The sequence below is a fragment of the Emys orbicularis genome, chromosome 14 (genome assembly GCF_028017835.1).
Source record: "Emys orbicularis isolate rEmyOrb1 chromosome 14, rEmyOrb1.hap1, whole genome shotgun sequence".
Lineage (NCBI taxonomy): Eukaryota > Metazoa > Chordata > Testudines > Emydidae > Emys > Emys orbicularis.
In genome coordinates, this window is record NC_088696.1 from 45,728,390 (window position 1) to 45,851,660 (window position 123,271).

At 48.0% G+C, this 123,271-nt stretch overlaps 2 protein-coding genes across 2 annotated transcripts; both read right to left on the bottom strand.

Moving 5' to 3' along the window:
* Nucleotides 1-705: 705 nt before the first annotated feature.
* Nucleotides 706-48,632, bottom strand: RFWD3 (ring finger and WD repeat domain 3). Its single transcript, XM_065416710.1, has 12 exons — nucleotides 48,244-48,632; nucleotides 46,521-46,741; nucleotides 44,191-44,288; nucleotides 43,916-44,113; nucleotides 40,631-40,722; nucleotides 30,624-30,738; nucleotides 21,988-22,216; nucleotides 13,940-14,090; nucleotides 11,429-11,605; nucleotides 5,047-5,261; nucleotides 4,310-4,527; nucleotides 706-849 (listed from the first exon to the last, which is right to left on the bottom strand). The coding sequence occupies exons 1-12, from the start codon at nucleotides 48,630-48,632 to the stop codon at nucleotides 706-708; spliced, it is 2,247 nt and encodes a 748-aa protein (XP_065272782.1).
* A 9,812-nt stretch (nucleotides 48,633-58,444) lies between these two features.
* On the bottom strand, nucleotides 58,445-87,515 carry MLKL (mixed lineage kinase domain like pseudokinase). Its single transcript, XM_065416875.1, has 11 exons — nucleotides 87,059-87,515; nucleotides 84,815-84,931; nucleotides 78,157-78,349; nucleotides 76,253-76,350; nucleotides 69,132-69,176; nucleotides 67,517-67,652; nucleotides 66,021-66,105; nucleotides 63,002-63,150; nucleotides 62,256-62,305; nucleotides 61,530-61,670; nucleotides 58,445-58,497 (listed from the first exon to the last, which is right to left on the bottom strand). The coding sequence occupies exons 1-11, from the start codon at nucleotides 87,513-87,515 to the stop codon at nucleotides 58,445-58,447; spliced, it is 1,524 nt and encodes a 507-aa protein (XP_065272947.1).
* Nucleotides 87,516-123,271: the final 35,756 nt, after the last annotated feature.

Below are 123,271 nucleotides of genomic sequence, written 5' to 3' on the forward strand. Positions count from 1 at the left end.
CAGTCCCACAACTATCTTCTCCATGGCAAAGACTAATGGCACAGAGTTGGCTATACTTGATTGATGGAAAAGCCTCACCAAGCTTGCTTTGCCCAGAAGCCTCAAAAAGAGCATAGGAACAGCTGAGTAAGTCCTTTACAGGACATGTCCACAACATTCCTGGGAAAATGCCCATCTAAGTACAAGGTTGCAGCCAAACTGCTACTTAAAGCCCCTTTCATCATGCAGCAAGGGCAGTAGGACTGCAAAGTACAGGGGGCGTCTCAGAAGTTCCTTTCCTTTGGGTCATTCTCTGAAGGGGTTTGCAAGTCCCAGCAAGGGGGGAGGGGGGACCGGGGAGGGGGAGTTATAACACTGCGCAGCTGGAGACAGGCCAAGAGTGAGCACTACATTGAGGCAGGCTGCCAGTTTGCCTGAGAATAGAGAAAACTGACCTTGGGATCAACTGAAGGAATAAGGACAGATAAAAATTACGGTAGGGGAGAAAAGACAAAACACCAGTGCTCCAGGCACCATTGTGTCCCAGGTCCTGAATGCACCAACATGAGAGGTGCCGTGGCAGTTCCTGTCCCGTGAGCAACACATGCAGGAAGGCCGAGCCTGGGGCCATGCTGCTGTAGTGGGACAGCAGGGAATTTGTTGGAATTTGTAGTTTAGCAGCACATTTTGGAAGCTCTTCTCTGCAGAAGGCTTACAAAGCCTTTTTCACTCCCACTTGTAGAACTTCACCATCTTCTCAGTGAGAGTGGCCAGGAAGTTAGTGCGGTTCACCGTGAAGGGGCAGATGTCCAGCACAGGTAGGTCAGTCTGTAGCTTCTGCAGTAAGGAGCCACTTCCAGCATCCCATACCTGTGAAGTACAAAGGGTCAGTCACCACAGTTCTCACTTCCCACTCAGCCTTATTTCTAATGTTGCTGGTGGGAAGCAGCCCCCTCTTCAGAGAAACATCCCAGATAGCTTAGCCATTTCCAACACCTTCCCCAGCCTGCAGAGACTCACTTTTGAACCAATAAGCTTGTCATTAGCCTCCTCTCTGGAAGGTCAGATAATCAGAGACATGAGTTTAGAGGTGCCACCTGAATGTGGCTGTGCAAGGTGCTGCCATTCAAAACAATTCTCATAAAACCAATCCGTCCAGAAGTGGTTTCAAGATGCCATGAACAGAAAGTGCAAGGTTTAGGAATACACGAACAACTTGATACAGGAAACACTTCATTGTAAAAATGGGCTGGTGCAGAAGCAGCAGGGCCAGCAATGCCAAGTGTGATCAAAGATGAGAAATAAAAATGAAAACAAGTTCCTTCACTGTCACACTGATGTGGAAGCAGAGAAAGAACTGACAGGAAGGGGATGCAATGCATGACAGTTTGTTAGCAAGAGTCAGGCTAACTGTAACCCTAATAACGCGAGATTTGTAGAAGCGAGGAATGTGTGAGGCGAGTGGGAAAGAACTGTGTGAGAAGTTGTTGCGACCTTGTGTAGATAATGTGTAGATAATATGGAATGTAGACTAAGAGTCTACATTAGTGAGCAAAACAAGATATCAGAATGACCTATGTATAAACAAAATGCAGCTGTTGTCTGTAACAAAAGGTATAAATGCTTGCTGTAATTGTTTACCTGAGGAGAGACCTGTTTAGCTCTCTCCCTCTATGCAATTGCTTGAGAAAATAAAGTATCTGACTTGCTGTACCCAAACAAAAAGTGAGAACTCTGTTATTCTCCGACACTGACAATGATAAGACAACCCTCAAGACAACTGTAAGACTAGACTATTTGAAAAAGCTTGCACGTTTTCTTCTCCAGTCTTAGGTTGGACGTGCAGGTCAGGCAGTGTAAGCAGGATATAAAAGCAGGTCAAGAGTTAGTCTGGTGGGCATTAATGCCCTGATCCTGCAAGCTACTTTGCACTAGGGGCTATAGGTCTCAGACAGAGCCCCAGGGAAGTCAACATACAAAGCAGAAGGCACGTTTGGAGTCAAACAATCACTCACTTCTGTGTTCTTAGTAGCCTGTGCTAACTCAGGGAGAATGGAAAGTGGGCAAGGCTGGTCATTTGTGATGAGGCAGTCTGATTTTTGCTTTTTAAAGTTTTTCTTAAAACATGTCCCATGGCTCAGTAATCCTGTACAAAGTTCCTTTAGCTTGCATTTCCCACAAAAATTATATAAATTCAACACTTACTTCTGCGAAAGTCAATGAATGTAGGGCTGGGGCAAGGGAGGGAGTGAAGGATGTGGGAGGGGGTGCAGTGTGCAGGAAGGGGCTCAGGGCAAGGGGTTGGGGCAGAGGCGGGGTGTGGGGTGTACAAGGGGGATCAGGGAAGGGGGTTGGGGTCCAGGAGGGGGTGCGGAGTGTGGAAAAGGGGCTCAGGGCAGGGGTGTAGAGTGCAGGAGGGGTTCTGGCTGTGGGCTCTGGCCTGGCACCACTTACCCGGAGCATCTCCGGAGTGGCAGTGGCGCACAGTGGGGTTCAGGCAGGCTCCCTGCCTGCCCTGGCCCCGCACCGCTCCCAGAAGCAGCCAGCACCATGTCCCTGCGGCCCCTGGGGGAGTGGGGGGGGAGCAGAGGGCTCCGCATGCTGCCCTCGCCTGTGAGTACCTCACCCAAAGCTCCTATTGGCTGTGGTTTCCTGTTCCCAGCCAATGGGAGCTGCGGGGGGTGGTGCCTGCAGGCGAGGGCAGCACACAGAGCCCTCTGCCCCCAGGGGCCGAAGGGACATGGTGCCGGCTGCTTTTGGGAGCGGTGCGGGGCCCGCGCTGCCACAGGGGTGGTAATCCCGTGGGCCGGATCCAAAGTCCTGAAGGGCTGGACCCAGCCCGTAGTTTGCCCACCCCTGGCTTAAGTCCTACCCAAAAAACTGTGCTTCCGCAGAATATTCCTGTTCTTTGATATGTGATTATGTGTACAGTTAACAGAAGATCTATAAACCCATGTAATTTAGGAATATTACATGCTTCATCAAGACAAGACCTCTATTTATCAATAGCATGTGTGTGTTATGGTTACTCTTACTGGAAAGAATTTTAGTAATACTATTTAATGCATTAAAAAAAAAGCTTGTGCACAGATTTTGCAAGGGGAAGGGATTGAAGTTAAAACTGTGATTTTTCCTACAACCTCCCCCGCTTTAATAATAGGATATGGAGCCTCTCACTTCTGTGACTACTTCAATTCCAGCCTGGGTTTACTGTGACTATGAGCTACCAACTAGCAGCTCTTCAGCCTATGGGAGATAATGGATTGAGACGTAACAATTTCTCCACCTGGTCAGGATCTACAAGAACCCTCGTTGTTTGTTTCAGAGAAGACATGGAGAATGAACCATCTTCACTCCTAGAGATGGTCCCTGCAAGTCAGTGTTTAGTCACATTGACAGGGCAATGTGGATGAAGCACTATAGCTTCTTGTGCTGTTCTCTAACCACAGAACAGTTACATCAGTCTCCAACAGCTGTTAAGCTAAAACCTTTCCCCAATATTTTATTGCTCCCAAGGAAGGCTGGATGGACCAATTCTCTATCACACCCCTTATGTAAGCAAGAGGTTTGCTTTAGGGCTGTAGCCATAGCATTTTAAACATATCTAAATGCCAAGGTACACTCTTACCTTGGAGGCTGAAGTCCTCCTTCAACCTCAGAACAGACACCACACAGATGGCAGCAGTACAAGTCTTCCTCCACAGTCCCCTGCCAACCTGTCTCAACCCTAACCTGATGGGACCATGTCTAGGAGGGAAGTTCAGTCCCTGGGCTGCCATAGACCATATTGTAAGAAGTGATGTTGCAACTCAGCAGGCTTGAACTCTTCCCTGTGAGTTGGTATTGAGCTAGTGTGCCAGCATGCTGCTACTGTAAGTGGCATTCTACCGGCAGGGGTACCATTTGTACAACATGGCATTTTCTTTGAAGGAAGGTGTTAATTCCTAGGCCATTGCCAGAGTCTATCATGGCTAATTACATTCTGCCTACCTACATTCCTCCAGTAGGAAGCAGTGACAAGTTTACTACAGGGGCAACCTGCCTATATTTAAATTAACTTAAGGACACAGCATTTAGTTTTGTGCATTGCTGGTTTACAGACTAAAGCAGTATCTCCAAATTGCCAGGGAGTTAGCCAGTCCCACAAGCAAAGTATGGAAAGTTAATGTACACACGTGTACACACACACACCCCTCCCTGCCCACTCACCTGTTACCCACAATGCAAGTTCCATCACACTGGATTTAACAACGTTGGGACAGATAAGGTTTCCCTCCTAAGCACTGCAATAAAACACTGCCCGGTGAAAATGAAAGGAAAAAGGAAATACCATGGCAGAGTTTGAGGCCTCATCGCCAGCGCACACCAAGATGCTGCCATCCTCCTCTGGACTCTGAAAGATGGCATTTTTGGTCAGCAGTTTGCAGGTGGGCCCAGCACTGAATGTCTGAACTGGGTGACAGGAGCAGATCATGTCGACAGATGCATCCATCAGTTGGCTACAGGACAGTTCCATCACCACACAATGCAGGCAATTGTTGCTCTTATCTGTGGGATGTAGACAAAGGGTAGTTCCACTGACAAGCTGAGTCACTTGCCAAATAAATTTTCCCCAGTGTACAGTAGCCTCTCCAGGAAAGGGCCAGAACTAAGCTACAAAGAGACGAGAATCCTAATACAAACCCACTCAGGGTCACCACAGGGATGGAAGCCCTAGGCAAGAGGCATTGTTGGGCAAAAGAAACAGTCCGTTTGTAGCCAGGCATACCAGGCTTCTCCTCCCAACCCCATTCTCAGCAGCTTCTCTTCTGTACACGTGCAGCCGCACAAAAAGCTTTACTGTGTCCAAGGGGAGACATGGTACTAGTGTGCTATCCAGGCCTTCGCCTCTGAAAAGTAAAAGCATCATTTCTGCTATGCTCTCAGCTCCCCGCGGCTGAGGTGCCAGCCTTCCAAAGCTGCCACCAAATCCTGGCACCTCGCAGGGTCTTATGTGGCAGGGCAGAATTACGGCAAACTGATAAAAGCGCTGCATAGAGGGTGCTGTACTTGCACACAATTACTTACTAGGCCTGTAAGTTGCAAGGCAGTGCCGAGTGCTGATTTCAGTCTGAATATCGATACAGCCTCCGGGCTCTAGAGGTAGATGGTGAGGCCGGTAGGAGTTGCTGGCCTTCTGTTCCCAAAAGCAGCCTCCTTCTAAGGTCCCAGCTACTACTCCACCGTATGGCAGTGTGGTGGAGGCCATTCGGGGCAGGTAGGACAGGGACACCACAGGACACCTGAAAGGAGAATTTGCGAGAGCCTGTAACACGAGCATTCAGCTTTAACACTTCCGAGCCCCTTCCCAGAGTCTTGATTTCTCCCAGTTGCACTTTTCAAGGGGGGTTCACAGCCAAGTTTCTGATAATTAGCCCTCTTCATTCTTGAGCAGTTTACATAAGTGATCAGAAGCTTTTGGACAAGAATTAAGCAACAACTATTGCTATAAAATGCCCCCTTGAAAGAAACACCAATTGGATTTAGCAAGCATGTGAGGATGATAGCATGAAATTAAACACAGAATCATAGAATCCTAGGTCTGGAAGGGACCTCGTGAGGTCATCTAGTCCAGTTCCCTACTCTCATGGCAGGACTAAGTATTATCTCGACCAGTGGTTTTCAAACTTTTTGTATTGGTGACCCCTTTCACACAGCAAGCCTCTGAGTGTGACCACCCCCTTATAAATTAAAAAACGGGGTGGGGAGGAGGGGGGGGGAGAAATTGTAATTTAATGGGGGCTTAGGGCTATCAGCCCCACAGACCTGACAGCTCACAGCCCCCATGTAACCACCTTGTGACCCCCTGAGGAATCATGACCCCCAGTTTGAGAACCCCTGATCTAGACCATCCCTGACAGGTGTTTGTCTAATCTGCTCTTAAAAATCTCCAGTTATGGAGATTCCACAACCTCCCTAGGCAATTTATTAGGGCTGTCAATTAATCACAGTTAACTCACATGATTAATTCAAAACAATTAATCGCGATTAATCGCACTTATAACAATGGAATACCAATTGAAATTTATTAAATATTTTTGGATATGTTTCTATATTTTCAATATTGATTTCAATTACAACACAAAATACAAAGTGCACAGTGCTCACTTTATATTATTTTTGATTACAAATATATGCATGTAAAATGATAAACAAAAGAAATAGTATTTTTCAATTCACCTCATACAAGTACTAAATTGCAATCTCTTTATCGTGAAAGTGTAACTTACAAATGCAGATTTATTTTTGGTTACATAACTGCACTCAAAAACAAAACAGTGTAAAACTTTAGAGCCTACAAGTCCACTCAGTCCTACTTCTTATTCTGCCAATCGCCAAGACAAACAAGTTTGTTTACATTTGCAGGAGATAATGCTGCCTGCTTCTTATTTACAATGTCACCTGAAAGTGAGAACAGGCATTCTCATGGCACTTTTGTAGCCGGCACTGCAAGGTATTTACATGCCAGATATGCTATATATTCGTATGCCCCTTCATGCTTCAGCCACCATTCCAGAGGACACGCTTCCATGTTAAGATTGCTCATTAAAAAAATCATGCATTAATTAAATTTGTGACTGTACTCTTTGGGGGAGAACTGTACATCTCCTGCTCTGTTTTACCCGCATTCTGCATACATTTCATATTATAGCAGTCTCGGATGATGACCCAGCACATGTTAGTTTTACGAACACTTTCACAGAAGATTTGACAACACACAAAGAAGGTACCGATGTGAGATTTCTAAAAATAGCTACAGCACTCGACCCAAGGTCTCAGTAAGAATCAGAAGTGTTGTCCAAAATCTGAGAGGGACGAGGTGTGGAGCTTACTTTTAGAAGTCTTAAAAGAGCAATACTCCAATGCGAAAACTACAGAACCCAAATCACCAAAAAAGAAAATCAACCTTCTGCTGGTGGCATCTGACTTAGATGATGAAAATGAACATGCGTCGGTCCGCTCTGCTTTGGATCGTTATCAAGCAAAATCCATCATCAGCATGGACGCATGTCCTCTGGAATGGTGGTTGAAGTCTGAAGGGACATATGAATCTTTAGCACTTCTGGCACATAATTATCTTGCGACGCCAGCTAGAACAGTGCCTTGCGAACGCCTGTTCTCACTTTCAGGTGACATTGTAAATAAGATGTGGGTAGCGTTATCTCCTGCAAATTGTAATCAACTTTATCTGAGTGATTGGTGACCAAGGAGGAGGACTGAGTGCACTTGTGGGCTCTAAAGTTTTACATTGTTTTATTTTTGAATGCAGGTTGTTGTTGTTTTTTTTTTTTTTTTTTTAAACCACATAATTCTACATTTGTAAGTTCAACTTTCATGGTAAAGAGATTGCACTACAGTACTTGTACAAGGTGAATTGAAAAATACAATTTTGTTTTTTACAGTGCAAACATTTGTAATAAAAAATAAATATAAAGTGAGCACTGTCCACTTTGTATTCTGTGTTGTAACTGAAATTAATATATTTGAAAATGTAGTAAACATCCAAAAATATTTAAAATAAATGGTATTGTTTAACATCGTGATTAATTTTTTTAATCGCTTGACAGCCCTACAATTTATTCCAGGGATTAACTACCCTGACAGTTAAGAAAATTTTCCTAATGTCCAACCTAAACCTCACCTGCTGCAATTTAAGCTTCTTGTCCTAACCTGAGAGGTTAAAGAAAACAATCTTTCTCCCTCCTCCTTGTAGCATCCTTTGTACTTGAAAACTGTTATGTCCCCTCCGTCTTCTCTTTTCCAGAGTAAACAAACCCAATTTTTTCAATCTTCCCTCGTAGATTATGTTTTCTAGACCTTTAAACATTTTTGTCGCTCTTCTCTGGACTTTCTCCAATTTATCCACATCTTACCTGAAATGTGGCGCCCAGAACTGGACACAGTACTTCAGTTGAGGCCTAATCAGTGCAGAGTAGAGCAGAAGAATTACTTCTTGTGTCTTGCTTATAACACTCCTGCTAATACATCCCAGAATGATGTTTGCCTTTTTTGCAACAGTGTTATACTGTTGACTCATATCTAGCTTGTGGTCCACTATGACCCCCAGATCCCTTTTTGCAGTACTCCTTCCTAGGCAGTAATTTCCAGTTTTGTATGTGTGCACCTGATTGTTCCTTCCTAAATGGAGTACTTTGCATTTGTCCTTATTGAATTTCATCCTATTTACTTCAGACAATTTCTCCAGTTTGTCCAGATCATTTTGAATTTTTATCCTATTCTCCAAATCACTTGCAACCCCTCACAGCTTGGTATCGTCCACTATCTTTATAAGTGTACTCTCTGCGACATCTAAATCACCAATGAAGATACTGAACAGAACCAGAACCAGAACTGATCCATGCGGGACACCACTTGATATGCCCCACCAGCTTGACTGAACCACTGATAACTACTCTCTGGGAACAGTTTTCCAACAAGTTATGCACCCACCTTATAGTAGCTCCATTTAAGTTGTATTTTCCTAGTTTGTTTATGAGAAGGTTATGAGAGACAGTATCAAAATCCTTGCTAGAGGCAAGAAATACCACATAGAATCATAGAATATCAGGATTGGAAGGGACCTCAGGATGTCATCTAGTCCAACCCCCTGCTCAAAGCAGGGCCAATCCCCAGACAGATTTTTACCCCAGATCCCTAAATGGTCCCCTCAAGGACTGAACAAACAACCCTGGGTTTAGCAGGCCAATGCTCAAACCACTGAGCTATCTCTCCCCCCCACATCTACCGCTTCCCCCCCCACATCTACCACTTCCCCCCATCCACAAGCCTTATTACCCTGTCAAAGAAAGCTATAAGGTTGGTTTGACATGCTGACTGTTACTTATCACCTTATTATCTTCTAGGTGTTTGCAAATTGATTGCTTAATTATTTGCTCCATTATCTTTCCAGGTACTGAAGTTAAGCTGAGTGGTTTGTAATTCCCTGAGTTGTCCTTATTCCCCTTTTTATAGATGGGTACTACTTTGCCCTTTTCCGGTCCTCTGGAATCTCTCCTGTCTTCATGAGTTTTCGAAGACAAGATAATCACTAACGGCTCAGATATCTCCTCAGTCAGCTCCTGATGAAGTGAGATACTTGGCATTGATCACAGCGCTAATCCCCAGGGCCTAAGCACAAGAACAGCAGCCTTTGGAAGTCATTTACACAATACTACTCAACCTTTCTCTGTTACCCAATGCTAATTTTGGCTAAGATTCCTGTACTTCCCCATATCTGAACTGGCAAGGGTAAAATAAAATCCAGAGAGGTAATGATCTTAGTGTTTCAGGGGCTTATGTCCCAACTTTCCTCTATCAAAACAAAAAAATGTAGTCCCATAATCAGGGACCTACCAATTTTATAGCCGTGAAAAACATGTCACGGACCGTGAAATAAGCCCTTCCCCGTGAAATCTGATCTCCCCAAAATCAGCTGCATTGAGCAGGGACAGGACTTGTCCTTCCCCTGCAAGTTATCGGAGGGAGATGAGACGCACCTCCATAGGCAGCGTAGAAGTGAGGGTGGGCTCCAGGCTTCTACCCCCCCATGGCTCTGGTCAGGGCTGGGGGCTGCTTGGGCTCCAGCTGGGACTTGGGGCTTCCACCCCTGTGGCTCCTGCCTGGGGTCAGAGACCTGGGCTGGGGGCTGCCACCCCCCACAGCTTCAGCCCTCGCAGCTCCTGCCTGGACTCTGGGTGCTTGAGATCCGGGGCTTCTGCTCCCTCTCCCCCGTGTCTCCTGCCCAGGGTCAGGGACCTGGGCTGGGGGCTGCCACCCCCTGCAGTTCCAGCCAAGCTCGGGGCTCCCCCCCCGACTCCTGTCCAAGCTCCAGGGCTGCTGCTGCCGCCATCTGTCCCCGTCCCCGTCCCCCTCCCCCATGGCTCCTGCCCAGACTCTTGGTGCTCAAGCTCCGGGGCTTCTGCTCCCTCCCCCAGTGGCTCCTGCCCGGGCTCAGGGCTGCCCGCCCCTGCGTAGCTCCTCCCAGGGCTCAGGGACCTAAGCTGGGGGCTGCCACCCAGGACTCGGGGCTTTTGCCCCCCACAGCTCCTGCCCTGACTCCGAGCCGCCCAGGTTCAGGGCTTCTGTCCTCACTCCTGGCTCCTGCCCAGGCTTGGGGCTTCAGCACCTGCTGAGGTTCGGGGCTTCCATCCTGTGGCTCCTGCCAGGGCTGTGGCACCCATTTTTTAAATTGTCCGAGGCACCTGGGCACAGGCCCCATGGACCAATGCGTTAATCCAATACTGGCCCCAACTAGCAGGTAGGAGCCCCTAGTTGGGGTGCTCCCAGCAGCACTGGGGATAGCTGACCTACCTCCACCTCTGGGAGCTTCTCCAGCTGCAGGAAACTCTGCAGCTGCTGTCTTCAGAACTGAGCTCTGAAGGCAGCACAGAAGTGAGTATAGCAATCCTGTAACCCCCCTACAACAGCTTTGGGACCCCCCCCCCATCCCCTTTTAGATCAGGACCCCACGGTTATAACACCCTGAAATTTCAGATGTAAACATCTGAAATTGTGAAACTGACCAATTTTAAGACCCTGAGGCTGTGAAATTGACCAAAGTGAACCGTGAATTTGGTAGGACCTTACCCATAATGATGGACATGTAGACATGCCATGTTCCAGGACTGTGGGTAACAATTTACTAATCCTGTAAGAGGTGACCACAAGTCAAAAGGCTGCAATGCCCAAAGAAGCACTTGCAAACACTTTAAAGGACCTGCTCCACCTTGCAACATTACGGGAGCATCAGAGCCAAAACACTAAGGGAACCCTGAAGAAAACTATTTGTATCTTGCCACTATTCCTGTATGCTGGGCACTGGCTCTCCCTGGGAAAACCTTTTGTACGCCACTACACATATATACTCAGAACATGTCTCTTAACGTGTTTAGGAACCAATCATCAAACAACTTGTCCCTGCTACCTATGAAAGAGGACAGTACGGAGGCAGAACGTAATTAGTCACATTAACCCTATGCCCTTCCCAGAGTCTAATACCTTATACCAACAGAAGTGCCATGTTGTGAAGAGAATCTAATAGTACTCAGAGGCTCAAACTCAAGTTGCCTGGTATAAGACTTCTCAGCATGCTCCAGACATTGGCAAGCATAGCCCGTTTTAGTGTTCAAACTATACCACACAGCTCCCAGGGAATCCTGACCAGAAATTTGTACTAATGTTTAATTCTCAGGTGCAGAATTGCAGAGGTGACAGTATCTCAGATTGTTCCATCCCTGCTCCTGGTTCTGAATCTGCCCCGGTTAAGCTATGAGCCAATATTTTTACAGCTTACCATCAATGTGCACAAAAGATGCTGTTTAATCAGGCGATTATACTCACCTGTGTAAGATGCTACATTTAACTTGCAGTGCACTTGTGAAATTCTGGGATAGAGAGTGTGAAACCATACCTGGACTTCTGAGGGGCTAGTTCCTGGACATGAGAGCTTGTGTCCCTTAGATCATACACCAGGATAGAGCCATTGACAAGCCCAGCATAGATATAATTGGTATCATCAAGGCACCAGCAGCAGCTCCACACAGGGCGGCCGGCATTGTATGACTGCACCACAGTATTTGTTGTCAAACTGTGGAGGCAAAGGAATATGTTGACAATGCAAACTCATACTGTGGGATGAGAAGACTCAGAGTAACACACCCAGCCAACAAATCTAGAATAAAACTCTGCCTAAGGGACTGAATAGTAGGCTGTTCCCCACTACAGATTTTAATCCCCATACTCCAGAAAAGAATCTGAATATAGATAGTATATCACTGTCAAAAAGTATAAAGATTTAGCATTCCACCAAAGCATATACAGATGCTGAAACAGGAAAAATACCTCCTTCTCTCTGACTTTTTGGGTTGATTCTAGGGAATAAAAATCACTTTATATTGGCTGCAGGGATAGGAGTTTCAGACAGATCCTAACTGCTTTGTTGGGAGAGCAGGGTTAAATTACTTGTCTGGACATAGGAAGAGAAGGCATTGCACTGTGGTCCCAGAATACTGTATATCCCAGAAATTGGGAGCCTCATTCATTAGGATTCCTCACCCTGCTTAGTTATTCTCTTCTGCCTGTTTATTTGGAGAGGGCTCAAGTTCTGAGAAACAGCATTTAACACATAAAGGAACTGATTTAAGCAAGTGTTAGAGAGTGAATAGGGTAAACAAAACAGTACAAGTACACACACACACAAATATGAATGTCAAAAAATTCTTATTAGTTCGAAGAACACTGCCAGTGGGGGAGTGTATGCTGTGTTTGGGAGAAGGTAGAGAAGCTGAAACAACAGCTGAGGCAGGCGTCACTGAAGAAACTGGAAAGTAAAGTGGATTTTGCATGGAGGGATGTATCAGAGACATGTGGCAAATTGAGATCTAGTAGGGGTGAAAGATAAAGATGATATCAAAAAAGGGAATCTGTAGAGTCATTCACCCAAGACACCCACAACAGATATTCTGCACAGAAGGAACCACCGGGGGCGGGGGGGAAGTCAGGTGACCCTGATGAAGATTCCAATAGTTAGGAACCAGACAGCAGTGACTTATGTAGAGAACAATGTGTTATGTTTTCTTCCATGTACCAGAACAGGAGATGTAACAAAAAGGACAAAGCACATCCTGGAGAATTCTTATTAGGTGTATGCAAATGGCAACAAGTGATTAGAGAAGGGAGGTTGACCAGTCAAGCAACCTGAGGGACCAATGAAGGGAAAGCGAAGAGTAGGTTGAAGCAGGCAATCTTCTGAGAGAACATTCTGGTATCAAGCAAAAGTGAAGACTGAATACAACTTGTTGGAGACCAACTGATGGATGTATCGGTAGTGTAAAGAGGAAGGTCTGGGTATCAAGCATTGGTATAAATTCTGTGATGAGTGGCAACTACTTGCATTAAACTGTCTCCAATTATGCAAGAGTACCAACCTTACAGGTTCAGAACTTACACACTGGGTTTGAAGTAGGCAGGAAGGGGGAACTTGTTTAACTCAAAAGTATCTGACATATTCCACCATATAGACAATAGGAATGGGAAAAAACTTTACTTTCTTAACTATGTATACATGTATGCCAAGAGCATGAAGAACTGGAAGAGACATCGACCTCACACCCTAGAGGGCATAACTGTAGCCTGTCCTAACTGAAAAGAGAAATGTTAAGTCGAGTAGCACTGGATCTCAAGATGTTTAGTCAGTCAGTGAGAAATACTGATATAGGTAGTATGGAGTAAGGAGACAAAATACCCCAACATCACAATACTCAATTGGCATCTGCTACAGACCACCAGTACTGGAGGAATACATCCCACCTATCCTGTGGGATTCCTCTACCCCAGCATGTTCTTTTAAGTCTACCAGCCCAGCTGTAGAGATGTATTGTTCCTACATTATTGGGACAGCAGTTTTCAGAAGTGCTGCTTGGTGCTCTGTCCATGTGCTTCAGGTGTGTGCAGCTCAGCCTTGATTAGAAGTTTCAAATCAGAGCAACCTTCTGAGGAGTAGGGAACAGACACAGAGGAAAATAGTAAAAACCCTGATCCTAGATCAAAGAGAATCAAGCAGGAAGTAAAAGTCACACTAGCAGATAACGTTACATCTGTACCACAAGATACAGCTGATCTGTGCTGGCTTACTTTCAAAGCTGTACCCAACAGAGATGCCACTGGGAGGAGGGACCAGGAAAAGGTAGGGCCATAGACCCTTCCTCATTCAAGAGACTAGGAAGTGAGAACAATTCATCAGGTTAATGCCCACATTCCAGAGGACGGATGAAGCTCAAACTGAGATCTGTTCTCAACTCCCTGCAAGAAAGAAAAAATGGGTGCTCCAAAGCGCACACAGAGGTGAGCTAGAGATAAAGCCAAACCCTGGAAAATGTGAAGGGCAGATGGGGTGGACTGCCCCTGTTCAGCAGCAGCACACCTGGTAAGTTTGAGCGTGTGGTCCAAAGCAGCAGACAACAGCAAGCCATCTGTTCGATTACTGAAGGCCAGTCCCCGGATCTGCTTACTGTGGATGGGAATGTACTGACTGCTCTTCAGGTTGGCAGCACTCATCATCTTAACGCCACAACCTGTCATGAAGAAAGGACAAAGCTGATCAGTCAGATACTGTGTATGCTGGTGACTACATCAAGTTATTGGGGTGTCTGGCTTTAATCCATGGTCTCACTTCAGAGCTACAGTATCTATGCTGAACTTGTGGGGAGAAATGTGCACAGGAAGGGTAGGTATCTTGTTCTGGAGATCAATCACTACAGAACTCCTTATTCTGCTCCTCCAGGCGTTCTGGTCAGTGCGACAGAACTCATGAGAATTTCAGCATTAGTATCGTGATCTGTCAGTTGCTCTCGACTCAGGTCCTAGACATTCTAGCCAAATTAAACAAATCCCAATGCTCAGTGTGGCTGGAGCTCTATAAAGGATGATAATGTACTTTCAAAGAATAATTACCGGTAAACTGTTCACCTGTACTCTAGAAATGTCACTATACAGAGCTGCATTCAGATATTACTGAGCCAGAGAGCTGTCACTATATAGAAGCTAAGATGACTCAGGTGAATTGAGAAGCTGTTCAGAAAGAAGAGGAAGGTACTCACTTCATGCAGTAACTGACGTTCTTCGAGGTGAGTGTCCCTGTGGGTGCTCCACTCCAGGTCAAGGTGCATCCCTGCACCTTCGATCGGAGCTTTTTGCAGCAATTCCCGTACGGGCCTCGTGCGCTGTCAGTGCTTGAACGGCACATGCACAGCCCAGACTCCTCAGTTCCTTCTCTACAACGGAGCCTGCTCCAAACTCCAAAGTAGAGGGGAAGAGGATGAGTAGTTGAGCACCCAAAGGGACACTCATCTCGAAGAGCATCAATTACTGCACAAGGTGAGCAACCTCCTCTTCTCCTTCGAGAGATGTCCCTGTGGGTGCTCCACTCCAGGTGATTGAAAAGCGGTATCTCTTAGGATGGTCAGGATTTCGGATCTGGTAAGAAAGATAAGGTAAGATAAGACAGCTCGACCCAGTCAGGTGCCCGATGAAGGACCCTGCATGAGAGCGTAATGTTTAGCAAACACAAGGTCCGACGCCCAAGTGGCCGCCTTGCATATGTCGGAAAGTGGAACATTGCTGAGAAATGCTACGGAAGTGGACATGAATCTAGTAGAGCAGTGGTTTTCAAACTTTTTTTCTGGTGACCCAGTTGAAGAAAATTGTTGATGCCCGCGACCCAACGGAGTTGGGGATGAGGGGTTTGGGGTGTGGGAGGGGCTCAGGGCTGGGGCAGAGGGTTGGGGTGCAGGAGTGAGGGCTAGGGATGGGGCTGGGAATAAGGGGTTTGGGGGGCTCAAGGCTGGGGTGCAGGAGGGGGTCAGGGCTCTGGGCTGGGGATGCAGGCTCTGGGGTGGGGCCAGGGATGAGGGGTTTGGGGTGCAGGAAGGGGATCTGGGTTTGGAGGGGGCTCAGGGCTGAGGATTGGGGCACAGGTAGCTCCCGGTCAGCAGGGCTGCTAAGGCATATTTCCCGCCTGTCCTGGCACCGTGCACCACACTGCGCCCCGGAAGTGGCCAGCAGCAGGTCCGGCTCCTAGGCAGAAGCACGCAAGCGGCTCCGCCCAGCTCTCGCCCACAGGCACAGCCGCCCACCCCACCCTCCAGCTCCCACTGGCCAGGAGCCAGTGCTTGGGGTGGGGGTAGCGCATGGAGCCCCATGCCCGTCCCCCCAGGAGCCAGACCTGCTGCTGGCCACTTCCGGGGCACAGTGCACTGTCAGAACAGTTAGGGACTAGCCTGCCTTAGCCGGGCAGCACTGCCAGCGGGACTTTTAATGGCCCGGTTAGTGGTGCTGACCAGAGCCGCTGTGACCCAGTGCCTTACATTCCGCGACCCAGTACTGGGTTGCAACCCGCAGTTTGAAAACCACTGTAGTAAAGTGTGCCTTGATTGCCACAGGAGGTTGGACTTGTTTCAATTGGTAACAGACGTATGCAGTCTGATATCCATTTGCATAGTCTCTGGGTGGAGATCGCTTTTCCCTGAGCTTGCTGAGCGATAGATACAAAGAGCTTAAGGGTCTGTCTAAATGGCTTCATTCTATCGCGATAGAAGGATAACGCTCTATGAACGTCAAGCATGTGCATTGCTACCTCAAATGCATTAGCATGTGGTTTTGGGAAGAATGTTGGTAGGCGAATAGGTTCATATAGGTGAAAGGACGAATGCACCTTAGGAAGGAATTTAGGATGTGTACGAAGTGTAACTTTGTCTCTGAAGAAGGTAGTATAAGGAGGTTTGGCCATCAGCACGCAGAATTCCCCCACGTGTCTGGCAGATGTAATTGCTACGAAGAAAGCGGTTTTCATGGATAGGTGTAGAAGGGAGCAGGTAGCCAAGGGTTCAAAGGGTTTGTATATCAAAGCTGTGAGGACCAGGTGTAGATCCCATGGCTCAGCCGGTAGTCTTATGTCCGGGTAGAGCGTTTGGATACCTTTGAGAAATCTTTTGGTGACAGGATGGGCAAAAACAGCAGCGTTATCTACCTTGTGGTGGAATGTTGTGATTGCCGCTAGGTGAACCTTTACCGAGCTAAGAGAAAGCCCGGTTACTTTGAGTTCTAGAAGGTAGTCTAGTATCAGAGGGGCGGAAGCCAGAGGGGTGTGTCTGGCAGAACACCAAGTGGTGAACCATTTCAATTTCTGCAGATAGGTAGTGAGTGTGGAGTGTGTCCTGCCATGTAATAAAATTGCCCGGACTTGTTCTAAGCATGCTTGTTTCTCATTAGAGAACCACTGAGTAGCCATGCTTTGAAGTGATCCGCGCCCAACACTAATCTGAGAAAGCATCTGTGGGCAGGGTGTATAGTGACATGAAAATACGCATCCTGCAGGTCGAGGGCTGAAAACCAATCTCCCTGCTCCAATGCCGGAATGATTGTTGACAGGGTAACCATCCTGAATTTTTGTTTCTTGACTAACCTCTTTAGTTGTCAAAAATCGAGAATAGGTCGCCATCCCCAACTTTTCTTTTCGGTCAAGAAATAGTGGGAATAAAATCCCTTCCCAGGGTGTGGAGTGGATACCTGCTCCACTGCTCCTGGTTGTAGAAGATGGTGCACCTCTTGCCAGAGCTAGTGTTCGTGAGGGGGTCCCTGAAGAGCGATGGGGAGGGAGAGGAGGGGTGGGGGGAATGGAGAGGAAGGGGATGGTATAACCCGATCGGATGATTTCTAGGACCCATTTGTCCATAATGATAGTTTCCCAATTGGTAAGGAATGGGAGCAGACGGTTTCCAAAAGGATGGATGATTGCAGTAGGCGCTGGAGTGGGTGGGAGGTCTTCTATACCCTCGACCAAAGCTTCAAATCTGCTTGTTTGATGGAGGGGGTTGAGGCGCTGCAGATGGTGGGGGGCGGCATCATTGGGTTCTAGGTCTATGGCGTTGCTGTTGTTGTGGATCGTAATGTCTTTGGTGTTGTTGTTGTTGGGTGTAGGAGGGATATCGAGGGCGTTGGTAAGGTTGATATCTGTCTTCTCTCATCCTTGTCCCTCGGCATTCATACACCTGCCACCTTAGTGTGGCATGCGAGTCCTTCATGGTATGTGTCATAACTATAAAGGGAAGGGTAACAGCCCTCCTGTGTACAATACTATAAAATCCCTCCTGGCCAGAGACTCCAAAATCCTTTTACCTGTAAAGGGTTAAGAAGCTCAGGTAACCTGGCTGACACCTGACCCAGAGGACCAATAAGGGGACAAGATACTTTCAAATCTTGGTGGGGGGAAGGCTTTTGTTTGTGCTCTTTGTTTTGGGGAGAGTTTGCTCTTGGGACTAAGAGGGACCAAACATCAATCCATGCTCTCCAAATCTTTCTGAACAAGTCTCTCATATTTCAAACTTGTAAGTAAACAGCCAGGCAAGGCGTGTTAGTTTTATCTTTGTTTTCTCAACTTGTAAATGTACCTTTTACTAGGGTGTTTACCTCTGTTTGCTGTAACTTTGAACCTAAGGCTAGAGGGGGTTCCTCTGGGCTCTTTAAGTTTGATTAACCTGTAAAGTTATTTTCCATCCTGATTTTACAGAGATGATTTTTACCTTTTTCTTTAATTAAAAGCCTTCTTTTTAAGAACCTGATTGATTTTTCCTTGTTTTTAGATCCAAGGGGGTTGGATCTTGATCCATCAGGAGTTGGTGGGAGAAAGGAGGGGGGATGGTTAATTTCTCCTTGTTTTAAGATCCAAGGGGGTTGGATCTTGATCCATCAGGAGTTGGTGGGAGAAAGGAGGGGGGATGGTTAATTTCTCCTTGTTTTAAGATCCAAGGGGGTTGGATCTTGATCCATCAGGAGTTGGTGGGAGAAAGGAGGGGGGATGGTTAATTTCTCCTTGTTTTAAGATCCAAGGGGTTTGGATCTGTATTCACCAGGGAATTGGTGAAGAGTCTCTCAAGGCTACCCAGGGAAGGGAATTAGCACATTGGGAGTGGTGGCAGCGGACCAGATCTAAGCTGGTAGTTAAGCTTAGAAGTTTTCATGCAGGCCCCCACATCTGTACCCTAAAGTTCAGAGTGGGGAAGGAACCTTGACAGTATGGAAGACCTAATTTGTTTTTGCTGCAAATAGCTTCTCACCATTGAAAGGGAGATCTTCAACAGTGTTTTGTATCTCCTGTGGGAAGGAGGAGCCGAACCATGAGGCTCGCTGCATGACGACGGCTGTGGCGGTGGATCTGGCGGCCGTGTCAGCAGCATCAAGGGCAGCCTGAAGATCCATACGGGATATCATCTGTCCTTCAGAGATCCCGGCTTTAAATTGTTGTCGCTTGGCCTCAGGAATGTCATTAATAAATTCCATTAATTTAGTGTAGTTCCTGTGCTCATACCTTGCTAACAGAGCTGCATAGTTCGCCACCCTAAATTGTAAGGTGGAAGATGAATACACTTTGTGGCCAAATAAGTCCATCCTCTTGCTATCCTTATCAAATGAGATAGACCGGAAATGTTGCTGTTTATTTTTCTGGTTGGCCGCCTCAACCACCAACGAATTGGGCGAAGGGTGTGTAAAGAGAAACTCGGAACCTTTGGAGGGGATGTAATATTTGCAGTTCACTCTCCTGCAGCTTGGGGGTATAGGGGCTGGGGTCTGCCATATGGTTTTAGCTGGTTCCATGATAGCCCCATTTTGGAAGAGGTGGCGGGTTATAAAATGTCAGTAAGCTCGTGTTGGTATAATCTTGAGCTCATTGGCAACTCTTCTAAACAAGTCCTGGAAGTGTGTGAAATCGTCAGCTGGTGGTGGTGGCAGAGGCCTAATAGCCTCCTTGGGCAAGACAGATGAGCATTTAGTAGCTGGAGAGGTGTCAGGTGCGACATCCTCTGCTGGCTGAGCTGTTGGTTCATCTCATAGCTTGGCATCATTGTTTGTGGTTGGGGGAGGAGATCTAAGATCCTCTCTGAATGAGGTAGGATTAGTGCTATAATGTCTCTTATAAGATTCCCAGGGATTCCAGTATGGCCATTGGCTGGGGAAGGGTATGAGTGGTCCCATCCAAGGGTGGCCATACCAGGGTGGCAATTCCCTGGAATATGAGGAGCGGGATCTAAGATGTCCCCCAGTCACAGGTGTCTTAACAAGGGAAGAATAGCATGGAGAAATGTCAATGTCGTCATCCTCCTCACTCGAGAGGTGTGAGGGAGCAGGGGATAGTTGTAAGTAAGGTGCCAACGATCCCAGTGAGAGGTCAGTGCCTAGTAGAGGAGATTCTATGGTGGGAGGTCTCTATGGTGGAGAAACTTGGACGGTGCGGCGGCTGACAGTGCTGAATGGTGAGGCACTATAGGCATGTGAGGCACCGTGTATTGAGATGGTGCCGATGCAGGAGGCGCAGTCTGTACCGGTGGCGCTGTGTGCTGAGCTGATATAGGTGCCTGAGGCAGTATCTGCACCATAGGCGCCACATGCTGAGCTGGTGCTGATGATGTAGGTGCTATAGACCAAGGGGGTGTTGCGCGTGAAGTTGGTGTCAAGAAGTATGGCATGGGGAGCACGGGAAGCGGAGCTTGTGGCGTCGGTGCCAAATTCAGATGCATTGGCACCGCAGCAGTAGTTTGTGACATTAGTGCCGTCTGACTAGTCGGTACCTGTCAAGGCTACTTCCCCACTCTGAACTTTAGGGTACAGATGTGGGGGCCTGCATGAAAACTTCTAAGCTTAACTACCAGCTTAGATCTGGTCCGCTGCCACCACTCCCAATGTGGTGATTCCCTTCCCTGGGTAGTCTTGAGAGACTCTTCACCAATTCCCTGGTGAATACAGATCCAAACCCCTTGGATCTTAAAACAAGGAGAAATTAACCATCCCCCCTCCTTTCTCCCACCAACTCCTGATGGATCAAGATCCAACCCCCTTGGATCTAAAAACAAGGAAAAATCAAGCAGGTTCTTAAAAAGAAGGCTTTTAATTAAAGAAAAAGGTAAAAATCATCTCTGTAAAATCCCGCGGACCGCCAGCTCGATCCCAGTACCGGGTTCTTGTCGGTGACCGACTGTGCGACATTGGAGGCAGGCAACTCAAAGCCTTGAGCCTCGGCACCGAAGTCTGCAACCGCCGACGCGCAGTCAGTGCCGGAGATGCCAGGAGAAGTGTATGTGCTGAGCCATGGAGCAGGCAGCACTGACACAGCCAAAGTTATCAGCGATTGCTTGGAAGATGTGTGCCCCCTCAGAGGGGAGGAAGCCGGTCATTTCTTTGCCATTTTTTTATCCTGTGAGGATTTCGGTGGTGAATTCTGTTGGGAGGAAGACTGCTGGCCCGGATCCAATGCGGGTCTGAGGGACTGGGTTTAGCAGGCCAACGCTCAAACCACTGAGCTATCCCTCCCCCCTGCTAAACTCCGTCTCTGGCTGGGGATGGTAGAGAAGGAACTGAGGAGCCTGGGCCGTGCACACACTGTTCAAGCACTGAGAGCGTGCAAGGTAGGCACCGCGCGTGCGTGAACCGTACAGGAACTGCTGCGAACATCTCTGATCGAAGGCGCAGGGACGCACCTTGACCTGGAATGGAGCACCCACAGGGACATCTCTCGAAGGAGAAGTCTAAGATCCCAAATCATTAACCACATAAAATAATTTATCAGAGGGGTAGCCATGTTAGTCTGGATCTGTAAAAAGTGACAAAGAGTCCTGTGGCAGCTTATACACTAACAGATGTATTGGAGCATAAGCTTTCGTGGGTGAATACCCACTTCGTCAGATGAATGTACATTCATCTATAAGGTGCCATAGGACTCTGTCGCTTTGTAAAATAATTTGTACTTCAAGTGTCATTCAGAGAATGTCAAAGCTCTTTGCAATGAAAGCCGGTATGACTGTGTACCTATTTTACAGACAAGAAATTGCTCAGAGAAGACAAGCAACTTGCCCAAGGTCACACAGCAAGTCAGAAGCAGAGTTATGACTACAACGCAAAGGGGTTCCCAGTCCTCTTCACCCACGGGGTAATACTGCCTCTGTACATATACGCACTTAGTTACAAATGTATTCAAAAACAATATTTGAACATCTGTTCCCACATTTACTGGCCAATCCACGCTTCTGAATCTGATGTTTTCTGGATGAGAGATTGCATTTAAAGCTTTTTCCTGATTCCCTTAGGTGCATGTCTCCAGCTCTTGCAAGGGAATCCTCTCTGTGAGAAGCATCACGCAGATCTTTCTGCACCCCCAAGGAGGCGGGGTTTCAGAACGAAGAGGCAGAGCTGTAAAGATCAATTACTGGGAGAGTACAATTACCAGCTGCCAATGGGGAGGTAAATTACACTACTGGGAAAAAGCTGCGTTGGGGTCAGGTGGAATGTGACAGTCATATTAGTGAGGGAATGTCCCCAATCCACAAGGGGGTTGTATGGCTGGGGCTGAGGAATAGGAAGAAAGAGCAGAGAACATATTTAACTTTTGTAAACCGGAGAGTCTTTAGTTACTTGCTGACTTACCAGGAATAAGTGTAGTCTGCGGAGAGGGCTGTGACACCACAAGACAGCTCAGTGAGTCACAGTAAGCCATAACCCGGCAGCTCCCTGACTGAGAAACCAGGAAGGCCTTCTCAAAGTGGTATTTGTGCTGGCTCTGACTGGAGGAGAGACAGCCTGGGAAACAGGAACGGGAGCTGCCAGGTTGCTGAGAGGCGCTAGTGGTGTGCTGGGCCATCAGTGCTTTCAGCTCCTGAAAAGGAAGGGGACAGAGCTTTACTACTCCATTGCAGTTGTAACTCAGTGTGCTGTGTATTAGGGCTAATCTACACTAAAAGTGCTGCAGCTGTGCCGCTGTAGCGCGTCCAGTGAAGAAGCTCTATGCTGACGGGAGAGAGCTCTCTCGTTGGCATAATAAATCCACCTCCACAAGAGGCAATAGCTATGTCAGTGGGAGAAGGTCTCCCACCGACATAGAGCTGTCCACACTGATGCGTAGGTCGGTGTAATTTACTTCACTCAGGGGGGTGGCTTATTCATACTCGAGCGACACAAGTTAGTAGTAGTGTAGACCTGGCCTTTCTTTCTGCTTGCAGATACAGGAGTCTGATACGCCTCACAGGCAGGGATATGGGAACACTACTGTACTCCATTTCCATGCTACTACTGGAGTGCTAGATTTCCAGTTTACTCTGACTGTAAGTACAATAGAAACCTGCAGACTACTCCAGCAAGCTCTGTTGAAATCTTTAGCCAAAATCTCTTAATGTTATGTGTATTAGAACCCACTAAGAAAAGGAGACCCATGGGCAACACATAAAATCCAATCACCACCAGGTCAACAATGTTTAGAAAAGAATGAGTCACCAAGTACTAAACTCAGAACAGAATTACAATTAAAAAAACACAACCAATTAGAACCATTTTCAAGAGTTTCTAGAACATCCCAAAAGGAATGAACATCCTTGGTTTCAATGTTAGAAGTGTCCAGGAATTCCCCACCATGAAAATAGGTCAGTTCCTTTAATCTGCACTACACCCTGGTCTTTATAATCCTAGCCAGCAGAGATTCCAGGAATGATTGAATTTTGTAAGAACCCAAGACTTGTTCACTTTCTCCAAAACCAAAGAACTATGCTTCAAAATGTTCAGTACAGTAGCTCTCAAAAGAATGACCTTTAATTCAACAAAGGAAGAGCCACTTTCACACTACTGAAATGCAAAGCCTCAGACAGTGTGTTAATATAATAGATGTTCACTGGATAATTTTCCTCCTCACAAAGATCATCCACAGGAAGTGTGAGGGTATGGCCATTTTGAACATTATAACTCTGACAAGAATTCTGCCCAAATGGTTATAACCCAACCCAAGGTCATGACCACCCGCGCTAATCCCATGATGCTATACTATTACATAGATATTTACAAATACCTAAAGCAGACAGATAAAGAGAGATGGGGCCTGCTTTCCACAGCTTGGATAACTTAAGATATACTCCAAATACAGTATACTGTCTGCAAAACAATTAAGCACCATAGAAATGAGATTATAGATTTAAAATCTCCAAGCTCCTAACGTATGCATTAACGTAGCTTTAATAATTGCACCAACTAATCTCGCTCAAACCAGAACTAGTCAACAGCAAACAGTTCTAAAAAGACAAACATTAAAAGAAAATAGGATTTTCAAGGTCAAACTAATTTATAATTATCTCAAGCCAAAAAAACCTTTTCCCTAAAAGTGTTTGAGAGCTTAAAAATAGGTTTCATTTCACATCTTCCAGAAGCCTTCTCTGATTTGCCTCAAAAACTTTCCAGATTCTATCCCAGCATAAGACCAAACATGTGATGTTTCAGGAGAATTGGAGTAGCAACAGGCAAAGACAGGAAGATTTGGGGAGGGGAAGGAGGCCCTCCATTCCATTAGGGGGGAGGGATCGCTCAGTGGTTTGAGCATTGGCCTGCTAAACCCAGGGATGTGAGTTCAATCCTTGAGGGGGCCATTTAGGGATCTGGGGCAAAAATCTGTCTGGGGATTGGTCCTGCTTTGAGCAGGGGGTTGGACTAGATAACCTCCTGAGGTCCCTTCCAACCCTGATATTCTATGATAATGATGTTAATGGAAAGCTTAATTTCATCTTTAACTAGAGAGAGCGGTGTCTTTCAGAGAAAGATGAAGGTAATTAAAAAACAAAAAACAGAAGTGACAAGTTTTCACCACATTAAAGATTTTATTCAAAAGCCTCACCAGTTAATTATTTTTAAAGCCAGGAAGATAAGGAAACTAGGGAGGAGAGGGGATTAACCAGATTTCCCACAATAACAAGATACCTAACCCTTCCTGTCACCTGAGTTTAGCCATTCAGGGAGAGAAAATTTAGTTGAGCGGAAACAATAAAGTGACTGGGAAATGTTCCATCAAATAGTTGATATGTTAAAGCAGTGGTCACCAACCGGTTGATCACGATCGACTGGTCGATCCTGGAGACTCTCCCAGTCGATCGCAATCTCCGGTGGTGTAATGGGGCTGCCCGCTGCTGCTAAGCCAGGGTCCCTGCCTATCCCGGCCCCACGCTGCTCCCAGAAGCGGCCCCGGGGGGGGAGGGGAAGGGGAGGACAGGGGTTTCCATGTGTTGCTCCTGCCTGCAAGCACTGCCCCCGCAGCTCCCATTGGCTGGGAATGGGGAACTGTGGCCAATGGGAGCTGCGGGGGTGGTGCCTGTGCCTGTAGAGGGGGGCAGTGCGCAGAGCCACGTGCCCCCGCAGGGGCATGTTGGCCCCTTCCGGGAGCAGCATGGGGCCGGAGCTGCCTGAGGTAAGTGTCGCCCCCTTCAATGGGCAGGTTCTGAATGGCTCTGCAGCATTAAGACCAGGAGTAGCATGAATACAGCAGGCCCAGCATTTCTCTTCCACCACCCAACCTGCAGCCTCCCAGAGCCAGCCCCCCATAGCCCCTCCTGCATCCCAAGCCCCTGCCCCAGCCCTGAGCCCCCTCCTAGAGCCAGCACCCCATGCCCACTCTTGCACTCCATACCCCCTGCATCAGCCCTGACCCCCTTCCCAGAGGCAGTACCCTGTACCTCCTCCTGCACCCCAACACTCTGCCCCAGCCCAGAGCCCCCTCCTGCACCCAAAATCCCTCCCGGAGCCCACACCCCCTCCTGCACCCCAACCCCCTGCCCCAGGTTCAGCCCGGAGCCCCCTTCCACACTGCAAACCCCTCGGCCCCAGCCCAGAGCCTGCACCCCCTCCCAAACTCCAACCCCCTGCCTCAGCCCGGTGAAAGTGAGTGAGGGTGGAGGAGAGCGAGTGATGGAGAGAGGGGGGGATGGAGTGAGTGAGGCAGGGCTTCAGGGAAGGGGCGGGGTACATCCTGTGTTGCCCTTAAATTCAAAAAATTATCTTGGGCATAAAAAGGCTAGACACTACGGTGTTAAAGTGTCATCATTGAGCTTAGCATTAACAGATCAATGTGATAAATAGGGGACAGAATTCACACCTCTTAAGAGCTATTGTTGCAGTCTCTGTTTTCAGACTCAGGAAGACAGCACTGCATCAGTTCATATTTGGTTCCCTGCTGGAAGGTTTTTTCCCCCTCCCCACCACCAGGATGTCTAGAAACTTTCAGCAGAATATTTTAAAAACTCAAATCTCAATCTGTCATGTGGGGCACAATATATATACCCAGAGGGTTGGCATTTGACACCACTGTTTTAGATGTACATAAGCAAGGTGCTGTATATTCTGTGTCTTGTGCATTGTTTGTAGAATCTCTCCTTGCTACAGAACTGTACTCCACAATTTAAATTTTCATTAAAAACCTCCACACATTTCAAGCCCTTACAGTTATGACAGTAACTCTGAAAATATAAATGAAGCAAGGTCATCGTTTTGAGTCTGAAACAATAGCTTGGGAAGTGTGAGCTGCCCCATTCATCTCAAAGGACTGAAAGCTCTGAAATCTTGTGATGACAATTTAAAGTGTTAACACTAATTATTTAAGTGCTGATATTTTAGCACAAAATATCCAGATGGCATGCTTAATTCCACACTCCCACATATATATTTTCTGATTTACAAATGAAACTGCTGCACAATTTTCAGTCTGCCACAGAATCCAGGAACCTTGCTAAAGAATTAAGTTTCAGCTTGCCACAGCGAACAAGAGGCTATGCACTTAAGGTAGCCTTTTCTTACTGTAAATGCACAAGCAGCTAATGTTTTTAATTAGAACTTCACAAAATGTTATTATATACAGTGGTTAAACTACAATAAAAGCCAAGATGAGTGCACATATGCACTCAGGAACTCGATTTTAACACCAGAAGTATGACTTTATAAAAACTGAAATGCTTAAGAATTTCTATTTAAATAGTACTCTCACTTTAATCTTAGAAAATTCTAATACCAAATCTAAACTATTACTGTATAGGGTTTCAACACTGATTTTGATAATGCAGTTTAAAATGATGGATATTAGCAACAAAAAACTAGCTTATACAGTAACTTTAAAAAGGGGAAATTTACATTAGTTTCCACTAAGATTCCTATAAGTATATGACATTGTCCTATATCTACTGGTTTTGTACCAACTATATTTCCCCAAGAAACTTCCATGCAGTTAGAGAATTTTCTATTATTGAATATATTCTTTATATTTTTAAATAGATTCATAATAAGAGCTTCTGTGTTTACATTATATTTAATTTTTATAAGCTTAATTATGTCATAGCTTTTTATGCCATTTAGATACGTCTAAGTGTTCAGTAACACTATTCTTATTAAAATACAAGTTGCATATTTCACTACATAATCTCAAATTAAACATATAGCACTCTTCATAGAATATCAGGGTTGAAAGGGACCTCAGGAGGTCATCTAGTCCAACCCCCTGCTCAAAGCAGGACCAATCCCCAGACAGATTTTTACCCGAGATCCCTAAATGGCCCCACAACCCTGGGTTTAGCAGGCCAAGTGAGGTTTTTACCCACGAAAGCTTATGCCCAAATAAATCTGTTAGTCTTTAAGGTGCCACCAGACTCCTTGTTGTTTTTGTAGATACAGACTAACACGGCTACCCCTGATACTTCAAACCACTGAGCTATCCCTCCCAGTCTTATTCCATATACTCATAGTATAAGGCTACACAAATCACATAGGACTCCCATTCTGAACTTTCCGCCAAATGAATGAAGTGAAGGATAAATATTTACTGCACTTTAATGTTGGTGTGTAATTTTAGACACTTTGATGCCACAGTGAGGAATGTAGTATAAATACTAAGATATAGCTTGAGTATGTGTGGTAATTAATCTGTATAGTATTTCTGACACTTATCCTTTTGGCGCTGTTAGTCTGTATGCTTCATCAATGTAAAAACTCAACAGAATTGCAGAAAGACATTGCTCTGTGGAATCTAGAGATTTACTGCATCCATGATTTTCCTTGATCAGTGTCCATGGTGAACCAGATCCTCTCATTACCTCATATGTGACATGCAATCTGACATAGGAATTCAACCAATTAATTTGTGAAGCCTTTTGTCATGGCCATGTTGGCAGACTGTAGCACCGCAGGTGCCACCTAATCCCACAGACATGCCTGACTAACCTAATTGCCTTCTATGAGGAGATAACTGACTTTGTGGATGAGGGGAAAGCAGTGGATGTGTTATTCCTTGACTTTAGCAAAGCTTTTGATACGGTCTCCCACAGTATTCTTGCCACCAAGTTAAAGAAGTATGGGCTGGATGAATGGACTATAAGGTGGATAGAAAGCTGGCTAGATCGTCGGGCTCAACGGGTAGTGATCAACGGCTCCATGTCTAATTGGCAGCCAGTTTCAAGTGGAGTGCCCCAGGGGTCGGTCCTGGGGCCGGTTTTGTTCAATATCTTCATTAATGATCCGGAAGATGGCGTGGACTGCACTCTCAGCAAGTTTGCAGATGACACTAAATTGGGAGGAGCGGTAGATACACTGGAGGGTAGGGATAGGATACAGAGGGACCTAGACAAATTAGAGGATTGGGCCAAAAGAAACCTGATGAGGTTCAACAAGGACAAGTGCAGAGTCCAGCACTTAGGACGGAAGAATCCCATGCACTGTTACAGACTAGGGACCGAATGGCTAGGAAGCAGTTCTGCAGAAAAGGACCTAGGGGTACAGTGGACGAGAAGCTGGATATGAGTCAACAGTGTGCCCTTGTTGCCAAGAAGGCTAACGGCATTTTGGGCTGTATAAGTAGGGGCATTGCCAGCAGATCGAGGGACGTGATCATTCCCCTCTATTCGACATTGGTGAGGCCTCATCTGGAGTACTGTGTCCAATTTTGGGCCCCATGTTACAAGAAGGATGTGGAAAAATTGGAAAGAGTCTAATGATTAGGGAGCTTAATCATGACTTAAGAGGAGAGGCTGAGGGGGGATTTGATAGCTGCTTTCAACTACCTGAAAGGGGGTTCCAAAGAGGATGGATCTAGACTGTTCTCAGTGGTACCTGATGACAGAACAAGGAGTAATGGTCTCAAGTTGCAGTTGGGGAGGTTTAGGTTGGATATTAGGAAAAACTTTTTCACTAGGAGGGTGGTGAAGCACTGGAATGGGTTACCTAGGGAGGTGGTGGAATCTCCTTCCTTAGAGGTTTTTAAGGTCAGGCTTGTCAAAGCCCTGGCTGGGATGATTTAGTTGGGAATTGGTCCTACTTTGAGCAGGGGGTTGGACTAGATACCTCCTGAGGTCCCTTCCAACCCTGATATTCTATGATTCTAAGGAGAGTATAAAACAGGAGAAATTCAAAAAGCAAAGGAAAAAAACGAAAGTGAAACTAAGTGGAAGGCTGAATAAAATATTTGTATCCCTTGATACAGCAAGAAATGGGTTGATAATGGAACAGGTTATAAGCAGGCTTGGAAGGATTTGATTTTTAAAACGATAAGTGTTAGTAAATGTTGATTTCACTGTACACGCCAACTGACAAAATATTTCCATCGATAATCAAAATATACAGATAAGCAAACTAAGAAAAATGCTGCTTGAGAACTTATTGATTTAAGAATATTTACTTTATATATTATGACATGTGGTGTAGACAATCTGGATTTTAGAAGTTTTTGAATCTCAAGGTCTGTCATTAAATATTGTCCGATCCTCCATTTCCCACAACTGTGACAATGTAAACAGATAAAAATCAAAAACAATGCTTTATAATTTCAGCTGATATCAATGTTTATTTTTAACAAAATAAAAATGAAATTCTGCCAAGCCTAGTAACAAGGATACAGCACTGGTGAAAGGTGCCAGATAGCACAACAGCTGAAAGTCTCAATGAACCTTCCCATTCTCTACAGCAGGGGTGGGCAAACCTTTTGGCCTGAGGGCCATATCTGGGTATCGAAATTGTATGGCGGGCCATGAATGCTCACAAAATTGGGGGTTGGGGTACAGGAGGGCAGAGGGCTCTGGCTGGGGGTGCAGGCTCTGGGGTGGGGCTGGGGATAAGGAGTTGGGGGTGCAGGAGGATGCTCCGGGCTGGGACCGAGGGGTTCGGAGGGTGGGAGGGGGATCAGGGCTTATGCAGGGGGTTGGGGCATGGGAGGGGGCCTGGGGGGCATGCTCCGGGCGGCGCTTACCTGAAGCAGCTCCCAGAAACAGTGGCATGTCCCCCCTCCAGCTCCTATGCGGAGGTGCGGCAAGGCAGCTCTGCACACTGCCCTGTGCGTAGGCGTCGGCCAATGGGAGCTGCGAGGGCGGCGCTTGGGGTGGGAGTAGCGTGCGGCGCCCCCTGGCTGCCCCTACACATAGGAGCTGGAGTGGGGACATGTCGCTGCTTCCGGGATCCATGCGGAGTGGGGCAAGACCCTGACCCTGCTCCCCAGCTGGAGCGGGGCTAGCCCCAGACCCCGTTTCCCGGTGGGAGCTCAAGGGCAGGATTCAAACGTCTGGAGGGCCGGATGTGGCCCCCGGGCTGTAGTTTGCCCACCTCTGCTATACAGGAAACCAGTACAGCCTTTTCAGCAACAGCAATTGCTGCAGGTGATAAGATATCAGAATGTTATATAATTTTAGACTAAACCTGGAAAGGGACAGATCACCAGGCATCTCTACAGCCTAGAGTTTGTTCTCACTAATTCTGCAATCTGTAAGTACGAGGAGACAGTGATGTCTCTAAACAGCTCTTCCCGCAGCAAGCAGCCTGCAGTAATAAATTGGTCATATTGTGATGATACCAGAAGAGCAAGTGCTGACTCCTGACCTAGTTTCAGCAAAGATGGAAGAACCTATAGGACACAGTCCAAAAGAAATCTGATCTATTAAAACCCATTACCAAAATCACACTAGAAAGTTATGTCAGAAAAGTAAAATGTTCACCGTAAGAATTCACTTTAATGGTTATATGAGTAATAGCATGCGAGTTCAGAATTAAATGCTCAACTATAATTAGTGAGGAATTATACTTGCAGAAAACCTTAAACATTAATGAATTATGAACAGTGATGAAACTGGAAGCTCTGTGTTCGTGTTGACAAGATATTTTATCTTGCTTGGAAGAACACACACAAGCTCGCTCAGACTAAACATGGAAGGAAGGCACATCATGAGACAGCGGCTGAAGAGAAGGAGGCAATGAAGAGCCCATCATCAATGGGCAGCAGCTGAACTTACCTGAATTTGCTTGCGAAGTTTACTGCATTCATCTGTCAAGACCTGCAGCTGGAGACGGCTCTGTGCGGATTCCAATTCCGCCTGTCTCCGCAACATCTGCTCCTTTTCTAAAGAGCTAAACAGAGGAGAAAAAAAAGAAATGATCATGACTGGACACAACTTAGGATGTTCCTCTGGGCTGCAGCTCTATCACCAGTGTAGGTTAAAACACAGCCACGCTCAGGTAAACTTAACAACACTTTCAGTAAATCCCACTTAGTGGTCTTGCACTCTTTATCTCCTTGCTTTGCCTCCCGGCCATTAGCAGGTAGCCAGTTATTGTGGGTTGTTTTTTTTTTTTTTTTTTGCATAAACAGCTTTCTCATCCAAGTTCCCCTCCTAATGATTTATTGGAGGTGAATAGCAGAGGGGCCTTAGTTATGCTCTCAGTTATGCATAACAGCAACGGTGACCTTTTATCTAGTGGCTCACAAGGACTGTTCTATTACTTTTCTAAAGACAGATGAGCCCTTTCCATCAACCACAAAATAAAAAAGCGAATATGGAGGAAAAAACCATTCTGTACATTTCTTATGTAAGAATTCGACAGGTACTGAATATTAACAAGGCTACAATACAGCCAGACACTGACTTGTAATAATACCATGAGCCTCAGGTCCTGTTTTTTAATTACAAGTACTCTAATACTACACAGCAGGAAGATTTCAGAGTAGCAGCCGTGTTAGTCTGTATCCGCAAAAAAGAACAGGGGTACTTGTGGCACCTTAGAGACTAACAAATTTATTAGAGCATAAGCTTTCGTGGGCTACCGCCCACTTCTTCGGATGCATATATAGTGAAACATATTGAGGAGATATATATACACACAAACAGAGAGCATGAACAGGTGGGAGTTGTCTTACCAACTCTGAGAGGCCAATTAAGTAAGAAAAAAACTTTTGAAGTGATAATCAAGATAGCTCAGTACAGACAGTTTGATAAGAAGTGTGAGAATACTTACAAGGGGAGATAGATTCAATGTTTGTAATGGCTCAGCCATTCCCAGTCCTTATTCAATCCCGAGTTGATCGTATCTAGTTTGCATATCAATTCCAGCTCAGCAGTCTCTCGTTGGAGTCTGTTTTTGAAGTTTTTCTGTTATAAGATAGCCACCCGCAGGTCTGTCATTGAATGACCAGACAGGTTAAAGTGTTCTCCCACTGGTTTTGAGTATTATGATTCCTGATGTCAGATTTGTGTCCATTAATTCTTTTGCATAGAGACTGTCCGGTTTGGCCAATGTACATGGCAGAGGGGCATTGCTGGCACATGATGGCATATATCACATTGGTAGATGTGCAGGTGAACGAGCCCCTGATGGTATGGCTGATGTGATTAGGCCCTGTGATGATGTCACTTGAATAGATATGTGGACAGAGTTGGCATCGGGCTTTGTTACAAGGATAGGTTCCTGGGTCAGTGTTTTTGTTCAGTGATGTGTGGTTGCTGGTGAGTATTTGCTTTACGTTGGGGGGTTGTCTGTAAGCGAGGACAGGTCTGTCTCCCAAGATCTGTGAGAGTAAAGGATCATCTTTCAGGATAGGTTGTAGATCTCTGATGATGCGCTGGAGAGGTTTTAGTTGGGGGCTGAAGGTGACAGCTAGTGGTGGTCTGTTATTTTCTTTGTTGGGCCTGTCTTGTAGGAGGTGACTTCTGGGTACTCGTCTGGCTCTGTCAATCTGTTTTTTCACTTCAGCAGGTGGGTATTGTAGTTTTAAGAATGCTTGATAGAGATCTTGTAGGTGCTTGTCTCTATCTGAGGGATTGGAGCAAATGCGGTTATATCTTAGAGCTTGGCTGTAGACAATGGATCGTGTGGTGTGTCCTGGATGGAAGCTGGAGGCATGTAGGTAAGTGTAGCGGTCAGTAGGTTTCCGGTATAGGGTGGTATTTATCAGAGGGGTAGCCGTGTTAGTCTGAAACTGTAAAAAGCAACAGAGGGTCCTGTGGCACCTTTAAGACTAACAGAAGTATTGGGAGCATAAGCTTTCGTGGGTAAGAACCTCACTTCTTCAGATGCAAGTAATGGAAATCTCCAGAGGCAGGTATAAATCAGTGTGGAGATAACGAGGTTAGTTCAATCAGGGAGGGTGAGGTGCTCTGCTAGCAGTAGAGGTGTGAACACCAAGGGAGGAGAAACTGCTTCTGTAGTTGGATAGCCATTCACAGTCTTTGTTTAATCCTGATCTGATGGTGTCAAATTTGCAAATGAACTGGAGCTCAGCAGTTTCTCTTTGGAGTCTGGTCCTGAAGTTTTTTTGCTGTAAGATGGCTACCTTAACATCTGCTATTGTGTGGCCAGGGAGGTTAAAGTGTTCTCCTACAGGTTTTTGTATATTGCCATTCCTGATATCTGACTTGTGTCCATTTATCCTCTTGCGTAGTGACTGTCCAGTTTGGCCAATGTACATAGCAGAGGGGCATTGCTGGCACATGATGGCATATATGACATTGGTGGACGTGCAGGTGAATGAGCCGGTGATGTTGTAGCTGATCTGGTTAGGTCCTGTGATAGTGCTGCTGGTGTAGATATGTGGGCAGAGTTGGCATCGAGGTTTGTTGCATGGGTTGGTTCCTGAGTTAGAGTTGTTATGGTGCGGTGCGTGGTTGCTGGTGAGGATATGCTTAAGGTTGGCGGGTTGTCTGTGGGCGAGGACTGGCCTGCCTCCCAAGGTCTGTGAAAGTGAGGGGTCATTGTCCAGGATGGGTTGTAGATCACTGATGATGCGTTGGAGAGGTTTAAGCTGAGGGCTGTAGGTGATGGCCAGTGGAGTTCTGTTGGTTTCTTTTTGGGGCCTGTCTTGTAGCAGGAGGCTTCTGGGTACACGTCTGGCTCTGTTGATTTGTTCCTTTATTTCCTTGTGTGGGTATCGTAGTTTTGAGAATGCTTGGTGAAGATCTTGCAGGTGTTGGTCTCTGTCTGAGGGGTTGGAGCAGATGCGGTTGTACCTCAGTGCTTGGCTGTAGACGATGGATCGTGTGGTGTGTCCAGGGTGGAAGCTGGAGGCATGAAGGTAGGCATAGCGGTCGGTGGGTTTTCGGTATAGGGTGGTGTTAACGTGGCCATTGCTTATTTGTACTGTGGTGTCCAGGAAGTGGACCTCCTGTGTAGATTGGTCCAGGCTGAGGTTGATGGTGGGGTGGAAGCTGTTGAAATCATGGTGGAATTCTTCCAGGGTCTCCTTCCCATGGGTCCAGATGATGAAGATGTCATCAATGTAGCGTAGGTAGAGAAGGGGCGTGAGTGGACGAGAGCTGAGGAAGCGTTGTTCCAGGTCAGCCATAAAGATGTTGGCATATTGTGGGGCCATGCGGGTGCCCATAGCGGTGCCACTGGTCTGGAGGTATATATTGTCACCAAATTTGAAATAATTGTGCGTGAGGATAAAGTCACAGAGCTCAGCAATAAGTTGTGCTGTTTCATCATCAGGGATACTGTTCCTGACAGCTTGTATTCCATCTGTGTGTGGGATGTTTGTGTAGAGAGCCTCTACATCCATGGTGGCTAGGATGCTGTTTTCTGGGAGGTCACCAATGCATTGTAGTTTTCTCAGGAAATCTGTGGTGTCACGGAGATAGCTGGGAGTGCTGGTGGCGTAGGGTCTGAGTAGGGAATCCACATATCCAGACAGTGGACAATGACCCCTCACTTTCACAGACCTTGGGAGGCAGGCCAGTCCTCGCCCACAGACAACCCGCCAACCTTAAGCATATCCTCACCAGCAACCACGCACCGCACCATAACAACTCTAACTCAGGAACCAACCCATGCAACAAACCTCGATGCCAACTCTGCCCACATATCTACACCAGCAGCACTATCACAGGACCTAACCAGATCAGCTACAACATCACCGGCTCATTCACCTGCACGTCCACCAATGTCATATATGCCATCATGTGCCAGCAATGCCCCTCTGCTATGTACATTGGCCAAACTGGACAGTCACTACGCAAGAGGATAAATGGACACAAGTCAGATATCAGGAATGGCAATATACAAAAACCTGTAGGAGAACACTTTAACCTCCCTGGCCACACAATAGCAGATGTTAAGGTAGCCATCTTACAGCAAAAAAACTTCAGGACCAGACTCCAAAGAGAAACTGCTGAGCTCCAGTTCATTTGCAAATTTGACACCATCAGATCAGGATTAAACAAAGACTGTGAATGGCTATCCAACTACAGAAGCAGTTTCTCCTCCCTTGGTGTTCACACCTCTACTGCTAGCAGAGCACCTCACCCTCCCTGATTGAACTAACCTCGTTATCTCCACACTGATTTATACCTGCCTCTGGAGATTTCCATTACTTGCATCTGAAGAAGTGAGGTTCTTACCCACGAAAGCTTATGCTCCCAATACTTCTGTTAGTCTTAAAGGTGCCACAGGACCCTCTGGTGGTATTTATGTGACCATCGCTTATTAGCACAGTAGTGTCCAGGAAATGGACCGCTTGTGTGGATTGATCTAGGCTGAGGTTGATGGTGGGATGGAAATTATTGAAATCATGGTGGAATTCCTCAAGGGCTTCTTTTCCATGGGTCCAGATGATGAAGATGTCATCAATATAGCGCAAGTAGAGTAGGGGCGTTGATGAAATCCATCAACTTCATGAAAAAACTTGTACAGATACAGACAGACATCATCTTCCTTTCCAAATGCAAGCAGATGGACATCATACCAAAAGGACTAAAGGTAAAAAATCCATTACAATCTACATATCACACAGACTATGCTGAGAGATTGTGTCACATACTCTCAAAGAAACTGCGAAACCACCTGATCAGCATCCTATACAGCAAACAGGGAAAGATTAAGAATGAGCTCTCAAAACTGGATACTCTCAAAAAAACAACCTTCCACACAAACTTCCTCATGGATAGACTTTACAAAAACTAGACAAGCCATTTACAAGACAAACTTTGCCTCTCTACAAAGGAAAAAGGACACTAAACTATCTAAACTGCTACATGCCACAAGGAGCCACAACAGTAGTTCCCTTAACCCACCCAGCAATATTGTTAATCTTTCCAGCTATACTCTTAGCCCAGCAGAAGAGTCTGTCCTATCTCGGGACCTCTCCTTTTGTCCCTCCAGACCCATGAACATGATACAGTTCTGCAGTGACCTAGAATCCTACTTTCGACATCTCCGACTCAAAGAATATTTCCAACATACCTCTGAACAGCATACTAACCCACAGAATCCCCCCTACCAGCACTACAAAAAAAAGGATTCTATATTTATATTTAGAATATAGAATATTTATATATTCTATAAAGCGCTATATTGATGACATCTTCATCATCTGGACCCATGGAAAAGAAGCCCTTGAGGAATTCCACCATGATTTCAATAATTTCCATCCCACCATCAACCTCAGCCTAGATCAATCCACACAAGCGGTCCATTTCCTGGACACTACTGTGCTAATAAGCGATGGTCACATAAATACCACCCTATACCGGAAACCTACTGACCGCTACACTTACCTACATGCCTCCAGCTTCCATCCAGGACACACCACACGATCCATTGTCTACAGCCAAGCTCTAAGATATAACCGCATTTGCTCCAATCCCTCAGATAGAGACAAGCACCTACAAGATCTCTATCAAGCATTCTTAAAACTACAATACCCACCTGCTGAAGTGAAAAAAACAGATTGACAGAGCCAGACGAGTACCCAGAAGTCACCTCCTACAAGACAGGCCCAACAAAGAAAATAACAGACCACCACTAGCTGTCACCTTCAGCCCCCAACTAAAACCTCTCCAGCGCATCATCAGAGATCTACAACCTATCCTGAAAGATGATCCTTTACTCTCACAGATCTTGGGAGACAGACCTGTCCTCACTTACAGACAACCCCCCAACCTAAAGCAAATACTCACCAGCAACCACACATCACTGAACAAAAACACTGACCCAGGAACCTATCCTTGTAACAAAGCCCGATGCCAACTCTGTCCACATATCTATTCAAGTGACATCACAGGGCCTAATCACATCAGCCATACCATCAGGGGCTCGTTCACCTGCACATCTACCAATGTGATATATGCCATCATGTGCCAGCAATGCCCCTCTGCCATGTACATTGGCCAAACCGGACAGTCTCTACGCAAAAGAATTAATGGACACAAATCTGACATCAGGAATCATAATACTCAAAACCAGTGGGAGAACACTTTAACCTGTCTGGTCATTCAATGACAGACCTGCGGGTGGCTATCTTACAACAGAAAAACTTCAAAAACAGACTCCAACGAGAGACTGCTGAGCTGGAATTGATATGCAAACTAGATACAATCCACTCAGGATTGAATAAGGACTGGGAATGGCTGAGCCATTACAAACATTGAATCTATCTCCCCTTGTAAGTATTCTCACACTTCTTATCAAACTGTCTGTACTGAGCTATCTTGATTATCACTTCAAAAGTTTTTTTCTCTTAATTGGCCTCTCAGAGTTGGTAAGACAACTCCCACCTGTTCATGCTCTCTGTATGTGTGTATATATATCTCCTCAATATGTTTCACTATATATGCATCCGAAGAAGTGGGCTGTAGCCCACGAAAGCTTATGCTCTAATAAATTTGTTAGTCTCTAAGGTGCAAGTACTCCTGTTCTTTTTACAGCAGGAAGATGTTACTAATACAGCTACATCAGAAAATACAGATACTGTTGTGATGCCTAAGACCTTCTCCAGAGAAGTCATAAACCACCTCTCAGACTAATCTATGCCATGTTGTATATTTAGTGATAGAAGTTTTGACAGTAACACATTTGTAACTTTTCTTTTAAGTGTCCTTTACATAAAGGGGGAGCAAGTATGTAGCATATAGGAATACAGTAGTATCCCTTTAAATAATTTGGGAGTTTTTAGTGCTGCTGTGTTCTGTTTCAGAAGCTGCTACAAACCAGTCAGAGCAGCAGTATATGCATACATAGGCTTGCATGTTTGCATCTGTTTAGTAAACACAATTATGTCGGACCTAACTGCACCCCGTGGTTGTGTCATATGATTTTTGTTGTGTAAAAAGCAAAATACAACTGCGTTTGTTTTAGTATCAGGGGCTGATATTAAGGAAGTTTCCATTACAAACATCTGTAGCGAATATCTATATTGATGATATTATGAGTTACATATCATAGAATCACAGAAGATTAGAGTTGGAAGAGACCTCAGGAGGTCATCTAGTCCTAGTCCCACCCCCTTCTCAAAGCAGGACCAACCCCAACTAAATCATCCCAGCCAGGGCTTTGTCAAGCTGGGCCTTAACCTCTAAGGATGAAGATTCCACCACCTCCCTAGGTTCCTACCCTGGCACTCTGAGCCTAACAAAAGAGAGGAATTCAGATATCTTGAATGGATTGCAATTACACTGAAAGGAAGGCAGCAGTGAAGTAGCGGGGAAGAGGAGACGTGAATGGTCAGTGGGAGAGGGTGGTAGAAGCAGGAAAGGTACAGCCTGTAGGGAAGATTTTCGAAGACACAGTTAGTCTTTCAATGGGAGTTAGAAGCCTGATAGTCATTTGTTTTATTTAAAATCTCCCCCCTACCATGTTTTGCAACATCACATCCAGTGTTCACAATGAATTATAACATTACAGAGATCAAAAACACAGCATCATGCAATGGCATGTGTGACACATGGCCAGAAAGGGATAAGCATCCTGCAGGATAAATTAACTAAATTCAACTTTTAGGGACATATTGGTAAATAATGTTTGTGTTTTTACATAATATATTGTTAGAGGTTAACAATGTAACCGTTCCGGTCTATGCGATATCACTGTATTGATCTCTCTTTGAAATGTATAGCAAATCACCTGCGAATGGCGGAAAAAAGGCAATTGCTTTATGTTAATTCATGTAGCTAATTACCAGTGATGCTTAGGAAATCGGTCTACTTCAAAATCTCAATGATTGCTTATTGTTCGCCTAAGGACTCTGTGCTGTCAAGAGAAGGTCTGGAACTGTATAAAGGTCTCTTGGGTCCTGATCCTTTTTATCTCAGATTTGCTTGATGCTTTATGCAGGGGAAGCTTGAGTTATAAGACTAAGATCTCCAGTCCCACCTGGATCACCCTGATATAAACCCTGGACTATAACCTATTGACTAATTCTGAAAGAACTCGTTGCAACTACAAAATTCACCATTTCCACTATGAAACTAATCTCAGAACTGTACTCATGTCTGTCTGTATACTGATCTTGTAACCAATACTCACTCATTTCTTTTTTAATAAATTTTAGTTTAGTTAATAAGAATTGGCTGTAGCGTGCATTTGGATAAGATTGAAATACACCTCTACCCCAATATAACGCTGTCCTCGGGAGCCAAAAAATCTTACCGTGTTATAGGTGAAACCGCGTTATATCGAGCTTGCTTTGATCCGCCAGAGTGCGCAGCCCCGCTCCCCCGGAGCGCTGCTTTACTGCGTTATATCCGAATTCGTGTTATATCGGGTCGCATTTTATCGAGGTAGAGGTGTATTCATTAACTTGGGAAGCAATGTGTCCAATCCTTTGGGATTGGTAGAACTTTTTTATATGATGAATAAGATTTTCAGTAATCCTCATCCTCATCGATTTCGGTGTCTGGGTGGAAGCCCAAAGCTGGGTTGCTATAAGGGAACTGTGTTTTGGCTTCTGTGAAGCAAGTCAGGTATTACAGAAGCTATTTTGTGTTGGCTTGGTAAACCTAAGTATTGGACTATCCACCAGCTTTGGAGATTGGTTGCCCCATTCTTTGCAGTTTGCCCTAATTGAGTAACCTCAGTGTGGCCCTCCCGGGACCCCGGTCACAGAATGCCAGTTAAAATATCTATTTTCGCTGCTGAAAATTCCTTCCTCACCCATTTCTGATTAGCAATTAGGGTAACATAGGACAGCTATATTAGGAGATAATGAGGTCACTTGGAAGTTTCACCATGGTAGTGGTATTTTAAGTAAGTACTGAGTTGAAAAAAGTTTGAAACAGTTTCCTGAAAGGAGAAACGATCTAAGGAAGCTGAAATGATGTTTTGCTCAGCAATATGAAGATTTAGGAAGGACCTGGGATTCTGCAACCTTTAACCTTTATTGGATTTTATTATACTATTTGTAGTTGCATATAACAGAAAATTTTATACTGTACATGAAGTTATACCATAGAAATTTCAAGTATAAAGGGGGAGGGATAGCTCAGTGGTTTGAGCATTGGCCTGCTAAACCCAGGGTTGAGAGTTCAATCCTTGAGGGAGCCACTTCGGGATCTGGGACAAAAATCAGTACTTGGTCCTGCTAGTGAAGGCAGGGGGCTGGACTCAATGACCTTTCAGGGTCCCTTCCAGTTCCATGAGATAATAATACATGGAGATATACCTATTATCCTGGTTTTTGGTTTATAATGAATTCTAAATGTTCAGCTTAGATGTAGTCAGTCTGACTACAAAATAATTTCCATATCATATTACATTTTTGACAATGAGATGAGACCACTTTTTAATGCATACGTAAAGAGATAGCAAAGTTAAAGTCTACTGTTCACCCTCACTGCATTTCTGGACAAGGTGTTTCATTTCTCATGTAAAGATGAATTAGCAGTTAGTTTGTTTGGGATTTTTTTGGAAGGACTTGGCACATTCTTGGCTCATTCTTCAGCTGTGGAGTTTTAACATATACCACCTAAGCTTGCTTTAGTCAGCTCTCAGTGCAATGTGCAAGGACACAAAACCCAAGAATTAAATTCTAATAGGGATTCTTCGTTCCAGATAACACATGCTGAATACAGCATGATCTCCATATTTAAGGCAATCCATAATACTGGCACTCGCAGTTAAGACAGTGCATACCCAGTTTCAGGGAGCATAGCTGAAAAAAGGCCTAGGTAAGAGTCAGGCTGCATTAAATCAGTTTTCTTTCTTAGGCATGTACATGTGGGACAGAGACGGTACATCTGAGGTGTATGCTCCATACCTTTTCATGCGCTCCTGTTCACTGGTGTCCAGTGCTTTCAAAGTACGGGCATACAGGACCACTACGTCAGAACGCTTTGCCTTCTTATTGCACTAAAATAAAAAGTAGGTTCAGTTTATCCCTAGGAAATTAACATTCAATTCGAACCCAAATTAAATATTCCTACTCTGTTAAATCCAGATGTTAAATATTTTGAAATTCCCCTTCAAACGTTGCTATCCATGTGGTCATTACAGCCTTAATCAGGACTGCTATTTTGAAATTTTAGATCGGATTTTCTAGTGCTGCATTCACCTTTCAGAAAAAATCCCTCTGCTGCCCCTGGTCTTGTGTTTCAAAACCACCAAGTACCCAGGACAGCCAGATAAATCCTGTGAGCAATTCAAATGCTCATGCAAACATACAGTCCCCACCTCTACTTTGAGAGCAGCAAGAATCAGGTACTACTTGAGTCTATTCACAACTCTATCATGTACGTGCTATGTGGTGTTGGCAAAGTCACTTAACCTCTCTGTACTTCAGTTTCCCCATCTGTAAAACTGGATTAATACCGCCCTGATGGGGGGACTGCAAGGCTTAGTGTTTAGAAAATGCTTTGTAGGCATCAGATGAAAGGGACTACAGACAGACCATATCAAGCAGCCTTTGGGGAATCCCACATTAGTTCATGTCTTTTAAATGCAGGTATATCTACTGTTTAGTAGTATAAAGACATAGATCATGGTCACTGTTTCCATGTCTGGCAAAAGATTGTGTGTGTAGAGTAGTAAATGCTTACGATTGCTTCCCTAGCACCCAACAGCAGTCACTAGTAGAATCTAGAATGTGAAACTATAATAGTAACTTGCACTCAAACCACCTTTTCTACAAAGCCACATGCACAGCAACAATGTGCAAATCAGTTCAAGAATAAACAACTGGAAATGAAGAGAAAAAAAAACCTAGGGCTAGCTCATCTTTTCTTTAGAGCGACAAGCCCATACGTCTGTTAGTCTATAAGGTGCCACAGGACTCCTTGTCGCATTTTACAAGCCCATCTCAGACACTTCTCAGGTTGCTATGTCACTAGAAGACACTCACCAACCAGCCTTAGGCATCCTTAAGATAACCACATAAAAATACATAATGTACTATTAGAATGTTTAGCAGGAAGATGTAATAGACACCAAAAGTCTAATCACTCAGGATATCAACTACTGTGTTTCCTGGAGCATCTCCCCTCCACCCTTTGAAAGAGAAGTAAGTGATAGCAAGAATGAGAAATCACAGAAGTTTAAGAACAGAACTCCAAGTCTGAGGAATGCCCGCTGAGGATTTTGTTCTGAAAAAAGTTACACAGATATGACAAGGATGAGAAGCCAGAGGCAGATCTGAAAAATGAATCCTTTTGTTTAACTACAGCGTAAAACACCAGACTCTGTTTCAGCAGGAATCCCACTCAAAAGCAAGCAAAACTATACAATGGCTTTTTCATTTGAGAGCTACTGAAACCTTGGGCCCTCAGGTAAGAAGGCTAGGAAGTGACGGTTGTCTCTTTGCGTTGTAAATTGAACACTATTCTTGATCTAAAAAAATAGTTTTAACAAAGAGTTAGGTGTGAAACTATGTTTCAGAGGAGTGCAGCTAACACTGAGGCAACATTACACTCTGCAAAAACATAACAAAAAAACCCAGCCAATTTTACAGCTTTTTAAAACCTCAAAACATTAGGAGGACCAGAAATGAACAGTTAAATGACCAAGCCCGTTTCCCAATGCCACATAACTTCACTCACTTAGGGTATGTCTACAGTACAACTAAAAACCTGCCGCTGGACCACGCTAGCCGACTCAGGCTAAGGGGCTGTTTAATTGTGGTGTAGATGTTCGTGCTTGGGCTGCAGCCTGGGCTCTAGGACCATGCGAGATGGGAGGGTTCCAGAGCTCAGACTGCAATCCAACCCTGAATTTTTACACCACAATTAGACAGCTCCTCAGCCTGAACCCTACAAGCCCAAATCAGCTGGCATGGGCCAGCCACAGGTTTTTTTTTTATTGCAGCACAGAAATACCCTTAGGTTATGCCTACACTTAAAACACTATAGCAGTGCAGCTGCAGTGCTTCAGCATAGACACGACCTACGCTGATGGGAGGGGTGGTGTAGGTAATCCACCTCCCAAACAGGCGGTAGGTAGGTCGATGGAAGAATCTGTCTACCAATGTCTACACCAGGGATTAGGTCAGTATAGCTACATCTCATGGGGTGTGCATTTTTTACACCCCTGAGATATAGCTATACCAATGTAAATTTCTAGTGTAGACCAGGTCTAAATCCCACCCCACTTAATCCTGCCCAAACTTAATACTGCCCTATTAAAATCTGGAAAAATATATGCTAACGTCAAAATAAATTAGCAGATATTGGAAACGATCTCTCAAATAGGTGGGGAGACAGTATAAGGAATGAATGAGTGAAAGGCTACGTGAATAGTAGGGAACAGGCTGAATCCCTTAATTGTTAATATACAAGCATCCAGTCACAAGACATTAATGGTTTAAGAAGTTGGTTATTATGTTTTAACCAGAGATGGTATCTGATAGCCACATATATTTGATAACATTTGACACACCCCATTTCTAAGGGAACAAAAGCTGAGGTGATTTGTTTTTTTTACTTACAATTAGGTTGACTAAAGTACTTTTCACCCTTTGAAGCAGTGACAGATATTGGAGTGCAGCAACAGTAGAGAAATGCAGCAGCAATCCTGAACTTAGCAGTGGTTCTCACACAGCTTGAACCTTAGAACCTCCTTTGGATGCCTGACCAGGAAACCAGAGCTCTCAGCCATTAATTTAAAATACTGCCAGACACCTTCCATTAAGGGTCATTAATCATCTTATCTGACAAATGGCACCAATCTATGCAGTCCCCTCCAGTACTGCACTGTAGTGTCATGACACCAAGTCGTGGAACAGGACTTGAACTCTTCCTTTTGCCCCACATGTGATGTTGCTACCCACTGAGCAACACTAATACTCTAGTTAATTTCAGCAAAACTGTGCTGAATTAGGTGAAGAATTTAAGTTCTCCTTCAGATGAACAGTGCGAACTCATCCTGGTGAAAATCACTTCAAAGCAGTGGGGATTTTGTTACTTTTGACAGGCGGAAATGGTGGACTTTTTGTACAGGATTTAAAACCCTGACTTCATTTCCTTCTGAATAATAACCCTCTTAATGATGGTCACATTTGGACCAGAGGCTGCCTGAGAGCAAATCTATTCCAACACAAAAGGGTGCACTTTACCTGAGGGCATTTCCCTGCCTGTCCCTTGAGCCACCTTACGATGCAAGTGTATCCAAACAGGTGTCCACACCGCAACGCTGAGAGCCGGTGCTCCCCAGCATTAGTCCATTGCTCAAAGCAGATGGCACAGATGTCCCCTTCTTCCTCATCCAACGGTACAGTGGGGACTGTCACATCAGGTTTCTTTAGTGGAGTTCTCTGAAACAACAACAAAGATCAGACAAACAACATTTGCCATCTTTATTCTCTGTCCAAGGACTGTTTGTTCACTTTACCTGTTTGTGCTGGACTTCAGCTTCTTCAGCATCACGACCTTCATGCTCTGCAGAGGAAGGCACAGGCTGAGGGGGCTCTGGTTGGACCTGATCAGAAACTTCAGAGCAGACAGGAAAAAAAGGAAGAATACTTTATTTGAATTGGTGCAAGGACTCTCTTCCTTGGGTTCTAGTCTGAATTGTCTTTTGTAACTTTAGTATTCTAGAACATCAGAACAAGCATTGGTGCAGTAACTAATGCGGATTGCAAACAAAAACTTTACTCAACATACTAGATTAATTAATGATATCATGTACTGAAGCAAAAAGATAACTAATTAGCACAATTAACAAAGTGATTTTGTAACACCTTCATAAATCATTGAAATGTAAGGTTGGAAAGGACATTGAGAGGTCATCTAGTCCAGCCCTCTGTACTGAGGCAAGACCAAGTAAACCTAGAACATCCCTGAAAGGTGTTTGTCCAACCTGTTTTTAAACCTCCAATGATGGGGATTCCATAACTAAACACTGGAAGCCTATTCCAGAATTTAACTACCCTTAGAATTAGTAAGTTTTTCTTAATATCTAACCTACCTCTCCTTTGCTACAGATTAAACCCATTACTTCTTGTCCTACCTTCAGTGGACATGGAGAGCAATTGATCGCCATCCTCTTTATAACAGTTCTTAACATATCTGAGGAGGTACCAGGTCCCCCCCATCAGTCTTTTCTCAAATCTAAATGTGCCCAGGTTTTTAAATCTTTTCCCACTGGCCAGGTTTTCTAAACCTTTCATCATTTTTCTTGCCCTCTTCTGGACTCTCTCCAATTTATCCACATATTTCCTAAAGTGTGGCACCCAGAAATGGAAACAGCACTCCAGCTGAGGCCTCATCAGACCTGTGTAGAGTGGAACAATTACATTCCTGTGTCTTACCTACCCTCCAGAAAGATATTAACCTTTTTCACAATCACAACACACTGTTAACTCGTTCAATTTGTGATCCACTAAAGCCCCCAGATCCTTTTCAGCAGTACTACCACCTCAGTTACTCCCCATTTTGTAGTTGTGGATTTTATTTTTACTTTTAAGAGTAGTACTTTGCACTTCTATTTATTTAATTGAATCTTGCTGATTTTAGACTTCTTTAATTTGTTGAGGTCATTTTGAATTCTAATCCTGTCCTCCAAAGGGCTTACAACCCCAGTGTAGTGTCACCCAAAAGTCTTATAAGCACACTCTCCACTCCACTATCCAAGTCATTAGTGAAAATGTTGACTAGTACCAGACTCAAGATTGACTCCTGCAGGACCTCACAACATACACACACCCGCCTCCACACACACACACACACACACAGTTTGACAGCCAACCACTGATCTTATTTTTACTGATCCTAAGTGTTCATTCTGGAATTTGGCGGTAGAGTAGGGACATTATGTGGGTACCTGAAGATTAAATAAGAGGATAGCAACAACAAACAAACAACAACAACAACAAAGGCTCAGGAAGGGAGAACAATAGAGAGCAAAAGAAGGGGGGAGGGGCAAAATGATGCAGGTATCCCTTGATAATGAGATGGGTGGGTTAAGATTGATACCTTGTAAAATCTCCCAGGAGACAACTAATTGCAAGGTGTTTGCTTTATAATGTAATGAAATTTAAGAATCTCATTCCCCTACTGCCCACATCCGCTTACCTTTCAAGATCAAGTATTTTTATTATAAAAAGTAAGAAAAAAAAGCTAAGGGGTTCATGAACATTTTTGACTTTGAATAAGGAACACCAACCTGAAAAGGTTGAAAAATACTGAGTGATCCACTAAGTGAGCCACTATACCCTAAGCAGCTAAGGGGAGGTAAGTTACATTAAGCAAGGAATAACTCTTAAAGCAGATGAATTCCCAGCAATAAAAAATCCTGGGCCAGATCCTCCACTGTAAATTGGCCTAGCTGGTTTACATTGATTTACAATAATAAATTGAGGCCCTCTGTTTTGTAGACGATCCTTGATAATAATGATCAGGGGAGGAAGGAGAACTGCAGAAAGTAGAAAACAGAATAATCTCTAAATTAGTTATTTTGAAGATTTCCAGGAGGCATCAGTGGGTATGTAAACAGCTAAAAAAAAATATATTGCTCAGGATTATTTTAATATTCATCCACTGCTGCATTATGGCAGCAACCCATCCATGTCAGCTATGAGCATACTGATCTTAGACCTTTGAAGCTCTGCTGTAAAGCTTGAAAAGATTCTCTATGAAGTGTTGTCCTGTCTGACAGTAGAAATGAAGTGAGAGGAATTTCTGGCATTTCAGAACTCCCAGTGATGTGAAACCAGCACAAACCTCCCAAACTGGCAGCTATGGGTGCCTCCTCTTGGGGTACTGCCACATCCTCCTCCTCAGTGGAGCTGCTGCTGTCAGAGTCGCTCAGCTCCAAGGTCTCATCTGAGCTGTGACCACTGTTGCCAACTGGAAGATGCAAAGTCTCCAGTGGTGGAAATGCTGCTGTTGTTGACCCTTGGGTCCTGTTGACCATGAAATAACTATCCAGTGGTGCCCTGGGCCTGAAAAACAAGGAGTAAAAGCTACAGTGTTTCTTCATATTAATTATTGCAGGTAAAATGTACAGGAGAAAATTAGATCCTCATTTGTTTGCCACAACCCCAAGCCTGTTTGCAGACATAAGGGATATAAACAAACTGACCAAGAAATGTCTCACCCAGAACAGCACCAATCCCCAGGCTAGGCAGTGAATTAACAACTCTAAGAAGCATACACAACATGCAGTTGTGATAGTGCTTCACTGCTTAGGTCTAGAAAATGCAGATGCCTGATCTGCCTCTACTTAGAAAGAATATTGTTTTTCCAGGGATGGAAAGAGGAAAACAAGATGTGTTGCACTTGACCCTGTTTGTGTCATCATCTAGCTCTTATTAGCAGATCTTAGAGCGCTTTACAAAGGAGGTCAGTATCATTACCCCCATTTTACAAATGGGGAAAACAAGGCACCGAGGGATGAAGTGACTCTAAAGGCGAGAAGTATGGTACATGAGTTATTACCCAGCAGAACCACCTCATCTGATTTCTCACCACTAGACTTTGCTTTTTTTGATTTATCAAATGAACTCATCACCTGGTCCCTAGATGCAGTCACTTTAGAAACAAACTGGTTGCTTTTATCAGACTCCCATCCCTTAAATTAGTTTATGCCCCTCACAAAAACCCGTTTTTTCTTTAATCAGCTTTGCAAGATTGTGCCATGGCAAAAATATGTACCAAACTACTTTACAATAATGATTAGACTGAAGAAAGCTTATGCTATTTTACTTGCCAATCCAACAACAACAACAACAACAAAAAATTGTTCTTCAGTTGCAAGTAGAATTTTGCAAGACTGCTTAATGGCCCAATGGCCTGTGTATGTGGAAGTGAATTACATCTACAGGAGAGCCCAGGGCAGACTGTACAGCTGTGTTTAGTCACTTGGGGTGAGATCCTGTCCCTAGTGAAATCAATGGCCAAACTTCCACTGACTTGAATAGAGCCAGGATTTAACCCACAGTATTTAGAGTGGATCTGCACAGCCAAAATGTAAAGAGAGTTAAACATAAAAGTCTCTGCTGATGGGTCCCCCCTGAAGCTAAGGCACAGGTGGCACTCAGCACAGAATTAAGCTTTAAACTTTTTCAAATTTGTTTTTTTGCTCACAAATCTTCCTGTTTGCTGAAGGGGACACTGAATACTGGGGAAAACTGTGCTTTACAAGCATGAAGCTATGTCTGCAAGCATTTCTGGTACACTTATCACCACAGTATCTAAGCAATGAGTGAAGAGTCTTGCCAAAAAGCATGATTCCGAGAAGAGAGTCTAAAGAGCAGATGAGAAGATCATGCTACTACCTACTAGGGTTACTGAAAACTTGGGATGCACAGAATTTGGCCTACCTCATGCAGGTGGGCTGGACTGGGCTTTCTAGAGTTCAGCATAACATAGGAAGCACGACAGATTATAAAGTGAAATCATTAGTTTGGGGGAAAGCTCAGACTTGACTCCATTTCAGTTTTACCTGGTACTGATTGTCCTCTGGGATCCACCACCTCTTTGTCGCCGGCGAGTTCTCCTTGTTGGTGGCTGTCGTGTGATCTGTTGTGCAGCCTGTAGTCGAAACAGCTCCAATACCCCATGCAGCCTTTGCAGTCCATCCAGGGTAGGGGCAGCATGCAACTGGGGGTCAGACTCAGCAACTGTCACTGCTTCATCAGCACCGGAGACCACAATGACTTCTTCGTCAACAGGAGGAACCACAATGCCTTCTGCCTCTTCACTGGGCACTGGAGAGTTGGATGGCAGTGACAGTAGAGCATGACCAGAGGCCTCTGAGGGAAATGCCTCATGGTGCTCCACAGAATAAGTAACTGCTGGCTGAAGATCCACTTCCATTTCTTCCTGTGCCATTTCTGAGAAAGGCATGGGATGGAGCAAACAAAGATGTGGGATTAGTGCAAACACTTGTACACAAGTCCACACTTCAAGTAAGGTACAGATATATTTGACGCATGCCAGCATAAAGACACCTGCTGACTGCAATATCCTTTAGGATTGAGATCCAGTGCTTCTTAGAGACCATTTCTCTGGCAGCTGAGATGATTTGAGAATTCCAGTTTAACAGTCCTTGGATTTATATATCAGTTGGCTGAGGGCTTGACAAAGCATTTTCAGAGTCCTCGACTCTGGAAGTCTCTAACCCAACAGAGCCTGCGTTGTCTAGCCTCGTGGACACATTGCAAGGCCTGTCTATTCAAGTTAGCCTTTTGATGGGAGTAGGTGAGTTGGGGAGTTCTTCCTGGTGTCTTTGCTAGCTAATATGTATTTATAGATTATTTTTGTATTTTGGGGTAGAGATTTTGGCAGATGCTATGTATTTAAATTCCTCCTCCACCCCCCAAAAAGAGAGAGCTACATCAGTCTACAGTGCTTAACAAACAAATAATAATATATGGCACTTAGTACCTTTAATCTATGATCTCAAAGGATCTTGTATCTGAGCATCTCAATGTGAACATCATCACAGAAATGCCTGTAAATAAATATTAATAGAGCACCACACACACACGTCAGAGGACTCAATGTTTATTTAAAAACAAAACAAACCAAACCTATCCCAAAAATGGAGTTTCCTAGTAAATGAATGAAATTCAGTTAAGACAACAAGTTCACCATGAATCTTACCTGGCTGCGCCATCTATTGTGCATACACCACCTTATGTTTACTAGTATTGTATAAGCCTAAGTAGTATACTCTAGCAATACCCCCAGTCATGACACTGTTGATATTATCAGCCCCTTTATATGTCATATGTAATTTCATTGCAAAATTTGATATAAATCAATGTAGGGTTTTTTGAAGACAGGAATGTTAGTTAAAAACAATCATATATTAGAAACTCAAGAAATGCAGATTTCTGATTGCCTCTCAAGAATGAGCATGCAGACTACTTTAACTCTGTTCCCATAGCTATGGTTTAAAAAAAATAAAGGAACTCATTCTATTTTATTTATAGAGAAAAGGTGGGTGAGGGAATATCTTTCATTAGACCAACTTCCGATGGTGAGAGAGACAAGTTTTTGAGCTTCCACAGAGGGGTAGGGTTTTGATTTAGTTGGAGTTGGTCCTGCTTTGAGCAGGGGGTTGGACTAGATGATCTCCTGAGGTCCCTTCCAACCCTAATCTTCTATGATTCTTCAGTTTCATTATATTAGTGCCCACAAAAACTAGAATGCCTTAGTCACAATGTGGTAATGTTAATTATGGATTTCTTCATGGTCATAGAGAGCACAAACAAAAGAATTTTACAAATTCCTGGTTAGACAAATAACATACTTAAGACAATTTATTAAGGGCCCCAATTCTGCAGGATACTGAGGGCACTCTGCACCTTTCTGGAGGTACTCAGAACCTCTCTGATCACGCTCAGTGATCCCAGATGTCAGCCAATTACCCAAATATCATTAGACAGCTCTTTACACACTACATACATGCGACCCAGGATCATGAAATTAAAGTACTTACAGGGAGAAAGCAAAGATTAGCACCGCGACAGCATAGCACGCTTTGTTTTACACAAACATCTCTCATATGAACTAGAAGATCAATGCTCTATGTTTCACATTTGAGATACTCTCCATGCAAAGAAGAGAAGATGGGAGGCTGGTATTTCTACAAAAGGATAGAAAGATATGGCAGTTTGGGTCTTTGTTTGAGAAGTGCAACATTGCATGTCCTGTGTTTCTTATGGCTTGTTTGTTTTAATACTAAGGTTCTTGAAAGGTAATATGCATTAACTCTACATATACATGCCTGCAACCTTAACTGATCCAACAAAAAACTTTACCTTTAAAGTTAATTCAACTGAATTAAACAGTCTCAATTCATAAAAGTGTATGTAGAGGAATAGGCTGGAATCCTCTTCTATAGGATATAATTTCAGCTATATAATACCGATGATTCCATTTTAGAATAAAGGAATCTATAGTGAAATTCAAACAATATTTTAAACAAGTTGTCTTAATTAGAGGGAAAATATAAAACTTGTTAGATCAGGCATATCCTTTATGATGCTTGTTATTTTCTTTAATGCTATCCAAACACTGCCTCAATAGGACTTTGAAACACTCAGTGTTGTAAATATTTTAAAGTCCTCTTCAGTAAGAGGAAGTTACCAGCTTGACCAATGGAGAAGAGTTACTATGTTAAAATACAAATTCCATGGCCTTTGCTGTATCCTACAAAACATGACTAGATTAGACCACCAACCTAGAAATGAATTTCATCTTAAAGTTAAGACTACCAACCTGTTGTGAAGAGCCTGTACAATGAAAACACAGAAGGCCTGGCAGAGCTAACTCCATGTCACTTTAAAAGTCATTACTATCACAGAAGCTGATTGTAGCTAAGTAACTGCATGTAAGAACAGGCAGATAGAATACAAACAATAGGGAAAATTCCCTATATTTTCCACTGACCATGATATGTAATTTTAGCTACTTTTAGAAAGGGATAATGGAGCACCACACATCAGTTGTTTATCATCTGTCTAATAGATATTTCAGTGCAACCAGCTAGCACTGAAATACTTCAACAAAGTTACTTTGGCACTGTGACGTTGCACTCCATGTTTTACGGAAATATGCTAATGAGCATGAATATAATGTAACTGGAATATGCTTCATGCAAAAGGTCTCTTGTAAGGTATCTACTGAGTGTGTTCATCCTATTTGTATGTATGTATCATTCTTGTATCTAAAGCTAGAAATATGAAGTATTACTCTAAAGTCCTATTGTAACTATGTAAAGTGTAAACCATTAATAATGGCTTGGAATCTTGATGGCTCCCATTAACCAGGACAATTGGTTGTAAATGGCTCTGTTTACCCTCAAACCTTCCTGGCAGGCTAACCCTGAAAGAATGGAGAATGAGGTCTTACAGTGACATGTGACCATGTCACCTAGTACTGAAATCCATCTTAAACCTGGGTTTTTCCATTTAGAAGGAAGGGTGGGAACCCAGAGAGAGACACAAAGGATTCCCACCTTGTGCCAAAGCTATAAAAGGGGGTGGAACAGAACAAAGGGGGCTGCAGTCATGAGAAATCCCCTAGTTACCACCTGAGCTGGAACTAACAAAAACTGTACCAGGGGAAAGGATGGGCTCAGACTAAGAAGGAATCTAGTTCGTGAAAGAAGCGTATTGGAACATCTCTGAGGGTGAGATTTACCTGTATTCAGTTTCTTAATGTATTAGGCTTAGACTTGTGTGTTTTTGCTTTATTTTACTTGGTGACTTACTTTATTCCGTCTGTTATTACTTGAAACCACTTAAACCCTACTTTTTATTCTTAATAAAATCACTTTTGTTTATTATTGAACTCAGAGTAAGTGATTAATACCTGGGGGAGAAAACAGCTGTTATAGAGGGCGGACAATTTATGAGTTAACCCTGTATAAGCTTTATACAGAGTAAAATTGATTTATTTGGGGTTTGGATCCCATTGGGACCTGGGTGTCTGGGTACTAGAGACACGAATACTTGCTGAGTGGTTTTCAGTTAAAGACTGCAGCTTTGGGGATGTGGTTCAGACCCTGGGTCTGTGTTGCAGCAGGCTAACGTGTCTGGCTCAACAAGACAGGGAAAACGGGCTCAAAGGTAGTTTCAGCACATCAGGTGACAGTCCCAAGGGAGTCTCTGTGACCGACCCCGTCACAGGCACCTCAACAATTACCTTAAAAATCTGATTTGATGCAATAATAAAACTAGTTTCTACACTCACTTTCAGCTCTAGAGAGAATATAGTCTTATCTACACTATTCTGTACAGCTTTACATATACCCTTCTTTAAACCGCAATAAAGGGTCAGCAGGAAGGGTGGTGCCAGACTGGAGGGCTTTACTGCAGCCCACAGAGCAGGATTGCTGATTATGGTTATTTGTGCTGCAGCAGCGCCTCGGAGCCCCAGTCAGGCCGGGACCCCAGACAGACACCGACAGCGCTCACAACCCCGGAGACAGCCAGGCTCCTGCTAAAACCCCACCGGCCAGCAGAGGGCGAGCAGCCGCGGCCCGCTCCGCGGCGCCGTCGGTTGACACCCAGGTCCCCAGCGCCCGGGAACCGCAGAGCCGCGCTCGATAGCTCCAGTGCAAGTCGCAGGGCCCGCTGTCCGAGGCGCCCGTTCCGTCTACAGGTGCCTCGCACAGCCCACTGCTCGGCGACGGGCCCGCGGGCGTTACTGGCCGGGGCGCTGTGAGGGAGAGGGGCCGGCCCGGAGTCCAGGAGAGAACGCAGGAGTCCGGTGTACCCCCGCTCTAGCGCAGGCTACGCCCCCACGGGAAATACCGCTTCGGCTCGGGGCCGGGCCAGGCCCCGGGGGGGCCGCACTCACCTCCGGCCGCGGGGGGGGGGGGGGGTTGAGTTACCAACCGCTCCTAGAGAGCCGCCATGGCCTCCCGCTCAGCTCAATCTCCCCGCCGGCGCTTGATACCCAGCCCCGCGACCTCATTGGGTGGCCGCCTTCCTCACTGACGAAAACGCTACTTCTATTGGGCGGTGTGATGTTACGTTGCCGGCTCTTACTGGACACGTTGGCTGCCAGTTTAGCCAGAGGAGGACGAGAAGACGCAGGCGCTCCATTTTTATTGGTCGGATGTCTGTCAATCACCTGGAGTGGGAGAACTCCGCCTGTGCCCCTTTGTGACTAGATGATCGGCCTGTCGATCAGAGGAAAAGCCCCCAGGAAGCACCTTTTGACTGGAGGAACGAGCTGCCTGTCAATCAAAAAGGGCGGGGAACGGAGCAAGTTCGAATGTTGTTGGAGGTAGAAAAGGCGCCGGGGAGGAGGGGCTAAAACCCCCAACCTAGTCCCGCCCCCAGGGCCGAGGGGAAAAGGAAGTAGCGATTTGCTGCCAGCCACCAACATACGACGTTACGCCGCCCTGAGAGAGCCTCTCCCAGCATGCAGCGCGCCGCCCCGCCCCCAACGGCCCGGAGGTTGGCGGTAACTCCCAGCATGCACTGCTCCACCCCAGCCCCAGCGCAGCCCACGGCCGGTAGCTTAACGCAACAAGTAGCCGAGGACTGAGTTGCCACCTTCTAGCAACGCTGCCCCCGCCCGAGCAGCCCCTGGAGACAGGCAGGGTGCTGGGCCCGTCGCTGCACCCCCTGGCTTGGAGCGGTGCTAACCCTTCAGCACCCCGCTGGTTCATCCAGTGGGGCAGTGCCTACGTGCCCGTGAATCCGGCCACAGCCCCCCGCCGCCCCTTCATGTCTCCCTTTGGGGGCAATGCTGGTAGAAAAAAGGTTAAATTCATTTGTCCACGTGGTTCAGTGACATGGAGCTGCTCGCGTGTGGCTTAACTGCCAGGCACGTTTTTCTCTGCTTGCCTTATAAGTGGGAGCCCAGTAACTTTCTAGTTTCTGTTTTTGCTGGTTCATAAGTTGATCTTCTCTATTTCGTGCCAGTTAGATGCAGCTATCAGATTCCCAGCACGTACCCACCGTGGCCTGCCTTGCGGAAAACGTGGGCCTCTGTGCTTTGGTAGCTTGCTGTTATGATGATGAAGGGGTTTTGCTGTGTTTTTTTCAATGAAACGTTTAAAATGTCACTCGTTCTAAACTCTCAGCTAAATTGTTACAGCTTGGGGATACCACCTTACTTTTTAAAGTGGTTTGAGACCTATGGATGTAAAGCAATATGTAGAAGCTAATTACTTTTATTATTTATTGAGAGGCCTGTAACACACAATTGTGGACTTTCCAAATATAAAAAAGTGCCAACTTTTCTTACTTAAAATTGAGGCTCAACTCTACTCTTTCTTTGTTGGAGTCATCCTATTGCAAGGTCAGCCTCATCAGGGAGAGTCTGTAAGGTGGTATTTGTCAAGGGACTCCCAAGTTGAGAGAAACAACAAGGAGTCCGGTGGCACCTTAAAGACTAACAGACTTATTTGGGCATAAGCTTTCGTGGGTAAAAAAACCCTCAGTTCTTCAGATGCATGTTAGTCTTTAAGGTGCCACCGGACTCCTTGTTGTTTTTGTGGATACAGACTAACACGGCTATTTGACAAGTTGAAATAATTTGTTTAGGAGGGCCCACAGATGTATTTGATGATAAGCTTTGAGGAAAACATTTTCAGGACTTTACAGGAGCTGAATTTAGATTCCCTAATGATCGGCACCTTATAAATAAATACTGTCAGTCCCCACCAGTCCAGTATCCCCACCAAGTGCTTGTGACATCAACTCCTTTGCACAGTCAGCCAGAATCATTTTTTTTTCTTGGGTCACAGCGGGAGCCATCATTGGTTTTAGCTTGGAACTATTTTTAGTTGGGCTGAAACAACACTAACTGAAGAAGAACAAAGGGGAGAGCAAAAGTAATTTAAAATAGATTAATTTGCTAATTACTCAGCCTCCTCAAGGCTTCTGTACTGTGGATAACCCTACACAGGAAATTAAATTTACGTATTCCTTAAATGCCTGTAGTGTTACTGACATGCTGCCACCATCAAGTGGCTGCTGCCCTGGCCTATGTGTCCATGCTGCACTACTCTGAGTTACCCTAAAACTATTGGCACTGTTTTGGGGATGGCCAGAGAAGGAAATAATACTGTAAAGAGCTGGCTGGCTGTGTGAAGTTAGAACTTCTCTGTGTCCTAGGCTCTATAATGTTAACAGAGATTCTCCTATAGCTCAGTTGTTATGAGATGGTGTTTTTGGATCAAGTCCATCAGAGTTTTAACCCTGTTGCCACCATGAAGTTCTGAGTGACCAAAACTAGCAGTATAGTGACAACAAAAGAGTCCCAGGAGTGCCACCAATGCGTTAAAACCTCTGTTTTATACACTGTTCTGTTTCAAATTCTACAGACAGTCTTGGCTAGCACTGACAGTTGGTGGTGCCTGACAAGTAGCTACAAGTGTCTCAAATAAAGAACATTTATTATTTAAAACACACACTTCAATAGCAGTGTTAACATACACAGCACTTTGCAAATGCCTAGATCACCTCCTGCATTTGGAATAGAGTAACTGGACAGCCTGTGTCTTGATTTTTCAAGAATGACCTGATTTCTCAGCTCATATTCACATGGGTGTTTTGTCCCAAACTCTACTGCCACTAACCTTCCTACCACCCAGGGGTTATAATTCCCAAAGGCAGATTACTGTCAGCACCCCAGGTAGCCTAGGTCATAGCTATTAAATGTTTTGTTTTCTTGCCTGGGCTCAAATATTTAGTTGCGTCCAACCAGGCAAAGATAGAGATAATTGGCTAAACACTCCTCCATCCCTTCGGAGCAGAGGTGTCTGTTGCAGCGGATCTAGCAAAGGCCAACTTTTAACATGGGGCAATGAGGGTCTCATCTCTCTGCAGGGGGAGAGGAAGATGATTGCCTGCCTGCACTAGGGAGATAGACAGTTGAGTTTGGGGTGGGGGACTACTAGGGAAGGGATCATTATAGAATCCTCCCCCGATCTACACTAGTATTAAGGATGCCTAGTCTGATGTGTGATTCACTGTGTCTCTGGTCATGCAGGTTTCTGCTGCATTCCTCTTTCTCTTGTAGTACTGCCCCTCTTTGGCTCAGAGGTGGACTTGGGTCCCAGATACCCACTTCCCCATTGAACTGTGCATGCTTTGAGTGACAGCGGAATATGGGGCATGCCAAGATCTGATGCTGGGTTCATCTTACAAGTCTACAATTTGGAATGTTACAGGCTCTATGGCGTGCCAGGCCTCACAAGGAGCAGGCATTGTGCTGGAGCTTAACACAGAAGTAGCTGGGCCCCACATTAATTTCTACCGCTTAGGAAACTAGCTGGGGCTGACAACTGCCTAAGCTTTGGGGAAAGTTGCTGGGATACTGTGCCTCACTTTGTTTGGGGGAGGAGAGGTACTGCAGAACACTGAGGAGGAGTATACTAAAGGTTAATGAAGGGAGGGGGCAGTGCAGGGGAAGGGATGGAGGTCAGGAGTCCTTTGAGGGAGAGAGGCTAGAAAGTCATTTGGGTGTCAGGGGAAGGGTATGAGAAGATCACATGTGATAACTCCCTCCAGTAACAAATGCCTTTAAAGCAGGGGTCTCAAACTTAAATGACCACGAGGGCCACATGAGGGCTAGTTCATTGGCCTGAGGGCCGCATCACTGACGCACACACCCCTTGCTGCCCCTGGCCCTGCCCCCACTCCACCCCTTCCACGAGGCCACGCCTTTTCCCACCCCTTCTCCGCCCCCATTCCAATCCCTTCCCTGAAGTCCCCACCCCAACTCTGCCCCCTCCCTGCCCCCAGAGGGATGAGGAATGTGGCGGGGGCTCAGGGCAGGGAGTTGAGGTGCAGCAGAGGGTTGGGGTGCAGGCAGGGGGCTCAGGGTGCAGAAGGGGTGTGGGATGCGGCAGGGGGCTCAGGGCAGGGGGTTGGGGTGCAGGAGAGGTGTGGGGTGCAGCAGGGGGCTCAGGGCAGGGTCCAGGAGAGCTCTGGGGTGGCAGCAGCGCACGCCGGGGCCAGGGCAGGCAGAGGGTTGGGGTTCAGGCAGGGGGTTCAGGGCAGGGGATTGGGGTGCAGAAGGGGTGTGGGGTGCAGCAGGGGGCCCAGGGCAGGGGGTTGGGGTGTGGGGTGCAGCAGGGGGCTCAGGGAGTTGGGGTGCAGAAGGGGTGTGGGGTGCAGCAGGGGGCTCAGGGCAGGGTCCAGGAGGGCTCTGGGGTGGCAGCAGCGCACGCCGGGGCCAGGGCAGGCTGCCGGGGCCAGGGCAGGCTGCCAGCTCCAGCCCCGGCCCCGCTATGCTCGGCTCCGGGAAGTAGCTGGAACCATGTCCCTGTGGCCCCTGGGGGAGGGGAGATGCAGGGCTCCGCCCGCTGTTTGCCGCTCCTCCAGGTACCTCCCCCAAAACTCCCATCAGCTGTGGTTCCCCGTCCCTGGCCAATGGGAGCTGCGGGGGGGAAGGGGGGTGGTGGCATGCCTGGAAGCCAGGGCAACACAGGGATGGAGCCCTCTGCTTCTCCCCTCCCCCCCCCCCGGCCGCAGGGACGTGATGCCAGCCGGCACGGGGCTCGAGGGGACAATCCTGCGGTGTAGTTTGCCCACCCCTGGCCTGGAGGTAGGCCGGGGGGGGCGGGCCGCAGGAAATAGCCCTGCAGGCCACATGTTTGAGACCCCTGCTTTAAACTGACCCCCCTACCTAGCCTGCTCCCTACCCCAGCTACAAAGCCCCCCTGCAGTGCTAGGGACAAGCACCCGCACCTTGATGCCTACCACCATTTGCCAAACTCTCTCAAATTTCCACATAAGTATTAGTTCCCCACCTAAAGCCAGCACCCAAGCTGTCACAGCCTCACCTTGACTCCCCCCACCCTGTTGACAGTGCTAAGGGAGCTTCCCTTCAGGATGATAGGCTGGTCCCCCTACATGAAATAGAAATGGCTTTCTAATCTTGGCAGCATGCTCAGGAAGGGAGACGTCTAAGTGCTATACACCATGTCCACAGTAAATTGCAGATGCAAAATTGCAGGCACGACTTTAAAGGCTCAGAGTTGCACCCTCGAAGTTGGAGGGCAGGTCAAAATGCTGTTTAAAAAAAGCAGAGTCTACAGAGCTGGAAAAGTGAGACAAACTTCATGCTAGAGAGTCCTGGTAGACAGGGATGGAGCAGCCCATGCTTTGCTCCTAACCACACTTGGCTGCTTTCTTCAAGGGGCTCCTTGTGTTTGTGTCTTGAAGCTAGCTTGCTGTATTTATCTTGCCATAGATGGCTATCAGAGAGTCCACAATCTCTGCAGAAGGCAAACAGAATTTGTTTTCAGATTAGAATACTCAGATTTTTTTTTTCCTGGCAAGATGATTGATACGTACACAGTAATAGTATATAGGACACAGAATCATTTCATGACAGGCTCAACAGAACAGAAGGTTATCGGAGAAAATGAAAACTGACTGCTTTATACTGTGCAGGAGCAGCAAAAGAGGAACAAGCATGTACAGCAGAGACAGACCCACATGAAGAAGTGATTGGGAGAGGCTGCAGAATTTTTTTTTTTTAAATAATGTAAGCCAGCATGATGGAGCTATCAAGAAGAGAGGGATGGGTAATGTAGAATACTAAGTACCTAGGGCAAAATGCCAGAAGGGGCTGACAAATTTGATCTTTGAGTGCCCTCTAGTGGCAGCTCTCGTTATAGTTCTCAGCACAGGACATTCCCTGGTCGATTATGCTACCAAAAATCTTTGTGCCTTTGGAGAGCATGATGGATTCCTAATGGCAAACCTCAAGGTCTCACTCTTTCCTTACAAAAAAGACTATTGAAATTGCTAGTGTGTATGCCCCATATGGTGGGATGTGAGTGATTTAAAGAAAGTTGCCTCCTGCCTGATACACCAAGTGGCAAGAGGGGACAACCTCTCCATCACACCAGCCTTCATGGACAACAGCAGGTCCCCACTCCCTCTTGTGCTGCTGCTGCCAAATATAAGAAGGATCAGTCATTTATTTTTGTATGTGCTAAAAGCAACAGCAGTAAGACATTCCCAAAGACAGAACAGCTCCTGTTAGTAGGGACCACCACATGAAATTAATAAGCAGCAGGTTTAAAACAAACAAACGAAAGTATTTCTTCACACAACGCACAGTCAACCTGTGGACTTCTTTGCCAGAGGATGTTGTGAAGACCAAGACTATAACAGGGTTCAAACAAGAACTAGATAAGTTCATGGAGGCTATTAGCCAGGATGGGCAGGGATGGTGTCCCTAGCCTCTGTTTGCCAGAAGCTGGGAATGGGTGATGGGATGGATCACTTGATGATTCCCTGTTCTGTTCATTCCTTCTGGAGCACCTGGCATTGGCCACTGTCAGAAGACAGGATACTGGGCTAGATGGACCTTTGGTTTGGCCCAGTATGGCTGTTCTGATGTTCTCATATACTGCAGTTTATTGCTCAGAGTGAAAGGCCAAGCCCCAGATTCCACAGCACCAAGGAGCTACTCTCATCAGAGCACAGTATTTTTGATGCTGTTGATCTCAGAAAACCAGTGTGTTAAGCTGAGGTTTTCCCCCAGCTCTGAGTATGGCAGTGACTATGCAAATGAACGGATTTAATGGGAGGATAGGTGTGACTATGCTAACACTCATGTTAAGCCTTTGAGCAAGCCCAGTGTCACCTTGATGTGAGCTGGAGGTTTGCGTAGTTAACAGAAGTGCTGTGTCCTCTCTCCTGAAAAGGCCTGCTTGCTTCCTGGCTGATTATTAAACATTACACCTTCCTTTCCCTTCTCCTGCAGTTTTCCCCTTGTCTAGTCCTTCCTCATTCTCTCACTTCATCCCTTGCTCTTTCATTGCTCTCTACTTCCTTTAATTCTCCATTTCGTATCTCTTCCTTTAATTCTCCATTTCTTCTAGCTCAGCTGTTCTCAAACTGTGGGTCGGGACCCCAAAGTGGGTCATGACCTAATTTTAATGGTGTTGCCAGGGCCAGAATTAGACTTGCTGGGACCCAGGGCTGAAGCACTAGCTCCAGCCCCACCTGCGGGGGGGACAGGCTAAGGCTGTGGCCCCCTCTCCACCTCACCTGGGGCAGCGGGGCTCGGGCTGCGCCTCCCTCCCAGGGTCATGTAACAATTTTGATGTCAGAAGGACCCCTGTTCTAGCTCCTTTTCTCTCCCTATACCTTCACTCTCCGAGAAGATGAATCTTGACAAATTCAAACTGGAAACAAGGTGCACATTTGTAACAGTGGGGGGTTATTACTAAGGCTGTGAGTTTGTCACTGAGGTCATGGATTCCGTGACATCTGCAGTGGCTGGTGTGCCTGGCTCAGGGGCAACTCAGGCAGCCCCTGCACCAATTTCCAGGCCGCTGCTTCAGAGGCATGGCCAGGCAGCTCTGCGTACTGCCTCCATCCAGAGCGCTGGCTTCACACAGTCAATGGGAGCTGTGGGGCGGTGCCTGCAGGCGGAAGCAGCGTGCAGAGCTGCCTGGCTGTGCTTCCACCTAGCAGCTGAGTGAGGGGGATGTCACTGCTTCCAGGAAAGCACCACCCAGAGCCCGTCTCACCCCGTCCCATGCCTGCTGCTGCTGGGGGAGGGGCAACACAGAGCCAGGTAGGGAGCCTGCTGGCCCCACCAACACCCACTGCCCCAGCACCAGTGGGGGTCCTGGTCTGCGTACCACCTCCTGTCCCCCCAGAACCTGGGCTACCCTCCCCCAGGCCCCCCCAAGTTTTAGTCAGGGGTATAAAGTAAAAGTCACGGACAGGTCACGGGCTGTGAATTTTTGTTTACTGCCTGTGACTTTTACTAAAAATACCCATGACTAAAACGTAGCCTTAGTCATTACCCACTGGAACAATTTACCAGGGGTGTGGGGGATTTGCCATTACTTGAAATCCATCAAGCAAGATTGTCTTGTGAAAAGATCAACCACTAGTAGTTATGCCTGATGCAGGAATTACTGGTGAAGTTCTCTGGCCTTTGTTATGCAGGAGGTCAGATTGGATCATCACTGGCAGTTTCAGGGTTAAACTGCACTTGACCCCTCACCTCCCCCTCGGTTTTCCTCAAGGGCACCCACTTAAAGGTTTCAGTTTTCCTAGCCATCTCCTCTCTCAGGTAGAGACCCCCATCCCTCTCCCTCCAGACTGGGGGTTTAGGCTTGCAGTCCCTCCGCTCCTCCTTGGGATTTCCTCAGTAGGTATGACCGGGGTCCAGCAGCCACCACCTGGTAGCTAGGTTTCAGAGTAGCAGCCGTGTTAGTCACCTGGTAGCTAGTATTCCTGTAGAGTAAAGGGAAGCAAACCTGGTATTCCATCCTACCTTCTGCAGAAGGACGTTGCGAAGGCTCAAAGGCCCGGCACTGGTTGATGACATCCCGCAGGTGGGAGGGGCAATCTTCCCCAACAGGAGCCTGGTAACGTTGCTCATAAACTTTCTGATAGATCTCTTGGGAGCTGCAGCCTAACACAACACACACAAATTGGGACATCAGGAGGCACTGACTTGTTTCAGATTCCACAAGAAGGTACTGGAGAGGGAACCTAATGCAAGCATTTAAATAGAGCCTCATGCAGCCTGCCAAGCCCACAGCAGGGAAGAGCCAGGATTGAAATCCTCATTACACTGCGTCCTTGAAAAACTCATCTGCTATGAGCCCTGCCTTAAGGCCCCAATTCAGCAGAGCACTTAACTTCAAAAGTAGCGAAGCACACGCTTAAGAGCTTTGTTGAATACAGATGGGATTACTTATGTGCTTACAATTAAATGTGTCTAAGTGCTTTGCTGAGTTGGAGCCTAAATTCCAGGAAAGATTCTAGAGTTAAAGCTACTTTGCTGCCTGATCCAAGCAGATACAAGGACAGTCAGTCTTTTCATAGCCCCTCTGGATCTGAAGCTCCTGAGCACTAGGTAGCAATAGGGAACATTTGCCAAGTGGTGCATTTGATCCCAAATATCACCCTGCATCAGCAGAACACATCTAGACTGGCCCCCAGGCCTTTACCCAGGTGCTTGCAGTACGACAGAAAACAAGCTCTTGTTGCCCACCTTCAAATGGAATTTTGCTGGTCGCAATCTCCCACAGGACAATCCCGAAGCTGAAAAGACACAAATAGGCCTGCTGAGCATCAACAAAGCCTCCTCAGCCTCCCTCTGATCCCTCCTCCTATGCTCATCAGCTGTGCTGCTTGCTGGATAAACTGTTGGGGAGAGAAGGAGGGTGGACCACACCCTCAGCCACCTAACAAGCACATCTGAGCACTCCCTCCTTCCTGGTTTAGGAATCAGCATGCCAGGCTGATTCGTGAGCTGCTCTCCCACACAGCAGGCTCCTCTTCAACTCCAGCCCCAGCGGGCTGGCTCCTGTGATTATTCTGTAGAGTCCATCTAAGTTAATATTGACTTCTCCCTACCCGTGTGCCCAATCCCTTCGGGAGGAGAACTTGGCAAGTGAAATGTAAAAAGCTCTTCCATTTCCTATGTGGTATTAATTTGTACTTTAGTAGCAGCCTCCATCCACAAAGCCCTATACAAACGTTAATCAAGCTCTGCCCTCCGTGTAGGGTGTCTAAGTAACACTGTTCCCTTTTAACAGAAGGGAAAGCTAATGGAGAGAGAGGTTAAGTTAGCAGTAGAGTCAGGAATAGAACTCAAGACTCTTGGCTCCCATCATCTCATGCCAAGCAAGTCACCTACAGAACCTGTCTAATAATCTGGCTTCTGTAGGAAACTCTGTCTACAGCAGAGCATCCATCCCTTATGTATTATAGTCCAGCATCCCCATGGAGATGTACCTGTATATTTCACTGGGCATGTCATACTTGTGGCTCAGGGAAGCTAGGCCCAGGGGAGAGATGTAAGCCGAAGCAGGGACATCTGTCAATTTCTTCTTGCAGCTCCTCTTAATGGATGACTCAGTTTTACTCAGTTCAAATCCTGACAGCTGATCGAGGGAAGGAGAGAAAGACAAAGGGAGGAGCAGCATGAGCTCCATGCAATCAGGGACATGCAGCAATGATTGCATAACTGGTCAATGTTAATGAGCGGATTTCCTTTGGGTTATATGGTGGCCTTTTCATTGCCATGAGACCAAGCAGACCACTGAACATGTTGCAGGGTCTGCCTGTTCTGCAGAGTGCTCTTGCTTTGCCATGCAGGAGGTCATGGGTTTGATTCCCACTCCTGGGTCTTATAAATGTAAGGATGATGTGCTTGGCCCCATATTGAGAAGGGAAGAAACAAGGGAGAGGCAGTGTTTCCTGGTGCACCACCATGATCCCCTCTGGCCAAGTGATGGAAAGAAGCTGTCTCATCTAAGCCTTGTATGGAGATATAATGGACACAATATGGATAAGATTAAAAAGGGGCTAGAAGCAGAGATCCTCAAGGATGCAGATAAAACATAGAAATGTAAGACTGGAAGAGACCTTGACAGATCATCTAGTCCAGTGGTTTTCAAAGTGGGGTCCTCATACTCTCGTCAGGGCTACACGAGAAAACTCCTGTAATGGCAGACAGCTCACTTTATTTAGAAAATTGGCAATCTAATCATAGGTATATTATGACCCTATCTCAGATGGGGGGAGGGGGGGCGGCATACAGCAGATTACATTATTTGGAAAGCGGTTTGCAGCTTAAAAAGTTTGAAAACCACTGATCTCATCCAATCCCCTGCACTGTCTAGACCATCCCTGACAGGTCTCTGTCCAGCCTCTTATGAAGGAGATTCTGTGACCTCCTTAGGTAATTTATTCCCATGCTTAGCTACCCTGATAGGACATTTTTACTAACATTTATCTTAAATCTCCCTTGCTGCAATTTAACTTCTCCTGTCCTCAGTGGTTGAGGTGAACAATTTATCACCCTCCTCTTTAGGACAGCCTTTTATGTACTTGAAGACTGTTGTGTTACCACCTCAGTCCTCTCTTCTCCAGACTAAACATACCCATCCCCCCCCCCCCCCCCCGGTCTTTCCTCAGAGATCATATTTTCATAGAATATCAGGGTTGGAAAGGACCTCAGGAGGTCATCTAGTCCAACCCCCTGCTCAAAGCAGGACCAATCCCCAGACAGATTTTTGCCCCAGATCCCTAAATGGCCCCCTCAAGGATTGAACTCACATCGCTGGGTTTAGGAGGCCAATGCTCAAACCTCTAAGCTATCCCCCTTTCTAGACCTTTAATCATTTTTGTTGCTCTCCTCTGGACCATCTCCACAACTTTCCCAAAGTGTGATACCCAAAACTGGACACAATACTCCAGTTGAAGCCTTATCAGCGGTGAGTACAGTGGAAGAATTACTCCTTGTGTCATGCTTACATGTCCTACTAATATATTCCAGAATGAGGTTTGCTTTTTTTGCAACAGTATCACATTGACTCATTTAATTTGTGATCCACTATAACCCCCAGATCCTTTTCTGTAGCACTCCTTCCTAGGCAGTCATTTCCCACTTTGTATTAGTGGGACTGATTATTCCTTCCTTATTGTAGTACTTTGCATTTGTCCTTATTTTATTTCATCCTATTTATTTCAGACTATTTCTCTCGTTTGTCGAGATCATTTTGAATTCTAATCCTGTCCTTCAAAGCACTTGCAACCCCTCCCAGCTTGGTATCGGCCACAAACTTTGTACTTTCTATGCCATTGTCCAAATTGTTTCTGAAGATACTGAATAGAACCAGACCCAGGACAAATCCCTACAACACCCCACTTGATATGTCCTTCCTGAACCATGAAGAGGGTACATGCTTGGTACCAGGGATGGGGCTTTTAGGGTACGTCTGCACTGAAAAAGCAAAAACATCCCACTGCAGCGAGTCCCAGAGTAAGGCCTACAGATTCGGGCTCATGCTACAGCGCTAAAGATAGCCATGTAAACAGTCAGGCTCAGGCTGGAACTTGGACTCTGAAGCCCATCTCCCTCCCGAAGCTTCAGAGCCTGAGCTCCAGCTGGATCCGGAATGACTACACAGCCATGTGTTGTGCCGTAGTGTGAGCCCGAGTCTGCAGACCTGGGCTCAGAAACTCGCTGCTGTGGGGTTTTTTTGAAGTGAAGATCCAATTTTGTTATTACAATACTCTGTCATTCCTCAGTTCTGCTTCTCCTCTTCCTCATGCCATGCCTCCTCACCTTGCTTGTGGCAGCTTGTCTTTAATCAGCCGCTATCCCTGCATGAAGAGCTGATGGAAATGTTTTCACTGAGGCCCATATTTGCAAACGTGGGGGCTTAAAGCTAGGCACACACATCCATATTTAAGTAGCTAAATAAGCATGGAGATGGGGCCATCCTTTTGTTCTGTGTTTGTACAGCACTTGGCACAAGGGGTCCTGATCCACAAGGAGGGCTCCTATGCGCTACAGTAATACCAAATAATAAATAACAACATAGCCTGCTTTTCAGAGATGATGTTCATCCAATATTCCCATTAAAGTCAAGAGGGAATTCCCCATCAGAGACTGCAACGCAGCAGTGCATTTTCAATATAAAAAACCAGCTGCATGTTAAAAATTTGGGGACTGTGTAGAACAGCCTGAAGTTAACATCTAAATAAACAATCAGACTCCTGTGCTGCTCATACTGTCCTGGGAGGAGGGCTGGAAAGGGGAAGAGGGTTTTGGGGGATGGGGGAGAGAAGACTGCGTAGTAGGGGGGTTGGCCATATAATTCAGGTGTCCCATCTGCATAGTAAATTAACACCTCAAGCATCTATTGTTTCAGTGCTACTCGGGAGGGAGGAAAGGAGAGATGGAATAGATAGCCACAAAAGCTTTCAAACCTCTCAAAAAGTCTTCTCACAAGACAGCTCTTACCTTCACACAGTAACCTTTAGCAACTAGGAACTTGGTACTATTGATGCATCCATGCAATTTAGACTTCTCCCCCGTCTGGTGCAACCTATGGTCAGTCAGAACCAAGAGCAGAAAGCATTAGCAATGGATCCATTGCCACCTTCCCTTCCTCTGCTCCCACCCAGAACAGCCACAAGGACGGACCTTTGGACACTACTGAGCATTCAGAAGCCACCCCTGGTGTGCCTAGTTATTCTGGGACAACAACCACAAATCAGACCTTTCCAATGACTACAAGACAATCATTTTTTGCCTGTAAAGTGGCAAGCTAGCAAATGCCATTGTCAGAGCAGCCTAGGACCAGTGGGCAGTAACTAGTCTGTTACTGGGCAGTAGTTCTAATGATGCTCTATAAGGTACTTCTGGAAGCAGCAGCACCAGGTATCTCAGGAGAAAGGCTTTTCCTACCAGGCTTCAGGCCAGATTCGCAAGCCAAGGGCATCTGAGAATCTGGGCACTTTCTTATTTAAACCCAGCCTCCCATCACTTCTCCCACTGCCTGTTTCGATGTCATGGGCTTTGTGGATGGTGAGGGTGACTTTAACCACAGTACCCACACCCCATCCACCTTTGCTCTCCTATAGATGAAACCAATTCAGGCATATAGCAGGACATCAGAAAATGAATTCACTTGTCTTCAGTCATGCTTGGTACCTTGTCACAGACCCAGATGCCATGCCATACCTCAGTTTCCCCTTTTTATCATATGAATATATCTTGACTCAGTCTTTGCCTCTCCCTTATTCAGGGAAATCTTCATTTACCCACAACCACTGAGCCGACATCAGAGAATAGTCCAAAGCTTTGTTTCTTCCTTATCAGAATCTCTTGCTTCTTCTGACCAGTCATTTGCCAAAAAGCCCCTCTTGTCTCTCAGACTCCATTGCTCTGGTCCTGCCCATGCTGGGGTTTAGCTACTGTTCCTCAAAGCACTAACTTCTCAGTGACTAGCTTCACTCTAGGGGGTCTCTTTCCTTTTACAGCATACCCTTCAGCCTTCCCACTCCCTTCCCAGAGCCAGGTGCAGACTGTCAGGGACAGCTTCCTTTCCCTCAGGCAACTTCCTTTTTATACTGTCATAGCCCCCTGCTAATTCAGCTGCTTCAATTCTAATTAACTAAAGGGCACTCCCAGGAGCACCTGATTGCTCCCAGGTGCAGCCCACAGGGTCATCATGGGCAGGGCCGGCTCCAGGGTTTTGGCCGCCCCAAGCAGCCAAACAAAAACAAACAAACAAAAAATCTGCGATCTGCGGCGGCAATTCGGCGGGAGGTCCTTCGCTCCGAGCAGGAGTGAGGGACTGTCCGCCGAATTGCCGCCGAACAGCTGGACGTGCCGCCCCTCTCCGAAGTGGCCGCCCCAAGCACCTGCTTGGTAAGCTGGTGCCTGGTGCCGGCCCTGATCTTGGGCCAGTTGGGCTCTAATTCTCCTGAAAGGCCACTGGCCCCATGACATACCTGTATAGGCCTCTGGCCGCATCTAGTGCCATCCGAATGCGAGTCTCCCAGGGGAGCTGGGGTTTCCTTGTCAGCACGTCCCGCAGGGTCCCCTTTTCACAGTATTCCATGACAATGGAGAAACAAGGGCTCGAACCTGATCAGAACAGAAGCCCAGTGAATGGTGACCTGAGCTGAGACAACTCGTGTTTACTTCATTCTCCATTAGAAATGCAGAATCCTGGGTTAACGCAACTTTAACTCTGCACAGTTCAAATCAAGCATTGTCAGGAAATTCAAGAGTGACAGTTCTCATGGCCCTTTGACATGCCCATATTGTGGGAAATAAGAAATATAAGAATGGCCATACTGGTCAGATTAATGGTCCGTCTTGCTCAGCATGCTGTCTTCCAACAGTCGCCAACACCAGGCTTCAGAGGGAATGAGCAGAACAGGCAATCACCAAGTGATCCATCCCCTGTTGTCCACTCCCAAGAGACCAGACCTGACTCCTGTACCCATGCAACCCCAGTGACTTCCCTGGAGTTGCTCAGATGTAACTGGGAAGAATTTTTCATAAGGTTTACACATGGCCACCTGACGAGCAGTCAGAAATGCCCCAGGCAGCCAATGAAGGGAGTTAATATTGCTATCGCTAAAAAGCCTCCACAAATTATTGATTGCTCAGGCCAGGCTGACAGGAGGGAGGAAAGGGGGGCACAATTGTATCAGAAACCCGAGCTTGGGGGGATCCCAAAACATTTGTAACATCTGTGTAAAAATAAAGTGAAATGGGAGAGGGTGGGACCCCAGTAAACATGATGTGCCAGGGCCTTGGGACTGAGCACAGGTGTAAAAACCAGAAAATACACCTTTTAAATCTCTTCTGCTGCCATTTAATTCCCCGTCCACAACTTATCAAGGGCCTGATTCTGCCACCTCCATTCACACTGCACAGTCCACACGGGCTGAGCTGTCCACTTAATTTACCTATTATCCATATTTACCTGGGGCTCGACTGTGCCTTATAGCTGTGAGTAGGGGTGGTACGGAGCTGCACCGCTCCAGTGGGAGCACAAGGAGGCGGTGTGCTCAGGGAAGCAGTGCCTCCTGAACTTTCCACCAGCAGGGTACAGCGCACGATCCCTTCCATGGCTAGCCAGCTTCATGAGCTGGTGCAGGGGGATAAGAGTGAAACTATTGCGCTGCCTCCTCCCTGGCCCTTGTGGGGTGGCTTGAGCCCCAGAGGGAGCTGTCAGGGAGCAGCCTCTCTGCTCAGTAGAGCTCAGAGACTGCAGCTGTGACTGGCCCACGAGGAGGGAGCACTGAGGTGAAGGAGCGTAGTGACCATGGGCCAGAACTGAGTTCACTACTTGGCTATTGGAGTGAGCTTCACTGCCATGGCTGCCACTCCCGCTGGGCCCTGGAGCCTTTGTCATCCTGATCCTGAGCCATGTCCTGCCCGGACAGGCCAGAGAGAGGGACCCAGATGACATTGCCACCCTACCGGCTCCAGCTGAATCCCAACCACCACCTGGGATGACACAGGATCAGACCGTAACAACAATAGCTCCAGACCAATGCAGCTAACTGCTTCTCTTCTCCCCAGCAGGACAGTTATTACCACCTTTGATACCTTCTAAGAGATTGTCAAACATGGGGCTTTTCCTTCTCTCTTCAGCTAAAGGGAAAGGGAACAAGGGATGTTGTTACAACACAACCCTTATTTAATGCTTTTCAAAGGCTTTACCTGTTTTTCCTTCTTTTCTGTATCAGTAAGAAAAAGGTTAAAGGGATTTTTAATGGTGTGTGTGCCACGGTATTAAGCAGGCTGAGGTCTCTGTATCTCAAATCTTGTCTAACCCTGTTTAATGCTGGACAATGATTGGGTTATGTTTGGCGCATATATTCCATCTATATTCATACAACTTTATTGGGTCAAATGCTAAATGATGTTTAGTATAAAGAATGCTAAAGCAGCTTTTATTTTAGGTGAAAGGGCACTGCTATGGGCCATGCACTCACTCTGGGCTTGGTCCCCCAGTGTCTCTTTTCCCTTGGCATGCTTATGGTCACAAGGAATGAGTGGAAATGCATGAAAGAGTAATTGATGATGAACCTTTAATTATATTTAGCAAAGTACTATATTATATATAATTTTATGTAGCCTTATTCCATTAAATGGAGGTCTGTTTCCAACTCCTTCTCACTTTGGCCTCTCACATGTCCTGCTTACAAAGAGGACATCTGCTTGTGAACACCAACAGGTTTTGCCAGAAAATGTCCACCTCAGACTGGAATCTTCTACTATGACCTCAAATCAAGATACTGAATTATTGGTCCATGATGAGCTACAGCTGACATGCTGGAATCTCTGATTGGACACGAGTGTCCCATGCAGCAGAGTAGGCGATTCAGTGATCCCCACAAAACCTAATGCTAACCATGCAGAGAGAAGTGGGGGAGGATCTCTCTTGTACCACTAATGACATTTCATAGAATCATAGAATATCAGGGTTGGAAGGGACCTCAGGAGGTCATCTAGTCCAACCCCCTGCTCAAAGCAGGACCAATTCCCAACTAAATCATCCCAGCCAAGGCTTTGTCAAGCCGGGCCTTAAAAACCTCCAAGGAAGGAGACTCCACCACCTCCCTAGGTAACGCATTCCAGTGCTTCACCACCCTCCTAGTGAAATAGTGTTTCCTAATATCCAACCTAGACCTCCCCCACTGCAACTTGAGACCATTGCTCCTTATTCTGTCATCTGTCACCACTGAGAACAGCCGAGCTCCATCCTCTTTGGAACCCCCCTTCAGGTAGTTGAAAGCAGCTATCAAATCCCCCCTCATTCTTCTCTTCTGGAGACTAAACAATCCCAGTTCCCTCAGCCTCTCCTCATAAGTCATGTGCTCCAGACCCCTAATCATTTTTGTTGCCCTCCGCTGGACTCTTTCCAATTTTTCCACATCCTTCTTGTAGTGTGGGACCCAAAACTGGACACAGTACTCCAGATGAGGCCTCACCAATGTCGAATAAAGGGGAACGATCACGTCCCTCGATCTGCTGGCAATGCCCCTACTTATACAGCCCAAAATGCCGTTAGCCTTCTTGGCAACAAGAGCACACTGTTGACTCATATCCAGCTTCTCGTCCACTGTGACCCCTAGGTGCTTTTCTGCAGAACTGCTACCTAGCCATTCGGTCCCTAGTCTGTAGCAGTGCATAGGATTCTTCCGTCCTAAGTGCAGGACTCTGCACTTGTCCTTGTTGAACCTCATCAGGTTTTTTTTGGCCCAATCCTCTAATTTGTCTAGGTCCCTCTGTATCCGATCCCTACCCTCTAGTGTATCTACCACGCCTCCCAGTTTAGTGTCATCTGCAAACTTGCTGAGAGGGCAGTCCACACCATCCTCCAGATCATTAATAAAAATATTAAACAAAACCGTCCCCAGAACCGACCCTTGGGGCACTCCGCTTGAAACCGGCTGCCAACTAGACATGGAGCCATTGATCACTACCCGTTGAGCCCGACGATCTAGCCAGCTTTCTATCCACCTTACAGTCCATTCATCCAGCCCATACTTCTTTAACTTGGCGGCAAGAATACTGTGGGAGACCATATCAAAAGCTTTGCTAAAGTCAAGGAATAACACATCCACTGCTTTCCCGTCATCCACAGAGCCAGTTATCTCATCATAGAAGGCAATTAGGTTAGTCAGGCACGACTTCCCCTTGGTGAATCCATGCTGACTGTTCCTGATCACTTTCCTCTCCTCTTAAGTGTTTCATAATTGATTCCTTGAGGACCTGCTCCATGATTTTTCCAGGGACTGAGGTGAGGCTGACTGGCCTGTAGTTCCCCGGATCCTCCTTCTTCCCTTTTTTAAAGATGGGCACTACATTAGCCTTTTTCCAGTCATCCGGGACCTCCCCCGATCGCCATGAGTTTTCAAAAATAAAGGCTAATGGCTCTGCAATCTCATCCGCCAACTCCTTTAGCACCCTCGGATGCAGCGCATCCGGCCCCATGGACTTGTGCACGTCCAGTTTTTCTAAATAGTCCCAAACCACTTCTTTCTCCACAGAGGGCTGGTCACCTTCTCCCCATACTGTGCTGCCCAGTGCAGCAGTCTGGGAGCTGACCTTGTTCGTGAAGACAGAGGCAAAAAAATCATTGAGTACATTAGCTTTTTCCACATCCTCGGTCACTAGGTTGCCTCCCTCATTCAGTAAGGGGCCCACACTTTCCTTGACTTTCTTCTTGTTGCTAACATACCTGAAGAAACCCTTCTTGTTACTCTTAACATCTCTTGCTAGCTGCAACTCCAAGTGTGATTTGGCCTTCCTGATTTCACTCCTGCATGCCTGAGCAATATTTTTATACTCCTCCCTGGTCATTTGTCCAATCTTCCACTTCTTGTAAGCTTCTTTTTTGCGTTTAAGATCAGCAAGGATTTCACTGTTTAGCCAAGCTGGTCGCCTGCCATATTTACTATTCTTTCTACACATCAGGATGGTTTGTTCCTGCAACCGCAATAAGGATTCTTTAAAATACAGCCCGCTCTCCTGGACCCCTTTCCCCCTCATGTTATTCTCCCAGGGGATCCTGCCCATCTGTTCCCTGAGGGAGTCAAAGTCTGCTTTTCTGAAGTCCAGGGTCCGTATTCTGCTGCTCTCCTTTCTTCCTTGTGTCAGGATCCTGAACTCGACCATCTCATGGTCACTGCCTCCCAGGTTCCCATCCACTTTTGCTTCCCCTACTAATTCTTCCCTGTTTGTGAGCAGCAGGTCAAGAAAAGCTCTGCCCCTAGTTGGTTCCTCCAGCACTTGCACCAGGAAATTGTCCCCTACACTTTCCAAAAACTTCCTGGATTGTCTGTGCACCGCTGTATTGCTCTCCCAGCAGATATCAGGATGATTAAAGTCTCCCATGAGAACCAGGGCCTGCGATCTAGCAACTTCTGCTAGTTGCCAGAAGAAAGCCTCGTCCACCTCATCCCCCTGGTCTGGAGGTCTATAGCAGACTCCGACCACGACATCACCCTTGTTGCTCACACTTCTCAACTTTATCCAGAGACTCTCAGGTTTTTCTGCAGTTTCATACCGGAGCTCTGAGCAGTCATACTCCTCTCTTACATACAACGCAACTCCCCCACCTTTTCTGCCCTGCCTGTCTTTCCTGAACAGTTTATATCCATCCATGACAGTACTCCAGTCATGTGAGTTATCCCACCAAGTCTCTGTTACTCCAATCGCATCATAGTTCCCTGACTGTGCCAGGACTTCCAGTTCTCCCTGCTTGTTTCCCAGGCTTCTTGCATTTGTGTATAGGCACTTAAGATAACTCACTGATCGTCCCTCTTTCTCAGTATTAGACAGGAGTCCTCCCCTCTTGCGCTCTCCTGCTTGTGCTTCCTCCCAGAATCCCATTTCCCCACTTAGCTCAGGGCTTTGGTCTCCTTCCCCCGGTGAACCTAGTTTAAAGCCCTCCTCACTAGGTTAGCCAGCCTGCTGGCGAAGATGCTCTTCCCTCTCTTCGTTAGGTGGAGCCCGTCCCTGCCCAGCACTCCTCCTTCTTGGAACACCATCCCATGGTCGAAGAATCCAAAGCCTTCTCTCCGACACCACCTGCGTAGCCATTCGTTGACTTCCACGATTCGACGGTCTCTACCCAGGCCTTTTCCTTGCGCAGGGAGGATGGATGAGAACACCACTTGCGCCTCAAACTCCTTTATCCTTCTTCCCAGAGCCACGTAGTCTGCAGTGATCCGCTCAAGGTCATTCTTGGCAGTATCATTGGTGCCCACGTGGAGAAGCAGGAAGGGGTAGCGATCCGAGGGCTTGATGAGTCTCGGCAGTCTCTCCGTCACATCGAGTGATGTTTGGAGTTGTATCCTGCTCTTTTCCTAGCATTGGCCATCTAGAGAAGGGGAAGTGAAAGATTCCAAGCCTGAGGTAAAACTCAGAGAGAGAAAAGACCAAACTTGCCCCACTGCATGTGAAAGAGCTCCAAGTTACATCTTATCATCGATAAAGCCACTGGTAAAAATCAGCTTTGTTCCAAACTAAGACCAATCACGAGAGCTAAAGAGTTTGAGAAGTAGAAATTGCGAAAACCATTGTGGAGCATTTCAGGGAGGCTTGAATCACTTCAACACTTAGAGTATGTGTGTATCTCTTTGCAGATCACTTAGCTGTCCCCCACAGTAAACACTAAATTCCTAAGGCTGTTCTTTAAACAGTAAGAGATCTCCAAACCAGGGTTGTTCTAAAGCCGCTACAAGTGTGGGACTCTATCAATCATCCTGTGTCTGTGCCAGGCTGTCAGAAAGATGCAGGCAATTGTGTTAAAATGGGGAGGGGAAATAGACTAGATCAGGGGTTCTCAAACTTCATTGCACCGCAATCCCATTCTGACAACAAAGTTACTACATGACCCTGGGGGGCGGAAGGGAGTGGAGCCCGAGCCCTGCCTCCCTGGGTGGGGGGGAGAGGGGCCCATAGCCCGAGCCTCACGCGCCAGGTCGGGGTGGAGTACGGGCTTCAGCTTCTGTCCTGGGTCCCAGCAAGTCTAATGTAGGCCCACTTTGGGGTCCTGACCCACAGTTTGAGCACTAATGGACTAGATAAACCAAAGTTTGATGTAATTTCTGTGAAGAGTGAAGTTATTGGAAGAAAGCAGCTCGAGAAGGAAGTTACCAGCAAATCCGTTTAAGAGCTGCACTTCCTTAAAAGGCAAGTAACAGGCTCTGAGCTAACTGGCTTAAATAAAAGGGAATGGCTTCTCCCCGTAACTTTCCTCTAAAACCTTAAGAATTGTTTTCTAAACTTGTTCAATATGAATTCATTACTAATTGTAGTAATTGGCGAACCGAATAAATTGAACCAGTGCGTTATTTCAATTACAACCTTAATTTGACCATTGTAAATTAGGTTAGTTCAATTAGAAGTTAAATTAACCAGTGACATATGTTGCTTAAACTGATATTTGTTCACCAACTACTTGCTTAATCTTTTAGTGCATTCATAAGAGATACACTGAACTGGTTTGTGTCTCAAAACTTCAGTGCAGACAAAGTAACCTACATAGGGGAAAAAGGTAAAATCATTAAAGATAATTCATTAGCCCATTTTATAGTTTAGTTACTTAAAATAACATTGCATTGTTCCTGTAGGAGACAGCTCCCAGTGCCTTCCTTCTTGTGGAGTCTGAGCAAGGTTCAGCCACAGGCTGGCCCCATGTCACTTTGGGGAATGAAAAGCAGACACAGCTCAGCTCCAAGGTGGCCCACTTTGCTGGATATGTACTATTGGAGTTATGAATTCCTGCGGAGAATGGAGAGGGGTGACCAGAGCAGGGCCCTATTCCTTCAGGTATTTTCTTGGCCATGCCAGCTGTGGTATTACATCATGGGCCTTCCATCCCTGTTGGCTGGCTTTGGCCATATCTCATCACACCCATCCGGACCATGGCTGCGTCATGTTTGATGTGACAAGTGTGGCCTGATGTCTGGACTCGTAAATTCAGGCTGTCACGGAGTCATCGGGCGATGCTCTGGAACTACTCCATACGAAGCCAGTCAGGACTCTGGGGGAGCCTCCTCTCTCTGAGCAGACTGTCTCCAGGGCAAGAAGCTCACATGGCTTCCACCTTCCTGGGTCTGACCTCGGAGCATTCAGCATCCCCTTCCCCACCATGTGCTTCCCACAACGAGTCCGCCTGGGCGGGGCTCCTGGGGAAGCCGGAGGGCCCCGCACCCCAATTCCGCAGTCAGACATGACTCTCAGCCAGCCAGTAAAACAGAAGGTTTATTAGACGACAGGAACACAGTTCAAAACCGAGCTTGTAGGTACAGAAACCGGACCCCTAAGTCAGGTCCATCTTGGGGGCAGGGAGGCCAGACCCCGGGGGTCTGGGCCTCCCTCTCTTTCCCCAGCCAGCTCCAAACTGAAACTCTCCAGCCCCTCCTCTGGCCTTTGTCTCTTTCCCAGGCCAGGAGGCCACCTGATCTCTTTGTCCTCCAACACATTCAGTTGGCACCTTTGCAGGGGAGGGGCCCAGGCCATCAGTTGCCAGGAGACAGGGTGTCGGCCATTCTCTGTGCAGACAGCATCACACTGGCCCTCTAGGGCTCTGCAACAATCACACACCCTTATCCCACTACCGAGATACTTGATACTTAAGACATGCATAGGGGAAAACTGAAGCACCCACATAGTATTCAGAGAAAACATTAAGAACATTCCCACTTCGTCACATCTCTCCACCCTTCGAGACTGAACCGGGGGTCTGGGCCTCCCTCTCTTTCCCCAGCCAGCTCCAAACTGAAACTCTCCAGCCCCTCCTCTGGTCTTTGTCTCTTTCCTGGGCCAGGAGGCCACCTGATCTCTTTGTTCTCCAACACATTCAGTTGGCACCTTTGCAGGGGAGGAGCCCAGGCCATCAGTTGCCAGGAGACAGGGTGTCAGCCATTCTCTGTGCAGACAGCATCACACTGGCCCTGTAGGGCTCTGCAACAATCACACACCCTTATCCCACCACCTAGATACTTAAGACATGCATAGGGGAAACTGAGGCACCCACACAGTATTCAGAGAAAACATTAAGAACATTCCCACTTTGTCACACAGGCCCCTCCACTTGTGCAGCAGCAGGGGTGACAAACGCTGTGCTAGGAGATGGGTGCAAAGAGGTGAAATGGGAGCGTGCTGTGGAGAGTCAGTGACTGAGATCCCACCACCCCGGTGTCCCTTACCTCTCTCGTCGATGCAGATCCCGTACATACGAAGGATGTTCGGAGACTCAAACTTCTTCATGGTTTCAATCTCCTTCCTGAAAATCTCCCTCACCTTCCTGCAACAGGCAGTAGAGCAATCAGGCCTCTGGGCAGAGCAGGTCTGTGGGAGCTGGTGAGGCAGGGACAACCCCCTCCTCCAATACAGTTCGACGGTGGGGCTAATCCCGGTAACATGGCCTCCAACCCCACTCCAGGCTTCCTCCCCAAGGCTGAAGTATAGAGAACAAGCACACATATCCCCCTTTAACTGCATTTTGCTATCTTTCTAGTTCTCTAAACAGTAGCCACCTAAGGAGATCACTGGTTTCCTGCTCTGTGAGACTTCCCAGCATGCACCTTGCTAGCGATGTGGCAGCCATCACTCATTGGCACTGGAGCCCAGTGTCCATGCTTGTGAGGAGTAATGCACATCCATTCCCCTGGCATTTTCTTTTCAATACCCTTCACCCACCAGGGTTCCTTGAAAACTGCAGAGAACCTCTGAATATTGGGAGGAAGAAAGCAAACAACTCTCTCCCACATCCCCCTCCACAGCAAGACGCCATGTCCGAAGATGAATGGCAGATGTGATGGCACCAGCAGAAGGAATGCTGGGATGTGTCAGCTGGTGAGTACTTGGGGCCTGATCTTTGGGGAAGGAAAACTAAGTTAAAAGGAGTAATGGGCTTAAATTCTCCCACAGCCTATCAACTTGGGCCTTCTGCATCCAACAAAGATGTTCTGTTTGTGTGTAAACTCCAATGAAGTCCCTTGTGTCCATTTCCTGGAGCTGCACTTTTGGAAATCAGATCCCATTGCATTTTCCAGGCAGACTAGGAGACAACCTCAGGATCCTGCCCAACATGCCCTCTCCCCACAGGACAAGTTCTAGTGTTTGAGTCAGGGGTGGGCAAACTTTTTGGCCAAAGGGCCACGTCTGGATATGGAAATTGTATGGCGGGCCATGAATGCTCACAAAATTGGGGGTTGGGGTGCAGGAGAGGGTGAGAACTCCAGCTAGGGGTGTGGGCTCTGGGGTGGGGCTGGGATGAGAGGTTGGGGGTGCAGGAGGGGGAATCAGGGCTCGGGCAGGGTGTTGGGGCACGGGAAGGGGTCAGGGGTGCAGGGTCTGGGCGGCGCTTACCTCAAGCAGCTCCCGGAAGCAGCGGCAAGTCCCCCCTCTGGCTCCTACACGGAGGCACGGCCAGGCAGCTCTGCACGCTGCCCCGTCCGCAGGCACCACCCCTGCAGCTCCCATTGGCCACAGTTCCCAGCCAATGGGAACTGTGGGGGCGGTGCTTGGGGCGGGGGCAGCATGTGGAGCGGAACCCCCTGGCTGTCCCTACGCATAGGAGCTGGAGACGGGACATGCTGCTGCTTCCAGGAGCCGTGCAGAGCCACAGCATGCACGAAGTGGGGCAAGCCCCCGACCCTGCTCCCTGGCTGGAGCACCACAGCGGAGCAAGTCCCGGACCCCGCCCCCCAGCGGGAGCTGGAGGGCTAGATTAAAACCTCTGAAGGGCCAGATGTGGCCCCTGGGCTGTAGTTTGCCCTCCCCTGGTTTGAGTTATTATAGTTAGATTGCTCCTTTTGGCTTCCTTCATCTTTGTGGTTCTTACTCCACCCTCCCTGCTATATAAAGGGCTCTGGGATACGTGCAGTGCTGCATAACACCAGACAGGCCCACACAGAGAGTAGCACTATTTTGCTATCAACTTTAGCAGGGAGAAAGCAAAGCAACTTTGTCAGTGGCCAGGTTGTCTCCCAGCTGAAGAACCCCCTTTCTTCAGTATCAAGGCATTCTCAATGATTGAGGGAGAGGATGACAGCAGTCCCCTCCTCAGTAGTTACATTCTTGTTGGGACCTTCGCTGAATAACTCACTCAGTGCAGGTGATCACAGGGTTTTTGAAGACTTTGATGGCAACAGGGTACTTGTAGAATTCTCCTTTGTAGAGCGTGTGGCTTTTGGAGTCCATCAGGAAGGTCCATGAGGTCTTAGTGAGATCCTCCATCCTAATCTCAGTGATTTCCTCTCTTGGAACAGCATTGTCCTTTTTCATGACTGCATCCTGCACTGGGACAAAGGGAAACAAAGAGAGGGAGTGTTAGATGATGTTCTTGATAAGAAATCTCTTCCTGTCTGTCTGTCTACAGCTACACTATGGAGTCCATGCCAGCACAGCGCCCTTTTGCTGATGCAGCGTACAATGACAGAAGGAGTTTTTCTGCTGGTGTAGAAATACCATCTCCCCAAATGACATTAACTATGTCAACAGTCATGGAGCAGGTCCTCAAGGAATCAATTATGAAACACTTAGAGGAGAGGAAAGTGATCAGGAACAGTCAGCATGGATTCACCAAGGGGAAGTCGTGCCTGACTAACCAAATTGCCTGCTATGATGAGATAACTGGCTCTGTGGATGACGGGAAAGCAGTGGATGTGTTATTCCTTGACTTTAGCAAAGCTTTTGATACGGTCTCCCACAGTATTCTTGCTGCCAAGTTAAAGAAGTATGGGCTGGATGATTCATAGATTCATAGATTCTAGGACTGGAAGGGACCTCGAGAGGTCATCGAGTCCAGTCCCCTGCCCGCATGGCAGGACCAAATACTGTCTAGACCATCCCTGATAGACATTTATCTAACCTACTCTTAAATATCTCCAGAGATGGAGATTCCACAACCTCCCTAGGCAAGGAATGGACTGTAAGGTGGATAGAAAGCTGGCTAGATCGTCGGGCTCAACGGGTAGCGATCAATGGCTCCATGTCTAGTTGGCAGCCAGTTTCAAGCGGAGTGCCCCAAGGGTCGATCCTGGGGCTGGTTTTGTTTAATATCTTTATTAATGATCTGGAGGATGGTGTGGACTGCACTCTCAGCAAGTTTGCTGATGACACTAAACTAGGAGGCGTGGTAGATACACTAGAGGGTAGGGATCGGATACAGAGGGACCTAGACAAATTAGAGGATTGGGCCAAAAGAAACCTGATGAAGTTCAACAAGGACAAGTACAGAGTCCTGCACTTAGGACGGAAGAATCCTATGCACAGCTACAGACTAGGGACCGAATGGCTAGGTAGCAGTTCTGCAGAAAAGGACCTAGGGGTCACAGTGGACGAGAAGCTGGATATGAGTCAACAGTGTGCTCTTGTTGCCAAGAAGGCTAATGGCATTTTGGGCTGTATAAGTAGGGGCATTGCCAGCAGATCGAGGGACGTGATCGTTCCCCTTTATTCGACATTGGTGAGGCCTCATCTGGAGTACTGTGTCCAGTTTTGGGCCCCACACTACAAGAAGGATGTGGAAAAATTGGAAAGAGTCCAGCGGAGGGCAACAAAAATGATTAGGGGTCTGGAGCGCATGACTTATGAGGAGAGGCTGAGGGAACTGGGATTGTTTAGTCTCCAGAAGAGAAGAATGAGGGGGGATTTGATAGCAGCCTTCAACTACCTGAAGGGGGGTTCCAAAGAGGATGGAACTTGGCTGTTCTCAATGGTGGCAGATGACAGAACAAGGAGCAATGGTCTCAAGTTGCAGTGGGGGAGGTCTAGGTTGGATATTAGGAAACACTTTTTCACTAGGAGGGTGGTGAAGCACTGGAATGCGTTACCTAGGGAGGTGGTGGAGTCTCCTTCCTTGGAGATTTTTAAGGCCCGGCTTGACAAAGCCCTGGCTGGGATGATTTAGTTGGGAATTGGTCCTGCTTTGAGCAGGGGGTTGGACTAGATGACCTCCTGAGGTCCCTTCCAACCCTGATATTCTATGATTCTATGATTCTAACAGCTTTCATCAGCATAGCTGTGTCTATACTGGGGTTTTTGTCAGCATAGCTGTGTCGGTCAGGGTGAGGTTTTCCCCCTCACATCCCTGACTGATGTAGCTATGCTGATATGCAGACCAAGCCTCTCTCTGCCTTCCCAGCCTGTAGGAGAAATAACTTGCTTAGTTCATAATTTGTTGTATGGATGAAGGCACTTGACCTAATCTAGCCAATGAGTTTTTATACTGTGCTCATCACAGCATCCAGATGTAATGATTCAATGGCATCTTCCCACATATATCCCTAGTTTGGAGACACAATGGCCTGTCATGATTTGTCTCTGGATAAACGAACGTGGAGTGGAGAGAGCTCCACATGTCCTATACATCTGCTATATGCAGTTGCAACTGTGCCATAATGGAGACCAAGGCCTACGCAGTGAAATTTCAGGGCTTTTTCTCATAGACTGAGACTAAGGCCAGAAGGGACCATCATGAGTCATTATGAGTCAGCAGTGTGCCCTTGTTGCCAAGAAGGCTAACGGCATATTAGGCTGCATTAGTAGAAGCACTGCCAGCAGATCAAGGGAAGTGATTATTCCCCTCTATTCGGCACGGGTGAGGCCACATCTGGAGTACTGCATCCAGTTTTGGGCCCCCCACTACAGAAAGGATGTGAACAAATTGGAGAGAGTCCAGCGGAGGGCAACAAAAATGATCAGGGGGCTGGGGCACATGACTTATGAGGAGAGGCTGAGGGAACTGGGCTTGTTTAGTCTGCAGAAGAGAAGAGTGAGGGGGGATTTGATAGCAGCCGTCAACTACCTGAAGGGGGGTTCCAAAAAGGATGGAGCTCGGCTGGTCTCAGTGGTGGCAGATGACAGAACAAGGAGCAATGGTCTCAAGTTGCAGTGGGGGAGAAGCACTGGAATGGGTTGCCTAGGGGGTGGTGGAATCTCCATCCTTAGAGGTTTTTAAGGCCCCGCTTGACAGAGCCCTGGCTGGGATGATTTAGTTGGTGTTGGTCCTGCTTTGAGCAGGGGGTTGGACTAGATGACCTCCTGAGGTCTCTTCCAACCCTAATCTTATAGATTCATAGATTCATAGATTCTAGGATTGGAAGGGACCTCGAGAGGTCATCGAGTCCAGTCCCCTGCCCGCATGGCAGGACCAAATACTGTCTAGACCATCCCTGATAGACATTTATCTAACCTACTCTTAAATATCTCCAGAGATGGAGATTCCACAACCTCCCTAGGCAATTTATTCCAGTGTTTAACCACCCTGACAGTTAGGAACTTTTTCCTAATGTCCAACCTAGACCTCCCTTGCTGCAGTTTAAGCCCATTGCTTCTTGTTCTATCCTTAGAGGCTAAGGTGAACAAGTTTTCTCCCTCCTCCTTATGACACCCTTTTAGATACCTGAAAACTGCTATCATGTCCCCTCTCAGTCTTCTCTTTTCCAAACTAAACAAACCCAATTCTTTCAGTCTTCCTTCATAGGTCATGTTCTCAAGACCTTTAATCATTCTTGTTGCTCTTCTCTGGACCCTTTCCAATTTCTCCACATCTTTCTTGAAATGCGGTGCCCAAAACTGGACACAATACTCCAGCTGAGGCCTAACCAGAGCAGAGTAGAGCGGAAGAATGACTTCTCGTGTCTTGCTCACAACACACCTGTTAATACATCCCAGAATCATGTTTGCTTTTTTTTGCAACAGCATCACACTGTTGACTCATATTTAGCTTGTGGTCCACTATAACCCCTAGATCCCTTTCTGCCGTACTCCTTCCTAGACAGTCTCTTCCCATTCTGTATGTGTGAAACTGATTTTTTCTTCCTAAGTGGAGCACTTTGCATTTGTCTTTGTTAAACTTCATCCTGTTTAACTCAGACCATTTCTCCAATTTGTCCAGATCATTTTGAATTATGACCCTGTCCTCCAAAGCAGTTGCAATCCCTCCCAGTTTGGTATCATCCGCAAACTTAATAAGCGTACTTTCTATGCCAATATCTAAGTCGTTAATGAAGATATTGAACAGAGCCGGTCCCAAAACAGACCCCTGCGGAACCCCACTCGTTATGCCTTTCCAGCAGGATTGGGAACCATTAATAACAACTCTCTGAGTACGGTTATCCAGCCAGTTATGCACCCACCTTATAGTAGCCCCATCTAAATTGTATTTGCCTAGTTTATCGATAAGAATATCATGCGAGACCGTATCAAATGCCTTACTAAAGTCTAGGTATACCACATCCACAGCTTCTCCCTTATCCACAAGACTCGTTATCCTATCGAAGAAAGCTATCAGATTGGTTTGACATGATTTGTTCTTTACAAATCCATGCTGGCTGTTCCCTATCACCTTACCACCTTCCAAGTGTTTGCAGATGATTTCCTTAATTACTTGCTCCATTATCTTCCCTGGCACAGAAGTTAAACTAACTGGTCTGTAGTTTCCTGGGTTGTTTTTATTTCCCTTTTTATAGATGGGCACTATATTTGCCCTTTTCCAGTCTTCTGGAATCTCTCCCGTCTCCCATGATTTTCCAAAGATAATAGCTAGAGGCTCAGATACCTCCTCTATTAGCTCCTTGAGTATTCTAGGATGCATTTCATCAGGCCCTGGTGACTTGCAGGCATCTAACTTTTCTAAGTGATTTTTAACTTGTTCTTTTTTTATTTTATCTGCTAAACCTACCCCCTTCCCATTAGCATTCACTATGTTAGGCATTCCTTCAGACTTCTCGGTGAAGACCGAAACAAAGAAGTCATTAAGCATCTCTGCCATTTCCAAGTTTCCTGTTACTGTTTCTCCCTCTTCACTAAGCAGTGGGCCTACCCTGTCTTTGGTCTTCCTCTTGCTTCTAATGTATAGATGATCACAGAATCTTCTATGATTCTGTGATCATCTAGTCTGACCTCCTGCACATCGCAGGCCCATAACCTCTGGCTGAGTGACTGAAGTCCACAAATCTTGATTTAAAGATTTAAAGGGGTCGCAAGCTGGAGGATTGGGGTCGCAAGCTGGAGGATTGGGGTCGCAAGCTGGAGGATTCTCTGCGACTTGAAGTCTTTAAATCACGATCTGGAGACTTCAACAGCTGAGTTAAGGGAAAGTGGGTGGGTCAGCTTTTGTGGCCTGCATCATGCGGGAGGTCAGACTAGATGATCATAATGGTCCCTTCTGACCTTAAAGTCTATGAGTCTATGGTGAGACCCACCAGCCAGACACCTGGGAAAAAATTTGCTGTAGTAACTCAGAGCCTGCCCCATCTAGTGTCCCATCTCCTACCATTGGAGATATTTGCTAACAGCAGTAGTGAATGGGCCATATGCCACATTGTAGGCAATCTCATCATACTATCCTCTCTATAAACTTATCACGCTCAGCCTTGAAACAAGCTAAGTTCTTTGCCCCCACTGTTCCCTTGGGAGGCTGTTCCAGAACCTCACTCCTCTGATGGTAACAAACCTTTGTCTAATTTCAAGCCTAAACTTGTTGATGGCCAGTTTATATCCATTTGTTCTTGTGCCAACACTGACCCTTAAGTTAAATAACTCCCCCCCCCCTAGTATTTATCTATCTGGTGTATTTATAGACAGCAATTATATCTCCTCTCTGCCATTGTTTTGTTAGGCTGAAGAAGCCAAGCTCCTTGAGTCTCCTCTCTTAAGTTAGGTTTTCCATTCCTCAGATCATCCTAGTACCCGTCTCTGCTCCTCTTCCAGTTTGAATTCATCTTTCTTAAGCATGGGAGACCAGAACTGCACACAGTATTCCAGGTGAGGTCTCACCAGTGCCTTGTATATTGGCAATAACACTTCCCTGTCTCTACTGGAAATATCTTGCCTGCTGCATCCTAGGATTGACTTAGCCTTTTTCACAGCGCATCACATTGGCAGCTTATAGTCACCCTGTGATCAACCCATATACCCAGGTCTTTCTCCACCTCTGTCACTTCCAACTGATATGTCCCCAGCTTATAGCAATAATTCAAGTAGTTAGTCCGTAAGTGCATGAGCTTGCACTTTGGACTATCAAATTTCATCCCATTTCTATTACTCCTGCTATCATTAAAAGCGCATCTATTCCCACTTTCTCTCCTATCATAAGTCACTAATGCCCAATATCAAGAAGAAGGTACCAGAACTATATTGCAGGAGCTGGGTCTCAGGAGCTAGCCTAGTAGCCTGGGGGTGATGCTGTGCCCTGCCAGGTGGGAACTGCTGAGTCTGCTTGTGTCTGGCTCTTAGCGCTGACAAGACAAAGGAGCAGACTGAAGTCACATCATTGACGACTCAGGGTGGCCAGCAGGGAGCAGTACTGAAACTCCTTGAAGGTGGTTCAGCCCTGCCCTCCTGGAAGGGGTGGGGGGAGGGATGCAAAGGCAGCACAGAGATGCTTTGTCGCAGTGGAGAGATCTAGCCTTTAATGATTCCTCCCATCACGTTCCCCACCATGGTACCCACACTGGGGAAGGCTTCTGCTGTGGGGAGGATGATGACCCTGGATGGATGTTGTGTGGGGTTTTGCAGGCTTGACAAGGTAAATAAGGAGCCATCCAGCATGGGGAGCAGAGCTGAGTTTGGAAGGTGCCCACGGAGGCACCAAGTACTCCACCTATTCTTAAGCCGATCCATCAGGACTGCAAATCCCTCCAGTGAACTTGCTGCCCCTGAGCCTGGAGGATGAATCTGCATTGTCAGCAGTTCGCAACCCACCCTTTCCCTGGGAGGGGTGTGCCCAAGGGGAGAGAGGCCTGCTGGTAACTTACACTTTTGCATCATTTGGCGAACTTCTTCCACCCTGCTTCCCACATCCTCCACCTTTGTTCCCACATGTCTGACATCATTGTGGACGTTATCCACTGCATCTTTGGTTGCTGTACTTCCTAGGGGAAAGGAAGAAGCAGAAAGTCAAGGTCGTTAAAGGAACTTGTGGGACGGATGCTTGTTGAGCACCGTTGGGGATTGTTGCACGGTATATGACCCTTCCACATGGTCTGGGCACCAGGGGACTGACTGGGTGTGCCCTGAGACTTGGCTGTGTGGGCTACCAGAGAGGTTTAGTGGGACTGGCCTTTCACGCTGTTAAATTTTCACCCGGCTTAAAGCGCAGTTCTGCTCTGAAAAGTGACTCCATGAGAATGGCCCTGCCGGGCTCCTTGTTTATTTTCTCTTAGCAACTCCAGAACCAGTGTGCTTAGTGTACAAGGGGAAAATATCTGCCTTGCAAACTTGGATCTGAGAATCACGCTAGGCTCTTCCCTTCTTCCATGTCAACACTTCCATGAGAAGTGGGCTGTAGCCCACGGAAGCTTATGCTCAAATAAATTTGTTAGTCTCTAAGGTGCCACAAGTACTCCTGTTCTTTTTGCGGATACAGACTAACACGTCTGCTACTCTGAAACATGTCAACACTGAGACTCAAAGTCCTGCCAGCCAAATTAGGATCTCAGCAACACCTGTCCCAGCCCAATTGTCTTCAGTGTAACTGACTGGAACATAGTAAATAATGCAGCCAATCTATCCATTTTCTCAGACACCTATCACCATGGTATCTAAGCACTGATGCAGAAGAAGGAATCAACTCCAGTTCCCTCTCCCATAGCTGTGTTGATTCAGCAGGGCCAACGCAGGAGTAAAAAGCAGAAGAACGTATCATTGTCAGCATAATAATCTGGCTCCGATAGACAGAGGCAGCAGATCTGCTGAGTGTGAAGGGGCCATTTTTTCATCATGGCTTTTCAGAGTAGAACTGTGCTATACAAGGCAGCTATTGCCCCCTCCATCACTGTGCCAGGTCTTAGAAAGCTGCCAGCCCCCACTATCTTTTGGAAGGTTTGAGGGTGGCATTTTTAGTAGCACATTTGTAACTTAGGAGACCACTGAAAGTCAATGGGACTTGGATCTCCTAGGTTACATAGACGTTTGTGAAAATCCCACCCTCCAGCACCAGTCATTTCCTGGTTCACATCTGACAAACACCTCCTCCTTGTGGGCCATTATTTTGCTACTTTAAAACCTGAATCTGCAGCTGCAAGGTCACAGCTCTAGCGCTGTGCTTCCCACCACCCCAGTCCAACCCCAGCCCCTTCTGGACCTGGAGTGTATCACTTCAGAGAAGCCAGAGTCCTGAGGTTCCTCTTAGATTCAGAGATTCCAAGGCCAGAAGGGACCATTGTGATCATCTAGTCTGATCCTCCGTAGAGCACAGGCCAGAGACCTGCCCCACAATACTCCCTAGGGCAGATCTTTTAGGGAAATATGCCATCTTGGTTTTAAAATTGTCTGATGGAGAATCCACCACGACCCCAGGTAAATTGTTCCAATGGTTAATTAGTCTTGCTTAATTAACTCCTTATTTCCCGTTTGAATTTGTCTGGCTTCAACTCCCAACCATTGGATCGTGTTAGCGCTTTCTCTGCTAGACTGAAGAGCCTGTTATTAAATATTTGTTCCCCATATAGGTCCTTATAGATGGTAATCAAGTCATCCCTTAACTTTCTCTTTGATAAAATACACAGATTGAGCTCCCTGAGTCTATCACTATCAGGCAGGTTTTCTAATCCTTTAATCATTCTTGTGGCTCTTCTCTGACCCCTCTGCAATTTATCAACATCCTTCTTCAGTTGTTTGGCACTAGAACTGGACACAAGATTCCAGCAGTGGTCACACCAGTGCCCTGTGTAGTAGGTGCCGGTGCCCTCTAGCCTGCCAATAGATCTGCTGGTACAGTTGGATCAAGGGTAGAGGAATAGCTCTGAGTCCTGTGCTCTTGAAGGGCTCACAGAAGTGGTAGAACTGCATCACCAACATCACAACATTGTGACACAAATGGCACATCATTGATCTGGGTCCCTTGTAGGCTTAGCCTGTTCCTGTTTGAATGTGCAACCCTCAGGCCAAAGCTGAAACTTGCAGCAGCCAGGGGAAGCGGAGCTGGACATGCTGGCTCCAGCCATCCCAGCTAATTCCCAACTGTAAGGTACGTGAGAGTCTTAAAAATGCCTATTCACTTGTGAGCAGCTCCTCCCAGAGGGCTTTGTCATCCTTGGTGTCCTGGCTGTCCTCCCTGCTGCAGGTGTCTCGCTGAAAGGTCTCGAGGAAGGACTGTTTATGCTCAGCCTGCAGCAGGAGTGAGAGCCCTTGAGCAGCATCCCCAAGGCGCTCGTTCACCCGTGCAAACCCTTCCATGACATCGCTGGCTTTCAGGAACTTCTGCAGCCAGTTCGTCTGGCTGTACTTCTTCACCAGCTCCTGGGCCTTCTCCAAGGTCTCCAGCAGCTGCTGCAGCGTCTCTTCTACCTGGGAGGAGATTTGTTTTGGAGGCTGTGCCCTGAGGACCTCCACAGGCCTCAGCAGGATGTGAACGCGGGACACGAGACGGCGGCACTGGTGCTTACAGCACTTCACGTGTTCGCACTGGGCATAGATGATGTGGGCCACACTCAGGACCTTCTCCACTACCTCCATATCTGAAAGGAATGGGATTCATCCATCAGTAACATGGCACTCCCTGTACTGGGGATTCCTAGCTCCCAAGACCAGAAGGGACCATTATGACCATCTACTGTAACCTGCTGTATCACACAGGCTACAGGCCTACCCCGTAATAACTGCAGTTTGAGCTAGAGCATCCATCCAACCTTGATTTAAAAATGGCCAGTGATGGCAAATCCCCCACCCCTTTGGCATGGGAAGAGGATGTTATTTTCCTTTAATGCTTTTGTTTGAAGTGATAGGATTTATATTAGATAAATCCCCTCTCAGTCCCTTCCTACCTTTAGGTGCAAGAGCCTTCTCCTCTGCAATCCCTGCCATGTGGAACAGCCTCCCTGTACCTGTGCCTCACTGACTAGTGACAGATGAACCTCCCAGGGAGCTGAAATTCAGGCCTATGCAAAGGGCTAGCACGAGCCCCAGTGTTCTGCTTAAGTCCAACCTAAGTCCTCAGGGTGCCATGGGCTTGTGCAGGCTTTCACCCCAGGTTTGCAGTTGGGGTTCATTTTGGATGAGCACGTTAACAGCCAGCTTCTTCTGCCGATTTAGTCTGAGCCACCCAACCCTTCTGAGGCTGGTAGCGGAAGCCCTGTGCACCAACCAAGGCAGGAACTGCAAGGGCCAAAGATGTGTCCAAATATTTCAAAACCTTAGCTGTAGAACTGGACAAGGGCCAGGATTGGGCATACTGTTCACTTACCACATTGGCACGTCTACATTTTACACACACACACACACACACACACACACACACACACACACACACACACACACACGTTTTGCAAGCACAATTCTAAAAATCAGGCCTCAGAGATTAGAGGGGGTGAAAGGGCTTCTGATATTTATGTTTTCCCAGACCAATCTGCCCATCCCTCATAGACTTTTCCAGACAGACTCTGAAAATACCTTTGCCTAGCATATGTGTTTTATATCTCTCCCTCCCTCCCTTATTCTTATAACAGAGCACTTTACTTTATTTACCATACGTCTTCACACAGTTGCGTTTTAGATATCATGTACTATATTCTATCATGTCTCACCATGTTTTGCGCTGCTGCTAGGAAATATGCTCTGCGTAGGAAGGCTATTAATTGACACATGAATGCATTGTACTCTATAGCTGACACTATGCTACACCAATGCAGTGTCAAGGTTACTGAGTTACATTCTCAAGACAAACACGTTTGCTGTGCCTTGGACATTCCCTCCATGAGGCTGCACACCCTGCTTGCTGTGAGACTTGCTATAGGATGACTTTATCTTTCATTGTTCAAAGCAGTAATAGTCTCCAGGGGCCAGATCCTCAGCTGGTGTAAATCATTATTGTTTTCAATGAAATTACACTGATTTACACTAGCTGAAAGTCTGGTCTGATTTGCCCCACTCTGCGCTCCCCACTCATTTTTGTAATCAGGTGAAACTCACCGCGGAGTCAGTGCGTGTTTAGCCCAAGTCAGTACAGAATAAGGACCTCAGGGACTGGCCCATCATCAAAACGAATAGACCACATGTGCCCTTTTATCAGAGGGCCTGCTTTGCTGCCACCCGCCCACCCTTCCTCCCAGACAAACGTGCACTGGGTGAGGAGCATTCCCTGTGAAGCCTGTCACTAGCAGGCCATACGGTCACAACTGAGTAATGCTTTGCTTCCCGCTGGCCCTCTGAGGGCACAGTATGCCCCTGCTTAGCCACCCCTTTTCTGAGCCATTATTTGCATGTTAGGAGCCCACCCACAGGGACCGGCTCACCAGAATCCCAGGCAGCCTTTCTGGCTGCTTTCCCTTCTGTTGCCCATCTGCCTTCTCTTTCACTTTTGATGCTAACCAAAGGGGTTACAGCCAGAAGAGACTCCTCCAAAGCGGCGCAGGAAAGAGAGAGCTGGCTGGAAGCAGCCGTAGCCCATCCCAGGAGCCTGCCTGGCTCTAATAACTCTGTACTTTGTGTCTCGGTCAGGGCAGAGGTTCAACAGAAGCATTTTAAAATTGTAACCAGTTTCTCTTCCCCTCAGAGATCAGCCTGGCACTTCCCAGCTCAAAGCTCCTTCCTCTCTTTAACGTAGCAATCAAACAGCCAAACTTACCTGATCCCCTGCCAAGCTATTTCTGTCCTTGATCCCGTCTCTTGTCTGAGAGACTTACCGAGTATCTTTCGAGAAAGTCCCTCTGCTTGTCTCTCTCCCAGTTTGGCCCCTCCTCCCTGATGAAAGTTTAGGATTATGCAATTCTGCAAATCTGTTTCCTCTTTTACAGCCATCTATGGGCGGAATCTAGTGGCTTTTCTTTTCATGCAGGAAATTGTCTGTGGCTCTTCTCGCTCTGGCCCTCAAGAGAAAAGGGACAGGGCAGATCGCATCACTCATTTGTTGTTGCTGTTTTTAAATAAAAGTGTGTGGTAAGAAATAATGCAGGAGGAAAAGCTAATTTAACAAGGACCTAGTTAGAGACCAGAACTCTCCAGAGAGATCAGCCCCTCTCTATGAGCTAGGCCAGGGGTTGGCAACCTACGGCACCCGTGCCAAACACGGCACGCGAGCCGATTCTGAGTGGCACGCTGCTGCCCACTGAGAGGAGGAGGAGGAGGGGCCGGAATGCACCACGTTGTGCGAAGAAGTGGGGGAGGGGGAATCTTGGCTGTGGCAGGATCAAGTTTCTGCCTCCTGCCCCCACAGGGGAGAGCGGTGGGCGGGGGGGCTGAGTGGGGCGGGGGGCCGGGACCCCCTTCCCACCGCTCTCCCCTGCGGGGGCAGGAGGCAGAAGCTTGACCCTGCGGCAGCCAAGCTTCCCCCTCCCCCACTTCTTCGCACAACGTGGTGCATTCCGGCCCCTCCTCCTCCTCCTCCTCCCCCCAGAGGAGCAGAGCCGAGCGGCAGCGTGCTCGCTGCTCCCTAGAGCAGGCAGAGAGAGGTAGGGACGGGCCTTGGGGAAGGGGGTGGAACAGGGCATATCCCTCCCAGCCCCCTGCCCTGAGCAGCTCAGGGCAGGGGGCTGGGAGCACCCCCACGAGCCGAGCACCCCAGCCCTCTGCCCTGCACCTCCACACACCCCCCAGCCCTCTGCCCTGAACCCCCCCACACCCAGCCTTCTGCCCTGCACCTCCACACCCCCCAGCCCTATGCCCTGACCTCGAGTCCCCCCCCAACACCCAGCCTTCTGCCCTGAACCCCCACACCCCCCAGCCCTCTGCCCTGAACCCCCCCACACCCAGCCCTCTGCCCTGACCTCGAGTTGCCCCCAACACCCAGCCTTCTGCCCTGCACTCCCCACACCCCCCAGCCCTCTGCCCTGAACCCCCCCACACCCAGCCCTCTGCCTTGCACCTCCACACCCCCCAGCCCTCTGCCTTGCACCCCCCCACACCCAGCCCTCTGCCCTGCACCTCCACACCCCCCAGCCCTATGCCCTGACCTCGAGTCCCCCCCCAACACCCAGCCTTCTGCCCTGCACCTCCACACCCCCCAGCCCTCTGCCCTGCACCCCCCCACACCCAGCCTTCTGTCCTGCACCCCCCACACCCCCCAGCCCTCTGCCCTGACCTCGAGTTGCCCCCAACACCCAGCCTTCTGCCCTGCATCTCCACACACACCCCAGCCCTCTGCCCTGAACCCCCACACACACCCAGCCTTCTGCCCTGCACCGCCACACCCCCCAGCCCTCTGCCCTGACCTCGAGTCCCCCCCAACACCCAGCCTTCTGCCCTGCACCCCCACACACACCCCAACCCTCTGCCCTGAACCCCCCCACACCCAGCCTTGTGCCCTGCACCTCCACACACACCCCAGCCCTCTGCCCTGACCTCGAGTCCCCCCCAACATCCAGCCCTCTGCCCTGAACCCCCCCCCACACCCAGCCTTCTGCCCTGACCTCGAGTCCCCCCCAACACCCATCCCTCTGCCCTGAACCCCTCACCCAGCGGGCTGAGCAGGCTGGCGGCGTAAGATCAGCATTTTAATTTAATTTTAAATGAAGCTTCTTAAACATTTTGAAAACCTTGTTTACTTTACATACAACAATAGTTTAGTTATATAATATACACTTAGAGAGAGACCCCTTCTAAAAAAACGTTAAAATGTATTACCGGCACGCAAAACCTTAAATTAAAGTGAATAAATGAAGACTCGGCACACCACTTCTGAAAGGTTGCCTACCCCTGAGCTATAGCATGTCATTTTAAACTTTTTTAAACACTAGGGGGCAGGATTCACCAGATCAGTCAAGGAGCAGCAGGTGCAAGTCCTGGGGGGTTGGGCAAAGATTGATTTTAAGTCACCTCAGTGCCTCTCCAGTTTTGGAGCTTCTAGACACTGGGTCAGTTTCCAGTATTAATTAGAGCAGACTTTGGGCTGCTCTGTTGTATGCCTGTTCATGGGTGGCGAGTTCTATGGGCCCGTGGTGCCTGGGCACCAGGAATATTACTGGCCTGGGGCCTGGCTCCAGCACTGTTGGAGGCCGGGTCTCTCCCTCGGCCCCACCTTCGCCCCCAGGCACTTCCCCCGTGCATCCCCTGGGTGATTTAAAACGGCCCAGGACCCCCACCCACCACTGGCAATGCAGCTTCCTGCCTGCTCGCTCCAGGTGGCTGCCGGCCCCTCCCTGCAGCCTGTGGGCGGGGTGGGTCTGTGTCCCGCTGCAAGCGCCCCTGCAGCCAGTAGGAAGCTGCGGGGGCAGTGCCTGGAGGTAGCAGCAGACGGAGGCCCCCCAGCCCGCCCTGCCTAGGAGCCCTAGGTAAGCGCTGCACCCGCCCACCTCCTCCCAGAGTCTGCACCCCCACCCCTTTCCCACACACACCGCCCCCAAACTCCCTCCCAGAGCCTGCACCCCTCCCTCCACACCCCCTCCCATCCCCAAACTCCCTCCCAGAGCCAGGGCCGCCCAGAGAGGGGGGGCAAGTGGGGCAATTTGCCCCCAGGCCAGTAATATTCCAGGGCTAAGGTTGAGGCAGAAGCAGGGCTGGACCAAGGAAGAAGCAAGGCCAGGAACAAGCAAGCTCAGGCACTCTCACAGCCATGAATAAATGCTTTGAGCTGCCACTGAATTGCTGCTGCTGCTGTGCATAAGAGCCAGTCTGCTGCCTCATCCAGCCGATCAGGCAGACTCCTACAGGCCAGCTGCACTCATTAGGTTGCTCAGAGACTGACTCTGCTGCAGGCCCTGATTCTAGGCCCCGAGTTGTGAAATGCTACAGTTGAGTGCAAAAGTGAATCCCAGCTACAGTAGCAGCCTCCATCGGTGACCACTGAGCTGTCTGGTCCTCATCTGCATGTGCTGTACAATGCAGTGGTTAAAGATGTAATGAGCAAATTATTAAAAACAAAGAAACAAAACCCAGTCATTCTCTGTGCAACACACACACTGCTGCTGTCTGCGGAGATCCTGTCCATTAACCTGCCTGGGGAACTGTGGTTCCCAACTGAGGGAACCTTATGGGCTATGAGCTTGTGCTTAGTTGCTGTCCTGAAAAGGGGTGGACTTGAGCACATGTTTCAGGGCTTTCCAGGAGCAGGCCTATATAAGGCTGGCAGAGCCCAGGGCGAGTCTGAGATAGGTAGTTAATCATTCCCTGGTAGGAGGCCAGATGTTGGATTCTGAGGCTCTGCTAGGTTATAAACAGTATGGCTATTGGAGTGTATTGGAGAACAGCCTGTGGGCTAACTAGCCAGGTTCTGTGCAGTGGGGAGGGGTGGCACCTGTTGGAAGGCCATGCGGATAAGCATCATTAGGAGACAGACTCCACTAGCCCTCTGGGGTGGATCGAAGGGGTCCGACCTCATTACTGATGTGTACTCCTGGAGATCCATTGCTCCATGGGACCGGCTAATTATTATTTAAAATGCTGAGGTATGTACCCAGATATAGTATCAATAAGGCTGGTTAATCCTCTCCAAGCCCAGTTTTCACCAGCGAAGCTGCTTCTTGTGTTAAAGGCAATGGCTGCACTACACCATTCAGTCAATTCATGTCATGTCACTTGGGTGCCTGCCCGCCTGGCTCCTTGCATCGATGCTGTGCATCCTCATCACAAGTCTTTGCATCGGTATAAAATGCATTTCATCCCAGTGTGCCACAGGCTGCAGTCTGGCTCAGGGCCTTGTGGGATATTTTTGCAGTGCTTTGTGGGACGCCACTCATTCACCCAGAGAGTTTTGGGAGGTAGGAGGTCAAGTTCTCACCATGCCACTCTCTCCATCCAATAATGCCTATTCTAGCCCATAATTTTTGCACCATTTTTTAAAAACTCCCACCATCCTGCATGCAGCTTTTCAGTCTCTGCCATCGCTCTGGCAGAAGCATGGACCCTGCACAGCTCAGCGCAATTCACATGAGCAATTCTAACATAGGACTCACGATTCTACTGTATTTGTAGATCCTAAACGACTACTACCACAACAGAGGAGGAAGATACAGTGATATTAAAGCAAAATAACTGAAAGCTGATGGACATAGCAACAAAAAAATGCCAGGTTGTTGCAAGCATTCACAGAGCAGCTCCACACAGTGGATTGCTGCTTCTGAGAAATGAGCACTGCTTGGTGCCATTGCATTATAATGCAGGTTAGAGATGCCTGTGGCTGCAGAACTTTTGGATGCAAAAGGGCATATTCCTGGAACTGCCAGCCCTCTGGCACAGGGACACTAAAATCAGAGCTGCATTGCCAGCAGAGAAGTGAGTAGCAATTACACTCTGGAAGCTTGGGATTCTGGATTGATGCTGGTCAGTGGGCCATCAGTTTGGAATTGGAGAATCCACAGTGAGGGATGTTGGAACAATTGATCTATAACGTTTGCCGTTAAGGAATTCACCATGGAAAGTAGGTCAAGTTATTTTCAGTAAAGAATGTTATAAACAGATGCCAAGAAAACCAGACAGAGAAATGGGATTAGCCTAAACCAAACCAGCCACGACGATATAATTCAAGGACTGTTGAAATGATGCATGTTAAAAACATGATGTAGAGCCATAAATTCACGAGCCAAAATTAGTGTGTCAGATATTAGGTCTCATTGGTGGACAAAATAATGAGGGGATGGACTATTCCACCTGCAATTCCCTTTGTGGCTCTTTAAAGAAAGCCTTGGGGGGTGGGGCGGGAACAGAAAGAACAGATAGAGGCGATTGGAGTGAGTTTCGCCATTATGGCCAGATCAAGCCAGAGAGAGGAATCCAGATGACATTGACACCCCTACTGGCTCCCGCTGCATCCTAACGACCACCTGGGATGAAATGGGATGGGACTTTAACAGCAGCTCCAACTCATCGCAACTGACTTCTTTTCCCCAAGGAGACCACTATTACCATATTTAATACCATCTCAGAACCTGTCAAACCGGGGGCGGGGGGTTCCTTCTAAAAACTCTACTCCTGGGGAGTTATGCACCACTGCGCAATGCAGAATTTTGCAGAAATTAACATAGATTCATAGATTCTAGGACTGGAAGGGACCTCGAGAGGTCATCGAGTCCAGTCCCCTGCCCGCATGGCAGGACCAAATACTGTCTAGACCATCCCTGATAGACATTTATCTAACCTACTCTTAAATATCTCCAGAGATGGAGATTCCACAACCTCCCTAGGCAGTTTATTCCAGTGTTTAACCACCCTGACAGTTAGGAACTTTTTCCTAATGTCCAACCTAGACCTCCCTTGCTGCAGTTTAAGCCCATTGCTTCTTGTTCTATCCTCAGAGGCTAAGGTGAACAAGTTTTCTCCCTCCTCCTTTTAACACCCTTTTAGATACCTGAAAACTGCTATCATGTCCCTCTCAGTCTTCTCTTTTCCAAACTAAACAAACCCAATTCTTTCAGCCTTCCTTCATAGGTCATGTTCTCAAGACCTTTAATCATTCTTGTTGCTCTTCTCTGGACCCTTTCCAATTTCTCCACATCTTTCTTGAAATGCGGTGCCCAGAACTGGACACAATACTCCAGCTGAGGCCTAACCAGAGCAGAGTAGAGCGGAAGAATGACTTCTCGTGTCTTGCTCACAACACACCTGTTAATACATCCCAGAATCATGTTTGCTTTTTTTGCAACAGCATCACACTGTTGACTCATATTTAGCTTGTGGTCCACTATAACCCCTAGATCCCTTTCTGCCGTACTCCTTCCTAGACAGTCTCTTCCCATTCTGTATGTGTGAAACTGATTTTTTCTTCCTAAGTGGAACACTTTGCATTTGTCTTTGTTAAACTTCATCCTGTTTAACTCAGACCATTTCTCCAATTTGTCCAGATCATTTTGAATTATGACCCTGTCCTCCAAAGCAGTTGCAATCCCTCCCAGTTTGGTATCATCCGTAAACTTAATAAGCGTACTTTCTATGCCAATATCTAAGTCGTTAATGAAGATATTGAACAGAGCCGGTCCCAAAACAGACCCCTGCGGAACCCCACTCGTTATGCCTTTCCAGCAGGATTGGGAACCATTAATAACAACTCTCTGAGTACGGTTATCCAGCCAGTTATGCACCCACCTTATAGTAGCCCCATCTAAATTGTATTTGCCTAGTTTGTCAATAAGAATATCATGCGAGACCGTATCAAATGCCTTACTAAGTCTAGGTATACCACATCCACAGCTTCTCCCTTATCCACAAGACGATATCCTATCAAAGAAAGCTATCAGATTGGTTTGACATGATTTGTTCTTTACAAATCCATGCTGGCTGTTCCCTATCACCTTACCACCTTCCAAGTGTTTGCAGATGATTTCCTTAATTACTTGCTCCATTATCTTTCCTGGCACAGAAGTTAAACTAACTGGTCTGTAGTTTCCTGGGTTGTTTTTATTTCCCTTTTTATAGATGGGCACTATATTTGCCCTTTTCCAGTCTTCTGGAATCTCTCCCGTCTCCCATGATTTTCCAAAGATAATAGCTAGAGGCTCAGATACCTCCTCTATTAGTTCCTTGAGTATTCTAGGATGCATTTCATCAGGCCCTGGTGACTTGCAGGCATCTAACTTTTCTAAGTGATTTTTAACTTGTTCTTTTTTTATTTTATCTGCTAAACCTACCCCCTTCCCATTAGCATTCACTATGTTAGGCATTCCTTCAGACTTCTCGGTGAAGACCGAAACAAAGAAGTCATTAAGCATCTCTGCCATTTCCAAGTTTCCTGTTACTGTTTCTCCCTCCTCACTAAGCAGTGGGCCTACCCTGTCTTTGGTCTTCCTCTTGCTTCTAATGTATTGATAAAAAGTCTTCTTGTTCCCCTTTATTCCCGTAGCAAGTTTGAGCTCATTTTGTGCCTTTGCCTTTCTAATCTTGCCCCTCCATTCCTGTGTTGTTTGCCCGTTGTCACGGACTCACAGATCGTGCCCACTCTTGGCCCCGTGCGGTCCGTGGGGGGTGCTCCTTTTAGTGAGACAGCCCTTCTCGGGGGTCCACTCTCTCTCGGGGTCAGGCCCCGTGCGGTCCATGGGGGTGCCCCTTTTAGTGAGACAGCCCTTCTCGGGGGTCCACTCTCTCTCGGGGTCCGGCCCCTCCACCTCCTGGATCCGCACCTCTCTGAGCCTTAGCACGTCTGTCTCTGCCGTGGGCCCCCTCAGGGAGTCCACTCGCTCTGGACCCCCGGGGCCTCCACCCCCGAAGGGGTTGATGCAACCCTGTTCTCTAGACCGGAGTGACTCTCAGCCAGCATGAAACAGAAGGGTTTATTGAGAGTTGAACACAGCACAGGAAACTCTCTGACCCTCAGGCCTGGCCTCCCTCAGCCCAGCACATCCCAGTCTCTCTGCATCCAGGTGGGCTCTGCCTGCTTCCCCTCTCCAGCCCAGAGCCCCCCTGCTCACCGCTGGGCATCTGAGATCACCGGCCCCAGGCCCCGCCTCTGTCCATTGTCTTCCCTCCAGGTAAACAGGGTCGTAAACTGGGGCCTCCTCTCCTGCTTCTCCCTCTGGCTGGAACCGGCTGGTTAGGTCACTGGGTCCTCACTCTGCAGCCCATTGTCCTCCCACTGGCCAGAACCGGCTGCGTCTCCTCAGCTGGGCCTCTGGGTCACCAGGTCGCCAGGTCACCGGTCGCTGGGGTATCCATCCTCCTGGCCACCGGCTGGGTCCCCACGTCCTCTCTCCACGTCCTCTCTCCGGTCCTCTGCAAAACACACTCCCTCTCCCCTCACCTCGTTAAACCAGTAACACCCAGGGAAACTGAGTCCCACCCCCTCCGCATGCAAACCATTGAAACTCCACAGAAAACAAGAAACCCCCCCACTTCGTCACATCTCTCCCCCCTTCGAGGCTGAACGGAGCAGGGTCACTTAGCCAGTGACCTGGGGAAGTTCAGGGTCCCCACCCCGCGATAAAGCATCCGCTATAACATTGGCACTCCCCCTCACATGGACCACCTCCCTGTCATAACCCTGGAGGAGCAGGGCCCACCTCAGCAGCTTGGCATTAGCCCCTTTCATTTGGTGCAGCCACGTCAGGGGCGAATGGTCGGTGTACACGGTGAAGCGCCGCCCAAATAGATATGGCTGCAGTTTGTTAAGGGCCCACACCATGGCCAGGCATTGCTTCTCTATGGCCGCATAGTGCTGCTCCCGGGGCAGCAGCTTCTTGCTCAGGTACACAATGGGGTGTCTCTCCCCCTTAGTATCAGTTTGCATCAGTACCGCCCCCAGCCCTGTGTCCGAGGCGTCGGTGAACACCAGGAAGGGTTTGTTAAAATCCGGGTTTACCAGCACCGGGCCCTGGATAAGTGCCCCCTTCAGCACACAGAGAGCCCTCTGGCACTGCTCGGTCCAGACCACCTTGTCCGGCTTTCCCTTTCGACACAGCTCCGTGAGGGGTGCTGCCAGGGAGCTAAAGTGGGGAACAAACCTCCGGTAGTACCCTGCCATCCCAATGAAAGCCTGGACCTGCTTCTTAGTCTGGGGGGCGGGCCAGGCCTTGATTGCCTCCACTTTGGCCTGCTCCGGCTTCAGGTGGCTGCCCCCAACCTTGCACTTTTCAGCTTTTATGGTCAGTCCTGCATCCTGGAGGCGACCCAGCACTCTCTTCACTTGGGACACATGTTCCTCCCAGGTCTGGCTAAAGACACAGATATCGTCAGTATACGCTAGTGCAAAGCCCTCCATCCCCCTTAGTAACTGATCCACCAGGTGCTGGAAGGTGGCAGGTGCCCCCTTGAGGCCGAAAGGCAGGACCAGGAACTCGAAGAGCCCTATTGGTGTGGTGAAGGCGGACTTCGCCCTGGCCTCTGGGTCCAAAGGCACCTGCCAGTAGCCTTTGGTAAGATCCAGGGTAGTGAGGTACCGGTCACCCCCCATCTTGTCTAAGATTTCATCAGTCCTGGGCATGGGGTAGGCGTCGGACACAGTAATGGCATTGAGCTTCCGATAGTCCACACAGAATCGGATCGACCCGTCCTTCTTGGGGACCAGCACCACGGGTGAGGCCCAGGGACTGGCGGACGGCTGGATCACCCCTAAAGCCAGCATGTCCCCGACCTCTCTCTCCAGGTCCTGGGCTGTTTTCCCAGTGACCCTGAATGGGGAACACCTGATGGGAGGGTTGGTTCCCGTCTCCACCCGGTGGACAGCCAGGTTAGTGAGCCCAGGCCGGCTGGAGAACAGCTGCCGGTATGAATGCAGCACGGCTCTGATCCCTGCCTGCTGGGCAGGGGTTAGCTGGTCTGAGAGGGGAATTGATTCTAGCGAGGGGTTAGCCCCAGCCTCAGGGAGGAGTCCCACCAGGGGGTCCTCTCCTTTCTCCTCCCACTGCCCACACACAGCCAGCACCAACTTCTCCCTGTCCCAGTACGGCTTCATCATGTTGACATGGTACACCCGGTGGCTGTGAGCCCAGTTGGACAGTTCCACCACATAGTTCACCTCGTTTACCTGTCTGATGACCGTGAAGGGGCCGTCCCAGGCCGCTTGCAGCTTGTTCTTCCTCACGGGGATGAGGAGCATCACCTGATCCCCGGTATCATATGAGCGGGCACGGGCTGAGCGGTCGTACCAGACCTTCAGCTTCCTCTGGGCCCTTGCTAGGTTCCCCCTAGCCAAGCCCATGAGCTCCACGAGCTTTTCCCGGAAAGTCAGTACATACTCTACCACTGATTCCCCATCGGGAGAGGCCTTTCCCTCCCACTCGGCCCTCATCAAGTCCAGGGGACCCCTCACCCTCCTTCCGTACAGCAACTCGAACGGGGAGAACCCTGTGGATTCCTGGGGCACTTCCCTATATGCGAACAGCAGGTGGGGTAAATACTTGTCCCAGTCCTGCGGGTGCTGGTCCATAAAGGTTTTCAGCATCCTCTTTAGGGTCCCATTGAACCTCTCCACTAGCCCGTTGGACTGAGGGTGGTAGGCTGAGGCCCAGGTGTGTCGGACCCCACACTTCTCCCACAAGCACTGGAGCAGGGTCGACATGAAGTTAGACCCCTGGTCTGTAAGGACCTCCTTGGGGAACCCCACTCTGCTGAAGATGGTCAGCAGCGCGTCTGCCACGGTGTCTGCCTCGATAGAGGACAAGGCCACCGCCTCGGGGTAGCGCGTAGCAAAATCTACCACCACCAGGATGTATTTCTTCCCTGACCGGGTCACCCTGCTGAGGGGCCCCACTATGTCCACGGCCACCTTCTGGAAAGGCTCTTCTATGATAGGCAAAGGTCTCAGCAGGGCTTTACCCTTATCCCGGGCCTTTCCCACCCTCTGGCAGGAGTCACAGGTCCTGCAATACTGTCGGACAGCGTCAAAGACCCTGAGCCAGTAAAAGTTCTGCAGCAGCCTCTGCCTGGTGCGCCGGATGCCCTGATGCCCCGAAAGGGGGATATCGTGGGCCAAGAACAACAGTTTGCGGCGGTACCTCTGGGGAACCACCAGCTGCCTCCCGACTTTCCAAGATTCAGTTCGCCCTGAACCAGTCCATTCCCGGTACAGGAATCCCCTCTCCCACAGGAATCGCTCCCGACAGTCCTCCCCCTGGGATCCTGCACTGCTGTGGCCAGCCAGGGCCCTCAGTTTCTCCAGGGAGGGATCCACCTGCAGCTCCGTTTGGAATTCAGCTGCTGGGTCTGAGGCGACAGCCCTGGCTGGTGGCGCCTCAGTTTCCCCACCCTGGGACGGAGGCTTCGGCCCAGCCCTGTCGAGCCCTACCCTTGGCGCTTCAGCCCCGCCCCCTCGGGAGGTCCCGCGCCCCTCGCTGGCTCTGGCTCCGGGTAAGGACCGGGGCGCTATGAGTGTCATCCGGCCAATTCTCCAAGTCATCACCCATTAGCACCTCGGTAGGCAGGTGGTCGTGCACCCCAACCTCTTTGGGTCCCTCCTTAGCCCCCCATTTCAGGTGTATCCTCGCTACAGGCACCTTGACGGGGGGCCCAAACACTCCCCTCAGAGTCAGGTAGGCATCGGGCACTAGCTGGTCTGGGTCCACCACCTCGGACCGCGCCAGCGTCACCTCTGCACCCGTGTCCCAGAACCCCTGGACACGTCTTCCCCCCACCTCAATGGGGATGATGTGGCGATTGATCCCCGGGGCCTGTCCCACGCTCACCCGGCGGATTGGGTACGGGTGCTCTGGACCTGGGGCCCCGCCTTCCCCTGCTGGCCTGGCCTGGCGGTCCCCTCCCCCTGGCACGGCCCTCTCGACTGCAGCCCCTGGGCCCGGCGGTGCCCCCTCTCGGTGGGCTTCCACCCAGTTAACACCCCGCGGGTTCTGCTTGGCTGCCATTTCCTTCATCTTCAGGCACTGTGCCACCTTGTGCCCCTTTTGGCCACAGTAATTACACCTCACGTCTCTCAAGTCCCACGAGGGGGGTCGCCCCGCCCCGGCAGTCCCGGCCACCCCTGAGTTGGGCTTCCTGGAGTCCCACCTTTGAGAGGGCTCAGGGTGACTCCCCTTATGAGTCCCTGATGTGGGTCTCCCCCCTACCCCCGATCTACTGTCCACTACTGTCCACGAACTCATCTGCCAGCGCCCCTGCACGGCGCAGATCTTTGGGCTTCCGGTCCACTAGCCACATCTTAAGGTCCGGAGGGCAGATGTCATACAGCTGCTCCAACCCCACCAGGTTATACACATCCTCTGCGGTAGTGGCCCCTGCGCCCTTCCCCCACTTGCGGAGATATTCCCCCAGCAAGTTGGTGACCTCCTTGTAAGAGACACCTGGGGTCTTGCGCACACCCCGGAACCGTTTCCCGTATGCCTCGGGGGTCAGTTCAAACTTCAGCAGCAAAGCCTGTTTGAACAGGTCGTAGTCCCCCGTCTCAACACCATCCATTTGGCTGAGCGCCTGTATGACTTTGGGACCCAGCCGGGGGGTCAGACAGCAAAGCCTGTCTGCGGGGTCAATCTGGTTCAGTTCACAAGCCTTCTCAAAGGCTGTGAGGTAGGCATCAATATCCCCCTCCTCCTTGAACTGGGGCAGCAGTTTGGTGTCTAGATTCCCCACACCACTGGCGTCTCGGGGCCCTTCCCCACTTACCCCGCGGCAGGCCCTCTTGGCCCGCCTCTCGTCCATCTCCAACTCGTGCTTCCGCTGTTCTACACGGTCCGCTCGTTCTCTCTCTCTGTCCACGAGCCTCCGCTCTTCCAGCTCCAGCTCCTTTGCTTTCAGCTGCAGCTCCAATCTCCGCAGCTCCTCGAGGGAGGAACCTGACTGGGGTCTCCCTATACTGACTGGGGAGTCAGGTCTGACCCACTCCCGGTCACTACACCGACTGCCCCCCCGGCTACTCCCCGGCTCTCCGGGCACCCTGGGAGCCCCCCTGGGGTCTGGAGCCTGCGCCTCAGACGGGTCATTCTCTACAAGCTGAGCAATCAGCCGCTCCTTAGTGAGCCTCCCCACGCTCAGCCCCCTCTCCCTGCAGAGACGGGCCAGGTCGCTCTTACGGAGCCGGTTCTAGGCCATTTCCAGGCTGGTTCCATTCAATACCCTCGTTCTATCGCTGGCAGCCACTCACTGCAAAGCGCCTGCGCCCGCAGCCAACGTCTACAGGGTGCATCCGCGAAGCATCCCACTTCTGACACCACGTTGTCACGGACTCACAGATCGTGCCCACTCTTGGCCCCGTGCGGTCTGTGGGGGGTGCCCCTTTTAGTGAGACAGCCCTTCTCGGGGGTCCACTCTCTCTCGGGGTCAGGCCCCGTGCGGTCCATGGGGGTGCCCCTTTTAGTGAGACAGCCCTTCTCGGGGGTCCACTCTCTCTCGGGGTCCGGCCCCTCCACCTCCTGGATCCGCACCTCTCTGAGCCTTAGCACGTCTGTCTCTGCCGTGGGCCCCCTCAGGGAGTCCACTCGCTCTGGACCCCCGGGGCCTCCACCCCCGAAGGGGTTGATGCAACCCTGTTCTCTAGACCGGAGTGACTCTCAGCCAGCATGAAACAGAAGGGTTTATTGAGAGTTGAACACAGCACAGGAAACTCTCTGACCCTCAGGCCTGGCCTCCCTCAGCCCAGCACATCCCAGTCTCTCTACATCCAGGTGGGCTCTGCCTGCTTCCCCTCTCCAGCCCAGAGCCCCCCTGCTCGCCGCTGGGCATCTGAGATCACCGGCCCCAGGCCCCGCCTCTGTCCATTGTCTTCCCTCCAGGTAAACAGGGTCGTAAACTGGGGCCTCCTCTCCTGCTTCTCCCTCTGGCTGGAACCGGCTGGTTAGGTCACTGGGTCCTCACTCTGCAGCCCATTGTCCTCCCACTGGCCAGAACCGGCTGCGTCTCCTCAGCTGGGCCTCTGGGTCACCAAGTCGCCAGGTCACCGGTCGCTGGGGTATCCATCCTCCTGGCCACCGGCTGGGTCCCCACGTCCTCTCTCCACGTCCTCTCTCCGGTCCTCTGCAAAACACACTCCCTCTCCCCTCACCTCGTTAAACCAGTAACACCCAGGGAAACTGAGTCCCACCCCCTCCGCATGCAAACCATTGAAACTCCACAGAAAACAAGAAAAACCCCCACTTCGTCACACCTATATTCATCCTTTGTAATCTGTCCTAGTTTCCATTTTTTGTATGACTCCTTTTTATTTTTTAGATCATGCAAGATCTCGTGGTTAAGCCAAGGTGGTCTTTTGCCACATTTTCTATCTTTCCTAACCAGCGGAATAGCTTGCTTTTGGGCCCTTAATAGTGTCCCTTTGAAAAACTGCCAACTCTCCTCAGTTGTTTTTCCCCTCAGTCTTGATTCCCATGGGACCTTACCTATCAGCTCTCTGAGCTTACCAAAATCCGCCTTCCTGAAATCCATTGTCTCTATTTTGCTGTACTCCCTTCTACGCTTCCTTAGAATTGCAAACTCTATGATTTCATGATCACTTTCACCCAGGCTGCCTTCTACTTTCAAATTCTCAACGAGTTCCTCCCTATTTGTTAAAATCAAGTCTAGAACAGCTTCCCCCCTAGTAGCTTTTTCAACCTTCTGAAATAAAAAGTTGTCTGCAATGCAGTCCAAGAATTTGTTGGATAGTCTGTGCCCCGCTGTGTTATTTTCCCAACATATATCCGGATAGTTGAAGTCCCCCATCACCACCAAATCTTGGGCTTTGGATGATTTTGTTAGTTGTTTAAAAAAAGCCTCATCCACCTCTTCCACCTGGTTAGGTGGCCTGTAGTAGACTCCTAGCATGACATCACCCTTGTTTTTTACCCCTTTTAGCCTAACCCAGAGACTCTCAACACTTCCATCTCCTATGTCCATCTCTACCTCAGTCCAAGTGTGTACATTTTTAATATATAAGGCAACACCTCCTACCTTTTTCCCCTGTCTATCCTTCCTGAGCAAGCTGTATCCATCCACACCAACATTCCAATCATGTGTATTATCCCACCAAGTTTCAGTGATGCCAACAATGTCATAGTTGTATTTATTTATTAGCACTTCCAGTTCTTCCTGCTTATTACCCATACTTCTCGCATTTGTATATAGGCATCTAAGATACTGGTTTGATCTTTCCTCCCAGTTTTGTCCTGACCCTCCTTTCTCTCTGCCAATATAGCCCACACTCCCTCTCGTTTCCGACCCATCTCCCAGGTCTCCATGTTCCCCACTTACCTGCGGGCTTTGCTCACCTGTCCCCGTCGAACCTAGTTTAAAGCCCTCCTCACTAGGTTAGCTAGTCTGTGTCCAAATAGGGTCTTTCCCCTCCTCGAAAGGTGAATGCCATCTCTGCCTAGCAGTCCTTCCTCAAATAGCATCCCGTGGTCTAGGAAGCCAAAGCCCTCCTGGCGACACCATCTTCGCAGCCAGGCATTCACCTCCATGATGCATCTGTCTCTGCCCGGGCCCCTACCTTTGACAGGAAGAATCGAAGAGAATACCACCTGCGCTCCAAACTCCTTCACCCGTACTCCCAGAGCCCTGTAGTCACTCTTGATCCGCTCAGTGTCACACCGCGCAGTATCATTTGTGCCCACATGGATGAGTAGCATGGGGTAGTAGTCAGAGGGCTGGATAATCCTCGACAATGCCTCCGTAACGTCTCGGATACGGGCTCCCGGCAGGCAGCATACCTCCCAAGATGAAATGTCAGGGCGACAGATGGGCGCCTCCATCCCCCTCAGCAGAGAGTCTCCGACCACCACTACCCTACGTTTCCTATTCGCAGTGGTGGCAGCAGACCTCCCAGCCTTAGGGGTACGAGGCTTCTCCTCCTTTACTGTAGGGGGTGATGCCTTCTTTCCTGTATCAAGAAGAGCATAACGGTTACCTATTACCACAGCGGGAGGGTTCGGAGCAGGGGTGGAGCACTGCCTGCTGCCAGAAGTAACCAGCTGCCAGTGTCCACCCTGAGCCATCTCCTCCTCCACCAGTGGTGGATCAGCAGTCCTGTGTACTGGGACAGCTACCTCAGCTGTCTCCAGTACATGCATGCAGAATTTCCTTTCCCCCCCCCCCCAGAAGTGGACTGCAGTGCTGCTAGCCACCACTAGGGTCCACTGGATCTGGTGGAGCCCAGCTCACACATAGAAGAGACTGGGGGGAAGAGGGAGCCAGAGCAGGGATGGAGAACCTACCGCCCGCGGGCCACATCTGGTCTTCTGCTTAATTTCATACGGCCTACGGCAAGTCTCCATGGCTGGGCTCTGGGGGGAGGGGGTTCGGGTGTATTGTCTGAGGGGCCCCGCAGCTGGGCTCCCGGTGGGAAGAGTTGTGGGTGTCTGGCCCCCTGGCTGGTCTTGGGGGGGGAAGGGGGCAGAGAAACAGGAACTGGGTTGTCATAGGGGTTTCTTTAACTCTCTACTTCTGGGGGAATTTTTGTGTGTCTGTACCAATACATACTTGCTGACAGTTATTTTGAAATAAATTACCAAAATAATTGAAACTGGCGTGATTATGTAGTGTTATTTTGACAATAAAATTTGCAGAATTTTAAAATATTGTGGGCAGGACTTTTAATTTTTTGGCACAGAATCCCTTCAGGAGTAAAACTCTCTCTAAAAAGGGAACAAAATGTGCGGTTAGCATAGGAGTCTTACTTAAAGCATTAGAGAGGTAAAGCATTAACTGTTTTTTCTTCTTTTCTGTACCTTTAGTAAAACATTAAAACAATGTTTGAAGACATGCCTGCCATGGTACTAAGGCGGCTGAGGTCTCTGTTTACCAAACCTCGTTTAATGTTGGACAGTGACTGGGTGATAGTAACTGCTGTGGCCCATATATTCCACCTAAATTAATACAACAGGGCCATCGTCAGCCAAATGTGTAAACCAACTAATTGCCTCTTGCTACGCAGGTCTGTGATTCTCAGTAATGTGCAGGAAATAGTGGCTGGCTTTGCAGCAAGCAGGCTGGCTAACCTAGTGAGGAGGGCTTTAAACTAGGTTCACCGGGGGAAGGAGACCAAAGCCTTGAGGTAAGTGGGGAAATGGGATCCTGGGAGGAAGCAGGAGCAGGAGAGCGTAAGAGGGGAGGACTCCTGTCTCATACTGAGAAAGAGGGACGATCAATGAGTTATCTTAAGTGCCTATACACAAATGCAAGAAGCCTGGGAAACAAGCAGGGAGAACTGGAAGTCCTGGCACAGTCAGGGAACTATGATGCGATTGGAATAACAGAGACTTGGTGGGATAACTCACATGACTGGAGTACTGTCATGGATGGATATAAACTGTTCAGGAAGGACAGGCAGGGCAGAAAAGGTGGGGGAGTTGCGTTGTATGTAAGAGAGGAGTATGACTGCTCAGAGCTCCGGTATGAAACTGCAGAAAAACCTGAAAGTCTCTGGATAAAGTTGAGAAGTGTGAGCAACAAGGGTGATGTCATGGTCGGAGTCTGCTATAGACCAGCAGACCAGGGGGATGAGGTGGACGAGGCTTTCTTCCGGCAACTAACAGAAGTTGCTAGATCGCAGGCCCTGGTTCTCATGGGAGACTTTAATCACCCTGATATCTTCTGGGAGAGCAATACAGCAGTGCACAGACAATCCAGGAAGTTTTTGGAAAGTGTAGGGGACAATTTCCTGGTGCAAGTGCTGGAGGAACCAACTAGGGGCAGAGCTTTTCTTGACCTGCTGCTCACAAACAGGGAAGAATTAGTAGGGGAAGCAAAAGTGGATGGGAACCTGGGAGGCAGTGACCATGAGATGGTCGAGTTCAGGATCCTGACACAAGGAAGAAAGGAGAGCAGCAGAATACGGACCCTGGACTTCAGAAAAGCAGACTTTGACTCCCTCAGGGAACAGATGGGCAGGATCCCCTGGGAGAATAACATGAAGGGCAAAGGGGTCCAGGAGAGCTGGCTGTATTTTAAAGAATCCTTATTGCGGTTGCAGGAACAAACCATCCTGATGTGTAGAAAGAATAGTAAATATGGCAGGTGACCAGCTTGGCTTAACAGTAAAATCCTTGCTGACCTTAAACGCAAAAAAGAAGCTTACAAGAAGTGGAAGATTGGACAAATGACAGGGAGGAGTATAAAAATATTGCTCAGGCATGCAGGAGTGAAATCAGGAAGGCCAAATCGCACTTGGAGTTGCAGCTAGCAAGAGATGTTAAGAGTAACAAGAAGGGTTTCTTCAGGTATGTTAGCAACAAGAAGAAAGTCAAGGAAAGTGTGGGCCCCTTACTGAATGAGGGAGGCAACCTAGTGACCGAGGATGTGGAAAAAGCTAATGTACTCAATGCTTTTTTTGCCTCTGTCTTCACAAACAAGGTCAGCTCCCAGACTGCTGGACTGGGCAGCACAGTATGGGGAGGAGGTGACCAACCCTCCATGTAGAAAGAAGTGGTTCGGGACTATTTAGAAAAACTGGATGAGCACAAATCCATGGGGCCGGATGCGCTGCATCCGAGGGTGCTAAAGGAGTTGGCGGATGTGATTGCGGAGCCATTGGCCATCATCTTTGAAAACTCATGGCGATCGGGGGAGGTCCCGGATGACTGGAAAAAGGCTAATGTAGTGCCCATCTTTAAAAAAGGGAAGAAGGAGGATCCGGGGAACTACAGGCCAGTCAGCCTCACCTCAGTCCCTGGAAAAATCATGGAGCGGGTCCTCAAGGAATCAATTATGAAACACTTAGAGGAGAGGAAAGTGATCGGGAACAGTCAGCATGGATTCACCAAGGGGAAGTTGTGCCTGATTAACCTAATTGCCTTCTATGATGAGATAACTGGCTCTGTGGATGAGGGGAAAGCAGTGGATGTGTTATTCCTTGACTTTAGCAAAGCTTTTGATACCGTCTCCCACAGTATTCTTGCCGCCAAGTTAAAGAAGTATGGGCTGGATGAATGGACTGTAAGGTGGATAGAAAGCTGGCTAGATCGTCGGGCTCAACGGGTAGTGATCAATGGCTCCATGTCTAGTTGGCAGCCGGTTTCAAGCGGAGTGCCCCAAGGGTCGGTCCTGGGGCCGGTTTTGTTTAATATCTTTATTAATGATCTGGAGGATGGTGTGGACTGCACTCTCAGCAAGTTTGCAGATGACACTAAACTGGGAGGCGTGGTAGATACACTGGAGGGTAGGGATCGGATACAGAGGGACCTAGACAAATTAGAGGATTGGGCCAAAAAAAAACCTGATGAGGTTCAACAAGGACAAGTGCAGAGTCCTGCACTTAGGACGGAAGAATCCTATGCACAGCTACAGACTAGGGACCGAATGGCTAGGTAGCAGTTCTGCAGAAAAGGACCTAGGGGTCACAGTGGACGAGAAGCTGGATATGAGTCAACAGTGTGCTCTTGTTGCCAATAAGGCTAACAGCATTTTGGGCTGTATAAGTAGGGACATTGCCAGCAGATCGAGGAACGTGATCGTTCCCCTTTATTCGACATTGGTGAGGCCTCATCTGGAGTACTGTGTCCAGTTTTGGGCCCCACACTACAAGAAGGATGTGGAAAAATTGGAAAGAGTCCAGCGGAGGGCAACAAAAATGATTAGGGGTCTGGAGCACAAGACTTATGAGGAGAGGCTGAGGGAACTGGGCTTGTTTAGTCTCCAGAAGAGAAGAATGAGGGGGGATTTGATAGCTGCTTTCAACTACCTGAAGGGGGGTTCCAAAGAGGATGGAGCTTGGCTGTTCTCAGTGGTGGCAGATGACAGAACAAGGAGCAATGGTCTCAAGTAGCAGTGGGGGAGGTCTAGGTTGGATATTAGGAAACATTATTTCACTAGGAGGGTGGTGAAGCACTGGAATGCGTTACCTAGGGACGTGGTGGAATCTCCTTCCTTGGAGGTTTTTAAGGCCCGGCTTGACAAAGCCCTGGCTGGGATGATTTAGTTGGGAATTGGTCCTGCTTTGAGCAGGGGCTTGGACTAGATGACCTCCCTGAGGTCCCTTCCAACCCTGATATTCTATGAATCTATGAATCTATGATTGCTGAATTGCAGTGGGACAATAGATGGCATATATCTCCTTATTCTGGCACCATGCCACCTTGCCCCAGAGTACATGAACAGAAAGGGAGACTTTTCCATGGTAGTCCAAGCGCTGGTGCTCACCAGGGATGCTTCATGGATATGGCTTGTGGAAGGTACATGATCCTTGCACCTTTAAGGGTGTGAGATTGTTCAGAAAGCTGCAAGCAGCAACATTCTTCCCCAGCTGGCACATTCATACTGGCAATGATGAAATGGCATTGGTGGGGACCCAGACTAGCCCTTGTTCATGAAGCCCTGCACTGGCCCACTCAACAGTGCCAAGGAAAGATTCACCTGTGGTCTCCTCAGGTTCAGGCTGAATATGCTTGTAGTAGCTTGAAGGGTCACTGGTGATGTTTGCTCAGTTAATAGGATCTCAGAAAGGCCATTGTTATCACTGTATGTCATGGCCTGCACAGTAGTTGTGAGGCGCGGGGGGGTGGGTGGGTAAGCTACCACCACTGTGGAGGAACAAGGTGGACTGGCTTCTCACGCCGACTGAAGCTGGCCACTCCGGGTCGATGCTCTGTGCAGCACAGCAGCTGCCTGGGAGAGCCTGGCTGGGGAGGTGGTAGTGATGGGCCACCCAGCGCCCAGGCCTGGCTGCTGAGGACAGGGGCCAAGTGAGCCAGAAACATGTAGGGGGCTCACTTGGCCCCTGTCCCCAGCAGCCAGGCCCAGGCCGGGGGTGGGCTGTCGTTGCCACCTCCCCAGTCAGGCTCTTGCAGGCAGCCACTGCACTGCACAGAGCAGTGATCCGGAGCAGCTGGCGTGAGAAGCGGCTGGCCCCACCCTTTCAGCTCCCCACCCAGGCCTGGGTGCCAGGAACAGGGGCCAAATGTGCCAGAGGGCAGGTGAAGTGGGAGAAGGACAGAGCCCCTCTCCCTCCCCACTACCGGCCAAGCAGAAATCTGGGGGGGAGGAGGGGGGCACTTGACACCACATGCCCCCCCTACATCCCCATCTACAAAATGGAATGAAACAAGTATTGTCTGATCCTGTGGTTTTCACATGTCCGTGTAGCTGTGGTTCTTATTTTCCCTCCGTCGTGGAGTGGTTTGGTGTACAGCTGTGCCTGTGATACCATCTGATGTGTTGGGGGTGTATGGAGGAGTGACAATGGAGTCTCTAAGACCTGGAAAGACTGTTGTGGCAGTGCTCTTTGGGCATGTAGGTCAATGCTCTGCAACATTCATGTTTGATGGCTGGGTGCATTTCCCAATGAGCCTTTCAGTCCTTTTCCTTCTCCTGCAACAGTCGATTCCTCCATTCTCAGTCCTTCTCCATGGTCTCAGTCCTGTGGCCTCTTCAAGCCCTGTGTTCCCAGTCTGAAGCTGTAGAGGATTGGAGGAGTTGGCTGACCATATTCTTTCTGGTCTTCTTTCTCCATTCTGCAGGTAGGGAGGGACGCCTATCAAGGCCACCACACCAAAGGCTACTGATTGAGACAGACACAGCATTAGTTTTACAGTCCAAGAGAGGGAAGTCAGGTCTCAAAGGCCCTTGCATGAATCCTATAGACAGCTTTTACTAGGCTAGGCTCACGGTCACTTTAGTTTGGAGTGCTTTGATACAGCACCGCTCCCAGCTCAAGCAATAGCAATATGGCCTCGTTTACTGGGGGGGGGGGGGGTTCTCTTGCATGGAACCTTCATAAGCTGAGTATAGGGCAAGTGCAGTGAATACTGACAATTGTCACACGTAGTGGTGATCTTGGCCGAGGGTGACAAAGGCACAGAGAACCCAGCTGCCACTGGGGTCCTGAAGCTGCCCTAGCCCCTATGCTTGCTAGCCCCCCATTGCAGGGGTGCCAGCTGAATGCATTGCAGAATGGCATGGGAAAGTCTATCAGGGGGGAAGACATTTCAGAGGGAGAGAATTTCAGAGTATTTCCATAAAAGTTCCAGCAGTCTCCCTCAAAAAGACAAAAGGGATGTCCCTCTTCACATGATCAGTGGACTCTACATGGCCTGTCACTGCCCAGCCCAACAAGCCAAAGAATTGAGAAGCGGACACCGACCATCTGTTTCTTCTATCTGTCCAAGCACAAGACACTAACCAATGTGGGTGTATAATTGGATTGCTTGCTATCTTTTGGAACGGATTCTAGGTTGCCTAGGGAGGTTCTGGAATCTCCATCTGTCATAAACATACAGTTAAGGGTTAATTCCTCTTTTACCTGTAAAGGGTTAAGAAGCTCACATAACCTAGCTGACACCTGACCAGAAGGACCAATAAGGGGACAAGATACTTTCAAATCTGGGAGAGGGGGAAAAGTCGTTGTTGTTGTTGTGTGTGTGTGTGCTTTTGCCGGAGAAGATCCAGGAGGCAGCCATCTAACTCCCTCGAATTAGTAAGTAATAACAGAAGAAATGCGTTAGGTTACTTTTATTTTTGTTTGTGATTTCCTTTGCAAGAAGAGGGAGGCTGTTCCTGAGTCGTAACTTTAAAATTTGCCTAGAGGAGAGATCTTCTATGTTCTAAATTCTTTCACCCTTTTTCTTTAATTAAAATTCTTCTTTAAGAACCTGATTAATTTTTCATTGTTTTAAGATCCAAGGGTTTGGGTCTGTGTTCACCAGGACTAATTGGTGAGGATATATTCTCAATCCTTCCGAGGAAGAGGGGTGTAGGGGTTTGGGGGATTATTTGGGGAAGGTAGAGCTCCAAGTGGCTCTCCCTAAATGTTTGTTTAAATCACTTGGTGGTGGCAGCGTTACTTAATCTAAGACATAAAAGGGAAATTGTGCCTTGGGAAGTTTTTAACCTAAGCTGGAAAAAAATAAGCTTAGGGGGTCTTCATGCGGGTCCCCACGTCTGTACCCTAGAGTTCAGAGTGGGGAAGGAATCCTGACACCATCACTGGAGATTTTTAAGAGCAGGTTAGACAAACACCTGTCAGGGATGGTCTAGATAATACTTAGTCCTGCCAGGAGTGCAGGCGACTGGACTAGAGATCTCTCAAGATCCCTTCCAGTCCTACAATTCTATGGTTATCTAAAAATTTTAATTTCTAACACACTGTGACGGTGCTGCCCGTGGGAGCCAGCTGAGGTCACCCAATCAGGGTGAACTGCAAACAAAACGGGGCAGACAAACCCCAGAAGCTGGTGGATATTCCAATACTTAGTTTACCAAGCCAGCACAGAACAGCTTTTATAATATCTCACTGGTTACTCAGAAGTCCAAACAACGCAGTTCCCTTAAAGTACCCAGCCTCAGGCCTCCGTCCAGACACACACATCAGATATGATGATGATTACTGAAAATCTTATCTCATCATATAAAAGAAAAGGTTCTTCCAATCCCAAAGGATCAGCCACATACCCAAGTTCAATTATAACTTAGATCTTAACCAAAATTCATGCTTACAGCCAATTCTTATTAACTAAGCTAAATTTTATTTTAAAAAAGAAAAGAAAAGAGAGAGAGAGTTGGTTAAAAGATCAATATACAGACAGACTTGAATTCAATTATTGAGGTTCAGATACATAGCACAGGTGAGCTTGTAGTTGACAAAAAGTCCTTTCAGAAATAGTCCATAGGTTATAGTCCAATATCCATATTCAGGGTGACTCCAGTCAGTGACTGGGGATCTCAATCCTTGTGGCTTAAGGTTTCCCCCTCTTGAAACCCAAAGCAGATCTGAGATGCAGCAGGATCGTGTCCCAGGGTTTTTATACATTTCCAGCAGCCTTATGGCCTAAGAAAACAATAGGCTTAACTCTCCTTCTTCTAAACATCATGGCAATTAGCACAGGATCATTTATCCATTAAACAGTTCAGATACAGGTTACCACAACCTTCAAAGAGACATGTAGATAATAATACTATTTCACTCAAGTATCATCATAAATGTTAATATTCCTTCTTTGATCTTTGAATTAAAGCTATTGCAATAGACAAGACTTGTTTGCTTACATCACAAGCCCTGAGCAAACATCTACCCTTTTACCTCTAACAATACAGACTTACATTTCAAAGCTCTATTCATTTACCTATCTTCCTAACCAGTCTCTACCGTTCAGCCATGGGACAGGTCAGTCTGTGAGTTAATTAACTCTTTCTGGCCCTGTCACCTTTCAATGAGATATTATATTATACTCATAACGTCACACACACTAGTAAGTGAGTCAGTCAAAAAGTGAGTGCCTTTGTTCTCTAAAGCTGCGGATAGGATGGTGAAGGGCAGTGCGGGGATGGGGGAGGAGGAGGGAAGTGAGATTTCAGGCAAACAAAAATGAGGGGAAGTTACTATAAGGATTAATTCAGGCACAAGCTTACCCCAAGCTCCCTTTCCCTTCATCAGCTGGCTCATCTGCTTTCACCTGGTGGAGCAGGCTTGACTCCAGAGGAATTTCAAACAGCTCCCGGCTTGCATCATGGTTTGAATCTCCTGCCACATGCCTCCCTGCCCCCCCACCCCCATTCTAAGACCAGTCATACATGGGGTGCTAATGGAATCCCCGCCAAGTCTGGCATGCAGTTAGTCATAAAAGGAACAGCTCTGTAGGGATGATGGATGTTACAAGAGGACTAGCACACACAGCCAGGTTACAAAAGAGGGAACTTTACTGAACCCAATCTACTTGGAATGGCTGGGGAATTTGCTACTATTTACAAGTTATACAGCAAACAAAATGCTGCAGCAGAAGACTTTTAATAATGGAGCTTCTGAAGAGCCTTAGATCTCCCAGTGATCTCAAAGGATCAAGCCTTGGCTTTGTTACAGTGGAGGAACTTGGTGAAGTAATTCATTCCCAGGAGGAGGACAACAGAGTACCAGGCCCAGATGAGCTTGGAGCAAACGTCTCGAGATTGTTTGGCAAATTTTACTCCTGGGGGAATTCTGCATCACTGCACATGTGCAGAATTCATGTCCCCTGCAGATTTCTTTGCTTCCCTGCAGAAAAATGACTTCTGATGGGAAAGCAAAGGGAAGCTGCAAGAGCGGTTATGCGCCCCTCCCCAGCAGCACAGGCAGGTTGGCTCAGGTGCCTGGAGCAGCCGGTAGAGACGTAAATCACCACTGGGGGGCAGTCGTGCAAGTGAGAGCGAGAGCGAGAGAGAGACTTCAGGGTGTTTCTGAGGAGGTAGGCATGGGGCAGGCTCTGTCCCCTCAGGCAGAGCAGAATGTAGCAGCCTGACTGCTTAGTGAATTGTTCCCATTGCCTTTGTGAAAGTTTTAAGGCTCCTTCAAATTGCCAGAGGGGTATTAAGGACAGTATAGCCTTATAAATGCTTACGGTATTTTCATGATTAGAACTGGTCTAAATTTTTGTACTAAAAAAATTTCCTATCAAAATGTACTCCATGAACTGTTTGCTACTGACCTTTCTGGAGATGGTCAGTAGCCAATATAAATTGTTAGTTTGAGTCTCCAGCCCTCATTTGCTCTTTGGTCGCCTGTGATGTAACACTGAGCATATGGCTGCATATATTTGTTGACTAATAACTAGAAATAAAGGGTCAAATCTAGCTACATTACTATTAGGCAAGGGGGGTGGGGGATTTCCTCCAGTGCTCCCCACTCCTATTCTACATCCACTGTATTATAGTTTAAATAAAATTACTAAAATAATTTAAAACAGAGTGATTATTTTGCATTATTTTGACAAATAAAATATACAGAATTTTGCAGAATTTTAAAATATTGTGTGCAGAATTTTTAATTTTTTGTTGCTGAATTCCCCCAGGAGTAAGATTTACACCTCTGCTGAGCACGTACTGGAAAAAAAACTGAACTACCTGAATCTTGGCTTGTTAGCTCACTAAAGCCTTTCCCCCATGTGGCTTGTGTTGCTCTTTTTGTGATATAAAGGATCATTCATCAGAATTGCTTGTAGCAATTTTGATCTCCTGGGATCAGCAGGTTTTATTGTGGGCCGACAAGGCTCTGGTGCTATGTAAAGGAGGCTAAAGATCTCTCTCCACTTTCACAATGACAGCCTAGCTGACTGTCCAGTGCTAGAAGAAATCCATGATAAGGCAGCATTTGATGGAATTAACTGGGTCTATACATATTTAAGATAATTCCTGCATCTCAGTGAGACGTTATGGCCTAGTCACAGTGGATACGGCACTGGATTGGGAGATAGGCAGCCTATGTTTTATTTCAGGCTAGCTGTGTGACCCTGAGCACGTCCCTTCCTCCCCTCTGTTCCCGCCCTTTTTTTTATGCATGTCTGTCTAGATCAGTGGTTCCCAAACTTTTGTATTGGCCACCCCTTTCCACCCTGCCAGTAGCCAGCGCAGAATTGCGTTCAGAGCCTCACAGCTCTGACAGCAGCAGCGCAGAAGTAAGGGTAGCAATGGGATGCTAAGTCTGCTGTGAAAAGTGATATTGACAAAGTTTCTTCATACCCTGCCCTCCCCCCTGAGAACCTCTGGCACGCCTTCCAGTTTGCACACCACTGGTCCCACTTCAGCTCCCACACTGGGAAGAGTCTGGTGCTACCCCTGACTCACAACCCTCCCGTGTAATAACCTCGCAACCCCCTGAGGGGTCATGACCCCCAGTTTGAGAACCCCTGTTCTAGATGGGGAGTCAATTGAGGGCAGTCCTCTGACTATGTATTTGTGCCTAACAATCTCAGTTCAGGCCTCTAGGTGCTGCTGTAAGAACAGATTAAAAAATTTTATTAAGAGGATGTTAAAAAAAAATAGTGAACAGAGTTTGAGCATAGAAGTTTCTGGTTATCAGGGAATAACATACAGATTATAGAGGGTGCAAAGTTTGGTTTAAGGTAAAGTGGCATGAGGAATACATAATCTGCAATATCCCTGATTGGGGGTAAAAGGTTGATGGGTCAAAGTACAGACATTGAGATATGAGGGTATGAAGTTCATAAAGTGGCTATGTTCGGGTGTGGATAATAATGAGTGGATATGATGATGAGGATGGATTGACCCTCATTTGGTGGGATTTAATGTTCAGGGAGTTTATGGTTCCAGTTCATATGATCCAACGGAGAAGGTCACTTGATCCCTTTCTCGTAGTGGGAGAACGATGTCACTCTGGCTCACGCCTCCTGGTACTGTCGGTGATGTGCTCGATGTAGATGTCCCTGGACCATCGGATGGCGTCTGAGACCATGAGGCGCCGCATGAGACGTGCGTAGCGTCGACCGATCCCGCAGGTCTGCAGCACACGCTCGTTGCAGGGGTCCCAGGCGCCCAGGGCTCCGACAATCAGGGCGTCCATCTGCATCTCATAGCCCTTTGCTCTCAGGGTGTCTACTACTAAGAAGAATACTGGCCTAACTAGGTTTCCCTAAGTTATTTGTAAGTCACATGATGAACTCAGCTTCACTGGTTACAAAACTCTGCTTACTTCCTTTTCCCCTCAAGCCATAGCCAAAGCTGTGCCCTCCCACTGAGATGATTTGCTTTGAGCCACTTGCTGCTGCTGCTTTACAGCTGACATTTTTAATTATTCACTATTGTGCGGCAGACCAACAACATTTACTTGTGCTGTGAAGATGTGCTGCTTTATCCTAGTGTGATGGTGGGGAGGGGAGGAAAGTACTGACGCTGCCAGGTCCTACCCACTTCAGTTGCTATGATGTCACTCCTAGTAGATAGTTAATGATTAATGTCCATGTGTCTTACGTATTCTGACCAACAAGGAAATAATTAATGATTATATGGTCTTCATTAAACTTCAGAGTCAACATCTCATGGAGATAGGGGGCAGTTGACCTCTCTCAGAGCTATTGTTTCAGGTCTGCTGACTCAGGCAGATCTCTACATTGGTTTATGCTTGGTTCAACATTTTGAATGTTTTTTCCCCAACCTAAAGGTTATATTTCACAGAACACAGAAATTACATCAAAATAAAATGCTCTTGCTGGAAGATTTCAGCATAATATTATTTTCTTATGTAACCCTTCTGCCAGGTGGAGCCAGCAGCAACAAGGGCCGGGTTCAGTATCTAGGGGTTCCTTTTCAACAACACAGCACAAAACCTGCTCGAGCCCCCACCTAGTGACCTGTGACAATTATACACCACCCCCAGGTCACCTCTAAGACACCATACTTCCCCTCTCGCAAGCAGAGTCTGAATGTAGCAAAATTTTTTAATAAAAGGAGGAAAATAACAGCATTAATTTGGGAAAACACTGCAACTAGGGTTCATAAACATAAACCATGAGCAAAAGACCCACCCCCAAGTAAGTTGGGCAGTGTCCTTTCCCCCTCAGGGTCTTAAGTCCAGCAACCCAAAAGTCCCTTTAACAGGCTCGTCCCCTCTCTGCACCCAACTCACAGTTGCTGTCCTTGGCCAGTGCAGCCCCAGAGTGGGAGCTGCCCGAGGTAAGCCCGTGCCCCAATCCCCTGCCCCAGCCCTGAGCCCCCCAAACCCAGAGCTCCCTCCTGCACCCCAAACCCCTTATCCCCACCCCAGAGCCTGCACCCCCAGCCCAGAACCCCTCATCCCCAGCTCTATTGGGTCACGGGCATCAACAATTTTCTTTAACTGGGTCCCCAGAAAAAAAAGTTTGAAAACCACTGCAATAGTCCACAGCTTTCACAGCTAGAGAGACTTAGAACTTTTTTTGACATGAAAACAGATTCTGGAACATGACAGAAAGCATCAGGGGAAGCATCTGTTTGCTACACTGCCCTGAGCCACCTCTATTATACCCTGCCTGAGCATCTATGCTCCATATAGCCCCTGGAAGCTGCTGTACCACCCTTCAGGGAGAAAGAGACTCCTCCACAAGCAGGGGCTGCAGGAAAGGAGTGATGACATTTCCTAAAAGTCATGTCCACTGAGAGAACATGCCAAGAACAGGAAGGGGTCCACGGGAAGAACAGAGAGCTGGAGACGCTCCCCTCTCTGTGGGCGGCAGGCACATCTGTGGAGCAGCTCCTCAGCCTGAGCGAGGAGCCCATCTCCCCAGTCCCTGCAGAGAAGCCTGGGTGGGTCGGAGGTCATGATTCGGCCTGTGTGGTTTTGCTAAGGAAATCTCTGAATGCATTTATACTTGAGGTGCCAAAGAGGACACTGATAAATTCCACAGTTTGAGAACTGCAAAACTAATCATCTCTGATGGTTTCTTCTAGACTGAGCACTGAGTCCTATTGGGTAGATAGAAAGATTAAGCTAAATAATCTATACCAAAGCCTGTAGAACCCCATAAAATTGGGTCCCTAATCCATGAACTATTAGAACTCATTTACAAAACTTTTTTTAAACATTACATGAATATATTATCTCATAATATAGAATTAGAATTTATAATCCCTATTCCATGATGAGATAGAATGTGTCTTTATTAAAACTACACCTCTACCTCGATATAACGCTGTCCTCGGGAGCCAAAAAAAAAATCTTACCGCGTTATAGGTGAAACTGTGTTATATCGAACTTGCTTTGATCCACTGGAGTGCGCAGCCCCCTTCCCCCCCGGAGCACTGCTTTACCGCGTTATATCCGAATTCGTGTTATAACGGGTGGCGTTATATAGGGGTAGTGGTGTATCTTTAAATAAAAAAAAAGATCTGATTTTTTTATTTTAAAAGTCATTGATTTTTATCCACAAGTGGGGCATGGTGGGGGTGGGGGGGAGGATTGGTCCCCAGCTGGAGCGAGGAAGGGGCCAGGGGCAAGAGCACAGCGGGGCATGGGGTGGGGGAAGGATTGGTCCCCAGCTAGAGCGAGGGAGGGGCCAGGGGCAAGATGAGCACAGGGGGGCATGGGGGGAGGATTAGTCCCTGCTGACTGGAGCAAGGCAGGGACTGGGGGCAAAAGCACCGCAGGGCGGGGGCTAGGGTTGGTCCCTGGAGCAAGGGAGGGGCCAGGGTAAACTGCAAGCGTAGCAGGGCTGGGGAGGGGGTAAATAGGATCCCCCCCGCCCCTGACCCCATAGAGTAGGTACCTACTGTGATAGACCCAGACCAGTTGGGAACAGCAGAGTAGCAGAAGGGAGATATACTGGCCACTGGATAAGTAGTTTTCTGTTCCCTGAGTGACCAGAGCAGGGGCTCCTCCAGGCTAATAGACCACCTGACTCCAATTAATCTGCTAAGAGTCAGGTGAGGCAGTTAAGCACCTGACTCTAATTAAGGCCCTTCTGATGCTATAAAAGGGCTCACTCCAGTCAAGCCAGGGGAGTGGAAGTGTGTGCAAGGAACTGGGAGCAAGAGGTGTGCAAGAAGCCAAGAGTGAGTAGGTGTACTGCTGGAGGACTGAGAAGTACAAGTGTTATCAGACATCAGGAAGAAGGTCCGGTGGTGAGGACAAAGAAGGTGTTGGGAGGAGGCCATGGGGAAGTAGCCCAGGGAGTTGTAGGTGTTGTGCAGTTTAAACAGCTGCAGTCCACAGGGCCCTGGGCTGGAACCTGGAGTAGAGGGTGGGCCCGGGTTCCCCCCATACCTCCCAACTCCTGATCAAACACAGGAGGAATTGACCTGGACTATAGCTTCTACCAGAGGGGAAGGTCTCTGGACTGTTTCCTGACCCACAGGGTGAATCTGTGAGGCAAGCAAATCCATCAATAAGCGCAGGACCCACCAAGGTAGAGGAGGAACTTTGTCACACTATCTTCTCCTCTGGTTCTAGCCCATTCTCTTCGTCTCTCTCTCTCTGCACTGAGCTGAGGGTGGGGGTGCACTGAGCGCAGGGTGGGGGGTGCAGGGTCTGGGAGGGAGTTAGGGTGCAGGAGCAGGCTGGGGGGTTGGGATGCAGGGTCTGGCCAGGAGCTAGGGTGAGGGAGGGGGCTCAGGGTTGGGGCAGGAGGTTGGGGTGTGGAGCGCTTACCTGGGGCAGTTCCCTTTTGGTGTGAGGAGTGCAGGTGGGAATGTGGGGGTGCAGGAGCTCCCATTTGGTGCTCAGGGTGGGGATGGGGATGTGGGGGGGTCTGGGTATGTGTGGGGGGTGCAGGAGTCAGGGTGAAGGGGTCAGGACAGAGGGCTGGGGGTGTGGCCTGGGGTCATGGGGGTGCTCCTAGCCCCCTGCCTTGAGCGGCTCAAGGCAGAGGGCTGGAGGGGGTATGCCCCGATTCCACCCCCTTCCCCAAGGCCCCGCCCCCACCTCTTCTCTGCCTCCTCCCCCGAGTGGTGAGCGTGCTGTGGCTCCGCTCCTCCCCCTCTGTCGTGCCAGCGGGGGAAGCTCTGGAAGGGGGCGGGGCAGGGACGCCGCACGCTCTGGGGAAGAGGCGGGGTATGGGGGGAGCTTGGCTGCCGGTGGCGCCTGCCCTACAGCAGGAGCCGGCAGGACCAAGCTTCTGACCGCTGCCCCCCGCAGGAGAGAGTGGTTGGTAGGGGGCAGCGAAGAGCAGGCCAGGCCGGGGCCCCTTTGAAGCATGGGCCCAGCACCATGGTAAATCGGATACTGGTCTGAGGGCAAAGCACAAACTAAAGGAAGACAGCAGCAGCAGCAATGGAGAAATTTGCATTAGTCATCTGGACAGCCAGGCTGCCCAGAGACTGGCTGGGAGTGATCAGCAGCCCCTGGATTCGGGATTTCAACCCCAGCAGGGGTGTGGAGTTCTGTGCTGCTGCTGCTGGCTTGGTGAAGACATGGCATTGTAAGCATGGGATGGACAAAGGAATCCGTTATCCCAGGCTCTAAGAGCTAGCGCAAAGTGTCATGGTATTTCTGCAGGGAGTGACCTAGATCTCGGAGCACAGGGCTTTAAAGAGGACTGGTTGTTTGGAGGGGGTTCTGCTGTGCAGTAAGTTAGACAGTGCTAACCCTGCGGCAGCGACTCAGATCCCAGGTCAACTGACTCCGGCTCACGGCTGGAGGGTCTTGGAGCTTGGGCTCCAGCATGAGCACAAACATCTACACTGCTCTGCAGTGCGAGTCCGAGTCAGCTACCAGAGTTCTGCCCCCTGCTGCACAAGCCTTAGTATGACACAGATGGTCGTATACGATCGCGTAACACACTCACCGCAAAAGCATGGTCATGTGGCTCAGGAGATCGGCCAGCTCTGTCGCAGACGCCATGTGATTTAGACGAGTCAGTCTATCAAATGGGGATAATCCTTCCTTTTTCTCCTCCCCTCCGTTTGTCTCTCATCCAGCTGGACGGCAGGCTCTTCCAGGCAGGACCTGACTCAGCTGTGCTGGTGCCTGGAGCCGGCCCTGCATGGAGAGTACACTTATGAAGTTTCAGAGTAGCAGCCGTGTTAGTCTGTATCCGCAAAAATAACAGGAGTACTTGTGGCACCTTAGAGACTAACAAATTTATTAGAGCATAAGCTTTCGTGGGCTACAACCCACTTCTTTGGATGCTTATGAAGTTTGCGGACGATATCAAGCTGGGCGGGGTTGCAAGTGCTTTGGAGGACAGGATTAGAATTCAAAATGATCTGGACAAACTGGAAAAATGGCCTGAAGTAAATAGGATGAAATTCAATAAGGAGAAATGCAAAGTACTCCATTTAGGAAGGAACAATCAGTTGCACACATACAAAATGGGAAATTACTGCCTAGGAAGGAGTACTGCGGAAAGGGATCTGGGGGTCATAGTGGATCACAAGCTAAATATGAGTCAACAGTGTAACGCTGTTGCAAAAAAAGCAAACATCATTCTGGGATGTATTAGCAGGAGTATTGTAAGGAAGACATGAGAAGTAATTCTTCTGCTCTACTCCGTGCTGATTAGGCCTCAACTGGAGTATTGTGTCCAGTTCTGGGCACCACATTTCAGGTAAGATGTAGACAAATTGGAGAAAGTCCAGAGAAGAGCAAGAAAAATGATTGGTCTAGAAAACATGACCTATGAGGGAAGATTGGGGGGAAAAAATGGATTTGTTTCTTCTGGAGAAGAGAAGACTGAGAGGGGACATAACAGCAGTTTTCAAATACATAAAAGGTTGTTACAAGGAGGAGGGAGAAAAATTGTTCTTCTTATCCTCTGAGGATAGGACAAGAAGCAATGGGCTTAAATTGCAGCAAGGGCAATTTAGGTTAGACATTAGGAAAAACTTCCCAACTGTCAGGGTGGTTAAGCACTGGAATAAATTGCCTAGGAAGGTTGTGGAATCTCCATCATTGGGGATTTTTAAGAACAGGTTGGACAAACACCGGTCAGGGATGGTCTAGATAATACTTAGTCTTGCCATGAGTGAAGGAGACTCGACTAGATGACCTCTCGAGGTCTCTTCCAGTTCTATGATCCCGTGCGCTTTTTCCACTGGACCCCTGTCTCATTCAGTGCACAGGCGGGACAGGGCTCCCTGAATGAGCAGCTGGGCAATGTTTTCTTTTCTCCTCACTGTTCAGTGGGTGGTCTCAGGCCTTATTGACAGGTCACTATTCAAACCCTGCTTTGAGGGCGGAATTATTAGTTTCCTCAGGGCGCTCCCAGCTACAGCATGGGTGGGCTTTCCACACATTAAGGAAGTTATTTTCACAACACCTCCCTTAGGCAAGAGGGTATCACAGCCTCATTCTACAGAGGGAGAACTGAGAGACAAAGTGCTCAAGGTCAAAAGCATCCACAGATTTTTGGGTGCCCAGTGAAAGACAACCAGGAGTTTGTTTTCCAGAGTGCTTAGCGTTAGCCCCTTAGATAGGCAAAGCAAAACTGCCATTGACAGTGCTGAGCACAACTGCAGATCACACCCCAGGGTCTGTCCTCGGGTTATTGACCAGCCTGATGCAACCACCACAGAAATGGGGGTCGGGGGGAAGGAAAGGAAGCCAGAGAAGATTGGAGCTCCAAGAAGGGGTGCATTAGTATTTATTTTACTGGTCATCTACATCCATTTCCTTTTAGACCCATTTCCTCATAAGTTCTCCATGCCCTGTTCCCAAACTCTCCCTAGTTCCTGCTTTTCCAATATGTTGCATCTCCTTAGACACTGGGGCATGGCACAGTATTACAACCACCTTCAATAAACTGGATCTGATTTATAGAGACTCCTCCCACTCGCCTCTGTGGGGTGTGGTGGTTGATGAGCACCAGCTGGACCACACCCTAGTTCTCATC

Coding starts and splice junctions, on each gene's coding strand:
- RFWD3 (XM_065416710.1), bottom strand. CDS start 48,632: ATGGCACAGGAAGAAATGGAAGTGGATCTTCAGCCAGCAGTTACTTAT. Junction 22,217..30,623: donor AACTTCGCAAGCAAATTCAG/GTAAGTTCAGCT, acceptor CTTCCTTTTCAG/GAGCTGAAAGCACTGATGGC. Junction 5,262..11,428: donor CTAGCCCCTCAGAAGTCCAG/GTATGGTTTCAC, acceptor TTCTCCTTTCAG/GTGTCCTGTGGTGTCCCTGT.
- MLKL (XM_065416875.1), bottom strand. CDS start 87,515: ATGGAGGTAGTGGAGAAGGTCCTGAGTGTGGCCCACATCATCTATGCC. Junction 76,351..78,156: donor CCTGTGATCACCTGCACTGA/GTGAGTTATTCA, acceptor TGCCTGTTGCAG/GAAGGTGAGGGAGATTTTCA. Junction 69,177..76,252: donor GATCTGCATCGACGAGAGAG/GTAAGGGACACC, acceptor CTTTCCCTTTAG/CTGAAGAGAGAAGGAAAAGC.